Source organism: Coturnix japonica, chromosome Z (genome assembly GCF_054131305.1).
Source record: "Coturnix japonica strain WE chromosome Z, WE-NBRP24, whole genome shotgun sequence".
Classification (NCBI taxonomy): Eukaryota; Metazoa; Chordata; class Aves; order Galliformes; family Phasianidae; genus Coturnix; species Coturnix japonica.
The window spans coordinates 29,823,783-29,945,678 of NC_140702.1; the positions used below are offsets into that span (position 1 = coordinate 29,823,783).

General features: G+C 42.3%; 3 protein-coding genes across 7 annotated transcripts; 2 read left to right on the plus strand and 1 right to left on the minus strand.

The window, feature by feature from the left end:
• The first annotated feature begins 6,321 nt into the window (after positions 1-6,321).
• TMEM271 (transmembrane protein 271) lies at positions 6,322-11,949 on the plus strand. Its single transcript, XM_085528769.1, has one exon. It carries the CDS (start codon positions 6,534-6,536, stop codon positions 7,662-7,664), a length of 1,131 nt encoding a protein of 376 aa, XP_085384895.1. The 5' UTR covers positions 6,322-6,533; the 3' UTR covers positions 7,665-11,949.
• A 34,391-nt stretch (positions 11,950-46,340) lies between these two features.
• PIGG (phosphatidylinositol glycan anchor biosynthesis class G (EMM blood group)) lies at positions 46,341-121,417 on the minus strand. Of its 5 annotated transcripts, XM_015849555.2 has the most exons (14): positions 121,209-121,417; positions 116,481-116,686; positions 115,177-115,386; positions 113,755-113,943; positions 111,434-111,575; positions 108,706-108,918; positions 102,881-103,098; positions 99,996-100,277; positions 89,877-90,334; positions 82,949-83,140; positions 77,659-77,968; positions 69,945-70,108; positions 48,895-49,015; positions 48,215-48,650 (listed from the first exon to the last, which is right to left on the minus strand). In XM_015849555.2, exons 1-13 carry the CDS (start codon positions 121,372-121,374, stop codon positions 48,934-48,936), a joined length of 2,832 nt encoding a protein of 943 aa, XP_015705041.2. In that variant the 5' UTR covers positions 121,375-121,417; the 3' UTR covers positions 48,215-48,650; positions 48,895-48,933. The 5 variants fall into 5 exon arrangements, with proteins under 5 accessions (XP_015705040.2, XP_085384896.1, XP_015705041.2 ...); XM_015849554.3 differs by lacking the exon at positions 48,895-49,015 and having other exon boundaries at positions 46,341-48,650; XM_015849557.3 differs by lacking the exons at positions 48,215-48,650; positions 48,895-49,015 and adding an exon at positions 67,997-68,088.
• Positions 70,363-74,795, plus strand: LOC146753871 (E3 ubiquitin-protein ligase Topors-like). The gene has a single exon (XM_085528772.1). The coding sequence runs from the start codon at positions 72,345-72,347 to the stop codon at positions 73,308-73,310; it is 966 nt and encodes a 321-aa protein (XP_085384898.1). The 5' UTR covers positions 70,363-72,344; the 3' UTR covers positions 73,311-74,795.
• Positions 121,418-121,896: the final 479 nt, after the last annotated feature.

Consider the following 121,896-nt stretch of genomic DNA (forward strand, 5'->3'; position numbering starts at 1 on the left):
TGATCACTTACAGTAACAGCCTAGGGAAAGATCAGACAAGCAGCACAGAAAGGGACAGAGCCCCCTCTGAGGAACAAGGTGTGATAGGAAACTAGGACAGCAGTTGTGTTATCAGGCCAGAGCAGGAACTATAGTATAGCAAGAGACACAACTCCCAGGCTGTAGACATGGATAGGAGACATCTTCAGTCTGAAGGCAAGCTCACTGCAGCTTCTGCATTCAAGGACCAAGAAAGGTTACTCCTCTTCCCAATACACAGGCAAAAGAAGTAATGGTGGAAGGGAGCTACACCTTCCACCAAGTCCTACAGGTTAGCTTTGCTACAGGCCAGCCCTTGGCAGAAGAATGATTTCCGTATTACTGGGATTAGAGGAGATCCCAAAATACACCTTCCCTGTATTACAGCTCCGGCCTGAGTGGGAACCTGCTCTCTCCCCTTCCTCTCCTGTCTTGCAGTTTCATTCTGTACAGAAATTAAGGTTGCTGTGGCTAAAAGAGGAGCACAGAGAGATAAGAGTTCAGCAGGGCCTTATCTAAGACAAAGCAGCACCAACGCAGGGAATTTTCAAGACTCCCATGTCAAACCCAGCAGCTAAATTTGGACCAGTGCAAGTGAGTGATCAGATGCTTCATTCAATCTCTGAACAAGAAAAGATGACATCTATCTGATCCATTCCAGCTTGCCTGGGACACAACCTTTCTTCCTCTCAGATGCAGAGCAGCTTTGTGCCCAGCTTGCTGCAGTGTACAACGTCAAACAAGAGGACATCACTATGCAGCACACTTTCTACTATATAAGGAAATAGCTCCCACTCATCCGGGCCTGAAGGAAGTGCTGCCGACCTCTTGAAGCTCCTGGAAGCACTCTGCAGCAGCTCACCCCTCAGTAGATGGCAGGTATGAGGCAGAGGTGTTTGGCTGCTGCTTGGGTCCTGAACTGAAGGCCCGACATGAACCTAAGACATGCATCAGCCTTCAGCCTTTGCTGAGGTAACAATTCAAATGCTGCCTGAACTGAAACACACTTCGAAGCATTCCATGAACCCACAGAGAAGGGTTTTGAGAGTCCTTTTGACCGACCAGGTATTCAGCAATCATTTATCATTAACTTAGCAGTTTCTCAGAACCCATACAGCCAAATGCCATCCAAGTCCCAGCATTAGGATGGCAGTTAGGAAAGCATCAGGTGCATTTTCTGCAATTTGGTCATAATTGAACAACTGTGTGAAATAAGCAACAGAAATAGGTCCTTAAGTAATTTGACAAATAATAGCAAATAACTGATTTTACAAATGCCACAGCAAACAACAGACTCTCTTCAGAATAGCCTGCATCCCATTTTACAGCCCTGTAAACACAGAACGTTCCTCACATAATGACCACTTAACTGAAAAGACAAGATCCTTCTGTACAGAGAATCCACCCTTTTTTTCATTCCGTTCTGGGAGCATTTCGACTGTAAGAAAGTAACAGTAAGAAAGACTGTTCACGGGCCCCGAACAGATCTTATTGGGCCCATCACTGTGACTGGAAGCACATGTTTCAGCCAGGACAAAGGAGCAAAGCCAAGAAACAAGGAAGTTCTGAAAAACTTGTGCACGTGCAAACTCCGCCAATGCAGGCTCCATTAATTCTTCCTATGCTTTGACCTCACTTTGTGGGAAAGGATGGATGGAAACAGTGGGATGGCAGACATGGAGGAGATACCAACCTCAGCTGTGACTGTGACTCTGATTGCCCTCAATAAGAAGGGCACTGGGGCCACAGCTGGTTCAGCATGGGGCTGACATGGCTCTGGGCTCCTCACCCATGGCCTATGGGAGGGCTTAAAGGAGGTGGGGAAGGTGTTTATAGCAGGGCATGTCAGAAGGTAATGGACAGCATGTGCAATGAGAGATTCAGACAAAATAAAAGCTTTTTCTATGTGTGGACAGTCAGACAGTAGGGCAGGTGGCCCAGAGAGGCTGTGCCATCTCCACTCCCAGAGGTCTTCAAGACTTGACCAAACAAAGACCTCAGCAACCTAACCTGACCTCAGAGAAGGCCCTGCTTTGAGAAGGTCAGACTAGGCACCTCTCAAGGTCCCTTCAAAACTGTAGTATCCCACAGTCCTATTCTGCAAATGACCTTGAGTCAATATCCTTGATTTCTCAAACCCTGCTTCCCTTAATCTCAAATTCCTATGACTAACAACTGACCAAGCAACCGCACAACTCCAGCCTCAAGCATACTACATGCTTTCTCTATGTACTTCTATAGAATTATTATAGAACCACGGAATTGTTTGAATTGGAAGGAACCCTTAAGGATCATCTGGTCCAACTCCTTTGCAGTGAACATGGACACCTACACTACATCAGGTGCTCAGAGCCCCATCCAGCATGACCTTGAGTGTTTCCAGGGTAGGAAAACCACAACCTCTCTAGGTCTTAACTCTTCATATTTTCTTCCCAAATCTCTCTGCTCCTCATCATAAATGTTTCTCAGAATAATCTCTGTACCTCTGTTTTTCATCAGAGTTCAGCCAGCAGCCAGCTCCAAGACTGCAGTATGATTTACAGTCTTTCCCAGGTTGTGTTCCTTTTTTTTCCATAAACTTCCTTCCACGTAAAAGTACTATGAAAACGGAAGAGCAGGCCTCAAGCACTTGGAGAAATGCTGGCAGATCTTGCAAACAGGAAAGAACAAGGACCAGAACAAAATGTGATATGTGCCATGTTCAGAGTTTCAAATATCTAATTTCTAATGTACTCCTAATAATGGGGCACAAAGAGATTTTTGTAAAAAGATTTTACAGTCCACAACTGCCTTCTATAGAGCCAGGGGGGAAAAAAATAAATAAATCAGGAGTAAGCAACAGAATAAGTTACGGGAGGTTACAGAGCCATCACGAATGAATAGTCAAAGCTATGACACCCATTTATCAAACTGGCATTGAAATAACAACACATACGTCTTGCCATAAATGCAGTGTAGGAGGAGAAGTAGACAATAAAATAATGCAATGCTTTGCACTTTGGTGGTGTAAGCTGAAGATCTCCATCCATTTTACAAACACACAGCTTAGCTTCCCAGCCTAGAGAGCAAATAATTAATAGCTCTGTCGTCCTTCATGCCACTGAGTCACCACTAAAAGTTGAGATGCTGAACTGCACCCCAGCTCAAACACCCAGCTCCACTCACACAGAGCAAAGCCAACCTGCTTTGCTGTCATGGCAATTCCCACCTGGCACCCAACACAGCATGTCGCCTCCCCCACTGTGCTAAACAAAATCTGTGCCCAAACCTCACTGCTCCTCCCTGGAGGCAGGACCTGGCTGTAAGTGACATCTCCTGTACTTGGGAACCTCTGGTAAACGTGGCCCAGGCTGCTGTCCCACTAATCCTGACACACATGTTCTGAAGCCAGACAGAAGTACTCGTGAAAACAACAGTGATGAATTTTGATTTGAACAATTAAGGTGTCTAACAAAGCCTGAGGACAAAACTAATACCCAGAGTCTCAAAATACGTGGCTCTGACAATACTTCATGCTCAGCAACTGTAGCACAGTCCCATCAGATCCTGACTGTGCTATTAACTGTGGCTGTCAGACTGACTTGCCAGCAGTGACTGATTTAGGTGACAAACGTCGCCAAGTGACTCAGAAATCTCTCTCCTTGTGTTCCACATGCAAACTCAGCACTCAGACCTGGCCAACCACTGAGACCTACACTGATCGGCAATGAATACGCAGGTGGACATCCTAACCTCAACCCAAGGGGGCTATCAGCAATGATCAGTTGTACACTTTGGGATTCAGAACAGTCATGTAGGCTGCTGGTAGGCCAGCCACTTTTTAGTCATTCCAGCAAATTATTTAACACAAGATATGTAAGATATGATGGAGTAGTTATGTAGTCTTATGTCTGATATTGCAGACATAACAACTTTGTTACTGTGTTTTCTGATCATTTTTTTCCAAAGAGAGTTGAATTTGAATGTGCAGGATATGCTAATAACCTCATTCTGTATGTGTGTGTGCTCAGAGTCTCCTCTTACTGAGCATGTGCCACAGTGCAAAGTGCTAAACAGCCCTATGACAAATTGTGCTAACTCAGAGTGACACTGAAACCCAAGAGGTTATGAATAATAAATAACACATGAGGGAGCATGGTGGTAGTGGAACTTCCAGCCTTGCATATTGAACATGGTTTCTGGAAGCCAGAAAGTGCTTCTGGGGAGGAACAGGCAAAGAAAGATTTGGAAAAGGTCAACAGGAGCAAGCTGCCCCAGAGGAGAAACAAAAATATGCAGCAGAATTATTAATTACCTTATTAAACTTGCCCACCAGCACAGTCTTTCACCACACACAGCTGTTAGGAACGCTAACCAAGATCAGCCTCCTGCTGCAAACACAGGGCAAAGAAATGCCTCTTCTACAGAAGATCATAGAATTATGGAATTACAGAATGGTTCGGGTTGGAAAGGACCTCAAATCCTACCCAGCTCCAACCCACTGCCATGACCTGGGTTACCATCCACCAGACCAGGCTGCTCATGCCCCATCTAACCTAGTCTTGAGTGTCTTCAGGGATGGAGCACCCACCAGATGACATTCGAGATAATGAAGACAAAAAAGCTGAGAGCATAGGAACTGGTGAAGGATTGCACTGGAGAAGCCCACCTGCCCCCTTCTGACAGCTATCAAAGCGCCAGGCAGGCAGCTCTGCACAAGAAGGAAATGAGCTGACCCTGTCAAGGGCTTGCTTTTCCTCCCCTAGCTATTGCCCATGGAGGGCTGACTAATAAGGTGACGCATAAGGTTGAGATGCCTTCTTAATTTTTGTCCCATTTCATGTTAAGTGAATGTTCTTTCTATTCATAATAGCTAATCCTTTTCTGAAGCCCATTAAGTTCATGACAGTAACAATGAAATGATACAAATCACATCCTATTTCCTGCACAGGTAAGCACCCTTATGCTGTGTGTCAGAGAGTATGGTACTTTGCCCGCTCCATGCATAAGGTCATTATGTGCTTCCTTCCCAGGAGCTACAGCTCCTTTCCCTGCACACCCACACAAGCACTGCGTCCCTGGAGCCCTCAGAACTGCCAGCTGGACTCAGTCTGCGTGTGTGTGCTTCTCAAGGCAGAGTTTTAGAGTTCAACAAAGACCTCAGGAGGTAATGTTACTTCCTTCTCTTGGCCCCAAGGGACGCCACATCCCTTTGGGACAGTGCCGCAGGAGATAGCAGGGCCACTGAGAGCAGGGCCCAGAGAGCCCCCACGGGGAAGGGGGGCTCCGGGCGCAAAGCACCGCTCCTCCGGCTGCCCCCATGGGGCGTAGGAGGTCCCCAAGCTGGGGGAGCAGGCGTGGGACCCCGGGGGACGCAGAACATCGGATCACAGCCCGTAGCTCCCCTCGCAAACAGGTGCACTTGCCCCTGTTGGGAAGCGAACAGAAAGCGGCTTAGAAATCTTTTTCTCTCCCTCGCTTGCTCCCCTGAATGCTAATCAGCGGCGCCAGCTAAAAATACACGGCAAGGCGCTGGAGTGTGTGTGGCAAAGGGGGAAAATGGGGGAGCGGGAGGCTGCGGTTTCCCGGAAGGAGAATGGACGGGCGAGGCAGAGTCCTCCGGAACCCCCTCTGCAGCCCCTGTCTCGGTCCCCTCGCTCCCGGCTAAGGTCCCAGCGGGAGGCGATGCCCAAACGCCGCGGCCTGATTGGGAGCGTTGCTCTCCCCTCTCCGCGCCTACAGCGGCTTCCACCTGCCCGGACGAGGCGCCCCGAGGGTGCCGTCCAGGTCGCAGCCCCAAAGCAGCCCCGGTCCCGCCGGGTCCGGCCGGCCGAGCGCAAATGAGAGGGAGGCGGGGGGAGGGCTGCGGCGGGCTCCGCGGTGCGGGGTACTCGGTCCGCCACCGCCACACTGCAGCGCGGTCACAGGGGGGCACCGCGGGCCGTGGGTCTCCTGCAGGTGCAAGCGAGAAAAATAAATACGTAGATAAATGCATGAATAAGTAGATTATAAAATATTACTTCAAATTAAAACATTTCCACCGCAGATAGATAGCAGGCGGATAAGCCCTCTGCGCAGGGTGTGAGCCCCCACCGCCCGCCTTCCCCCCCCCCCCCCCCCACCGTGCGCGCTGACCCGAGGAGCCCACAGCCCTAGTCCGGCCGGGGGTCGCCCGCGCCACCGCCCCGCCGTCGGGCCGCCCCCCTCCGGCAGCCGCGGCTCCCATCCATAATTAATCGCCTCCCCGCAGCCGCCGCGATAAGAGAGGGCGGGCGGGGACGAGGAGGCGGCGGCGGCCGGGAGGCGGGGGGGGGGGAGAAGTGGGGGGGAGCGCGTGCACTCGCCGCGCCCGGCTCACTGCGGCCGGCGGCTGCCTGCCGTGCGGAGCCGAGCGGAGCCCAGCCGCCCCGTCGGGGAGCGCCGCGCTCGCATGGCCGCGCCGCGCCGCGCCGCCGCCGCCGCCGCGGGGCCGGGGGGGGCCGCGGGAGGAGGATGAGGCGGGCGGCGGGGCGGCGGCGGCGGCGGCGGCGCGGAGGATGAAGTGGAGCGTGCGGGGAGCCTGCGCCGCGCTCTCCAGCTGCCTCCTGCTCGCCTGCGCCCTCAGCGCCGCCGCCGTGGGCCTGAAGTGCTTCTCGCTGGGCTCCGAGCTGAAAGGAGAGCCCTTCCGCCTGGGCACCGCCGCCGGCGCCTTCTACTCGGGGCTGCTGCTGGCCGCCGGCCTCTCGCTGCTCGCCGCCGCGCTACTCTGCTGCCGCCCGCCCGACGAGGCGCCCGCGCCTCCGGCCTCGGCCCCCGACCCCGGCGGCGGCGGCACCGGCACCGGCACCAGCTCCGGCTCTGGCTCCGGCCCCGGCTCCGGCTCTTGCCCCGGCCCCGGCCCTGGCCCCGGACCCGGACCCGGCGGGAGCGAGCCTGCGGCGGCCGCACCGTCGGGGCCGGGGGAGAAGGCGTCGCCCGGGGGCCGGCAGAACTTCCTGCTGCTGGGGGTGCTGGTGTTCATGCTGGGCGTGCTGAGCGCTTTCGCCGGCGCCGTCATCGACGGCGACACCGTGTCGCTGGTGGAGAGGAAGTACTCGCACTACTGCCTGCTGCAGCCCGGCGGCGCGGCCCGCCCGCGGAGCGCCCCCGCGGCCCCCGACGGCTCGGCGGCGGCGCTCCGCTGCCAGAAGCTGCGGGACTACCAGCGCGGATTAGTGCTCTCCACCGTCTTCAACGCGCTGGAGTGCCTGCTGGGCCTGCTCAACCTGCTCCTCGTCAAGAACTACAAGGCCTCGCAGCAGCGCGGGCGCAGGCGGCGTCGGCGGAGAGCGGCCCCGGCGACGGCGGCCCCGGCGGGCGGGCGGCGGCGGCGGCGGAGGGGCGGCGGCGGGCGGCGGGCGCCTCGCCACAGCCAGGGTTCCCTCTTCTCGGGCGGCGAGCCCGAGCTCAGCCCCGGGGACTGCCCCTTTCAGGCCGTCTCCTACATCAACGTGGGCGTTTTCCACGTCTTCGACGAGGCCGGCGTGGAGGTGCACTGCGGCGGGCACCCGTCCGTCGAGCTGCCCGGCTACTCGCCCATGGATCCCGAGCTGAACGCCTCCTACCCGTACTGCTACCCGCTGCCCAGCGAGCAGCCCCCCGCCTACGACGAGATCTACCCCGGGGAGCCCTGTGCCCACGGCACCTAGCGCCGCGCCCCGACGGCAGCGCCAGCGGCTCCGGGGGCAAAGCGCTGCGGGGCTCGGGGCGGCCGCCGGCCCCCGACTGGACGGCTCCGTGCCGCGCGTCTGTCTCTGCGGAAGCTCTCTTCTCTATCCCTGCCCTCCTCCCGCTGCCCTCCCGCCGTCCCTCCGTCCGTCTGTCCGCCGGCGGCTGGGTTCTCAAAGGCTGCGCAAGAAACGCCGAAGGGTTGGTTCCTCCCGCCGCCTCTCCTCCGTAGCCAAGTTTAGTTCCCTTCAAGTGATTCATCAGTCTCCAGCTTTAGCAGTCCAGAGTTACCCATTTATGATAACCAGCCAGTGTAAGGAAAAGGTGTCATGAAGCTTCTTTACCTCTCAAAAGAGCTAAATTTCTGAACAACGCAGAGACATTCGTGTCACGTTTACTAGAGATGTATTGGGGATCTTTAACGTTTACACTACTCCTCGGGAGAATTGAGTTCTGTTCTAAGATTTAGTGAGTTAAAACATTTGTCAGTCTTGTAAGATGCACATCAAGAAAAACCTGCACTTTGAAAAAGAAACAGGAAAAAAAAATCAACAACGTTTTTGTACACTAACGTGCCTGCTTTTGTTGATAACTTCTTACTGTAAAAGCTTTCAGAAGTCTATAGTGAAAATGTTTGGTAAATTCACTGCAGTTTAAAATCGACGATTAGTTCCTTTACTAAAACAGCTGAGATGTTGCTAGGATATGGCAGTTACAAGGAAGTCCAAATGTCATACACATTCCTTTTTGTAAACAGGTTCTGTGTTTTTATGCGAGGCAGGATTTCTTTTTGGTTTACACAGGCGAAGGTTTAATTCTATTTTGTACAACTACATGGTTTACCTTGTAAAGAGTTCCATTTTACCTGTTACGATCCATCAATCTGGTAAGCTTGAATATTAAAGTTTTATTTGAAATATATATATATTGTAAAACAGCCTTAACCGGTGCAGTGGTCACAGTTTTAAAGGGAAAAGGGGGAAGAAAAAAAAAAAAAAGATTTAAAAAAAAAAAAAAGAGATAACCATCTTGGAAGGCATCTTCCGAATGTGTTTTCAGAGCAGTATTTATACTCCTGTTACAGAGATTTATTTTATTTTTTTTCCTTTCAAAGAGGCCACTTTAATTCTGCAGGAGGGGGAAAATAACAATAATAATAATAGGATTGTACACTGTTAATTCTTTCTGTGCTTGGAGGTGTGAAAAAGGCAAAGAGAGAAACTGGTAAATACTGTTCCTGGATTCTGCCTTGGAATGCCAGAGTCAAGGTGGTGTCAGAAAGTGCCAGCTAAGGAAGTAGGTATGGCAAGTTGTCTTTACATCTGCCCAGGACAGGCAAAAGCTTAATTTCACACATAGAACCCAAAAGCAGCTCTCCAGATTGCTTTCAGTTCAGCACCCCCAGGCATCCTATGCTGAAATGGAGCTTAACAAAAATAACCTTTCTGATCCTCCAGTTTGGAGCCTGCTGCATAGCATCCCCGTCTCAGGTACCAGAGAGAGAGAGTTAAGGGAACGCAAAGTTACAGTGTATTTCTGTGGTGGTGGAAAATTGTTCTAAAACCTTTAGCTGCAGAGAGACTGACGTAATTTACAGCCTTAGAATTGGAGATAGACGATTTTAGCCTAAAAATAACCAAACCTTTCCGCATTGTTTTGTTTTCTAAAGTGTTTTCACTTGCACGCTTTGTATAACCTGAAATTCAGAATGCCTTAGAAGTCTTGAGATTGCAAACTGTGGTCTGCGAGTCTGATAGTGACAGCTCTCACCTTGGGAGGACAGTCAGAAGCAGCATGGCTAGGCTGCCAGGGGCTGCAGAAATCTGAGACAGCTCCTTTAGGGCAGCAGATTTCCTTGTGCAGAGGGCTAGGCTGAAACATCTGCCCTGGGCACGTCTGATGTTAGCTCTGGAGATGGGCTCTGTGCTGGCTGCGTGCTGGCTGTATGGTTGGTTGTGTGCTGGCTGTATGGCTGCCTGCGTGCTGGCTGTGTGCTGCCTCTGCAGATTACCTCCTTAACCCCTTACAGAGAAGTCAATTAAAAGTCTTTACCTATGATACCAACTGAGGCATAGAATCAAATTGGCAGCATGCTGTCTTGCTTACGTACCCAAAATATCTTGTAACAAATGAGTTACAAAAGTGAGGAGGCTAAAATCCTTAAATAGGTCTTTGTGCAGATGAGTTTATAGCACAGCACAGCACCCTGTGCTGAGTTAAATGAGAATTGCCCAGCTGCAGAGTGAGTTTGGAAGACAGACCAGAAAGGTGCCTACATACAAATTGAGAAGTGAGTTGTTGGCTTTAAATAAAAGTAAAAAAAAAAAAATTAAAAATACAATTGGCTGTTCATGGAAATCGTATCTTAGTTTTAATTAAGGAATTGATTTTTGACATAAAAAGACAGTATTTTACATAACTCTTATAGGATTTGTGAACTAGACAATTCTGAAACTCCAGATGTTCCAAAGATCAGTGCTCAGGGAAACAAATGGGAAGTCGAGAAAGCTACCTATTATACTCAATTGTTTAACGCGAACAACTTGAATCTATGAATTTTTAAGATTGTTAAATTCATAACTTTCTTTTGTGTGTGCGTGTGCACGCGTGTGCGTATGGGAGTTTGCGTTTTATTTGCATCTGTTCGGGATGCCATTGAATTAGAATATTTCTTTGTGGCTTAGTTTCAGTTCCCGGATTTCTATTTCCTTCATTTAGGTTTTGACCCCTGCAGGAGCTCAGTTTAGTGGTGGACAGCTTGCCAGAACAATGTCCAAGTCGAGTTCCCACAGAAGCCAGTAGGCATCATTTCTTTGACTTCAGTGGGTCTGGGCACAAATGATACTTAATACCTATTCTAATCCCCAAAGGAATATTGATCTTCTGGCACGACGGGATGCAGCAGAGGTATATTATTTCTCAGTTACTTATTAGTTGTATGGACGGCCGTATTAAGGGAGGTCACTTATGGTTTTATATACATTTTTTTAAAAAATGATAATAATAATAATTGGCAGGCAAATTGACCAAACAAGCCATGTTTTCTTAAAGATGGTATGCAAGTGTTTCAGGTATCTGGTGAGTAACTTTTCGGATAAAACACCACACGTATTTATTTCTCAGTGAGAAGAAGCTTATAACTACAGGATTCAAGATGAAGCTTCACGAGCATGATTGCAGTATGGTGAAGCCATTTTTAGCAAACCTGAATCATCACTCTATCTTCTGAGCAATAATGTTAGAGTGTATAAACTGTACTGTGCCGAAATTGAAAATAGGCTGGTGTGGGAAGCATTGGAGCGTAGGTTAATTACCTGAGAGGACTCATCCCGTCCCTCTGTTTTCCATTCTCTGTCACATGATTGTCAAGGCGAATGCAAACCTGATCGATTCATGTCACCGGAGGATGCTAATTACCAGGCTTTTGCCTTAAATAGCAAAAACGGTGAGAGCGGAAAAGAGATGTTGTGTGTGTGCTATCAAATCTCCATTTTGCTCAGCTGAAGTAATGACAAGACTGCTTTTTGCCCCACGGCTTGTGTTTTTAATTTGCTCACAGCTTTACTCACATCTGTTCAATGGGAGGGAAGAATAGATGCAGCTCTGCTCATTTGGTGACATGGAGTACTGATTGGGTTGCAGGCTGCTCCCAGCCTTTCTGGTCCCTCTCACAGGTAACAGCGGTGAGTCAAGGGATGAAACAGTGGAAAATCAAGTCTGCTGTCTTTGAAGCGACAGGATTTGCCTTCATCTGGAAAAAAAAGAAAAAGAAAAAAAAAACTTAAAAAAAATGTATTCCCACCAGCCTATTAGCAATTCACATGAATTCTTTTCACACTCCAACATCCTTGCTTAAATCTGTTACTTACACTTTGCATTGTAATTGACAGATTATATGTGAATTTAAAAACAGGAAAAAAACAAACAACAAAACGATGCTTGAGGGAATTCGTATTTAAGTAGTACAGATATTACTCAAAACTTTGATTTCACTGTAGGACTTCTTCGGTTCACCAAAAAGCGCTATAGTGGCTGGTATAACTTAAGATATATTTCAGACATAATGTTTAATCATCAGAAAAAGATTCTGAATGTTCACATGAGGAGGGCAGTCTGTTTCTGCTTTTGGACGTAGTACATATGAAAAACTTTTCCTCATTTTGCCATTTAATCCAAGATTGATCCTGAACAAAATGTCAATAATTGATCTTGTAATTTTAGGATCAATAAAATACATTTTAAAGCACAGCATATCCTATAAGAAAAGCCTAATGCTCTTCATTTAATAATCTCCTCTGTCTTAGACTGATGCCTGATATTACAATCGAAACTAGAGATTTAGTTACCCTTTTCATTACAAAACACGTTTTCCAGGCACTTGCAACTTGTACAAGTGGAACCCTGGCAAAAAAAAAAAAAAAAAAAAAAAAAACAAAAAAAAAAAACCTGGTTTTGCTGTGAAGTCCAGTCTGTTTCAGTAAGTTGAATATTTCCTGGTGACAGGATGTTCCACTGTTCTAGATGCATTCATTTGGTAAAAATCTACATCTGTCAGTCTTGTATGATGGCAGTCTTTATGTGCGCTAACGTTACTGCTCCTTCATTGCAGGCTCCTGTCTCCAATTAAAGTGTGTAGGGGTAAGACTGAATTCCTCATGGTTGCTGTCCACTTCTTAAATCTTTTCATTACCTTGCAGGGGAATGTGACTACTGCTTAGCATACATTCCAGAGTCAATATCTAAGAGCAGTTTAGCAGGTGAAAGGTGATGTCCAGGAAGCCCATGCAGTGCTATGAGTAAACCTTCCTATCCAGGCTGCAATAGCTCAGCATTCAGGGTGTTCTGCCCAAAAGGGGGCACTGCCTACGCAAAGCAACAGCTGGAGACCTGAACACCTTAAGTTGCGTGCAGGTCTCTCATATTTACTTTCTACCACAGTATCAGTGATGAAGCTCTTCTCCTACATAGCTTTCTAGGAGTGAATCCTCAGCAGTGTGGGTGCCTCACAGAACAGCTGCACACGAACTGCTGTTCCCCAAACTTGGTTCAAATCACAGCCACTCTTTCTGCTATCCAGCTGTGCTATGGGCTTTATACTCGGTGTGTCAGGATGTGGTGAAGGCATCCCAGAGTTGACCTATACGTCATCCTGATGTTATCCAAGATAACCCGAGCTTGAAGATTATGTCAGTTAAGAAGCCACGACTCTCCCCATAACAGCATATTTTCATGCATAGTGGAAAACAAGACTTAAAACTGATGTCCCCTTCCTTCCTTCCTTCCTTCCTTCCTTCCTTCCTTCCTTCCTTCCTTCCTTCCTTCCTTCCTTCCTTCCTTCCTTCCTTCCTTCCTTCCTTCCTTCCTTCCTTCCTTCCTTCCTTCCTTCCTTCCTTCCTTCCTTCCTTCCTTCCTTCCTTCCTTCCTTCCTTCCTTCCTTCCTTCCTTCCTTCCTTCCTTCCTTCCTTCCTTCCTTCCTTCCTTCCTTCCTTCCTTCCTTCCTTCCTTCCTTCCTTCCTTCCTTCCTTCCTTCCTTCCTTCCTTCCTTCCTTCCTTCCTTCCTTCCTTCCTTCCTTCCTTCCTTCCTTCCTTCCTTCCTTCCTTCCTTCCTTCCTTCCTTCCTTCCTTCCTTCCTTCCTTCCTTCCTTCCTTCCTTCCTTCCTTCCTCCCTTCCTTCCTCCCTTCCTTCCTCCCTCCCTCCCTTCCTCCCTTCCTCCCTTCCTCCCTTCCTCCCTTCCTTCCTTCCCAGCTGCCTCTGATTTCAGTGAGTTTATCCTGAGGTAAGGAGTGGAGATGATGATGCAGGCTGCTACTCCTTCACTCACTGAGCTTTAGCTATCTGAGACCCCTACGAGCTTTATGGAAATAATGCTTTTAGTGAAAAATGCATTAAAAATATCTCTGACTCATCTGCTGACCACAGAAAAGTCAATGTCCTGAGCAAAGCTTTACAGTAGATGTATCCTAACAGCAATACAATCTAACAGAAGTTGCTAGAGTTTCACTTCTGGATTTCTGCTCTTGGCTGGTTTCTGTCTAGTGGGGTATTAAGAAGTTTGTTTCACGATCTTGGCAGATGAATCCTTTGTTTCAATACAGTACACAGAGATTAAACACCTCTTAAATGCATGAGCATTTTCACCAGTTGTTCTCCTCTGTGGCCATTGTTAGCAGAGTATGAAGCAAAGTGTGGGAGGAAAGAAAGCTTATCGTGATCCTCTTAATGGGTTTGGAGGACTAAACGTTCCAAAGCATTCATTTGTTTTATACTGAGACACTGGACTAGGAGATGGAAGAATACCCATAATATCAAAAAGGATTATTCCTAAGAATATATTTTTGGAAACCTAATGCTTGGGTTTAGAGAAGATTCTTTCAGAAATTTCTTTTTCTTTTTTTTTCTCTTTTTTTTTTTTTTTTTTTTTTTCCCAGGTTCTACATTTTAAATGAAATTTCATTTCACTAGAGTAATCAGTAAAATCTCTGGGATTTAAATTATTAAATTTAGGGAAGATGAGTAGAGCTGTCCTATAAATTAATGCATGCCACTAATCCCTGTAGAAGTTGTGCAAGCATCTTGGCACATGAGGGGAATGGAACTGTACATGCCTTTTGCCTTTTCCTCACAGCTTTTCCAAGTTGCAGTATGGAGAGGAAAGATCCAGATGAACATATCCCATCCTGGCCTACCAGTCATGGAGTTTGCACAAGCTACATACAGTCTTTAAGCATACATAACTAGTGCATTCATGGCTAAATGAATGCCCTGACAAAGTACTCCAATAGGTGCTGTTGGTGGCTGATCTGAACAGAGGCCCCTCCTGAAAGCTCTAGACCAAACAACTCCCAGCAATGTGGGAAAAAAAGTCCATCCAGAAGGAGCCCACACTTGCACCAGAAAGCAGAAAGCCACTAAGAAACGTTGGCTCTCCTGCAGGTTGTAATAGCTATCTCTTCCCAAGTGAGCTGGAAGCTACCATCATATGTGTCGTGGTTTAACAACCATAGGCTGCTGCTGGTACTACACAGGTCATCTAAACTACACGCCCAGAAAAACACAGGAAACTGAAATGAGGGTTGAAAACTACTAAATCAATGCAACATTTATGATGTAAAGATCTGTGTTCATTCTCAGAGCAGGGCCTCTTGCCTTCCTTAGGAACACACTCAAATGCTGCAGAGGGTGAAAACACTTTTTATGCAATACTGAGCAGTCAAAATCATTAGTAACCAAAATAAGATAGGAAGACAATCTACTGCCTTCTGATTCATCCCTTGCTCTAAATTGAAAGAGAAGAAACTCAGATACAGCTCTCTCTGCATCAGCTCATGGTCCAAAAAAAGGACCCAATCCAGAAAAGGGAAGGATGCACACTGTCAAGGCTATTCTAAAAAGCAGCTAGTGGAAATGCATCTTGAAGCTGTTGCTAAGAACTATTGTTTGTCATGCTTAACAGAACAGAAGGGTGCTTTTTTCAGCGTTTTGGGAGCAGTTTGCTACACAAAACAGCATTTGGCTGACAGAGAGGCTTCCTTTTCAGTAATGTCCTTGGAGAACTACCAAAAAAATTTGAGGGACACCGTCATTCAGACCTAGGTGGGCCATTACTTAGTGCTTTGATCTTCATGTTCTCATATCCTGTGGATGACATACAGTCAGTCCTGTCTTGCCAGTGGGAATGAGCAGTTGACTCTCATGGATTTAATAAGGGAACAACTTCTGGTTACCTGCAGTGAGCCCCAAAAATGTGTGCACTGTGAGGACGCAAGCCAGGACATGCTGCAGCCCATGTGAAATGCAGTCCTGTCCTCTAGGCTGGGGAAGGCTTATTGCTGTCATGATGCCAAGGCTCAAGACTTGCTGTAGTTATCTTGGGTGTGTGTGTGTAGAACTGCTGTATGGTCACTTTTACAAAAGCAAAATCACACACAGAATCACAGAATCACAGAATTACCTGGGTTGGAAGGGACCTCAAGGATCATGTAGTTCCAACCCCCCTGCCTGGCAGGGCCACCAAACATACACCTTTACTAGATCAGGTTGCCCAGGGCCCCGTCCAACCTGGCCTTGAACACTTCCAAGGATGGGGCATCCACAACCTCACTGGGCAGCCTGTTCCAGGACCTGACCACTCTTCTAGTAAAGAACTTTCCCCTAACATCCAACCTAAATCAAGTGGAATGGGGCTGTCTAATTTCCCCTGAACACCTCAGGAATGATCACGTTGCAGAACAAGTAAGGCACTGTCCCTGGGTTCATTTTTCATCCTCTGCTCCCCACAGCATCTTCTGCAAAGGAACAGTGTGCACACACTTAGTATGCTGCCTCTGTGCTTAGGGGGAGAGTGCTAATGGCATGCTGAATGAGGCAATAAATAGAAATGAGCAATAAGACATGAGAAAACTTTACCTGTGGCCTATGTTTGGCACACTACAAGAACTGTATGACACTCTTGAGTTGTCCTTCACTGAAGACTATGGTCTTCAGTGAAGTTAAGAACTATGGTAGTTCTTAACTGCTTAAGGTCTGCAAGATCTAGAGTTCTAAGAATGAGCATTCCTGGGAGTCCTCCTGCATGAACTTAGCTCAAAAAACAAAAAGCAACTCTGGCCCTATTTCAGTAAATGCATCTCTTCATCCAAGCATGAAAATAAAAAGCATCAACAGGGCAGAGCTGTTCATTCATTCATAGTTCATTACTTTTTCATCAAGGGCAGTAAAAAGACAAACATTAGCGTTAGCATCTCAAATCCAGAGATTTGCTTCACTGTGAGAGGTTATGAAGCTGCTGATAAGGAAGTAGCAGAAGGTAATTACACCAAAGGAAAATGGATATTTCACAATTCTGCTGTCATACTGTTCGTAATGTGTAGCAAAGAGTAACAATGACAGGAATTTCAACTTGTCTTACATATGCAGCTGGAAGTGCTTCAGATCTCCAGATGACTATTCAAAAACTGTTTTATATATGAGTAGACTAGACATGCAGTCCAGTACCAACTGTGTTCACAGCTGCGCACTGGTAGTTCTCAGTTTTGTGTGTGCACAGCCAAAATGAGTGTGCTGGCTGTAGATAGATGTCATCTTCATCAGCCAGGTCACTGCCACTGGTGAGGCAGACTGGCCATGCCATTTGTCACTGCAGCAGAGCAGAAGCACCCGTGCTGAAGCATCACATCTCTGCAGCAGCACAAACATTTCCAGCACTTTCTGGCCATATGTGGGTAGGTGGAAGGAAATGGAGTGAGAACTGGGCACTTAACCAACTGAGTACAAGTGGACCAATTGAGGAATAGTGGGTGGAGTTATAACACATACAGAGGCACATTTCTTCACAACCTGTCCAGGGCATACACCTGGAGAACTTCAGCATGTAGGGACACTGTGGGGAAAAAATTTAACTGCATCAAGCTGGAGAAAAAAACCAAACCTCTCCACTGCAGTAACGTCTTGGTATTTCCAAGAAAAATTGTTCATCATATTACAGAGCAAAATGGAAACCCACCAAAAAATTCTCAGAGAAAGTAATTCAAGCGGAGAAATCCAGCACGAACTGGGGAGAAACTGATCTCTGAAAATTTCACACTTCTTTCTTTTGGAACAGTCACGTCAATTTGTCCTTTGCATTTTCAGCTCTCAGGCAAGAGAGAAGCTGATAGGAGGCAGACACTGATAAAGGCTTTACTGGCAAAGTGTCAGGTAAAGGGAAACCATTTTTACATTTCTGTTCTGACAAGAGAGAACAATATATTCTAGCCTGGAAGCTTAGATGGCAGAAGCAGCAGTGATTAATTGCTCTAATTAGGGCTCCAAATAGGAAAGAGCGAGTTTCCTGAGCTATTGCATTCTAAATTTCCTCACTTCTATGAATAACTGTATTGCTCAGAGGAGAAGGGCATCAAAGTGCATCTCCAGAACAAACATTTACCTGCTTTAACTTAGAAATACAACCAGGACCTCAACACAAATAACTAATGAAAAGAGACAACAGGCTATTCCAGCACTTGGGAAGCAACATAATAGCCTGGTTCAGCTTCTATCTGAATGAGCCTTATAAATCCTTGCATGAGCTCAAAATGGGTAAACGTGTGGCTTGTTTGCCACATCTATGCTTCTTGGTTCCAGTGAACCACCAGTTTCAACATTTCACAGCATCAACAGGACACACTAAGGCTAACCAGCAACAGGGCTGTTACCTTGATCCCTTCATTGCAGAGACTTGTTTTCCTCTACCACCTCCACCCACATTCCATCCAGCAGTGACCTTTGTGGTGCCAGTGAATAAATACCAGCTCCCAGTTTTGACCTCTTTGATGAGGACAAATGGAAACAAACCATTATAGACAACGGAATGACACCAAAACCTGTCTCTTTTCACCAGAAGCAGACCAGAGCATGTAAAATGCTAGCAGTCAGCTTTGCCAAATGCCTTATGGGAAATTCTGAGTGCATTTCTTAAAAACAAACAAACAAACAAAAAATGGTTGATGTTTTGCAATAGATAGATAAATGGATAGATAGATAGATAGATAGATGATAGATAGATAGATAGATAGATAGATAGATAGATAGATAGATAGATAGATAGATAGATAGATAGATAGATGATAGATAGATGATAGATGATAGATAGATAGATAGATAGATAGATAGATAGATAGATAGATAGATAGATAGATAGATAGATAGATAGATAGATAGATAGATAGATAGATAAAAAGGAGAAAAAACCTTTTACTTTGAATATATCCTACGCAGTCCAGGAGTCAGCCAACTTTAGCAACACTCTTCTGTCATATGCAGAAAAAGCTTTTGCTTCAGCTGAGTCAAGCTGTCTCATTGACAATCAGATGTACTGGCACAGAGCATCTAATCTGGACTGTGGCCATCTACAAGTAGCTAGAAGCACACAAATAATAAGGATTCATCACTGCACACTGCTTTATATGAGAAGGGCAGTGAGATGCATATGTCCCTTTTCTGGTGTTTCTTTGAACTGCTCAGTTGGCTGACTAACAGAAAGCACTAACACAGGCCATCGGGAGAGGAAGCATTTAGCACAGGTGCATGCCAGCAGTGCTTCACATGCAGTAAGTACAAAACTCCTGCCACTGCTTCAGCATATCACAGGAGTCTGCAGCACTACATCTCCAGAGAGCAGGTCATCCAGGGCTGCACAGGGCTGCAGGCTGGTTCTAGAAACGTTCCTGCCAGTAGAAGCAAAGTAGAGCAGGAACGCACAAAACAGTCTCCACTGCTGATTGCACCCTCTCATTTGTATGCTCAGCACCCTTCCAGTAATGAATCATCAGCCCAAGTTCTACTCAGCTCACCATGGCTGCAAACACTGCAATAGCACTAAACTGGGGGGGAGGAGGGTGGGGACAGATTAATCCCCACATAAAGAAGCACAGGGGATACTAAATGCCCATGGAGCTGGCAATTATTTTTTTTTGTTGTTGTGTTTTAGCCTGCTGATTCAGAATGTGACATAGCATACAGATACCCATAGCACAGATCAATATAGGAGAGATACACCATGGTAAGTTCCCTGCATTGCAGTGTGCATCATCAGTAGAACAATTTTATTCCCCTTAATCATTGTGCTTTAGAGAACAGCCAAATTACCCATCTATAGGCACGCTTCCTTTCATCGGGAGAACTCTTCATCTCAAGACAGGGGTAGGCAATGCTTTCTGTGGGGGAAAGGTGCTTACAGCCCTTTCCAGTCATCAGAACAGTCCAGGAAAAACCCACTGTGCTTTGGAGAAAATGTTACCAGTTCTACAGGCACCTGGGACCAGACATGAAATAATTCCCACCAGTCACATCTCTGGAAGAAGACATGCCTGCTCCTGCCAAGAGCGGTGGATACGTGTGGAGATAACAGTGCAACATGGCGCTTTTTCAAGACTTTATGAGGAAAAAGTGTGATTTTTTGTTAACAGCTCATTTTTGGCTACAGATGTCTATGCACCGATCCAGTCACGTGAAGCAAAGCACAGGGCTAAAAGAGCTTTTGGGACACTACCAAACCAAAGCTCAGATGCCTCCTTCATCTGAACACTTGCAAAGCACACATTGTCAAGATCCTTTCTGGAGGAACTGAGGGAGCAGAGAGGGCAGTTCCCCATTTTCTTATAATGGCACCCTTACAGCAGTGCACAAAGAGAGACAAATATAAAGTATGTTATCTAAAGAAACAAGAAAACACTAATTTTGGATGAAGGAATTATTAAATGGAGGCAGAAAAAAAAGGGAAGGAAACTGAAGAGGTGAATTTTTTGAGAGAAATGGAAATGCAGAGGTTACATGATCCATAAGGTATGCAAACTGGCCACACATCCCCAGCTCATGACTAGAGAATAGTTTCCTACATGGTTCCTTAGCCCACAACTGCTCATATCCCTCTTTCTCAGTGACAGACAAGGCAACATTTGCTATTTTTGCTGTCCAGCACTGCTGTGAAAAGAAGCAACATCTCTCCATGCCATTACAGCCAAGCCAGACAGCATCAACGGGCCAACATCCCTGCACAAACACACTTGTTCTAGGATTTAACACACTTCCTTTTCCTACTGCATGGTTGCTAGGGAGCTCCTGAGGTTCCCTGGATACAGTGCAAGAGATAATAAAATTCTCTCATCTGCCTGAACTGAGCAGCAACTGTTATCAGCAATTCCTCTTGTCTAATTTCCTTCTGGTTTTGTTTGCTTTACCCCCAAAGCACTTCAAAGACAAGGGCATTGACTGGGACTGTCATTAGCAAGAAGGCTCTAAGACCATGCGCATCAAACCTTTTTGAACTGAAGCTGTTAAGCACATCAGCATTTTTGAGCCTGCTTGGAGAGGCAGGGAGGCGTTCAAGGCTGTGATCAAACATTTACACCAAGACCAAGTCCTCCACACTTAGACTGTAGATCAGCAGCATTTCTGGGGTGCATCCATGGCTCATCCTTACCTCTTTGTTGCCTGAGCTATCTGTTGCCACTCTCCTCAAAACGTGGGAGGTTAACTAGTGTCTGCAACTAAGCCAAAGAGCTAAATGTCTTTGTAACAATCACCACAAAACTCGTGCTTCCTGGGAAGACTCAAACTGATGTAGTCTCTGGAGAACAGCTGTCCAGAAGCAGAAAAGGCCAAAGGAAAAATACTGGCTGGCATCATCAAGTAATACCAGAAAAGGGAAAACATTCCAGATTCACTGATAATTCCTCTCCCAGCAAAATCTGGAAAAGACAGTTTCTTCTGTCACATATCCAAACAAGCCAAGAATCAAACACACTGCACCACTGAAGCCACATTCATGCATCTTCCAACTTAGCTGGAAATCTCAGTGTTTTTCTGTATCCACAGTGCCTTATGTTTAAATCACACTATAGATGCTATCTGCAGAAACAGCACAATGGAAAATTCTGCAAGACTAGAACAGCAGGTACAGACGGTCACTGTATCAGATCCAGCTGAGATCAGGCACTAACGGTGTTTCATTAACTTATCTTGGCTTAAGCAATAATAAAAAGCTGTCTGTCCAAGGCTGTTAGTGCCCTAACACAATCACAGGTATGCTAAAATTCCAGCAATATTAAAATAACTGTACCAGTCAGCTCCAAACCTTCTTCAATACTCTTCCATTGTTCCAGGGACCACTCAAAGCCCTTTCATGAAGGTAGCCAAGCACATCTCCATCCATTCAGTGGGAGTCACCCTGCTTACCTTCAAAGCGTGGGACACTGTGAATGGACAGTGAAATTCCTTTAGGTCTCCCAGATACTGGCCATGGAAGCGTGACTCCTCAGTTGCATTACGTTTCCATGCCAGGACAGAGGTGCTGAGTGACTGATACTCGAGTCTCCATATTCCTTTGGTGAAAACATGTCTCAGGAGTGCCTGCGCTTCTTTTGCAGCAGTTGACCATGCAGAAGAATGACAGCATCTGCACCTTGAGACAAGCAAGCATGGAGCCTAGAACTCAGAGAAGAAGCCTGCAGTCAACACTGTGCCCACTTTTTGCTTATATATTACATACAGGCCATAACACCAAAAGAGATTCTGCTGGCACTCCAGATGGAGCAGGCTGGCTTGCCTCTGTGCAGAAAGGCAGTGGCTGCCAGGTCACAGCTCCCATTGGGTCCTGAGTTATGAGATACCACCAGAAATAAGTCACGGCCACTATGGACAGACTGCATTTGGCCTGGCTCAGCCGGGAGCATGGGGTGCTGTCTGCCCCCTCAGAGTTTGGCAGGAGCCATGTGTCCACCACTCTCAAGCCCACTCTGGGCCTTGGCAACACATTACCAAGGTGAAAGACTCAGCGCAGCAGCAGGTCTGAGCTGCTCAAATCCAGACAGCCCAACAGAGTTATTTAAAACACAAACCTGCCTGAACCAGCTTTTCCCACAGCCTGGGAAAATGTTAATTTCTCTCAAGTTTATCTCCTTTCCTAACAACCTTTTCATCCAGACAAGCAGTCAGGGTTGTCAGGTAAAGCAGTCTCATCAGCTTCATTAGCAGCAGCATGAAGGGCGATATGACTCCCATGTCCATGTGCAAAGGTGAAACATACCAATAAATGAGACAGTGTTCCAGAAAGTGCTCAGTATGACTATTGGAGAGCACCACATGGTCCTCCTACACACTCTGTGCTGAGACAAGGGCATAGGGAACTGCTGGGTGAAGCCATTCATGGGACATAATGCATGCTGATGACAACACGCATCAACTGCTCCAGGCCAGGGTAAAGAGGTGAAAGAGCACCATGCCAACAGTATTTTGCTTTTGCAAAGCATCTGGGGCAGGAAAAGATTCTCCAGACCTACACAAACATGGCACAGTAAAATCATAGGAATTCCTGCCTCCTGTTAATTCCAAGGTAGGTATGTGTCAGACAGACGTTAGCACTGAGAGCTCCCACTGTCCACAATTGCTCCACACAATAATCTGAGATGTTCAGGCAAACTGAACATACACTGGCACAGTGTATCTTAAAGAGTCTCAACTAATTTCAGAACAGGCACAGACTTAACGTTCAGCTTGACAGAGCTTCTCACTTCCAAGCAGAAGAGGAAAGGAAAATGGGTGCCTGGAGCACAGCTGCTGCTCCCTATAATTCATTGCCAGACCATTCTTCCCTGCAGGCAGTTTCTTCCATGTGGGCCTGTCCTCCTTGCCATAGCCAGTACATACCCACGGGCACAAGTTTAAACTGAACAGGGACCAAGATACAGCAGGAGAAGGTGACCATGGCTGCTGACAGGGCCCCCTTTTTATTAGACGATGATGCTTTGTGATATGGCCACCATGCCTGTGTCATTTTAATTCTGCGAGGAATATGGGGCCCTGCCTCTTCCTGCAGCTTCAGCAGCAACATTGTGGCAAGCCAATCTGCTGGTTGCATTTAGTAAGCCCCAGCTCAGCAAAGATCAGCTTCTCAGCCGCCACAAACAGCTGCAAGGGATTATTACAGTGGACAGGCACAAAAGCCCTTCCATGGTGGCCATCTTGCACCCACTGTTTGTGGATAATAAATCAAAGCTGCAAAAAGTCACACTAAACCTGGTAGCCATGTTCTGTGTAAGAGATATGATCATGGGAGTGGTGAAGTACCTGCTGCATTTCATCTCCTCCCATCTTCACAGATCCCCTGCAGGACAAAAAGGTGATGTCAGCTCGTTTCTTTTTCAGACACCATCTTCAGTCTTGCAATGCCAAAAGTAAAAGTTACAGAAACAACAACAACAAACTAATTTAAAAAAAAGCAGATTTTTGTTAAATTCCTACAGACTAGCATTGATGAAAATAGTGCCTAAAATACATCACTGAGATTTCCCTGCAAAGTACAAAACTCAGGCAGGTCTTTGAATGCATGACTAAAACCCATGTCAGCATGGCGCTGATCATCTCCCTTCGTCACCCTCAGCATTACACATCCTCTGCTCTCCCATCCACATCTCTCCCTAATTTACGTCTTGGAGAGGATGCCTCCCACAGGGCCAGTAACATGTGGTGTCAGTTCGCAGATGTGGACCAGGGGAAATCAGCAGCACATATGTCTAGCATCATCTAACTTAAGTGAGTGAGCTGGAAGCAAGTACTCCGCAGTCATTAGAGAAAGGCTTTTCCACAGCACAAGGCAAGGCAGGAACATCATTTAAAGTGCAGTGAACTGCCCTCTGGAGAAGCACGCTAGTGCTCACAGTTAGATTAGGAAGATCATCTCCTTGGATAATCATTGGATTTGCCAGAGAGACCGTAAATTATGGAAGTGCAAGCACACAGTTGTGCAGAATGTTGCAAATACTGGGAGTGGGACCCAGCTCAGAGTTACCATGGCTGCCCCACACTCCCCAGGTGTGGCATGGGACAGCAGCGCATGTCCTGTTCCTGGCGACAGGCTGCTGAGCACCAGCTTAGAGGAGGCCTGGGCTGCCAGGGCTCTGAAATCAGCCATGCCTGCAGGCAGGGCACAGGCTGCCCCATGGCTGCTTGGAGGGCGGCCACCATTACTGCCAGCTCCAGGGCAGGGGAGTACAGCACTCCAGCTGTGGGGATAAAAATAGGAGAGGCCTCCCTTCCTCTCTTCAGCCTGCTCAGTGAGCACTCACCATGCTGATTCACTCCACTTAAACGGTTTTCTGCCTATTTTCCTCCTCAGCCTTTCCCAGCTGCTCCTTCCTCCTCTGGCCCGCAGGTCTTTGGCCACCCTCCCCCTTCATCCTCCTCCTGCCCCTCCTTGCTTCCCCAGCTCTTCCCTACCCCCAAAAGTTTCTCTTCATCCCCACTGCAATGTTGGGGGCATCACAAATGTGGGTAGGGAGTATGCAAAATACGCATTTGCAGCCCTGCCATGTCTTCTGCTTGGGGTGGTTGGCAGGAAGGTAGGCCTGGTGCGAGCACCAGGGCTGCAGGTCCCAGCCTCTGCAAAGACAAGGGTGCAAACAGGGCACCAAGGGGAATCAGCGCTGCAACTGTCCTCCCACAGCCAGTGTCACTGCAGGGCAGCATGCTGCCTGTGCCTGGAAGGAAGGCAAAGGGTGAAGTGAGCCACATGGCTGCTTGGAGCAAACCCAGGGTGCAGTCTGCAGCAGCTGCAGATGGGCTAATTTTGTCTGTGTTCTTGGATTTGTACTGTGTTAAAATGAATCCAAAGTTTTATGTTCTGGCTTTATGTTCTGTTTTTGCATGTGTTATTACAGGGCTCCTTACAAAGGACTTTAATTGCATTTGTAAACACAGAATCTGTGATGGTAGACAATTCCAGCAATGTAAATCCTAAAGGCTAAAATCTTTTGGTCAGAATCAGCTGCTCCACGGAAAGACATTACAGTTTTGGGTACTGGGTTATTTCCAAGCAAACTTCTTGTAGGATATTTCTTTCCAGCCTCCACTGCAGCTGAAGTTTGGTCTGTGCCTAAAAGCATACTGACTGAGCTGATTACTTTTGTAAAACTCCTTTTTGCAGTTAGAGGTGAATACCTGTTTTGGTGCTGTTTATGAAAGCTGCGGGCTTTAGCCCACTAATGAACATTAGAGAGTGCAGCTTTTAGTTCAGTGTGACCTGTTTGCTAGCTACCAGAGTGGCACAAAGGAGTCATTGTGGTGTTTCACATGAAAATTCATAGGTAGAGAGATACCTTCAGGAAACATTTGTATTCTGTTCCCAAAGCTGCCACGTCATGCTTATATAAGATGTGGAGCACTGACCACTTACACCGATATTAATTCACTCTTCTAATGTTTTTGAAAACTCAATCCTGTCATAACTGTGCTATACAGAAAGTAATAACAAGTTTATCATAGTAACACTGGCATAAATCAAGAATTATTCTTCTGAAAATACAAACCATTGAATGTTTATTCCAATCAAACATAGCAGAATCTGTCCCATTCTCTGCAGAAAAAGTGCAGTGAAAATCAGAATTTACGCTAGCTGAAGCAAAGCATCTCTGGTGTAGGAGATGCATAATTACACTGAAAATGTATTTCCCAAAGGGAAAAAATATCCTACAACTTCTCATTAGGTAATTGCAGATCCTGTTATTAGACATGTATTATCTACCCAGTTCCTAAATGGCACTCATCCCTTCCTAAGGTGTGAGGGCAGAGTTACCACTCAGAACACTTTAATAGGTTACCGTCACTCAGGAGAGCATAAAAGGCCAGCGCTCAGCGGGACATTCAGCACCAACTCATTAAGGCAGTTGTTTGGAGTCATCCAAGAGCCTTCCCTCATTACACAGACCTAATGGCCATGAATTGCTTTCGAGCAAAACTTGTAGTTCTGCAACAGGTGTCTGCTGATTTTGGAAGGTCCCACCTCCACCTCAAGGCGGCAGACCTACTGGTTCCCAGCCATCTGCATCTCCTGCATGCAGGGACACAAGAGACACATGCATAGAGTGTAGCTCAAGCACCAATTTATTGCTGTGTTACAAGCTGTTATATACCATGACACGCAACCACCCTGGATCCCTGTGACCCCTTGTGACCGCCCACACCTCACCCCAGGTCCACCCTACTACCCCACATTTCCCCCCTCCATATGACAATTCATATGATCCTGTAACAGTACCCCACGTGAACCCAGTTTCCCTACACCCCTGGAGATACAAAGCAGATGGCTATATCTCTTGGTTTAGCATATCTGGCAACAGAAGGTAGCGAGCACTGACCAGGTTTTGCCTGATCAAATCGTTTAGCATTTGGAGTAGCATAGGGACGAAGCACATGATCAGCAAAATAATCACAACCCATGTGAGTGTGGTTCCAAGAACACCGCCGAACCACAACCAATTCCAGAAGTCGTGGATTCCCAGCTTGCTGCCCCACCAGTCACGACTGATGTACCCTTTCTTTTCTGAGATCCTCTGCATGGCATCCTTTGCTCACTGAAGGGCAGTAGTAATGTTCTTTTCCCTGTTGAAGCAGCAGAATCCCTTCCTTTTCTAGATCAGAGCAGCCCAGCCACATCCTCGCTAGAATGTAATCCACCGCCATTGTTGTTGCTGACAGACCCTCTCGCACAGTTTGCATGCTGCTGATTACACCAGTCAAGGCCTCCTGTGTTTGGTTGAAGTTCTTCAGGGCCCAACAGGCAAGTCTTCCAATGGTTTTCGTGTTCTGGATTATTTGCAGCCATATGATGAACACCTTGAAAAAGGTCTGAGCTCTGGTATTCAGATACCAACCATCATCACAGTCCAGATCAAGGGTAGGGTCAGATAAACCTGCAGCTTGGCAGTGTCTGCTAAGAGTGGCGTCCTCGATACAGCTTTTCTCTGTGGGGCCAAGCGCCTGTATTTTGCATGACGGGATCTGCAGGGGCACAAGTCTGAACTGGGTCATTCAGGAAAACTTAGATTGCCAGTTTGACCCATTTCAATGGCAACCACTGTGGCCCTTTGCGTGTATCAATGCAGGCATATCCATGCCTCATGATGAACAAGTATACATTCAGTGCCCCATGGCCTGCACCCTTCGCTGCGGATGTGGACTTGTCCTAAAGGGATGCTCTCTGCTAACAAATGATAGGTAGTCTGCCGTTCAAGGTGATTCAGGCTGAATAACACGGCACGGTACAAATGCATGGGGACAGAGTTCCGGCCCAGTAATCTCTCCCCCGTCCTTAAGAGCATCAAGACGGGCCTTCAGTGTCCAATGGGCAGGTTCTACAATGGCCTGACCCATGCTGTCTGTGGGAATACCAAAAAGATGGTGGATGCCCCAAGCTGTCAATGTTGTTTGTAATGGCGTTGAGTTCTTAATTAATAGCCCCAAGAAAGCAGGGTCCATCTCAACAGTGATGGTTTCTTGTAGCCTGCGCTACAAGAACCCCCCATCATGGGAACACCACACGTGACATGCTGACATACCTGAAGTGGGCGGCCCAGCTGCCCCTAATGTAATATCAGCATAGCTCTGGCATGCTGTAGCAGCACATGCACGAAAATGCCCTTAAAGATATCCTGTCGCATTAAGGCAGTCTCGCATCAAGCATCAACTCTGGAGACGTTGAAAGAACAGAGACAACAACAGTTTGTATTTAGGTGATAGTTCTTGTGGGACTGCTAGGTCCGTTGATCCTTTTAACAAATCAGTGAACAGACGCATTTCTTGCTGTGAAAACAGAGAGCACTGCAGCCATTGTAAGACACCTACCAGAATCTGGAGCTGGTTTGGTGTTCTCATACTTGAGTCAGGGACAAACACCCTCTGAGGTTAACTACACGGGCAGACAACTCAGTACCCAGATATTTGAACAGGGGTTTTGTCTGAGTTTTGTCATCTCCTATAATGAGCCCAGCACCAGCAAGACTCGCGCACCTGTGGGACAAGCTGAATGGGCAACTTGGAGGCCAAGAACAGTAAATCATCCATATAATGGAGGATGATAATAGAGGGAAAGCGCCACCTAATAGGTTCTAATGTGCTGTGGACATACATTTGACAAATCGTTGGTGAATTCTTCATGCCTTGCGGCAGAACCACCCATTCAAAATGTTGGCCATTGTGGCACCTCTCCAGTGGCCCCTACTAAAAACCTGACGGGTCTCCCATCTTCAGGAGTGTCCCAGCAGAAGCCAACACATCCCGGCCCAGAAGGCCTATGGGAATGTCCAAAATGTACGGCCATAGCATGGCAGATTCTTGCTCTTGTTTGCCATCGAGCCATACAAGTGTCACAGGCTTGGCACTCCATCAGCCTGCACTGGGACCCCTGATGCCACCTACCATCCAAGGTTTCCGCTCTAACGGCCACATCCGGGGCCATGAGCTGAGAGGTACAGTCATGACATCAGCCCCGGTGTCCACAGGGAAATATGAGGAAATGGAGAGTGGTGCAGGATCCACTGCCCCCTTCAGGTGGATGTGCACTAGCATTTTAGGGCGATTTTCCAGATTGAATGTAAGCACCATAACAGGTAGCTCTGGGAACTGCTGCTCATCTGAGAGTAGGGACTGAATCATGATACCATCCTCTTGATATTTCTGTGGGGGAATCTCTGTGCCTTGCTCCAGGGCCAAGGCTCCTGTAACCCAAACACCTGTCTGCAAGGGTGACATTAGGGGAACCTTCACCACCCCTTCACCAACCGTTGTGGTTTCCTTTGTATTTAATACTCATCCTTGTCCGGGCAGGGCCATGGTCCCACCCATACCTGAGCAAGTGGTTTGTAGTTCAGGGTCCAGGGCTGAGGCCGGGCTGCTGCCCCGGCAGTGACCCAGCTCCCCTGTTTCCCTGGTCCCCTTTAAACTTCTGTGGGCACTGACAAGCCATCTGAGAGCCCCCACACACCCAGCATTTGAGAGGCCCACCAATCCACCATGTGGTTTTGCCATTATTGCAATCTTTTGCACTGTGGCCCATCTTCCTGCAACTGAAACATGAACTACTTCCTGACACCTGCATCACAAACACCTGTAGAGCTTGCGCCATGGATCAAGCTTCTTGGGCTCTACCAAAATCACACCCACACTATATCAATTCCCTGGTGGTGGCAGAAGCAGGGAGGGAAGCCAACACTGCTTTACAGTGAGAGTGAGAGCCCCGAATGCAAACGCTTGTGAACCACAATATCCTGTGCTTCTAGAGGCAATGTGCTTCCTGATACTGCTGTCTGTACCCTCTCAGACAATGCGCAAAGTGTTCATCAGGTTTCTGCCTTACAGGGAGACAACTTGGTGATCCAGACTGTATGCTAGGCATACATTCAAACACAGAATATGTAATTTAATTTCTTTGTTTAAGCAGAATAAAATGTCTTGGGAATTTCCAGTGTGATGCCTACTGTAAAAAAGAACAGGTCTTACCATCAGCTTCATAGATCTTGTGAAACCTTGTGATTTTGTCAAAAGATGAAGTTTCCCCTGATGTTTTGGGATTCTGGGATCACACAGGCATAACTTTTAATCTCACTTTGTAAGCCTTTCGCTGGTACATAAAATCTAAAAAGCTTCATAAACCTCCCATCCGCTTGCCCCAGTCATCCCATCCAACTACCCAGCCCAGCAAGAAAAAAAGATTAAAGAGAAGCCCACTACAATCTTTACATCTCTGTCACAGTATTCTGCGGAACGAGGTAGGGGGGTTGGCAGGAGGGACAACTGAGCAATATTTCCAGGTGGAAAAAATATTAAAAGTCATTGCTACAGCAAAAATTATATTCCCTGATAATAATCTGAGCTATTATAAGAGATTTGTCCTTACATAAAAGAGACTGGAGCATTTAAATTAGCCTTAACATATTAGATTGAGATAATTTTCTCTAATTAACCATTCCAATTTCTTCCTAAATGACTTCCCCCAGTAAGTCAAAGATACTTCCCTTCTTAATTCTGTTACTACCGTGTCTAAAATAAGTCTACACTCGGTTCCAGATTGTATTTTCTGCCACAGCAAACCTAACAAAGCACCTGATAACGCATGTAGCTTCTGCCTCTTGACTTCAGAAGATAATTAAAGTTTTCTCTCACCTTCAGATAACAGTGTATCAGGGGGATTTTGTGATCTCACTTCTATGAGTTCAGCAAAGAGAGCCATGGCTGGAGGTGGCTGGAAGGTGCCATGCTGTAAGGACCAGAGTTTAGGAAGTCGGGGAGAGGGAGAGACAGTGGCCACCTGGTGCCACAGCGGTGGCTGCACCAGGCAGAGGGACTCAAGGCAGGCAGTGGTGCCAGGGAATGGACTGAGTGATGAGTCCTCAGCAGGGGCAGATGGGGGAAAATGAGGGCAGAAATGAATCAACAGTGGGTACAGAACAATGGCCTGCCCCCAAAACAGACAAGTTTTTCTTCACACAGCCTCTAACATAGCTTGCGAAGGTGTGAAGAACAAGATTTTAAGTGAATTGTCTTAGCGTTAGCACAGGCATATCTCCAATGTTATGCTTGTCTAGTAAAGCGTTTGTCACAGATCATAGCCAGAGACCAGCTACTGGATCAGGATGGTGCCCATCCCTTCCAATCACTGACATTCTGTGATTCTGCAGTTCTCTGCTTATGATTACAAGGGTTCATCAGCAATTGTGGGCTCCTAGAATCAACAAGAAGACAACATGCCTCCCTTTGCCATGTGGAGGTTTCCAGCAATCCATGAGACATGAAGATACTTCAGTTATTCAGCCACCATGTTTCTCAACACGGAGAGCTGTCCTGTAATCAATCGCTGAGAGGCTTGCCCAGCACAAGCCCCACCACAGACAAGCCTCTGCAGTAACCTCATGGCATCATCAGCACATGATCCTCAGTGCATCACAAATAAGTTCAGCACAGCTATTTTAGTGTGAAGCAAGTACGTCACTTGCACAGGACACACCATTTCATCTCCAGCATATGGACTCTGAATTTCTGAATAACAGCTCTGGCCAGGCCAATGAACATCTGGAATTACTGGCAAATGCCCAAAGACTGCAGATTTCAGCCAAACACAATTTCCAACAAAGATGGCATATTGGGAAAAGCAGGAAGCATAACAGTTTTATGAGCCCTGAGCCAGCCCATCCTGTCAAAACTGAAATCTCCTACTCACTCATTAAAAAATCAGCTTTCCTTAAAGCGAAAACAAGTCATTTCTGGCTTTTATTAAGGAATTTCATCTGAAGGAGCAGAGTGATCCAGACTTTCTGTTCTCTCCCCTTCTCCTGCTCATATATGTGCTCTCTGTTTTTCCTGGCTTTGCCCACTGACCCATGCCCCATTCAAAGCCAATGGAGCCACTAAAAAAACTTCTGACAATTCAAGCCTTGGGCATTCACGCAGTTTGTCAGGGGAAAACTGGCCTTCATGCAATCCAAAGCCATTTAGACTGCAAGCTCCAGAGAGGCCTTGGGGTTGACCAAAGGGAGGTCCCCATGTCTCCTGAGTCTCACCTCACTTCTGCAGCTGTTGCCTGGCATGGAAGCACACCAAAGGCAGGCTTGTTTTGGGAAAAGATGGTTGCCATCCCAGAAAATGCTACGAATAAAGAAAAAGGAAATAGCTGCAGCCAACCTTCCCAGAGGCCAGGACTCAAGGGGAACCTGGGAAGTAGGGAGCGCATTTGTGAGAGTGGCTATGGGCTGCCAAGGGGCTATGAAGTCACTAGTGGTGCACATCACCCCAGCCTGCAGTCTGAGATGTGCATTCCAGCATCACAGCTCTGGTTGGAGGAGTGTTACAGCTTTGGGTAATAAATAGTCCCTTTTATTATCTAAGTGAAATGTGTTTAAAAAGGGAAGAAAATTGGGTATAAAAGCAGCTTGTATCATGTACTCAGTATTCTTCTCAGCTCCTACCAAGGGAGGCAGGGCTGAATTCAACTGATTTTCAAAGCTCCCTTGCAAGCAGAAAGTATCTTCCTTACAGGACTTCAGCGATACAATACATATTTCACCAAGGAAAGCAGAACATCCTCTCCTAGGGAGCGGGGGTTTGCTATGAACAAATACCATGTTTTACTAAAAAGTGGAGCAGATCAGCTCACAGAAAATGTCTGTTCTTTTCCTTTTCATTCAAGAAGTCATACAGTGTCTCAGAGATGGCATCAACTACTCCCACTGCTAGGGAAGAAAACCACGCAGGCGTCTAAGCACTGGAGTTAATCTTTGAGATAACAAGAAAATTTGACCATTTGGATAGAAGGGAAAACCCTACTGAGCTTTTGTGTGAGGTCTTATAAAGCATCAGTACAGCCTGGTGCAGCAATGGCAGTGAAGTAGTGCTTCAAAGCAGCTGCAGTCAAAGCCACATTGATAGCCCAGGCATAGGTACTCAGTTTGTTTCACTCCCAGTCTCTGATCCCAGGCTGGTTGAAATGATTTCATGCCATCCAGATCCTGCCCAGAGGAAACTTGTGCCCAGCTGGCAGGGTGATTTTTTCCACTGTCTTTTCCAGACAGACAGTCCTGGGAGCCTTATGCCCAGCACTGCTCCCTGAGATCATCACACAGATTATCACCATGAAAAGTTTTCCTGTTTCATAGGCACAGTAACAGTGCATGGGATCCAGAGGACACAAGAGCTATCTGCCACAAGGTATGGGTGTGCTGGTCCCCAAAAGAACAGACACAGGTTCATCCAACCAAGCTGACTTGAGAAGCTGTTTTAATTCTGCAGACCACATTAGAGCAGTGGCAACACAGCCTGCCCTAACACAGGTAGTTCCACAGACAGGGTTTCCCTTTAGGATGGCATCCATGTCTTGCCTGTGTTGTCTTGTCCATGTCTTGTCAGCCTTCCCACGTGCATGTGAAACAGAGAGTGCTCCTGCAGAGACCCTTCCTTCCTGCTGGCAGGAGCACATAAAGGCTCAGTGGCAACCTCTGGTGCATGACTGAGACCCCACCAATTAACCCTGCAGGTAAAAGCTAACCTTCACTTCTGCTTTGAATTTATTTTCTTTTAACCTCAGCTGCTGGGTCCTGCTATCTGACTGGCTGGTTGACCAAAAAGCCTTTTTGTCATCATGTTCCTGCTTCCACCAGGTACTTACAGATTGGGATGAAGTCAGCAGTTGGCCTCCTGTGTAATAAGTCAAACAAATTGAACTCACAGCTCTTTCATTACAAAAGCAAGTCTTCTGGTCTCCTAATTGTTCTCACTGCTCTTCTCATGGCCTCCTCTGAATTGCCAGCATGTTTGTGAATTGCAGGCTCTGAGGCTGAACAAATCATTTCTTCTGCAGTCCCTTCAGCAGTCCCTTCTGCAGTCCCTTCTACAGAGCAGTACCCCAGTGCTGTTTCTTGACTCTCACCCTTATGCTGGGACCTTTTTCCAGGTTTTTTGCTGGTAGTTGAAAGACTTTTGCTTGCCCAGTTGGTCTTTTTGCACACAGCTCAAATGGTCATGTCATTTAATACAAAAGCAACCTATTTCTGCAATTATATTTTCCTTTGTGCACGTTGTAACTTATTTTTCACCCCTGAATGTACTGTCCAGCAGTAGTCCCATTAGTGGTCGCATCCTTTTCCACACCCACCCTACATAAACTGCTTAGACTCCAGACAGCACAAGCTGGAGAAGACCTCGCAGGTCCCATCCCTGCAGCCCACCACTGAAATAGTGTCAGGGGCATTCCAAGCATGGGTAACCAACATCAGATTCACAGAATTAGAGGCTGAACCTTTCTCTTGCCAAACCTTTTTTTCCCCAGACATGCAATGAAACATTTCCCAAACCGAACCAGCACACCTCAGTGGGCTTTAATCTTATCTATGGCTGTTCTGTTCCTGGTATGTCAGGCAAACTAAGTGCTACCACAACAGGTACCATTTAAAAACAGAAGGATCACTGACATTGAGAGCCACAGGAACAACCACATCCCTTCTCAAAAGCATCTTAGGAGAGTCAATCCTTGCCCAGCAAACTAATTTGACTGTGGGCAGAAGCCTTCATAGCAACAAGGGCAAAGCGGTCCAGCAACGGGTTGCTTCTCATTCAAGGCCATCCAGCTTCACAGATCCCATCAGCTATCTGCTTTGGAAGGGCTGCAGGGGATTTCTGGTTACTGGGCTCACTTTTCATTACATGTTTTATGCAAAGTGCTCCTTGAGCGGTTATTGCAGATTTAAAGATTTTGCTTAGCACCAGTGTGAGCCCAAAATACAATGAGGCACTGAGGCAGAGAGAGCACTGGGAAACACTTTTTAGAGAAACATTTGTTTAGAGTCTTTTTACTTAAAGGCATTTTGATAAAGAGTTCCACTGGATTCTATTTAAACAACCTCTCAAGGTCTGTTATCATGATCCAGCTAAGGCAAGAGCGTGGTGGGTTTCTATTTGGTTTGAATTATTTTTACAGCATGTCCAGGAGGTGCCGATAGCCATAGCTTTTGTTGGTTAACAAATTTCTGCTGTATGAACCTGTCAAACTAGAAGAATATTTCAACAACTCCCAGAAGCTGTTTGTCTTCACTATTACTCAAGACACTCAGAAAACAAAAATTGATATTTCATTTGTTTAACACAGAGTTGTTGTTACAAGGCACTGAACACAAAACAAAGGAGCTGGAAGGCTGAGGCAGTTTTGGGTAAGGGGAAAACCCCAAGTGCAGACATTGCCCTTCAATTCTAACAGCATAGCTGCTAGTACAGTGCATAAGGAAAACAAATCATTAAGTTCATGTACTCGAGGTCATTTTATTAGAGTAGACGCAGATTAGACATATTTTATTTTGTGGAGTTTTTGGTTTTGGGGTTTTTTGTTTGTTGGTTGGTTGTTTTGTTTGTTTGTTTGTGGGGTGTTTTCTTAATGGAGAACTGTGCAGAGCTGTCACATTTTTGTAGGTGCACATGCACCTGTGTATGCGTGATGTCTTTGTGTTGAATTCCTTGGCTATGTAGCAGCAACTTCAGTAACTTATAAAAGTGGACTTAGGGAGAGCTGCTGCAGCCCATGCATGGGGCACAAGCACCCTCAGTACAGCACAGTTATGGAGATATGCCCCAACTGCTGGCTCCAGCCAGTACACTCCAATCAGCAGGCCAAATGAAAAAGAGCATGAGGTTTTTACCATGTTGTAACTTCAGCCCAACTTTTTGTATCTTCCATGTTTAGAGAAATTGCTGTACATATGAACACACACTACAGACAGAGTGTTAGAAATGGGAATGTGCTCACACGAACTGAGGAAGGTCCATCATGCACACTGCAAGTAGAGCTGCAGAGATGTCTGCCCAGAGACTTAACTGGGAACTGGACACTGGTTTCACCATCCCTACAGGCTGCTCACACACTACAGTACTCCTTTGTTTTTAGACTATCTGCCATAATATCATAAAAAATGCACTTGCAAAGGACTGCTGCTCCTCACTACACCACCTGAGGTGTGTTTACCTCTTTCTCTGCACCACAGCTGGCCTTAGGGTCAGCAGGCAGGAGGTCAGTGGCTGCTCTGGCTGCATATTCCCCAAAAGTGCTATTGTCCTTTCCCTTCTGTACCCAGGGCACAGTGCTGTGACCACCTCCTCATAACTGTAGGATGGAGAAGCAGGTGACAGCCTAAAGATGTAACCTCAGATGCCAAGGGGACCCATTCTAGATCAGCTGGAAAGCCCAAAACTCCATTAGGTTGTTGGGGAGAAGAAAATACGAAAGATCCCCAAAATCACATGGCTCCCAAGGGACAACAGAGCAGCCAAAGCTACACCAGGCAGAAGCTTGCTTCTACATCACATGGCTTTGGCACACACCTCTCCATCCACCATGAAGATTCAGACAAAAGGGTGTTCTCTCTGATGTGCAGTGTTCATTATTTTTACACTCTTGCTACATACAAAAAAACCAAAACAAAACAAAAAACAATAAAACGTGTTATACAATAGCAAATAACAATATTATTTGCTGTAAATTGGCTAAGATTAGTAGCTCTGCATGAAGTTCTCAGATCACCAAAACTGACTCTTAGACTAAGTAGTTTTTAAACCAATTATATCTGGATGGATATTAATAATGCTACAGTGATGGGCTGAGGGAGTGCACACATAAACACTTAATGCTAATTCAGAGCACATACATGCTGCCAGCTCCCTGCATTCTCAGAAATTCACATTTCCTACTCTATGTCTTTTAACTGCCAAAGTCGCATTATGATCATTTCCAACTGTAGGTATCTTAATTTGGAAATGATCACTTCAAACTGTGTTAAAGCTTTAAGCATCCCACACAGAACTGATTGCTCCAAGATCTCCATTATTCTTTTTAGCATAGTGAATGCACACTTAATATTTCCTAATAGGTACTCAGAAGCTCAAGGCAGAAAAGACTTCTAAAATAACTCATGCTATTTTAAGAGAATCCAATTTAAACAAGTGCCAGCTAAAATATTTCTAGATTGAAAAGTTTTCTATAGTAACTTGTAAATGCAAAATCAGTCACCAGGACAATTCTAGCTGCCATCTCTTCTTATCACAGAGCTACAGTTCAGTCCAGTTAAAAATTCCCCATTAGAAAATGGAGGGTGTGGGCTGATCCTTGGATTTTTATCTGAATATTTTAAAAACATACTCATGTGTTTCAGCCACAACTTGCTGTGAAGGTCGGAGAAATGCTGGAGTTAGCTCAGAAGTTCGCAAACCCCCTGCTGCACATCCACCAGGGGAAGCAGAGCTATGGTCTCCAAGCATAGGCTCATTGCTCAGCCTCCCACTGATGTCTAGTCTCCAAGTTTGGGGCTCCTGACACCAATCACAACCTTCACCAGAACCTGCATCTCAGACAAGCTCATTTGCACAAGCAAGACCAGAAGGCCTGATGTACCTCCCTGGCTCCCTATCTAAATATCCACTACAAAGCAACTAAAAGTTTATTTGTGGTAAAGAGACATGGAGAGAGGAGGGTGGGGGAAAAGAAAAACATTAGACCATGACATAAAAAGGAGGTGAAAACTTGGTGGTAGGCACACAGGTGACACATCTGTTAGGCAGCTGTGTTGTTTGTTTCCAAGCTGTTGCTGCTAAAGCCTATGGGAGATGTCGTATTCTCAGCCCTTTTGAAAGCCACTCTGCGCTGCTCAGCCTATACATCTGACTTTCAGCAGGTGTTTTGCAGCCTCCTGCAAACCATCCCTTCCAAAGATACTAGGTGTTGTCTGTGCCCAGACAGGCATGAATTGAGACGCAAAGGCCAACAGATTTCTATACAGAGGGATGTCAAAATCTCACGTCTCTGAGGGTGCTGCTTAGCATATCCCCGTTTTCCTCAGAAGGCCATCTCCTACCAGCCTGTATCAAAAAGCAAGCAGGCTGCAGCAGCTGCATTGGCCCCAGGGAAGCAGCTGCCAGGCAGAAATACTGCCATCCCAGGCGGGCCCAGGCTGCACAGACCTCCAGTGCAGCACAGCCTGCAGAGAAGCAGTTCCCACAGGCAGGGAGGTCTGAAGGCTGACAGCTGCTGCTGGAAGCCGCTGTGATCAGTCCCACTGGGGACAGGGAGGCCACAGCAGCCCCAGGGCTGTGCTTCTCCCCTGATGCTGTGCCTACTCGCCGTGGGACAGCCACACTGCAGCTCTCTTAGCACAGGCACAGTAACCAAACCCAAATGGCTGCGTCTGCAGAGGCCAGCCCTATTACCAAGGACTGTCAGAAGTTTCCAGCACCTTTCACCCAGGCTCAGGCAAACACTACCCAACTTACAGAGCACTATATGAGGCCCACGGGTCAAATTGCTGGGAGACAAAGCAGCAGAGATCTCCAGGCAGTGCCAGTACACAGCATGGTACATAAGGGCTTTCTGTCTTCACTGATGCTCCAGATATGCCAAAGCTTTGCACTTGAAAAATAACCACTCCCAAGACAGCACTTACCCGCTTGGAGAAACAGTGTGTCTTTCTGTACTGAAGGAGCCAGCCGCACAAATTAAGAGCTCTCCACCTGCCATTTCAGTTATCAAGTCTCATCCATTGGCACTCTGGGGTCCTCCAAGCAGTCCCTGGTGAATCGCACTCTCCCCTGCCAGCATCTCATCAGCCAGCTTCCTGCTTGCACCAGCTGTGCTCTGCAGGGCAGCGTGCCTGCCAGCACCCTCCCCACTGGATTAGATACCAAAGTTCTGTGCACACCTTCAGGTGAGTCTGTTCTGAGCAGGCCACAAGTCTGTTGTAACACTGTGCAGTTTTTCTTTCAGGCTCTCTCTCTGCATCAAGCCACACTTCTGCTCATTCAATACAGTTGGATGAAAACGCTTCCCTTTTCATCACAAATCGTGTGTAAGATGATGAGAACACTTGGTCTTGCTATCAGGAAAGGCTTCGGCAGCTTCCCTCACAATCTTGCCTTATGAGGCACCAGAGACATTACTCATGCCTAGACACACTTGTGAGTGTGAACATTCGCAAGTCAAAATGGAGTCAAGCCTTGCCCCATATGCCATCCATCTAAAAGCCACTCCAGGGATCACAGAGACCTCCCCTGCTGTCATGTCAAGTGGCAGGGACTATTTTCTGAGTGTGATGTTACCAAGGCCTTCTCCAGCCCACCTGTGCTGAAGCAGAGTGGCCTCCACCACAATTCCTTGCAGAAGGCCCCACACTGGGAGATGTTTCATTTGGCTATGTGCAATCATGTCACTGGAGATAGATCTGTAGCTTCTCACTGTTCTCACTGTGATATATTTTAGAGCAGGCCTCTTAGAATCAGTAAATCTCTTTGCTATTAGGGAAAGAGCCTATATTAAAATACACCTATGGATATCACAGGCTCCTGGCCCTTTTCCCAGTGGTGTATATCCATCAGATGTACATATACTCCTTTGTGTACACATGCATACAGCAAGAACTTGGCTGATTTTTACATTACCAAATAAAACACATTCTCTCTTGCTTTGAAACAGTCCTCATCTCTCTCAGCCACGATACAAGAAGTCTTGCCCTTCCCCATGGTCCCTGTGCAGAGAGGAATCCCACCCAGATCCCTGCAGGTCCAAGCGCAGGCTGTGATGAAGGTGGATCTCCTTGGTTCCCACAAGGATTTTCAGCTTGCAGTAGGTAGCTCTCTGTCAGAGCCATACCTGGTGGTAAAGGTTCTCTGTTCCAAATGCCTAGCTCTTCACTTGTAGCCATCATCTCTCTCCCTGCAGGATCAAAATTGGACACTGGAAAGCTGTGCTTGCCAGGTAGCAATGTTCCTTCTGCCTCATCAGTTACCAGACTCAAATATTCATGATTTCTTAAGTTCTTGTCTCATATGACAAACAGTAGTTATGAAGAAGCCTGCAGAAAATGCTGAGATGGATCACTGTCATTTAATTTACTGGAGTAGGATCCCAGCGCCCTGAGTGTACATACCCAAAGGCAGTAATTACCAAGTGGAGGAAGAGATATGAGCTATTGAAAGGAGCCCTCCCTGCTCTTGAATCCAAACTGGGCGTCATCTTTCAACATAGATATGTGAAATACAGGAGGTAAACAAACACAAACACGGAAAGGCAGGGACGAAGCTGTGAGATGGACTCTAGAAGTAGTATGTGACACTGATATTCCCTCAAGCTCTCTTGTGTGTACCTGAGTAGTGTAGGACTCTGTAGCTGCAGCAGTAACAGCAAGAGAGAGCAGAAGATGCATGGGAAGTAGGAAAGCTGTCCAAGAAATAGAAAATGCAAGCCAATGCACACACAGTTCTACTTGCAGTCATCTTGCACGTTCCTGTAAGAGGACAAGTTCAAAAAAGCTGTTGTTTTCTTTCACCAGCAAAGAAAACAAAGAAATTCCCAGCTGCTATCAGGACTTCAGGTTTGGTCCTTCTTAAAACAGGCCTCCCTCCTCTATTCACATGGGAGGACCTTTCCTCAAATGTTACCTTTAAGAAGAAAGCCAACTCAAGGAAATGAGATGCATCAAATCGCTCTTTTGTAAACATTCATCGATGAAAAAAAGGAAATTGTTCCATGCTATTAATTCTAGTAATGCTCAGGATATAATTTCCATGGATATTTGTATACTGCATTTACAGTTTTCCCAATACCTCCCTGTTTTTCTACTTCCACTGCACCAAGACACAATGCTTTGAAAACATCTGTAGCTGTGAGGGTGAGCATGGTAGGATCCTATGATGTTATGGCTTGTCATCAAACCAAGCTGAAGATTAAAAGGCAAGACAAAACGCTATGGGTCATCACAGCAAGTTTGAAAGTGTGAGAGAACGCTCATGAGAAATCATGCAATGTAGAAATGAATGAGTGTTCCTCAAAACGGAGGTGAAGGGTACGGTGTACAGTAAAAGTAGGCAATCTGAATTTTCAGCTCTTATTAATGCTACTGCTCTTCAGACTGGTCTCATTTTCCAGGCTTTTCTTTTGGAAAAGACCCTTCTTTTCTTGGTATTTCAATTGAGCAAGAGACACTGCTGAAGCACAATAAACCTTTCCCAAACATCTTGAAAAACAATCTCAACCTAACATCTTCATGAAGGATCCGCTCTGACCCTTCATTCACACATGCCCTAGTCTTCCTTGAAATGTTCTCTGTCCATTATTGCTTCTTGTAGTTTTCGCTGCCCCATCTGGCCATTTGTATTTGATTTCAAGTACTTCATCCCCTTTGCTCTTCTTCTCCCCACATTTGTCCTTACAAGTCCTTCTCCTTCCCCCTGTAAAGCCTCTTCTTACCCCCAACAGTACTGCTCAAGGAGGCCATGCTGGATTCAATCTGCTAAATATGGACCACAGCCTTGAGTACAAGAGTAGCTGGATGCCTGCATCATCCCTCGAGAGGGCTTTCTCCACATGCTTAAGCATTTGCAGGATTTGGATCTTTGATTCTGAAACCCTTGAGTCAGAGGATGCATCATTCTCTTTGCATGATCAACAGCACTTAAGGCAATTACACTCAGAAAATAATACTAAATATGCATATGCCTACATAAAAGCAGCATGACACTGACATTTCAAATGCAGAATTAAACTGATTTGGCCTTTATTTTCTAAGAGTACTTAAGACATTTTAAACAATACAGCATCAGGCAAGCAAAAGATTTCAGTGAGAGGAACTGGAAACGATTTGCATGTTAGGGCTCTCTTGGCAGCATGAACACAGCTCCCTTGATTTCTGTGGAAACGGAGCAAGGCCATAAAACAATAATACTAAAATGTCCATTCCAGGCAAATAGTATCTTTAGAAGTTTTGGGGGGGATTACACGGGTATAGAGACAGCAAAAAAATCTTGCTGGTCTAAAGAAGAGGATCCAACAGTGGGTGAAACCCTACCAGAGAAGTTACACTTGCTCTGTATTCAGCAAAGGCATTTTAAAACCATCACATACAGAAATACGAACTAATTATAATCTTTGCTTCAAAGAGGAAAACTGCCCAATCTCTGTGCTTTTGTTTCAGCTAATCTACGTTCGCAGCACTCTTCATGCAAATGAGTACATTTGTTGCAAATGGAGTAAAATTACTTTGCTAATCATCCAGTATTTTATCATCAGAATTTCGGGCTTTAAATAGCTTGTTTGTGCTATACCTGTCTGCTAGCCATGCACTCTTTTGATATCTAACAATGGCTTTGCCAAATTCACCCAGAGCAGGCAAGCAGGCTCCAAACAAGAGTTTTCTAGGGTAGGCAGAAGGAATGACTGACCAATACTGGAAGTATTGATGATGACAGTAGGACCGGATCTTGGAGGTCTTTTCCAACCTTAGTGATTCTCTGATGCTGGGTCAGAGGCATACTGGGAGGCAGCAATTGTGAGTTTATGTATATATGAACTGTTACTCCCAGTCAGTTTTTTTCCCCTGGGGTTTTCATAAAATGGCTTCATTTGGCTCATTGAGAGATGCTGCATGTGTGACAAGGGCAGATGGGATTTGCTGTACCCTCCCCGCTGCCTACAGTCTCTTATTGCATTCTGTCCCTGCACCTTCCTGGCAGTGCTCTTTCTGTCCCACTGTCTGTCATCTCAGCTGTCACAGCACTTCCCCATCCTCCCTCCAGACCTGAAGCATGTGAAGCAAGGACACCTCCTGAAAGCTGCCTCTGGGAGTCAAATAGGTGAGAGGAAGAGAACAGTTCTTCATGCCTTTGTCTTCAGTGTGCTTCATGCATCAGCCTGCCTGTGCTTTGTAAACCAAGGCTGTGTCCCATGGTGCTATTCACCAAAGGATTTATCACACAGAGGTGTCTCAGTGCAGGTGCCGATAAGGCATGCTGTGTTGCAGCCTCCTTGGTAGTATGAGCATGTCTCCCTTTGGTGGTACAGAACCACAGGCAATCTCAGTGAGTTATGGGAGGGCGGGAGGGAAGCTGAGAGTTCCAGCAGACAATGCTGGGCCCTTTCGCTTAAAACCAGGAGCAGAAGGGATGTGTTCACTTACCCAGAAACACGCTACTGTCAGAGATACAGACATCAAAGAAACTCACAGTACACCTCCAGCTGTGGCAGTCCTTGCTACCACTGGGGAACAAGATGATTTCTGTGGCCCAAGGCGTGCTTCAGCTGCATGTCTTCTTTAATTTGACCTCATGCCCTGCCACAGAAAGGACCTGCACACTAACTTTGCTCAGTAACTGCTTTGCATAAATGGTGGCTAATTAATGAGACAAACCAGCAAGCCTAAACTCTCCAGCACCACCTCTGCGACCAGAGACCAGCTTCTTCACAAACAGCTTTTGCAGCATGATAGATGCTTGGGGTGACGTAGGGTTAAAATAATGACCCATTGTGAAGTCCTACATCCAGAAACAGTGCTCTGCTATCAGCTTCCATTTTTCATAACAGGAAAAACTCAGCCCATGTGCAACCATGTAGGGCTGGGTGCACATTTGCTGCTTGTGTCCCGTCCGCATCACCACTGGTTTTTGCAGTAGATATCCTAAATACATGGCAATGAAAAAATCAGCGGAGTGAAAAAAAGCATGACAGATGAAAGCTTTACCATGTATAGCCGATTTAGAGACTAAATGCTATCCTTAGTGAAGCCCGTCTCTAAGTGCCTAAAAGCCTCATTCTTGAAATGACAACAGCCTTGTGCAGAAAGTGTGTTGCTGTGAGCTATGGATCAAATTTCATCTTCAGTTTAAGCTAATGTGATACTGAGCATGTGCCCTCCTCACTGAGAGGGCCTGGGAAGGACAGCAGTGTTACATAGAGTGGAAGAGACAGCTGCTGAAAAACGTGGTAGCTCCTGATGGCCATCCAAGGGTTTTACCAAATGCTAGGTGTTATTAGGTCCTCTGGGACAACCTTATGTACAGCCCTCCTTGGGCAAAATGCACGAATTTGTGCCCATCAAAGCCAAACATAAAACACCATGTTAAAGCTTACGTCTCTTACTATATATCTGTATCTATATCTATATATATAAATACAATACAGCCTGGAGAAAGCAGCCTGAGAGGTTCCTGGAATGTGTAGAAAGTAACTTCCTGACACAGCAGGTAGGAGAACCTACTAGGGGAGGTGTTGTCATGCTAGACCTGCTGTTCACAAATAGAGGACTGGTGGGAGGTAAGGTGGTCATAAGCTGTCTTAGGTAGAGTGACAACAAAATGATAGATCGATTCTTCTGGCATTCAGGAAGTGGGGTCAACAAAATCACTGTCTTGGACTTGCAAAGGGCAGGCTTATAGCATGGACAGGTACACCCTTGGCTGGGTGAAGAACAGGCTGGAGGGCTGATCCCAGAGAGTGGTGGTGTGTGGAGTTAAATCCAGCTGGGGACCAGTCACGAGTGGTGTTCCCCACAGGTCAGTATTGGGGCCCATCTTTTTTAATACATTTATTGATGATCTGGATGAGAGGACTGAGTGTATTCTCAGTAAGTGGCACAAAGTTTGTTGCCTCAGCTCCTTCTGGTGATGACCAGATTTGCAAATCCTCCTGGTTAGATTAAGGTAAAATTAATACTCAAGTTACAAACGCAATCATTGGCCTTAATAAGAATCTCTGTGCTACAATTACATTAAAATACTGGCACTCTTACAGTTCTGTCTATGCTGTGAGGGTAAACAACACGATTTTACAAGAAATCTAAGTAAATCTTGCATTACTCAACAATGTTAAGAGAGAAGAAGAAAGAAGAGAGAGAGACATGGGGCTTGAACACTTCAAGATGATCTGAATAAAGCAGGTAAAGGAAGAGAAAGAATGAGGAAAAGGGAAGAAAAAGGAAGAAAAAAGCCCATCGGAATGAGCAGACCAGAGAAACCCCTCCCTCTGCATACTGAAGGAGGCTGCTGCCTGAAGGACTCATAATGGGACATGATGGGAGGAGTATCTGGGGACTCCTTAACAGTTACTACAGGATATTTTTAGGGGATTGAGAGAACACACACGAGTTACTGTGTGATGCTTAGGGAAAGAACTCAAAGCAGGGAAAAAGAAATATCAGGATTGCTTGGAAAGGAACAAAATGTGGGAAAATGAAGGAAAAAGTGGATAAAAGGGCTGGCTGAATGAAAGTGGGTTGTTGGTGTATTTTGACACAGAGCCCATCATTTCATCGTTGCTGTGTACTGCATCCTCTCATTAAACCCTACTTCTGTCTTCTGAGTGCTGATTTTTAGTGAACTCAATGGAACCCAGGCTGGTAAGGGGCACTTACCAACACACACCAGCAAGCACAGCATAGCCGCAAACCTCTGGGGTTCCTCTGTCCAGATGCCAGCAGCAGGGCAAACATAACATGTACATACAGGCACGTGTTCATGTGTTCTGAGTGTCCTGAACAGCTGGAGGAGAAGAACAGGACTGGGCTGCCAGAGTTGCTCAGAGTTTTGCACGTGCTGTGGGTTTATGTGGGCACCAGAAAAGCTCTGCTTGTCTGTGTGGTTGTGTGCAGTGCGGCACTGTGCTGGTGTGTGCCTGCCAAAAACACACGCTCAGTCTCACTGCTGGAAAGCCATGTTCCAGTGTCTCCGCATAGAACGAATCATAGAATGGCTTGTGTTGGATGGGACCTCAAAGATCTAGATTTAAGCTCCCTGCCTCCTCATCCCTGTGGCCTCCACTGTGCTCACTCCGTCAGTGCTGTACCGGGGAGCCCAGACTGGATGCAGGGCTCCTCCTGGTAGCTGCACTTACTGGCTGGGTGGGAAGGACCTCTCTGATGATCAAGAACAGCCCAAGTCATAGCAGCCCCCTCAGACTGCAGGGCCCCTTACTAATACATGTCAGGATCCCTTGTGCTCATCAGGATCCTGGAGCTGTTCTCTGTCTGTGGACCCCATCTTGCAGCACCAGCCTGGAGCAGGGCTGCCATTTGCCCAGGCTTCAGGCTCCTCCAGAGGAGGTCTTCTCCTACAGTTCCTCCAAAGGGTTGCATCTGCTGCATCCTCTTATTCTGTGACTGTGCAGTTGTGGAGACTAGTATCATTCCATTTGCAAATCTCGGATCAACTGGCAAAACTTTGTGTTTGTTAAAAATAAAATCATTTGTTAGGTGATTTTTCAGTTCATCTGCTTGAGGTGAGAACCAACTCCTTTCTTCCCTGCCTGGGCTTTGTTTGCAGCCCAAAAGCTGATAAAGAATCCATATAGAATGTAATTCACCAATACTCAAAGAGAACTGATGATTCTGAAGCTGAAAGCACCATTTTCTGGTGGTATCGCCTATACTCAGGTGTTAACACTCCACAGAATTGTGGTCAAAATTCCTCCTTCCTATCCTGAAGTCTGAGATAACAGTTTTTCCAGGCCATTTATTTTCTCCTGGATATGAATATTTTTCAGTTTTAGAGGAGAAAGGAGACACTGTGATTAATTAAGCAACCCAAAGCAATTCAGAGTTAATACACAGATCAATTTAGACCCAGCCGTTAGATGGTGTACCACACACCAACTAGGAGCGGCAAACAGAATTAGTAAGGAATGAAAGATACTGTGAATGTAACCAACAACTCCTCTTTTGTTATAGGATTCTGCATCCCAGAAGCAGCTTCTCCCTAACTCGCCCCCATCTCTTCATTAGCACCTTTGCCTTTGAGGCAAACCTCCTAGATACTCATTCTGTAGTAGAATTAGGGATTGCTCAGGAGTTAACCAAGCAAACGGAGGTGTCAATAATCTCCCCTGTGTCGCTAGGCAACAAGATACCAGACAATTACTGAGAGCGATGAATGTGGTACAAGTGTAGGACATCCCAACCACAAGCTGTTTTCAATATTCCATTCTGACGACGTGCGTCCCGCCCCAATGTCCTCCTCTGGCCTTCCCTGCAGCTGCTGTGTGATTTCCGTCCATCACGCCCGCACGTCAAATGAAAAACAGTTTATTTGAAACACTGAACTTTCAAGAGGTCACAGTGAATGATGCTCCAGCATCCAGCAGATAGGAGAGCAGCACAACACAGCCAGAACACTGGAATTCTTTTACCATCATACAGTTAAATAAAGTCACTAGTGATCAGGATGTCCTGTTATTAATATTAATGTAGGTGCCATATATAAAAAACAAAAAAGCTTTTTTTTTTTTTTTTTTTTTTTTTTAAAAGATTTGCTGTGATATGAGATGAAAACCATCTAGCTGACCCTTGTAAATGTGCTGTCACCTACCTAGGGCTTAAAAGCATTTCCATTTTAGATTTTCAGCAAACAGTGAAGTTCCCCATGAACTCCTCTTTTGGTACACCTCTGATAATCTATTTAAATTAAATCCTAATGGCTGCTAACATGGACAAAAACACCAGGGAAAATAGAAAGACTGATGATTGGTCTTTCCTTTATCCCGATGATCAGGATAGCTATCAGTGTTTTTTTTCCTGACAGGAGCAAGGAAAATGTGGTTAGGAGTGTGTGGTGGCTACGTATGGCACTAAGAGGAAGGTGATATAAGCACACCTGGTATCCCTGTGGTACCTCAGCCCACCGTGCTCTGTCCCTGCTCATGGCTTACGACTCTCCATGCTAGAAAACATGATCCAGCCTTCAGTTCAGCAGCCATCAACCTGGTTTACCAATTAAACGTTAATGAAAAGAAATACAGCATTTTAGCAGTAAATGAACTCTGCAGAAGATTCATTACTTTGTCAGTCCATTAGTGTTTCTCATCCAGTGCCTGAAGTACAGAAATGCAGATGGAAATCTATCACAGTTAATGACTGCACTCAGGAAGAAAATATTGCCTTTAATAAAAATGCTAAGTAACAAAAAAAAAAAAACCCAAAAAAAAAACCCACTGAAAAAGCAAGGAAAAATAAAATAAATTAAAAAAAAGCCTCTTACCTGAGATATCTGTATGGTTATTCCATTATTTAGTTATATGTTCGATACACACAAGGAGCAAAACAAAACTCATGGCTAATGAGCTCTGCTGAACAGCAAGAAGACATCTCACATATTTTTAGGGTGCTGTAGGCTAAGAAGCTAAAAAAGAAATCACATGTACAAAATATTTTTTTCAGTGCCTGTGATCAGCTACTCCATACCTACATCAAGAACTACCTTTGGAAATTCAAACTGCATTTATATATATGCAATTATTTTAATTAAACCACAAACACTGAACAATTAGGCCTTTTTTCATGTTTCAGTGAACAAATCACTTAGTGTTTTTTTTGTGTCTGCACTCAATGCCTTTAGTAGTGCCTTCTTCCTACACGCTGATTAAATAGATGTGTGAAACAAAAACCTTTCATTGCCTGTGTCTCAGGAAAAAAAGAAACCACATTCACATGTACAAATATATACAGATTGCTGACTTAGAGTTAGGGTAGCCCTTACATAAGGTTACAAGTTACTATGAGTTTCCTGGAGGGGGAGTGAAGGGGGGGAGGGAACAGAGCAGTGTTTAATGAACTTTTGCTTCTTCATCTTCCAAGTCAATAAAAAGAGCCAAACATAAAAGTTGATGGAAAAAAGTCAGAAGCTCAAGAATGACTTAATATGAGACATAGTGTTCATCTCTTTACCAGAGTAGGTACTTTTCTTTAAAACTCAAGAACATTCACTTAAATCTAGCCTTTAAATTCATTAAGGAATTGGAAGAAAAAATCAGTGTTAGATATCTCTCCAAGTTACATCTTAAAAATACAACTTGATATTTGGCATACAGCAAAATTGACTGTCATGTAATATTGCAACTCAGTTATTCAGGCATTGTCATAATGACAGCTAAAGAACAAAATTATGTATGATAAGAGAGAACAGTTTATTTCGGTTCAGCATTTTTAAAGCAAACTGTGTAACACAGGTCAAGCCCTTCAAGCCTTGTATGAAACTGGCTAAAATACACAGCACTGTTCTTCACACTCTGCTCAACAATTTGAAGCCTCTGTCCTTCTTCCATTCCAGAGACACACGAGGCATCGCAGAACAGAACTGTGTGCTACATGCTTATTTTCAGTCCTGCACATTCTGAGAGTGGTTCTGGTCCATGGCTGTAAAGAACAAGCAGATAGCGGCTGTGATGAACACATGCACTCCCTCGTAAAGCAGCTTTGGCGAGAAGACGCTCCATATGAACAGGTGGTACCGCAGGCCTGTTACCAAAACGATGTAGATGGCAACTGGGATGGAACGCATCAGCGCATAGCAGAAACATCCGTGACCCACGGCTGCGGAGTTCCTGGTAGAAAAAACAGAGGAGCTCATTCTTGGGCAAACACAGTAAACACATCCTTGTTCATCCACTCTTTAGCATTAGTTCACATCACCATTCACAAATCTCCACTTTGTGTTAGAAGGCTGATTTCTGGTGCAGTGATGAAACTAGGAATGCTTTTCCTTACCACCTCTATATATCCTACTGTGTGTTAATGATGTTTAGTGTTTGCATAAATACACCGCAATAAGAGCACCCAGTAGTTCACCTCAGATGTAGAAGTTTCTTTGTTTTAACACACTTTGCTCTAATTGTTAAAGACTCCATTAAGTAGTTTCAAGACAACTTCATCTCTTGTTGGCCGTCCAGTGCCCTTCCACAGCGTCTGCCTGTCAAGGCAGAAAAGAAAGACTTCAGCACTCCTCCACAAAGCTGCCTACCCGTACAGTAGATGATCAGATGGAGCCAGCCCTTCTCATGAGGAGCACAAAATGTGTCAGAGCACAATGCTGACCAGAACCAGAAACATATAGAGCACTTAAAATGTTTTGCAATCATCAGAAAACTTTGCAAGGCCAGCTCCAGAGAACACTGCATTCTTAGGCTCACATGAGCAATACGCTGTGTCCCTGTCAAAGGAGCTCAGCTAGGACCACTTCATTACAAGAGATGGCCACCCCACGTGCAACCTACATGGTCCAAATATGCCACGTTGAGGTATTCTTGTGGTTGACAGGAGTCAGGTGAAAATTGAAGTGAAATGGTTTTTCTGTACTTCAAATGTTCTCCCTCCTCTAAGGCGCCAACACCTTGGCAGCAGTACCAGGTTGGCACATGTCCTCTTTCCCCAAACCACATCTGCTGTGATTAACTCACAGCAAGTTCAGATGCTTACCTGTCCAGACAAAAGGAAGGAACAAAGCTATTTCACACGATTAATGCACAGAACATTTTCCTTCCCCCATCACAGTATTTTACTTCATCAGTTCCCAAAAGAACGCATCGGCAAAAAGCGGAAATGATTTACACTGAAATTCTTGTCTGAGAATCTGTTCTGCTCCTCCCGGTTCCTAATTACGATCTTGTTCCAAATAATAAAAATTTGAGATGAGTAGCACTTCTGTGAGATGCAAATTAGTCACTTATAACTAAGCAAGCTACAGAATGCAGTATTTTACATGAACCATTGAACTTATTATTCTTTAAATCAAAATAATTAGGATACACTCCTGTTTTCCTGTGAAATCAAGAGTAAAATTCCCAAGGCTTTCAGTGGAAGGAAGAACAGAACAGGTCATGAAAGCAGAGCTGAAAAATGAACTCAGAACAGCAGGAGCAAATGATTGCAAAGCATGCTTTCATTTCACAGATAACTCTTTCCCTCGCTGCTTAGCCAAAGGGACTGGGGCATCAAGGTGTCTCCTTCCATCTCCTGCATAGCTACTTTAGCCTTGTACAGCCTCAGCTTGTATAGATAACTAGCTTTATGTTTAATAAGTGATTTTGCTGCCAAAGAATAAATAAGCTGCATTTCAGTCAGTCTTAGCTGTTTTCATGTTGCTATGAGTAAAACCAGTATATGCAGTAGTTAGATAATACAAACAAATAAACGAAGGAAATATTTTTCTTGAGTGAGGCAAGCAAACAGGAAAATTTTAAATCATTTTTTAGAATTAAAATAAATAAATAAATAAAAGCATTTGATCAATCACCTGGATGAAATGGTGGTTGCGGCTACTCCACTTATTAAGCTCCACAATAGGATTTTCAGTTGAGTTGCAAAAGAGAGAAGTTACCCATCTAGGTCTTATCAGAACCCTGCTTTTTAAATGCAATTTTCAATTCACATATTTTTTCCCAGTTCATGGTTACCTAATAATAACACTTTTAGTACTCCACTAAGCGAAAGCTCTTAATTGCAAATAGATTATGACTTTGCGGTACTTCTAATGGCTCCTTTTAAAATCATGAAGAAATTGGTTCTAAGATTGAGCGGAATTTACTTCTTTGGCTCAAAAATTAGGTAGATAAAATATTTCAGATACTCACATTTCATACTAGAACAAAAGCATGCAGTAATCTTGATCATTAACATTTAAATTCTCTAATTCTGGATTACGATTACTAGCAAGCAATCCCCAAGTCAATAAGTAAGTGCTACCATTCTTTCTCAAGTTTGATGTAGTAAAAATAATGAACCATTTACTGCTTGGATAATACACTTACTTGTGAAAGGTCTTAGCATGCACTTAATCTCTGAACAAAACACAGTCACCTACCTGCAGAGGGAAATCTTGGGACAGTTTCACAGTACAGTGCAGCAGAGCAATTTAGAGAAGGCAACAGAAGCAAAATGTTTCCAAGCTAAACTGCTAGTGGGGTTCAAGAGCAGGATAATGAGGTAGCTAGCACCTGGTATGGCAAGTCACTCACCTGTTGTTGCAGAATCAGCACGGGAATTTCTGAGCACAAGCAGTTAGTATTACTTGGCTACCCTGATGGTAAAGCAACACCTTAGTTCTTCTTAGCAAAGCACCTGGTGCTTCTGCTGAGCACCCAGTTTGATGAACACCTAAGTGTCATGGCTTTATAAGCTCCTTCTTCTCCTTCTACGCATAGAGAGTGACGACAGGGTATGTGCAGGGCTTAGCAAGGCTACAAGGAAATCAGTGCCCGGTGACCAGTCCGCTGCTACTAATGTGACCAAGTCAGTCCAGTTATTTCAGATGGATTCTATTAATCCAGAAGAGCTACTAGGAGAGCACAGAAAGCTAGCTGCAGCAGGTCACGCACCTGCCCTACCATTTAGCAGCTAGATTAACCAGAAATGAATACCCTGGTAACTCGTCCATGCTTCAAGAGTGAAAAAAGCAGGCAGAAAGAAACATCAAAAGCATCAACCTGTAACTTCTCCATACTGAAATGTCTCTGCAGCAGTTAATTCCTTTTCACGTTTGAAGAAGAGTAGAAAGAGAGGGATGTAAATTAGACACACTAATTCCATGTTCTAACAGAACCAGTTCAATATCTCGACATCTACGTAGTGCAGGAGGTTTGTTAGAGAGAGCCCAACCACTAATATAGAGCTCATTTAGCAAGCTGAATTGAGGAGGCTGACAATGCATATCTAAATTTCACATAAGACTGATGCTCAGGACTCTTAGATCTAGAAAAACAAAGGCTTTCAGACTTGCCACAAATAACAATACAGACTGACATTACCAATCTTTACGTATATTGACTGCAAGCAGTAAATATAGTCTAGAGCACTTTTAACAAAATCCTTCTTTTAATTGAATATTTATTAAACAGAAAAAAAAATTGCCAAGGAATTATACTAATGTTTTTCCTAGTTCTTTGGATCTCCTAAATAATGATTGTCAATGTACTGCCAACAAATCTTTCACCTCTCACTCTCCGTGTCTAACATACTATTAAAATGGGTTATATAAGGTTTGTGAAATGAAAAAATATGGTGTCAAAATCATGAAAGAAAAAACACTCCTCTTGTAAAAGCATGTTTCCCATTTATACAGAATATCTGGCAGATGGAACCACACATTTTGTAGCTTTAAATGAAGCTAAAAAGCTCCACAGGCAGCCCTTTGAATGCTACCACAGGAATTCAGAAATGCATTACTCTACACTGTTTTCATATTTGACAACAAAATTAAATAGACATTTTAGAAAAATGCACATATATCAGTGAGAAATGCTGCAGCGTTATCACTTTCTGGGATTTGAGATGGAGAATGTATGTTGGGAGGGTTCACTAAGAAACCTGCCCAATACTTCCCACAGAAGTCAGACTCCAGTTTTTCTGTCCTTCCATCTCCTTCTGTGTGTTTTGGCTGCACTTAGCTGCCTTGGTGACCTCTCACTGGGGATACTGAATGTCCCATATTTATATTTGAAGGTAATTTTTACTGTATTAGATTTTTTTATTACACTAGTGTTACCCTCTAGTCTTCCTGCAGTTTCAGTTTACACGACCTCTGCTCAGCGCTCTCTGAGAAACAGCTGGAACTTTTGTTAAGCCATCCTCTACAAACTACTTAAAGGTTTCAGTCAGAAAAAAACTTCATAGTACTCCACGTGTCCGTCCGAATTCAAAGCATCTATAATCCATAAGATTATAGTTCTAACCAAATACCAATTAGTTTTGCAAGCAAAAACAAATGTGCCACTTTTCTCCCATATGCTCTACTCTTACCTAGGATTATTCTGGACCAGGTCTGAACAGCAACTCTTAGGGCAAGACACCAGCTGTACACTTAATATGCCTACAAATTCCTTCTAAAAATTTACCAAGCAGCCTTGAGAGATACCCGTTAGACCCAGTTCATGCCTTGCATGTGCTCATTTTGCCAAATACTGATTTTTCAACTCATAAAAGACTTGACTTCTTTTGAACTTCACTGGATCAGACTCTACCTTCCCTCAGTAGAAAGAGAAAGCACTTCACTAGCACAAATATCCATGTCTATTTCAGAGTTGCGGTCAAAGAGATAGCTAACCTGTACTCTAGGCAGCATTGCAGTATAATCTCCACATTTCTTCACCACAAAGACACCAGTCCGTTCCAACAGTTATCTTTGATTCTCCAATCCTTCTTTCTCCATTTAAGCTGTGACAGCCAATAATGAATTCCATCCCTCCTTTAAAGAAGGAGTCACGTGAAACTGAGTACTCTGCTTGATTTGTCTTCTCTGTCACACTACTTCTGTGCAGGAACGTAGTTGTATATGTGTACATAGTTACTGTCCCTGCCTGTTGCCAGTGCCTCAAGCTTCCGCATCAAGCTCTACCCAGGTTAAACCTTAGGAAGTGTTACCCTGCTCAGCTTCAAGAAAGCCAACAGAAGTTAAATCAAGCCACTCTTGTTGTCACAGGTCCAGACTTTAAAGCAATAAGGTATAAGCAAATAATTAAAATTCCTAACAAGCAAAACAAAACTCCTGATTATTTTTAAGCTCGACATTAGTCAATTTTCCGCAAGTATTCTCCCAAAATCCACTTAGCATTTCTGAAGACTTCCAGCAGAAAAGAGCCTGAAGCATTTTACATCAGCGTCACACAAGCAGGGAAGAAGAAGGAAATTTTTAGCTTGATTTTCTGTTAAGGTGCACCTTCAGGCTTTCCTGTCCCCTCTGTACACGAACAGCTCTTCATCATCTCAGCTAAAGGTGTAAACAAGCATTCCATCCGAAGATTGTTCCAGACAGGCAGGCTATGCGGATACTTAAAATAGACTGTTACCGTGTTACTTAATTAAATTCAGACTGACCAGTTTAGAATATACCCGTCCAACAGGGCAAATGAACAGTGTCACCAAGGCATTTCCAGGGAGAGGAGGCACAAATTATTTAATACTCACTCTTCGGCAAAGAGGACACAGTCAGCTCTTTCTTGTATTTTTCCATTACAGTAGCTATTTTTAATCTTGTGGCTTAACTAATATAACAGCTCTCTCCTCAAATTACGCCTGCCACCCCAATAACAACAAACACATTTGAGAAGAACTCATGCACTTTAGGAAACAGTGTGAGAAAAATGGATAGGAAAATCCTGGATAAAAGCAGAAGGAGAGCATCCCACGTACAGTCCTATCCACAGCTGCCTGAGCCAGGGAGTCCATTTTCATTGGCCACAGCAAAAGACTGAAAACTAATGGTAAAAACAAAAAAAAAAAAAATCTGCAGCCAGAATAGGAAAAAAATCTGCTCAAATATAAGCAAAAATTCTCTTGCTTTTTACAGTTAATGTTTCCTGCTGACCAAATGCTGTGCATCAGACCAGATGGGAATGTCACTTTTGAGCAGCTCTACAAGTGCAAAGATTGCTTCAGCAAGCGGTGCTCAGCTGATATTATGCAGATAGGCAAGCCAGTATAAACATCTGGAGGTTGCCACTGTGCTCTGGAATTTGTATTGTCAGCGAGAGGAAATTCAGCCATGACCTCTAGCCATCACAGCGAAGGAGAAACCTTCAATAACATGGAATAAAGTGGACCAAAGAGGATGTGCATACATCATCACATGTGGCCCATAAGCAGAAACTGCAATTAGCCATCCTGGCTTACCACTGTCAACATCCATTTTGAGACACTGCATTCCGACACCTCCTGCATGCTACTGATTAGACACATCTGAGAGCCTCTAAAACAGAAATCAGCACTAAGTGTCTGCAGCTAGAAAAATGAACAATAACGAACTAAGGATTTTCTAAGTCCCAAATCATGTCATTTTCATTTACCATGTTCTTGCATGTATTACTTCTACAGCATGTATGACTAGATCATTAGACAATCTGGATAAGTAACTGGCACACTGAAGACAAAAGCATAAGCATTTCCAAAATAACTCATTTTAATTCTACTCACAAGTGAGAGGTATACGTCCTTGTCCTCCAGTGACTACAAAGGAAGTTTATCCACTTGTGGTTTTATCTTGGATCTGCCACGGTTAACTCTAATATTTCAATATAAAAGCTGAAATCTGTTTTGAACTTAGATTTCAAGGTACTTTCCAAACATGATCTACTTAAAGAAAGACGTGTGAAATGTTTTTTTCCTTTTTGCCTTGTTCTGAACATTGTTTCCTTCATCCTATCCAGCTGAGAATTAATAAGAACAAAATTGTAATACTTGTCTTCTTAGGAGAACAAATAATTCTTCAGAACAATTATCAGACCCAGTAACAACTTGAGATTATCTCATAGAAGAAACTCAAGAAAAATGAGGGAAATTCAGTAAGATGCTATGTGCAGTCTGCTTGGAAGTTCTTGAATCCTGCTAGACTGATCGTGCTTTGTAACATTAAACTTTGTTAAGGGCTATAAGGACATGCTCTGAGCTCAAATCCCTAAGTCTCAGAAAGTATCGTGATAGATTTTGTCTGCTCATATCCCATGCATTTGACAAGCAAAATCATGTCAGCTAGCAAAGAACACTGGACCAGAAGGAAACAATCATACTGACCCTGTCACACATATGTGCCAGTAAAACTGGTAAGTAAAGGAGATAAGAACTCAAAGTCTTTCTGCCATATGGTTTCATCTAAATGGGCAGCATGCATAAATAAATTGTGTTTTCTTAAAGAACTTTGTCACACCACTTAAAGAGAAGGCCTAACAGTGTTTTTCATAAGGTTGATTTTACTTTTCACAATACCTAACGTACGTAGCTTAAAACCTCTACATGATTATAAGTGTAGGCTGCTGTCTCAATTCTTGCAATGTGATTTAAATTTTCAGCAAAATCTCCAACAATGTGCAAATATACAGGAAAAATAGCAAGGTATGACCACGAACAACAACTAACATACAGGTTACATCTAGAAACATTTCTATGTAAGAATAAATGTATAAATACGGCCCTCTGCTTCAGGAATCACCCTCCTGAATGACTCCATTCCTGCTTCAGCAGTAATATAAGCCACTGAGAATCCAGCAGCATCACACAGCACCTGCTAATTGTAGGGAAAAAATATGCTTCAACCAGAATACTTCTACTTCTGAATTAAAAGGAAGAAATTTCCAACGTACTGAAAAGAAAGACGAATACAGCTTCCAACTTTCTTCACAGTTTTCTCTTTGGTATAGCATGCAGTAGACTCCTCTGCATAGCCTCATTATTCCACGTGGAGCAATGAGACATACCCCTGGGATTATGCAAAGGATGTCACTATTAAGCCCAAGTATCACACGTGCTTTTTCCTTTGGCAAGTTTACTGGAGTGTTGGAGCTATGAATAATGTGCGTGAAGTTGAATAATTAAAAACAATACTCAGCATTAACATAAAGATTGTAGAGCCACACACACACTCTCTTGCAAGCAGAATGGAGTACTGCAGGATCTGTAAACCCACGCTCTAGCATTTCTGCAAACCATGAGGCAATTTTAATACCATGGAGCACAAAAGCAAGAGTAAACAGAAATTTATTCACCTAGGCAAGGAATTAGGTGCCAGAGCTCTTTGATTTTTGAGGAAGATGCTACACTAATTACAGACACTCTCCCTCAACAGACTCAAACTGAGCAGAATGCAGAAAAATAGCACAGGATTTTTCACACCATAGTTTTCTAATATTGTAAAGCTCTCACCTTGGGTTCCAATAAAATAATAAAAAAAAAAAAGTGGAGTACACAGGACATGTGATAAGTTTGAGTATGCTTAGTGACCAAGGAACACAAAGAGACAGCTCTGAAGAGATCAGAACGTCATCTGATGGACAGAAGGATAAAGAGAAATGGGGACAGAAAGAATAAGAGTGATAGTGGGGAAGTGGAGTGAGGAGTAGGGAAGGATGAGGGGAACAAGAAAGAGCTATCAGAAGAGATAACAGAGACCAGAGAGGAGGAGAGGAGGGAAAGGGGAGGAAAAGAGAATGTGCATGAAGAGAACTGCATGTGCAAGGCAGGGTGGTTGTGGCAGTGAGAGTGAGGTGGGAGAAGCTTGTGCACTGTCAGGAGGGCGAGAGGCAATGTGGAGAGATGGTGAGAGACAGGAGAGGACACAAGGGAAATGGTAGAGGTCCAGGAGAGCAGAGAAAAGAAAGAAGCAAAAAGCACACAGTGAGCCGAGTAGCATGGAGAAGGACATAGAGAAGAGCATGATGGAGTGATAAGTTGGGAGAGTCAGTGGGAAAGAAGAGAAATGATTGGAAGGAAGGGAAGAGACAAAGCTGGAGAGCAGAAGGAAGCAAGGGAAAGGCAAGCAAGGAGCAAAGGCGGAAAGGGGAAGGAAGGCATGAAGAAAGAAGTGCAGGGAAGGAGAAAAGAGACAGAAGGCAAACAAGAGGATGTGAGGACATAGGAAAGTAGGAGGAAGAGGAAAAAAGATGCAGAAAGAATGAAAGAGCAAGGTAAAACTGGAGAAGAGTAAGCAAGAAAAGAGGTTTGAAAAGGAGAACAGACAGACCACTGAGGGAAAGACAGAAATAGAAGCAGATGAAAAGAAAGCAGTGTGTGGCTGAAAGAGGGAAAGAGCAAACAGTTTCAGGTACATGGAAATAAAAGCAAAGGTAAGAAGGCAAGCAAACAAGAAAGTATAGGGAGATGGGAATAGCATGTGTAGACATGAGTGGCACAAAGTGAGGTAAGGGAAGAAGGCAGAAGCAAAAAGGCAGAGTGAAAAGACTGAGCAAGAGGTAAAGAGACACAGTAGTACAAATTCAGCATGGCAGAGGAAAGGAGGAACAAGAGGGGAGACAGATTAAGAGCATGAATGGTGGAGACAGAGGGGAGCAGGAGAGTGAAAAGAAGGACAGCAAGGAAGGGGACGAGAGTATGAGAAAGAAAAGGAAAGAAGGGACAGTGCATCCAGGAAAGAATAATTAGGAGAAACATTGATGGGGAGGGAAACAGCAAGGGGTAAATAGGAGGAATAATAGCAAGAGAAAGCAGTGAATGGGAAAGAGAACAAGTGAGCAGGGGCTCATGGCTGAGGGAATGAATGGCATAGAGAGCGTGAGGCAAAGGAAAAGCAAGTGCATAAGCAAAAGCATGCAAGAGAGGGAAAGAGGGGAAAGCTAGTGGAGGGAAGGAGAGAGAGAAAGAAGTGATTTCAAATAAAAGAGAAGCCCCAGAACTCAAGAAAAAAAGTAGACAGAAAAAGGGACAACCAAGAAGGTGTGAAGTAAGAGGGAGAGAACAAGGTGGTGTGAAAGAGCATGCAAGAGAAGGGAAGTGCACATGCAAGTTCCTGAGAGAAAAAGCTTGATGGTGAGCGTATACTGGCTCTGGCTGGGATGGAGTTAATTCTTCATAGCTCATAGGCTGTTTTGGACTTGTGACTAAAAAAGTGCTCATATTATGAGAGTGTACTAACGATTGTTCAGCAGTGTTTGCACAATGTCAGCTTTTCTATGTTTCACATGCTGCCCCTCAGCCAGGGACTGCATGAGTGCACAAGAAGTTGGGTAAGGCAAAGCCAGAACAGATGGCCCAGACAGACCAAAGGAATGTTCTGTGTTGTATGACACACTCAGCAATAAAAGCTGAGAGGGAAGAGGAGAGGTCCTGTTCAGGGTTGTGTTGTTTATTTTCCTGAGTAATCACTACATGTAATGCAGCCCACCTCTAAAAGCAAGTGGTTAAACATCTGCCTGATAATAAGAAGTAACAAATAAAATCCTTATTTTGCTTTGCTTGCATGTGCAGTTTTACTTCAGATATTAAATTCTTAAACTCAACCCACATATTTTCTGATTTCTAGAAATTCTCATGCGACAGAGAATGAGTGCATGAGAAATGAGCAAAAGGAAAAGTGTCAGTGCAAGGAGAGCTGTGCAAGAAAGAGGAAAGGCACAGGAAAAAGATGTAAGCTATAAGAGTGGGAATGTATGAAAGGAAGAGATGGAATGCACACACAAAAGAGAAAAAATGTGACAGATTGGACAGAAAAGTGCACAGGAGAGAGAGAAAGCATGCAAGACAGGGCTAGCATACAAGAGATGGCAAGCATGCAAGAGGGAGCAAAGACTGAGCATGTGAGAGGGAAGGAAAGACTAAGCAGGAGGGAGGTAGAAGTGAGTGAGAAGTGGGAAGAGCAAGCACCACAGAAAAACAGACAATTGAAGAGCATCAAGGCATGGAGAGGGAAGCTGCACTACAGAGGGAAAGCATATGGCTGAAGGAATGCAGTGAAGGTGAGGGAACACGCACAAGAAGGAAGAGAAAAGCATGAGGATGAAAAGGCTCATACGAGGGAAAGCGAAATGGGAGAAGGGGAGAACCCACAGAAGGGGGATGCCTATGACAGAGGAAAACCAAGCAGAACAAAGGGGAGAAATGAATGAGAGAAAGTGTGTAAAAGAAGATGTTGAAGCTTAAGGGCATAAAATTGCAGCAAGAGATGGAAAGCATATGTGAGAAGGATTACCATGCAAAACTGGGAGCACGGGAAAGCTCACTAAGGGGGAAGGGAAAGAGTAAGGGAATGAGTACAAAAAAAGGACTATGTGCAGGACAACACGAACAAAAAAGGGAAGGGGCTGCATGAGAAGGAGAGTGTGTCCAATAGACAGAACACATAAATTGAAGGAAAGTGAAAAAAAGTGAGGGGTTTGCATGAAGGGTGGAAACCTACATATGCAAGAGAAGAAACATGATGTATAAAGAGATGGAAGGGAGATGGAAACTTGAGATGTGAGGAAGAAAGGAGCAAGAGAGAAGAGAGAGGGAAGCTGTGTCTGTGAATAAGAGAAGAGTGTGCAAGAAAGCGCAAGGAAAACCATTTGACAGATGGGGAAAAGCATATGCAAAAAATAAAAGCATGCATGAGAAAGAAAACAAGATAGGAATGGGGAGCTTGCAAGAAAAGGAAAGATTGAGAGAAACAGAAATAGGAAAAGTGTGCAAGAAAGAGAAAATGAGCAAGTTTTCATGAAGGAGGAAGAGAGAAAGCAGGAGAGAACTTCTGTGAGAAGCAAACATTTGAGAGAGAGTGCACAAGAAAAGAGAAACACTTTGTGGGGAAAGGGGGAAAAGGCATGTGAGAGAAGGATGGGATGCTGCAGAGATTGTAGCCAGCACATGAAAAAAGGGAAAGAATATGTGAGAAGGAAAACATGCTACTACGGGAAGCTGTGTGAGGAAAGAATGGTAGAGTGTGCAAAAACAAGAGATGGGAAATGTGTTGACAAAGAGGGAAAGCCGAACAAAGAGAGCAAACATGAGCATGAGAGAAGAGAGGGAAGTGTGCCAAGAACTCCAAAGACATAGTGAGGGAAGCCCAAGATATGTACAGAAGGAAGTGAGGGAAAATAAGAGGGAGACACAGAGAAAAAGCACATACATAAGAGAGATGTGATTCATGCATGAAGACGGGAAAGAATACTACGGCATCACAGAACACTTACAGACTGGGAACGTGAGCAAGTAAGACATGCAAGTGGCATATGCAGTTGAGCTACAGTGCATACATAACACAGCAATGAATCTCCTCTGTATTTCTATTTTATATCTCTCCTTGTTTAGTTTAAAGCCAATTTTATCCCTTATCCCACCCCTGTGCTCCCTGATATGGGAAGCATAGTCCATAGGAAGCATCAGTCCCTTCCTATGGGAAGAAAAGCATGTGCAAGAAAGGGAAAGTGTATGCAGGAAAGAGAATGAAAAGCACACATACAAGAGTAAGCAAGCACACCTAGGAGAGTTAAAGAACAAGAAAAAAAAAAAAGAACTGGAGAGAAGGTACAAGAAGCAGCAATGGCATGAGATGGATCACACAAATGAGAGGTGGAGCAGATAAGACGGAAAGTGGATAAGCCAGATCACATGCAGTAGTGAAGCTGCAGAAATTAGAAGAAAAGAATGAGAGGAGGGCAAGGCAGCCAAAGATCTGTCACTACAGTTAAGAAACAAGGCTAAAGAACAAACAAACAAACAAAAGAAAGGCATTAAATGTCTCCACATTTTCCTCAACTTACTTATGTGACCACCTTTACCACGTGAGATCACAGAATCATAAAGATTGGAAAGACCACAAAGAGCACCTAGTCCAATGATCAACCCATGCCTGTGACCGCTAAACAGAAGAAACAGGCATCAGAGATGCAAGAGTAGGAAAGACACAAAGACAGAGGGAAATCAGATATAGATAGAATCACAGAACAGTTTGGGATACAAGAGACCTTTAAGACCATCTAGTTCCAACCCTCCTGCTAGAGACAGGGATATCTCCCACTAGAGCAGGTTGCTCAAAGCCCCATCCAGCCTGGCTTTGAATACATTCAGGGTGGGGACATCCACAGCTTCAGTGTGCAACCTGTTCCAGTGTCTCACCACCTTCACAGCAAAGAATTTCTTCCTAATATCTAGTCTAAATCTACACTCTACCAGTTTAAAACCATTGCCTCTCATCCTGTTGCTACCTGCAACAAAAACAAAAGTCCCTCCCTAGCTTTCCTGTAGGCCCCCTCCAGGTACTGGAAGACCTCTATAAGGTACCCCCAGAATATTCTCTAGGCTGAAGAGCCCCAGCTCCCTCAGCTTTTCCTTGTAGGGGAGGTGCTCCAGACCTCTGATCATCTTTGTGGTTTGCTCCAAAAGCTCCATGTCCTTCTTGTGTTGGAGGCCCCAGAAAGCAAGTGAAAGACGTGTGACAGTGCAAGCACATGAAAAACTGGGTAAAGCACATGAATGAGAGCAGGGAAGTATGTGAGAGAGTAAGAAAACACATCCATGGAGAAGGAAAATGTCTTTCAAGACTGAGAAGGGAGGGAGATGAAAGCCGGAGAGAGATGCAAAGAAAGGGATGCCTGAGAGATAACATGCATATGGGAGAGCAAACACTCATCAGAGAGAGGGAACATTCATCAGTGAGAGAGTGCAGTGAGTGTCATCTACAGAGGGAGTAGCCAGTGGCAGAGAGGGAAAAGTAGAAGCAGGAGACTGAATGCTTAATGAGGGGAAGTGCTAGAATGAAAAATGTTGCAGAGAGAGAAAAGTATGCAAGGGGTGGGGAAAACAACAGACTTGGCAAAGAGGGAGAGAGGAACTGAGACAGAACCAGGCAGGGGATCATAAAAGACTGAGGAAACCATGGGTGAGAGAAATGCTAGTCATGAGAGCCAAACAGTGTCCATGAGTGTGTGGGGGGAAGTGCAATGGAGAGGGTTAAACACACTGAGAGGCAGAGAAATGTCTGCAGAAGAGAAGTAAAGCAAGGGAGAAGTTGCAAGAGCTTGGGAACAACCCAGTAAGAAAGAGGAGGAAGCACTAGGAAAAGAGAAAGCAAGAGGGAAAGTCTCCTTGCAAGAGGGGAAGATTTTATGAGTGAGAGAAGCATGCAAGAGGTGAGGGAAGTGAGAGAACATGAGAGAGAAGACCTAATAATCCTTGAGGTCTTTTCCAACCCAAGCTATTCTGTGACGATTCTGTCAAGACATGTTAAAGTGTGAGCACCAAATGGAGATAAGGAAAGCAAGGAGTGGAAAAGCACTTGCAGCAGGGAAAGCATACCAGACTAGGAGAGCACACAGACAAGGGCAGAAACATGCAATTAGAAGAAAACACAAGTAGATGAGGAAATACAAGCCAGTGAAGAAAACTGCAATGGACAGAGAGAATGCAAGACTGGAAAGCAAGAAGCAGGAGAAAAGGGAGGAGAGTGCAAAGGGAGAAGTGTGAGGAAGAGGCAAAGTGAGAGAGAGAAGCAAAGCGAGAGTGAGGCAAGGGAAATGCCAGCCAGAGCAGAAGCAGGAACAAGGAGGAGAGTGGGAGATACAAGGGGAAGGCTCAGGTTAGAGATTGAAAGTTTGAGGGGTGGGAAGAGCAAGAAATGGGGAATTTGATAATGTGAGAGAGACTGGAAACCGTGTGAAAAAGGAGAAAATGGAGAACAGGGAAAGGAAGTCAGAAGGGAAAAGCAAGAGACAATCAGAACGCATGGCAAAGACATACAAGCAAGAGGGAAGGAATGAAATAGAGAAATGAAGCATGTGCAGGAGGTTTACTGTTAGAGAGGGAGAGCATGCACAAGGACAGAGAGCAGTGCACATGTGCGAGTGGACAGGTGCCCAGAGGAAATGTGAGAGTGGGAAGTAGGGGTGTGCCAAGCAAGAGGAATTGCAAGAGGTGGGGAGTGGAGACAAGTCATGTAAGAGATGGGGAAAGCACCTGTGACAGGATGGGAAAGCAAGAGAGAAGAAAAATAAGCTGTGGAAGGAGGGCCTATGTACAGCATGACAGACAGCAAGATAAGAGGACAGTAGGATATTAGAAGAAAAGTATGAGCATGCAAGTTTAGGGGGCATACCAAGAAAGAGCACAAGGGGCAGTGAGAGAGAGAGTGGAAGTACAAATGCAACTTTATGCAGCAACTCCAAACTTCAGGGTCCGTCTTCCACTAAAAATGGCTGCATGGACTGATCAAAGAAAGCATCTTAGATATGAATATAGAAAAACCTAATCCCTTCCATTAGAATTTACAATAATAGCCTTTATCGCACATCCAGTGCTTATAGTTTTTGAAAGAAGCATGCTCCAGGCTTGGAACTCCAAGGAGAGCTAGATTTGCTTTGTCACTTTCAAACAGCCATGGTTCATCCACAACAGGAGGGATTACCAGAAGTTTCTTTACTGACGCAGAAATTAATGAGCATTCTCTTCATCATTTTTTCATGTTTTCAGAAAGTCCTTTTCAAGTTTTTCCAAGTCCTTTTAGAGTCAAGCAAAGAGATCCTATCTAGACTGTTAGTACCCTCTGAAGAAATTCTGTTTTTCTTATCATGTGATCCAAAAATTTCTGCCTGAAATTGACATCCTGATGCTACTCATGCCCAGTAGTGTAACTGTTGATTCTCCTAACAGAGCCAATAAGCTTAGGTGTGTATTAAACTCAATAAACTGTTTTCTGTAAACAGCATCTGGATCTAAGCATGTAGGTCTAGACATGCAGGATATCAGGAAAATACTGTCTCATTGTGCAGTGATTCCAAACAAGAATAAGGGTCAAATACTGCGTAACAAAGCAATACAGCACATCTGCACTCTCTATAGAGCAAAAAGCAGCTAGTAGCTCTGCAGATGCACTGAAACCAGATGGCTGTACAGCCATGCCCTTTTGAACCTACTTCTATAGGTCCGACAAACACCAGCAGATCAAAAGAGGAGAAAGATAGTATGACTCTAAAACAATTACTTTCATCTACATAGAGCAGAAAACAAAACACACACACACACACACACACACCAAAAAAAAAAACCCAAAAAACAAAAAAACCCCAACCCACTCCAAATCTGTGTGTTTATAAATTCTGTGCTCGCAAATTCCTTTAACATTTATGTAGAAAGTTTTTCAGCTCCTAAAACACAGCGGTATAGTTGGTCCTTAGAGGAAGAGAACGACAGTTATTTTGCAAAAGACTTTCAAGCAACTTGTCATTTGTTTCTAATGTTGAAGCAACTGATAAAGAGGTCTCCATCACAGAACTTTAATGATGACTAAGAGAAATCTCCTGCTCATACTCACAAAGACAACATGTCAGGAGATGCCAAAGTGAGTACAATAGTCTTCCAGCCTGTGGCAATAAAGCCACATTTCTGTTTTGAAATGATTTCCAGATTTCTCTGCACACCAAGGAAGGAATAAGATAATTTCTATACATTTTATTTTAGACAGAGAGCTGAATTGCTGGCAAACACAGTATAGAGCAGGTATTACCACTCTAGAAAATGTAGTTGCAGTATATTCATTGCTGTAAACATTTCTCATCTTTAATTAACCTAAGGGAGAGAGAATGGATTGAAACCAGAGGAATTAAATACTATTTACGTACAACACTGAAGGGTTCAGAAAAAAAAAGGGCTGGATTGTTTCTTTGTCTTTTGGGAGGACTGCAATTTCTACCTGGAACTCAAAAAAGAAATAATATTAAAACACTCTCTGCAAGTTCAGTATATGTAAGAAAGAAAAAGGATTAATATCCTAGCACAAACTGTGAATGGAGGACTCCATAAATGAAATGAATTAGATTGAAAATGGCAAAAGCTGAAACTTCAAATTTAGATATTCCTATAACAAGTATGCTTTCCTTCTTTTTAAGTCAGCATTGTAAAAGAAGTCACATTTAAGTGTTTTGCAACAAACATCCCCTCATTGGGAATAACTTAGATTTTCAACACCTGAATGCATTACTGAAACATCTGATCAGTAGGGAAGGGAAGCCAGCAGGCTTGCAGCTTTCTTCTAATGTTAGGAGACATCCAGCATTCACACTGAAACCTGACTCATTAGACCCATTAAAACACAGATTCCAACAAACGCGTAACCTGAAAACTACGATGCTGTCTATTTAAAGAGCACTAATTACACAACATTGTGACTGTCACCCACAAGACAACTTTGTTTGGGTAGGAATGTAAAAACTGAATCCATCTGGAGTGATATGAGTACAGTGAGGCCATGTAGTACAGGTCTGGTTATACAATAACAGCCCTTCCAATCATAAGAATCCCCAAATGCTAAGTTCTAATTCAGACTAGAGCAATACAGTGAGCACTCTAAAAACTACTCCTTACATGACTCATGTGCTCTCTGGAATTTATGCCAGTCACAAAGAGAATGCTTGTTTAAGTTTAGGCATCTGTTTCATCAGTGCTCACTGTCTCAGAAGTATAGTCAAGAGTTATTGCACAGTTTCCATGGAGACTAAAGCAGAAGAGTTCTTACTATTTCTGTCTGTGAAAATCCCATCACATTCCAGCTGCCAAGTTTTTTATGAGAGCATGAAGGACAAAAAGTGGCACTAGTATCCACGTTCCTGTCTATCACATGCCATTAGTTATTTTAGAAGCATATTTACCTTTGCACGTGAGAAGGAAATCTTGTTCTTCCATGTGCCTGATTAAGTGGATGCAAATTGTTTAACCAGTTGCAACCAGATTTCCAACGTGTTATTTCAAGTCCTTATTCTCTAATCTTTTTTACCACAGAACCCTGACAATGCACAGACGTTCTAAGTCTAATGCACTTGCTTGCCACTGTAAAATCCTTACAGGTAAACTGATGCAGTGCAGATCAGATAAGTGCACAGAGAAGCGGACTGAAAACTGGCTCTGCTGCCCAGCTCACAGGGTTCTGAACAACAGCACAAACTCCACCTGGAGGCCACTCACCATTCAAGGCATTCAACCCCAATTCTTCACACTCTGGGGCCATCTTACCTAAAGGAGGATGGCAGAGAGGACAACCTCAGCATGTCTGCACAAAGTGCCATTCAGAGCGATGTAAGCAGGCCAGAGAATTGTGCTGACAACAGACTCATGAAGTTCAACAGCAGGAAATGTCGAACCTTGCACATGGGGAAGAAAAAACTCATGTGCCAGGATGAGTTGGTGGAAGACCACTGGGAAAGCAGCTTGGCTGAGAAGGACATATGTTGTCCTGGGTCACAGAAGACCGATAACACCTGGGACTGCAGTGGATTGCTAGCTGTCTCAAGTCCTTCTCTTTAGCAGTGGTGAGATTACACTTGTGGTTCTGGCTCCAGTTTTGGGATCCCAGTGTAAGAAAGACATGGATATTCTGGAATGAGTCTACTGATAGACCATGAACATGATGCTGTGAATGAAGCATCTGACAGAGGAGAAGAAGCTATGAAAACTGGAAACGTTTGGTTTTGATGAGAGAAGGATCCTCTCAGTGTACATAAATATCTCACAGGCAACAGCAAAGAAGACACAGACACTTACTACATGGGTCCAAAGTAAGTATGAAGGGCAACGGACACAAACTGAAATAGAACAAATGACAAACATCAGAAAACAACCATTTTAGTGTCATGGTTGTCATCTAGTTTTCCCAAGTAGGTTGTTGGGTGTCTAGCCATAGAGATATTAAAGTGTGACTGGACATGGCCCTGAAGAACCTGTTCTGTTTGGATAGTACTGTTCTTTGAACAGAAGAGTTGGCATGGATGATATGAGGAGATGCCCTCCATACTCAAGCATTTTATGACTGAATGTGTGCAGGAGGAGGAAAAGTATGCATGTGTGTTTGTTCCTTGAAAGTTATAGTCACAATAGAGTTCAGCTTCTAAAAACCTCAGAATGAGTAAGCAAAGTCAGCTGAAGCACCTTATTGGTTACATGGGGCTCCAGTAAGTGGCTGGACTAAGTGAAGACAGCTAGAACTGAGGTCAGGCTTCTCTGTCCACAAAGATTTCCCCAGATGCAAGCAGCTCCAAAACAGATTGCAGGATACTAGAAACTGCAGAAAGGACAGCACTGCTATACTGTTCTGAACACATCAGTTCAACTGTGACTGTTTCAGGGTGGGTCGGCAATCCTGATGGCAACCTCAGCATATTCCACAAAAGCACGGCAGCTAGATTTTTCTAGACCTTCCTATCTGGAGTGGGGAAAGGATCTTCATTCAGGATCACATAAGAAGAGGAAGACTTTGAATTATACTAACTGAGACACTACATATAAAGCACTTAGTAAGAAGCCTTTAAGAACAGTATCTCATACTTTTTTTTTTTTAATAAACCCAATCATCTACACATTTAAGAAATGACATGGAGCAGCTGACCTGTGCCTTCTGAAGTTTAAGATTTTGCTCCAAGGAATAACAACAAAGAAATATAGAAACCATTTTGCAGTTTAAGATTTTGCTCCAAGGAACAGCAACAAAGAAATATGGAAACCATTCGGCCAGCTACAAAACACAGAAGTAAAATAAAAAGCATGTAGACCGAAGTTCTGATCATGATGACATTCCAACAGAAATAAGTCCCAGGGGCTTGAGAGATTTCAATCCACAGTTATTCAGTGTTCAGTAGAGGAAACAACCTTACCAGTTGACCCAAATGAACCTTACAATTTCTACACTGGAAAGGTGCTTGATGGAATCTACTTACATAAGTGATGTGGGTATAACAGGTCACAGCTACCCACTTGATAGCAGTTTAAACCAGCACTGTACCTGGCAACACTACTAGTTGAGCTTTTTATCTGCAAAAATTCAACCAAGAAAATATGAGTAAAACCCACACTACTATGGAGGCACATTATTTGAAACAATACTAACCGTGTAAACATCTTCAAAGATTTTGTTACAGAAAGTTTTTCATTAATTTGTTAGAAGTGCTTTCAAACAACATGCCATGTGCTATCATTTTTTTCTTAATTTTATGTTAGTGCTGATCAGTCTGCCATCTGGAGTCTAAACAACATTAAAACTTCAACTCTTTGAACATGTTACAATAGCTTTTGTTCTTTTACTCTCCCTCCCCACACAACATCTCCGAGGCTGTTTGCTCCTCTGTACTCTGAGAAAATTTCTAGTTCCAAAGCACCTACAGTGTAGTAACGAAGAACAGAAAGCGGAACTGCTAAAAAAACAGAGCAACACAGACATGAATCATTTTAAACACAGCATGGTATAGCTTAACAGAGATATAAAGGAACTGGGGAAAAAAACAGTAGATTAATAAAGCATAAGTAATAGGGTCATGAGTCACATATTTACTAGAATACAAGAGGCAGGGATTTTTATACGTATACGTCAATTCTGTTTTTAAAGAGAGTATAAAGAATGGAAGTTGAATGCTTGAAGAGCTTGGATATTGGAAAGATATACTGATGGATTATAGCCATAACAAAAGAGTGTTAGAATAACACAATAACAACACATGCAGTGCAGGAATTTAGGCTGCAAGAATAGGTCATTTCTGGCACAAAGGCCTGAACTGCTCTATGTAGCTATGTGAGTTGGGGATATGAATGCATATGTGCCAACGTGAGAGTTTACAGTGCATGTATTGTCAAAGCAAACAAGTAGAAGGAAAATTCAGATAACAAAAGGCATAAACAAGATGAGACTGGACAACACTGTAGATAAAGGAAAGTCAGACATGTTTACAGAATGAATATGCACAAGGCAAAGAGTTGTAATAAACTAAATACTGTCTAAAATCCCATTTGATAGCCCTGCTCCAATGTTTGGTTTCTAATTTAAAAAGAAAAAAAGAGTAAATTTAAATTCCAAAGATAATAAAGAAAAGATACGTAGCTGACTCTAAGTTCTGGGATGGTAAGAACTTGGTCTCTGTCGAATGGTATTTCAGTGAAAATATACCAAGTTTCTGCATTTACAGAAAATGTTATGGGGTACTGAACTTACAGCCACTCCTGTAAACATATTGCACCTCTCGAGTGACCTGGATGATGAGTTAAATGTGATAGTAAAGAGTCCAGTTGGCTATTTCATGCACACTAACATGCATAACAATTTCCAACTGTGTCTTCTTGAATTTCCAAATGCATTAATTTATTTTGCATTCCTTAATGCCTCTGCTACACTAGATATGAAAAGTACTAATATTTTAGCTACAGATGACAGCAATAACCAGTAACGTACAACAGACTTGTTTGATCTATATAGAGTTGCATGCCAATATGCCAAGCAAGTAGAGCTGTTCAGTGAACAGTATATTAAGTTTGAATTCCATGTCATTATTTTGAAAAGGCCTTTCCAAGCCTCCTTCTTAACAGATTATAAAAAGAATGTTTTTAGACAACACACCTTGTTACAACAAAATATAATAAAATTGTAGATAATTTAGCATAGCAAACTGAGAAATCATTAAGAAACAAAATTACTAAAACAGTGCAAATAAAATGAAAACTGCAGATAAAATGAACCCAGGAGAGTGAGGTGATACAAAGAAAAATTATCATGCATTTTCTTAATGGAAAACTAACTGAAAGGATGATGCAAAGAAAAACACTTGTTGGAAAAGGTGTATTTTTAAGAATAGTATCTGCAATACATAAGGAAGCATTATTTTAGTTCAAAGCATGATTACCTGCTGACTTCAGAACTCAAGTAGCACAGAAGATGAATGGCCCAAAGCAGAGGTCCTGCATATGTTGCAAATGCTGTAAGAAAGATTGCTGGTATCTCCACGTAGCTCTCTAGTCCCACAAACCCTGCTGAAACATCTACGGTAGCAATGCCATTTGAATTTCCCTGAAAATAGGAATAAAATCCAAAAGATTCAATTATCTCCAAAGAAACATCTGGGATACATTAAAATGCAAGTAATTATTGCATCAACTATTTGTACCAATTATTGTATCAACTCTTTGAGCCACTTTACAGTACAGTCATATTATTTACAATCTTTACACTGCAATTTCAATACAGAAGCTTACCAAACAACAGCTTCAATTTAGGATTTAAAGACTACTTTGGGCATGAACAACCTCTTGCTTGTCTTTTTTTTTTTTTTGTCTGCAAATTCACATGCCTGATGTTTAATAAATTATATTATAAAAAGATATTGAAACAAGCAGCTACATTTTCTGATTTCACTCATAGTGATAAAAATACACATTTTTCACCACTCATGGCTCAAAACCAAGACTTCAGGTTTGTGGCTTAAAATTACACCATATTTCTTGTGCTTAGACAGAGAGGGGCTCCAGTTTGGAGCATGTAGTAGAAAACAAACTTCCACTCCATCCACAATGCAAGTTGCATGTAACTGGATTAAGACTCACAAAGTCAGAGAGGTTTCTGATTCCTGAATCTCTGCATCACAACAGATTTTACTGAAATGGACAAAATGGCTTAAATCATCAGTAAAAGGCATTTTTAAGAAACATAGCAAAACATACGACATTCACTACGTAGCTCATCCCAGGGATCTATGAATTTGTTTGAAGTGATGTAGTACCAGGAGAGCACTAGGAGAAACAGGTAAAAGAATACACATCATACAACAGCTGAGGTTAGAAGGGGCCTCTGAAGGCCATGCACTATAACCAGACGGCTTCCGCAGGGCCACTCAGAGGACTTGCTCAACACCATGTTCATGTAACTTTTGAAGATCTCTAAAAAAGAGTTTCCACTACCTCTCTGGGCAACTTGTGCCAGTACTCCATCACCTGCTCATTAAATAAGTGCTTTCTGATACACAGAGAGAACCTTCTATGTGCAAGTTTCTGCCTACTGCCTCCTGCTCAATGAAAAAAGCCAGGCTCTTTTCTCTTTCCACCTCCATCAGGCATTTCTAAACATTGATGAGACACCTTGAGGTCTCTCCCAGACTAAACAGTTTCAGCTCTCAGCCCATGCTCATATGTAAGATGCTCCAGTCCCTCAAGTCATCTTGGCTATCCTCAGTTAGGACTATCTTCATTAGCTCTACATCTCTTTTGTGCTGAGGAGATCAGAATTGAAGAGTTGTCCAGATACGGCCTCACCAATGCTGAATAGACATGAAGCATCCACACCCTTGATAAGATGGCAGTATATTGGCTAATGTACAGAGGACAGCAACACTGAATCCAGCCAGTTTAATAGTGGTAGCTCTTGTAACCACAAAATTTGAGGAAAGGAAGGCAGAAAAGACACTGAAATGTGTGCCAGGAATGGATCTCATGCCCACACAATAAACAGCTGCTTCCCTTCCATCACTCTCCCAGGATACAACCATGGACACCAATCAGCCCAGAAGTGGCAAACAAATGATTAGTTGTACCAAGGTAGGCTGATGTCAGGTCAACATGGAAGCTGAGAATTTGACGGACTTGTCTTGCAGAAACAGCCCAGTGGTATTTCCTTAATGCTTGTTTTCCTTTTGAGAATAATTCTTTCTCTGAAAAAAAATTATTTTCTCAGTCCTAATCTAAGACCTCAGCATTGATGGTCATCACCACACACACAGTTGGTCTCTAGGACACCTGCAGTTCCCACTACAAGAGCAGTCACTGGAAATGCAAAAAGGAGGGGATCAAGATGTCACCAAGCAACGCTCTTTCCCTTCATACAATCTTTAAGTTTGGAAAAAACCTCTCAGATCATTGAGTCCAATATCAGAGAGAAACACAAACTTTTATTGAATAAAACCTTCTTGCTGTACGCGCCTGGGGCTACGTGCCACAGCCAGAGCAACCCAACGGGGCCCATGAAAAGATGTGGCCAAGACCCTGGTGATTTGTTTGAAACACTGACGCCAAGCACGTGAGATGTGGGGAATGGGCTGGGCTGCAGCACTGGGAAAAGCCCAGAAACTTGTGGAACTTATGCCGGAGCTGAAGCACATGCTGCAGGTGGGGACAGCTCAGTGTGATGACCCAGCAGTGGACTGTGGCATCGCTGTGGGTTGGGCAGAGATGTCCCCAAGTGAAGGTCAAATGAAGGTCATGGGGAGCGCGTTGCCATCTCCTGCTCCCCTTGGCCCACCAAATCTGGTGGAAGCATGGAGGCAGAATTAGAGACCCGCTGCCCTGTGTGCCTGGAGAACTGGGACAGCGTGGCATATGCCATGCCATGCTGCCACCAGTTCTGCTTCCCCTGCATCCAGCAGTGGGCTAGCACCAGGCCACAATGCCCACTCTGCAAACAGCGTGTGAAGTCCATCATCCACGCAGTGCAAGCGGAGAACGACTATCAGGAGCTGGTCCTCAGACCAGCTAGTCCTCAGCTGGTCCTCAGACCAGCTGCCATGGCACCCACTGCCACCGAGAGGCCTGCAGACCTCCGCGCAGCCCAGCCATGGCCTGTAGTGCCAAGGAGTTCTGTGGGCGGCCTCTCCCCTGCCACATGGGCTTCCCTTTTCAGGGAGCACCCAGCCCTGCTGCAGCCCCTGCGCTCCTGGCTGCAGCTGAAGCTCCACCGCATCCTGGGCACTGAGGATCCACGTGCAAATGCACTGGTCAGAAGAGTCATCTCAGCCCTGCGCCTCGCTGGCCTGGAGGAGGAGATCCTGAGACAGAGGCTGGATCCCAGCCTGCAGGGCCACACGAGGGACTTCATAAGGCAGTTCATCGCCTTCACTGTGCAGAGGTGGGGCAGAGAGGCTCACCGCTTGCTGGGCCTCAATGCCACCCCAGCATCGCAGCCCAGAGCTGCCCCACAAGAGGAGGCTCCTGTCCCTGGCCCAGCACCCTCCAGCAGCCCTGCCAGCACCAATGGGGATGAAACTCAGGGCAGGGCAGGAGCAGTGCTCAATGGGAGTCCCAGCCGCCCACGTTCCAACTCTGTGGCAGTTACCATCGGGCAGGCAGCGTCCCATGAGGAGCCAGCACAAGCTGCAGCAGGGCCCTCTGGCACCAGCCAATCTCAGCGGCCCCGGAGAGCCCCAGAGAGGAAGGCCAGTGACTCCCAGGCCTCAGCATCGCCGAAGAAGAGGCCCCCCTGCCGAACAGACCAGGGGCAGAGCTGATGAGACTGGGGACAGGCAGCAGCTGGGACACACACCAGCCCCAATGCACCCTTGTCATCAGTGTCCAATTCCACCATGGAAATAAAGTAGAAATTAAGACTGCAAAAACACGTGTTGGTGTTGCTAATAGCACAGGGTTGTTGCTTCTCCATCCTTGACGCTTCCTCCCCTTTTTCCTGCTGCCATGCCACTGCTGCATGCCAGACAGGAACCCCAGGGGCTTCAGAGAGGGGAATGGCAAATTTTGGCACCTGAGCAGGGGCAGGGGAAGGGAATATCCCCAGGGCATGCTACAGCTGGTGTTAGCCAGCTGGTGCATACTTAGGAGGCCTCCTGAACACCAGGGAGAACAATCAGTGAGCCCAGGACACCCTGGTGAATGGTATCCTGGGGTGCACATGGCCAGGTGCTACAGGCAGGCTGAACTGACTGGGAGTCATGAGACTGTGCCTTTTTCTTTTCACCTGCTTACTCTCTGCATGTTCCTTAGCCATCCTTTCTACAGCATTAGAGTAAGACCTTCAGTTTTGTACACACTCTCATTTTTTTTATTAGCCTCAATTTAAATTATATTGGACTACATTGTATTATCTCTCATTCTGCTACCATATTCAGTAAATCAGCTTTCTCTCTTAGCTCACTGCTGCTGTTTTTTTCCCCATCTAGGCCTGCCTCCCCACCTTTTCCCTTCCCCCCTTCATGTTTTCACAGGGCATAGGACTGTGGGTCCCTTCATCCCCTGTCACAGAACCAGGCCAAACTTGTTTAGAACAGAACACTATGTAATAAGTAAAGTTCTTTCAGCAGAACTGCTGGAAGAAGTTTCTTCCACCTATAATTCCAAACAGGAGATCTTACTTTCAATACAGAGTGAGTGCTACCTACCAACTGAAGAGTCACCTTTAACTAGATTTTGAGTTTTGTTTGTAGTCTATGTAATTTTATGAGCTACCAACACTTCTGCTCTGCTTTTCTACAGCAACAGTTTGCACATCAAATAGCAGCCTTTAATTGTGAAGTTGCAAAAAGCAAAACAAAACAAAACCCACCACCTGTTATGCTTGCATGATTCAGTTTCTCCCTCTCATAGCTACCAAACAGTTTCTTTGTTAAGGAATAAATGAAACAAACTATTATCCTGAAGAGGAACACTTTGGTACAACTTTTCATCCCCATCCTATAAAGGGAATCTACTTTAAGTGCAATTATAGCATTTTTAAATGACAGCAGAAAACCTTCTCAGACTGATGGATAGTGAAGAATTACATCTACCTTGAAAAATTTTTTTTTTTTTACTTAGCAAAATTGATTGCTCTACTTTCAAAAAATCTCTAGGAATACGAAGGCCACAATCAAAACCAGTACTCCTAAAACCTTCCCTATTATACCACAGTCCATTTGTCAATTCACTCTGTCTTGGACATACAGTAGAGGCAGATACATGCTTTGGTTTACAGAGTAGATACCAAAAAAAAAAAAAAAAAAAAAAAAGAGACATCTTCTAGAACAGATATATTATTTTAATGGCATGGTGCTGAAAAGGACACAAATTAAGGAATTAGCAAAATTATCTTAAATTCAAACAAATTTCTTCAGAGCTGGAATTTACAGACAAATGATCAGATACAACATGGCAGCTCCTTATCTGGGCTTGCTCTGTGTCCTATACTGAACTTAATAATAAACCAATCTCAGAAAGAATATAGCAGGGGGAGGGTGGGAAGTTTTGGTCAGCTTCTACTAGAAGCTTTGAGAATTAACAATTGCTCTTCTAATCCTGCAGTGGGGGAAGGATAAACTCATGGCCACGATGAACTGGGGAGTGACCACTAGGACAGAAGCCTGGCTGAGAAGGACTTAAGTTGTACAGGTGGACACCATGTTGACAGTCAAGCCAGCCACTTCCCATTGGATTACAGAAGACCAATAACACCTGGGACTGCAGTGGGGAGAGCACTGCTAGCTGTCTCAAATTAACACTCCATTCCCTCTCTTTAGCAGTGGTGAGATCACACGCGTGGTCCTGGCTCCAAGGACAAGTTCTAGGCTGCCCAGTATAAGACATGGATATGCTAGAATAGGTTTACTGATGGACCACAAACACAATGTTGGGGAAAAATACCACAGCTGTTGTACTAGCATTACCAGAAAGACAGTCTGTGTTCTGTTTGCTTCTGGGAAGAGAAAGCTAAACAAGGAACAATGTCTATAAATACATTAATGAGAGGCATAAGAAGATGTAGTCAGACTTTTCAGACTTTTGGAGGCAACAAACAGGACGCGAGGAAATGGCCACAGCTTGTATCAGAAGAGGTTTAGGCTGGACATACAAAGGAACTTTTTTCTCAGAGAGTGGTCAGGCACTGGAATGGCTGCCCAGGGAGGTAGTGGAGTTACCATCCCTGGCAGTGTTCAAGAAGCACCTGGATAGGGAGCTAGGAGATATGGTTTTGGGGTTTCCTGTAGGTATGGTAAAGGGAGGACGGTTGGACTAGATGACCTTATAGGTCCTTTCCAACCTTGTGATTCTATGATTCAGTACTGTCCAATAAAATGCAATGGGCATGATCTGAAATCTAAGTTTTTTCACTAGCGAGGGTGCACACATGCTGGGAGAGATTGCCCAGAGAAGTTTTAGAACATCCATCTTTGCAGTATTTAAAATCAGACTGGATACAGCCCTGAGAAATGTGAACTTGCTGACCCACTTGCTGATAGGTGGATGTTGGACTGAATAATCTCCAGAAGTGCCTCTCAGCCTCAACTATTTCCTGATTTGATAATTCTGTGAAATTTTCAGCCAACTCCAGCAATTCATCATCACTGAAAATAGAATCATAGAATGGTTTGGGTTGGAAGGGACCTTCAAGTTCATCTAGTTCCAGCCCCTCTGCTACTGGCAGGGCTGCCTCTCTAGAGCAGGTTGCTCACAGCCCCACCCAGTCTGGCCTTGAATGCTTCCAGAGAGGGGGACATCCACAGCCTCTCTGAGCAACCTGTTCTAGGGTCTGACCACCCTCACAGTAAAGGATTTCTTCCTAGTAACTAGTTTAAATCTACACTCTTTCAGTTTAAAGCCATTTCATCTCGTCCTGTTGCTACCTGCACTTATAAAAAGTTACTTCCCAGCTTTCCTGTAGCCTCCTTCAGGTACTGGAAAATAGATGCTTTACAAAAACATTACAATTATTCCTTATTAGTCTCTTTTCCATAACTATGGCTTTCTTGGCAGCCTACACACCATTACATTTCTGATAATTGGTTCTGTTAAGTAACTCAGTATGCAGAGGCCTTCCAGCCTCTTTCCAGTCACACTAAGGGCTGCTCTCAAAAGGCAATCATCAAAGTTGGCTGTACGAATTGTTATGCTCAAGACATGCAAAAGATATTCAATTAAAAAACGTTACCTCCTTAGAGCAGAGTAGAAGGAAAACTGAGTAGGAAGGGATGAAATGTGATGATGGTACGCTCACCAAAGATTCCCTGTCCTGATGTGGAAGCTCAGAACAAAGTTACGCCAACATTCAAACTGTACTAACAGGATTGGAAAGCATGTGAAGTACCATAAGCTTGACTACATTTTAACATCCTCAGCCATGCCTGGAAATTATATCCAGCACAGCCCTTTCCTTGAAGTCTGCAGCAAATCAGAAAGCCTCTCTTCCTAACAATGTGACTTCCAGCTTAACTAATGCTCTCTTATGACATTGCTACACTAAGTTCCCAGCACTAGCAGAAGAGCAAAGAGTTTCTCTTGTTTTGATGCTAAAAAAACAACTTTTTGAGTAATTGCACCCTTATTTGCATTGGGGTCAACAATGTTACTGAAATTTGTAGATTCTCCAGAAAAGGTGATTCGTTATAAAAACAGCAGTTAGTTTTGATTCTGCTAAGATGCCTTACAATGACAAAGAGATTCCTTTCAATTTTGAACTGCATATAAATATATTTTGATGCTACCAAATGTTTTGGAATTTTCAAGAATCAGGTACAAAAATGCATCTTCCTGTTATTGCTATGAATCAACTTAGCTGATACTTTTCAGTTTACTACCACCACAGCAGTAGCTATGAAGTGTACAAACAGACCAAAGTCCCATAGTATACACAGCTAATATTCCTGACAATTGTAGAACTCTGCTCTGAGAGTATCATGTTATCAAGCACATACCCTTCCCTGATTCTCAGACAGAAACATTAATTAGAAACATTGTTAGAAACATCATAATTCTGAGACCTCAGTGAACTCTCCCACTCCGTGACTTAGTTGGCACTTCATATTCCATGAGCATTTCTTTTAACAAGTATCCCCGCTCCCAGCCCCACAGCAGGAAGAGCATTCAGCTTACCTGAAAATAGAAGAAAGCCTGGCCAAACCAGTAGTGCATTATGGTAATCTGTGCTGCATCAAATTTCAAAGGTCTCCAGATGTATTTCGTCATCACTGTCTGTATCAGCAGACAAAATACCAAGACTGGTAAATTGTGTGGTCTAAATAGAAGGGCTGACAGTAGAACCAATCCACTGTACACTTCCCATAGTCCTGTACTCTTCACACTGGAGTCTGCAGAAATAACCTGCGACTTTAGTAAATCTTTAGTGCCAGTGAAGACTATTCCAAGAACAAAGACATAAACAAAACGAGCTTCAGTAATCCCCCTAAAAAGAAAAGAAAATAATATATGTGTATCTGAAAAAGCAAATAAACTAGAAACATAAATAACTTACTAGTATCAATATCATAGGTAAAAAAAAAAAAAAAAAAAAAAAAGTTTTCAAGAGGGATGCAATAACTATTCAGTTCTTCCAAACAGACCAAGTTCTAATGCTAGTATAGTACTGGCCATTTTTATTTATTTATTTTTTTAAATCAGTGGGCTTTGTCAAATATGCAGAATTCTATAATTGGTTCCCATTTAATAACTCCAAAGCAACTTTCAATAAAACAGATTGTGCTAAAAAGTAGTATTAACTAAAATATAAAAATAAAATGTCAACTGAAGTAACCAAAATAAACGTGTTATTACTATTCAAGGTATAGATCCATACATACTATCCTTATAAATGTTCCACTTACATAGCATAAGGAATTTCCCTACAAATATTCATTGGGGTGATATAAAACATGCATGTCAGTAAATAAACTGACTTAAAACAGCTATCCTACTAAGCTGTTCAGCAGTTTTTCAGAACTCAGTAACACAAGTTTATATTTCTTTGTAGCCAGTTGATGGCAATTGAAGAACCTTATTTCAGTCTAAAATTCCTGCATTTCTTAGAGACTTTGTTACCTTACACTACTGTATATCTAATATAAATCAGCACAGTTTCCCTTGATATCACATGCTCTTTTCAATTCCCTAAAAGATACAAAAAATTACGTACTAACTGCCATCTGAATCACACCTACAAACTGACGTCACACTCCATTTCCAATGCAAGCCAATTTTTGGAGAACACACAGTATCTCATCCAAAAAAAGCAGTCAAAGGTAAGGGCCAGTAGGCTCAGAAACTGTGACCTGTTCTAGAAGCGTGAATGTCCATTAGAACACACTGATAGTCTTATATTAATGAAGTAAAAACAGTCACAAAGAACCCATCAAATGAGTAGAATAGAATATTGTTATTACAATTTTATTTTATTTTTTTAATTTTGGAAAAAATAGAAATACCTATTATGTACATGTCCAAAATTTAGAATTCTTTATCCCTTGGAATTATTAGGTCCTTTATGTATGAGTGATGAATGACAACAGTCTTCTACAAAGGTAATACAGTTCACTTGGAAGTGAGAATTCTTGAGTCACCTGAGCTTTAAAATACATTATTTTGTAAAGCATAAAGAATTGTTTCTTCGGGGAACAGAATAGTAAAGTTCACAGAGTTCTTTTGCTTCTGGCTCATGCAGAAATTAATTGCTTTATTTCAGTATTTCTGGTAATTCTGATGTAATTATTTCCAAAAAAGTGTTCATATACATTCACGCAGCTTTATGGATTGACCTTTATCAGGGGGTGTAGTGATAGGACAAGATGCAAGGTTTTTGAACTAAAAGACAGCAGGTTTAGATCACACATTAGGATAAATTATTTATGCTAAAAGTGGTGAGGCAGTCGCATAGGCTGCCCAGAGAAGCTGTGGTGTCCCATCTCTGGAGGCACTCAAGGCCAGGTTGGATGGGGCCCTGTGCAGCCTGAGCTGGTGAGGCGCAGCCCATGACAGAGGGTTGGAACTGGGTGGGCTTTGTGGTTACCTCCAACCCAAAATACTCTATGATTCTATGACCTCAGAAGCAAAATTTTAGGTAATTTTTGGATATTAGACAATATTAAAGGAGATAAGTGAAAGAATGAGATTAACTGGTTCATGGAATTAAAACCAAAAAAGTTTTTGGTTTGTTTGTTGTTTTTTTTTTGCAAGAGCAGCACCCCCACATCAATACAGCATATACACATCATTTTATTGTACAAATTACCATTATAGAGAAGAACTCAAAAACTTGAAGGCCATATTGTTTCTTTGCATTTATTTTTTTTTTTTAAGTTAGAGGTTATAGCTCAAGCCATAGAGGAAGGGACATTCTTCAGTTGTCTAACCCATCTTCCAGCAATTGTCATGTTCAGATAAAATACTTCATTTCAGCAAAGGGAAGAAAAATGGGGTATCAAAGCACTGATTCAGTCTTGTAAGTAAACATGAATTAAACATGCAGTGGCTACATACAGATGAAAAAGTATCTCATACAAACCATCTCGATCTGTCTCCACTTCATGTCACACATATGATAAAAATACCTCCAGACAAATTTGAAGGACAGTCCTGGTCATTTATCACATTAGCCATCTAATCAAAGTGAGCTTGAATTACGCTACTGACATATCAGCTAACATCTGAAATGTGCTAATATGTCTACCATCTTATTTGGCATGCTGTTCCAAGAGTTTTCAGAAGACATTGTGTTTAAAGAGTCAGCAAATGTAAACAAGCGATGCTTCCTCTGTTAGGCCCTGCATTATAGGTTTAAGAAGCTCATATCTTAGCATAACCAGCTCACTTACAGGTGAAAAGTTCTGCTTATTTCAGTAGGAATGGTTTGGGGGATATTTTATAATTGAATTGACCATTCAAATCAGAGGGACAACTATTTCATTAAATGTATACGGTAAAAGAATATATAAGGACTGTCAAGTTCCACCCTGAAAGTATCTTGTTTAAAGAAGAATCATAGAAAATAAAGACTACAGCATATACCTGTCCTGAGATGTATAAAATGAGCATCTGAAGTCTTGTAGGGTATTTGTGCTCACAGAAGCACAAAGATATTTTAGTAAAAATAATAATAATAAAAAAGCTACTTGTTAATTGCTCCCAGATAAACTGCCACTTCATTTCAAGCTGTGCTTTAAGTACAAGACCACTATATCTGCCAATAAAGCTTTATTTTCTAGAGCTTTGTTTCATTAATTTTGAGAGCACCTTTTAAATCACTATATAATTAGAGATTTATAAACATCTGACATGATTTAAGCACATTATCATATTCACTATTTATTTAAGGTGAAAGAATATAAAAGCCCTTTATCTTCCTTCTTGTAATTAAAATCACTATGATGAGTGCAGAATGAGTAAGTTCTCAGAAAAGGCTTTTGTCTTAAGTACTCCACTTATTTCTCTAATTGCATTCCATTTGTATCTCAATTCCTGTATTTAATGTTTTGTCCCACGCTGCAGTTTGTTGGGTTTTTTTTTCCATTACAACTCCAAGGACCTTACTAAAACACAAAAATGAGGTTAAACCCAGAAATGGATTTGAAGCACACATGCTTTCAAAATACACCTTCAATCACAGAGCAAAATTCTGTAGACTAAGTTTACCATTGCACCCATGAGTGCTGAAGGACCTGGCAGAACTGACTGCCAAACTACTCTCTGTCATCTGGGAAAGCTCACAGAGAGCGGGAGACGTGCCAGTAGATGGGAAGAAATATCACCCCACTCTTCAAAAAGGGCAAGGACTCCAGAAAGTACAGTCCAGTCAGCCTCAGCTCAGTTGACCATCCCCTGGGAAGGGCATAGAATGATTTATGATGGATGTCATCTCTGAGCAAGTGGAGAAGAAGGTTGTCAACTACTGCTGACAAGGGGAAATTACTGACCAACCTGGTAGACTTCTATGAACATCTGTGTAGGTGAAGGGAGAGCAGGGAATGTCATATTCTTTGATTTCAACAAGGCTTATGACACTGTCTCCCATAACATCCCCATAAGTAAGGTCAGGAAGCGTGGTCAGAAAGGAGTGGACAGTGAGTTGGTCAAGAGAACCGACCGGTAGAGCTCAGAGGGCTGTGCTCAGTGGTGCAGAGTCTAGCTGGAGGCCTGTAACTAGCGGTCTGTAACTAGCTGTGTTCCCCCTGGCTACAGATCACAGAGCACTGGAACAAACTGCCCAGAGGCAGGCTGTGGAGTTTCCTTCTCTGGAGATGTTCAAAACCCACCTGGACACTTTCCTGTATAGCCTGCTGTAGGGAACCTGTTTTAGCAAGGTGATACTCAGAGGTCCTTACAACCACTACAATTCTGTGATTCTGACATTACTCTCACACTCAGCAGAAAGAACGTACAATGTTAACACTGGTCCACAATTAGAACTATCTTCAATATTTGGAAAGACAGAATGTATGTAAATACATCTCCATATATATGTATATAAACACAAAGATAGTTTTTAAAGATGCCTTATTAGCAAATCTGATCTATATGTCATAAGATCTTTTCCTGCAGGACTTTTTCCATATGTGTATCTTGTGAATTTCCATTCTCTAATTAAACAAACAAACAAACCACTTGTGTCTATATCAAATAAAAAATGAATGTGAAAGAAAGTTTATTTCATTTGTAAGACAACAGTTAAACTTGTCTTCCACAATCCGCTCCTCTTTGAATGTTCTTACTAACTCTGGAAGTTTTCCACAGCGCTGGTATTTACAAGCCAGGTACAATCCAATGATAAAAAGCTCCACAAGAAAACTAAAGTGACTTAGCCACGTTCTAGAAGTAGTCCCTGGTAAAAATGCTAACAAATTCCTTACAGTTGCAACGACCAGCTCTTTAAGAAATTTACCATCCACATAAAAGTCCTCAGTATGCACTATACAGCACAGCCTAGTTATCAAGAACTTTGTTACAGTCATACATTACAAAAATACTCAGCTGAGAAAGGAAAATATGGAAAAGCAACACTGAATTACTGTATGATCATCCTTCAAAACTAGCAAATAGTTAAATGAATTTGACATGTTCTCTGCTAAATGTGGCAAATCCATCTAAAACATGAGGAGATGATGTATTTGGGGCTTCTTTCTAGCAAAAATACAGGAAATGACTACTGGATTTTCTTTCCTCTGATTAGTTCCTATCTAACTTCTATTCTGACAGAGTTGCAGGACACTTCACAAGGCTTAAAATTAAACATCACAAGAACCTGCACGTCAGTCACCTACAAAATATTTTTATTTAGTTTTACTCATAAGAGTTTTATTACAGTCAAAACATAACAGCCCTCTCCACCCTATCCCCCGATAACGAAAGCGTTAACACCTTTATAGAAACAGATTTACATATCTGTTGATTAACTTACTTTGAAATATCTTTGCTGTCACGTTGCCATGGAAATACGACATTTCCAATGGCTGCCCGGTAACTGTAGACTCCCAGGAGCCCAAGTGCCATAGCAATTTTTGAAACCAGGGAGCATCTTCTTTGAACCAGAACAAAGATCATAACGAGGGAAACTGCAGCCAAGACGGAGAGTTCAGACTTATGCTCAGAACTGCAGAAAAAGAAACACACAAACAACAAGAAAAAACTTCAAACCACTGTAATTACTGTGAAGCACATTTGACAGAGCCTCAGCTACAGCACTCTATTGCCAAATTAATTATTGCACTGAGATATGCTATAAATTTTCCAAGAGGTATGGTAAAATACTTTAGTAGTTTCAAAAAATTGATTTTATTAATGAGGCTTCCCATTCAAGAATGCATGCTTAAAGTGGAATTATTGTGTTCCACTATGTGCTAGCTATTCTCTTAATTATATAAAAACTGAGCTGCTTATTGCATAATGGAAAAGAGCAGAAGCTTTTAAGCTTTTCCTATTTATGCATTTTTAAACAGTACATTTGATTATACTACAGCCTTTCATTTTCTGGGATAAGGCATATAAGATTTTTACATTATAAAATTAGTATTATTTCCCATTTCAAAGTAACTGCACCTGCACATGTTTTAATTTTAGACATATAAAATACAACCTAAATGTGATGAAAATAAATATACTTACTTTTAAAAATATACACAAACAGCACAACATGATTATTTTACACAACTACATCTCCTTGTACAGCATCAATACATTCAAATAATAGAGACAGAACTTGCATCATGGCCAAGAGTACAGACACAGTTTATTCGTTCCCCTTCATCCTAAGTATCTAGCAGTTAATACAGACCTAAGAGCATTTCATTAAGCATGCTGCTAAAAGCTGTATATTTAAATCTACAGTGATATTACTTAGCACTGCAAAATTTAAAGGGGTAACGTAAAAAATCTGCTCTTCATATCTACTACAGCTAGCTACAAAATCCAGAAAGGCCTTCATAAGCCAAGAGTTGCTAAAATTTGCCTACTGCAAATATTCGCAGCATCTCAAACAACACAGAAATACTAATCCTACTAATTTACCATCTTTTAAGAGCATTATTCATAACATGATAACCATGTGTTCCATCTCTGTCTTCCACATTTCAAAATGCCTCAATAAAAGATCATCAACTTCAGTGAAATAACACTAAGCCAGGGCTGCATTAGCTCTGATTACATTTATAAAACTCCAGTTTTACCTTTGATTTAATTAGAATTACATTATTTCCAACAGGTCTACCTTCCTATTTGATGGTATATTAGGGTTAGGTTATCAGGATTTTTACCAACATTTGTGACACTATTCTGCTTGGAAATGTCACAGATGAAAGCACACAGGGCAGATAAATTGCCCTGTTAGTCTGCCCTGCAGAACCCAGTCAAGCTCTTCATAGAAGACTCCCAGGAGTTGCAGTGCTCTCTGCAGAACAGTAGAGAAAAGTGACGTGAACCAGAACATTATAGGATATATTATGTGCCCATGGTGTTTTTTCTCAGTAGTATTTTTCTCCTACAGGAAGAGAATGCATAAGGAGTGAATGGACTTTTGCAGCCTTGTGTGAAGACAGTGTATGCATATTTTCTTACCATCTATACATAAAGAACTAATTTAGTAACCAGGGCATCTTTTAAAATTTACCAGAAACATTCATTTAAAAGAATACCTTCAGGACGTATTCTCCTTATTTACTGCATGACAGTGAGATAAATCAAATCAGGCAAATTATTAAGAATATTCCTACCTGAAAGAAGTAATAAGCAGTGCTATATCCAGCAAGACTTTCAATAACATCTGCCATTCCCTATACTGAACACTACAAATCATACTCTACAGGGAAAAAAAGAAAAAAAGAAAGAAAAGAAAAAAAAAAAAGAAAAAAGGGAATAATAAAATAAAATCCTTAGAAAAGGCCCAGTGGAAAGGAAGGGTATTTTTAAATACATGAGCACATCAGTCACTAATGGCACATTCTTTACTGCTAGCACAGGGGTTTATATCCAGCATGTGTCTAAGTGTTGCATAGAGTCTGCTAAAGAAACAAATAAAACAGGATTTATAACAAGTTATGTTGAGTCACTGTGGACCACCAATGGTTTCCACATTTACCAATCAGGGTTCTTACAGTCATACAGCTAAGTATATATTAAATTAGCATGTATACTGAAAGAGAACTGTAGCTGCTCAACACAGAATTCAGCCATTTAGCAAACTTCTCAATGAGTTTGACATCAGTCCAAGAAATCCAGGCAGAAACATGCTGCTCTAGCTCAGCTGAAGTGTAGTGGTGTCTGCCTGAGCCACAAGGCAGAAATCAAAGTACCAAGAGTTTCATGATAGAGAGCCTGATGCAGCTTTGTTTGTGTGCTCTTACTGCTGCAGCTGGTGGTCTACGCTTTCATACTTCTGGTGTGAAAATAAAGATTGAAGACATTTTCTTTGACTTGCTTTGACCTCACTTAATTCCTGCAAAATAGTGGACTGAAAGGAGTTGTAAATACTCAAATGAATCTCACTTTAAAGCCTTTTTAACTGCTCACTTCCATACAGCTAGCATAGAATATGAATAAGACTCATGCAAGCTAGTTTTTTGGGAGAGAGCACTTGGTGGGAGAATTAATTACATGAATTGAAGGAATTATCATCATCTTTGCATGCTGCTGCTTCCCATCCGTTCTCCACAAGCTGATACTGCCACTGACTCCTTCGCCCCTTCCTCAGTGAGCTCTGTAGCAGCTCTGACACCTTCCAAGTACGAGCTCCGACCAGGAGCTCATGCAAACAAATTTAACTGATTATTAGCTAATTGAAAAGGAAACCTTACTACCACCAAATACAAAAACTGCATGTTCTCTTTGCTTTACCTACTGTCTATTTTTCTGACGCACTTTTTCCCATTAAAGTACATTATTTTTTTTTCCAGCAGGTTTTGCAAAATCTCTCTGCAAATTTCAAAGAATGCTTCCCTAATTACTGCACTATTCAGTGTACGCTTAACAGCTAAATTCAACATGCTACAGTAAACTAATTTTCTGTGATTTGCTTCTGATATATTTCAATGCACAAATCTGTACAATAACATGTTTTGTCTCAAATGAATGGTCAGCCCATTATGCATTGTCCAGATAAGCAAAATATTAGTTTGAGCATAACAGCAGATAACTAAAGGGTCAATACAAGACGAAAAGACAAAAAAGAAAAAGGAGAGAAAAGACTGTTCATCAATTTATCTTAAAGACAAAAAGCCTGAGCAGCTGTAACACAGACCAGCAAGAAGACACACACGATCTGAGTAAGGTTCTGATTTCATATTACTAGAAAATATGCTATTAAGACACAACTATGCAAATTAAACAGGTACTAAAAATAGAACAACAATCAACCTTACAGGCTTGCAGTGCATTTTGGGAAGAGGAATGAGTGGTTTAATGCAACTCAGCCCATCACTAACTTTTAATTGATGCCATAAAGAAAATCCATCATCTCAATCCTGATTAAAGTACTCAGGAAACAGACACCTCTACCACACCATTCTTCTGTGAAAGGGAAATAACAAAGATGTTGAAATCTCTAACCAAAGAAAATTCAGTCATGCTCACCTAATAGGAGTTAGGACCCTGACAAACCAGAGGATGTGCAGAGATTTAGTTGATTCACTGACTGACCATTTGCAAACCCATTCAGTGAGGCCTGAAAGGCCCAAGACAGGATTTACCCCATCCACATCTACCACTTAGGTCCAAAAACCATGCAGTTTAAATGCTGCTATTGGGGTTAACTTTTAAACATACAAAGGAACTTAAGCATAGGTCAGAATGATGACACATACCTTATCTTCTTGTAGGCCAAAACTGCTCCTGTGATTTGTGTCAGGATATAGTTACGCAGTAGCCTGAGCCAACTTATGCCAGGATTCTGCTTTTTTGTGCTTTCTGAACACTGCAGATGCTGCTACACTAATGAAAGGAAGAAAGTAGAAATGCAGCAGCCCCAGTTACACACACTGTCTTAGCCCAACATGGTACTGCACTCTGGACTTAGGCTGTTGGAGTTTTTTTTGTTTTTGTTTTTTAAGACTGAAAAAGTAGAAGCTTGAGAATCATTAATTCTTTCTCATTTGACACGTAAGCTGAATTTTATAAGCAATACTTGACAATAAAAGAAGGAAAAATGCTTCCATATGCTGCATTTCAAAAGATGCAGATACTGCTGCTTTTGTTTTTTGGTTTTTTTTTCCTTCAAATGAATTCAGACAGCAACAGTGCTGGCTTGCACACTCATTCCTTCCATTATTAATCCAGTCCATATATTGTGGCAGAACATTTGCCAGTTAAGCTGCAGAGTAAAACAGAATGGGATATGACCCATTTCAAGTCATAGATTAGTTTTCCACACCACCCTGGGATATTTTACCAGCCACACCGGTACGGTGAGCTGTTTTACCATACTGACAAAGCAACAGCTGCGCTGGTTAAACACAGGGCCTGTGATAGGTAACACATGATAACAGGTACGTTGCCTGGTAAAGTAACAGCTCTTTTTATACATCATTACAACCAAACAAGCAATGACAGCCTATGGCTATAGTTGTATAACCTTTTATCTTCTACTTGCTTCAGGATCAAAGCAAATACACCCAAATACGATGCTGTACTTAGGAGGGAAACACAAAAAACAGTTCACCAGTAAGTTTCAGTTTTGATATCTAGCTGCCAGTACTTCATCTCTTCTCACCAAGGAGTCACGCAGCTTTAATTACATGATTGTTATGGATTTATGAAGGGGGAAGTAACTGTCAATCAACCTGATAGAATTCTGTGATGACTAGCTCATTGAAGAGCGCAGTGCAAGCAAGTTTGTTTATTGGAACATTAGCACAGCTTTTACTTCTACAGGATCCTCACAGGCAAATCGATGCAGGCCCCATATCGGATAAGTGGACAGAGAGGTGGACTGAAAGCTGACTCAGCTGCCCAGCATTCTCATCAGCAGCACAAAATCTACCTGGAGACCACTCAGTAGCATCCAATCCCAGGGCTTCACATCAGGGCCATCTTCTTTAATGGCCCAGAGGACAAGCTTGCAAGTGAAAACAATGCAAAACTGAAAGAGCGGCTGGTATAACAGATGGCTGTGTGCCATTTAGAGGGACCTCAACAGGATGAATAAGTAGGCCAACAGAAATCTCACCAATAATTGCCAATTTAAATTCACAGAAGAAAAAAATGAAACAATACAATAAACTCCTTCTTACACCCCTCTACTCAAAAGAGAAAAAAAGATTAAGCCAGAAGACTTGTAGACAACCACCAAGTTAGTATGAGTATTAGAGCTGAACTTAAAGGATTTTCCAGCTTTCATTATTATTCAGGAAGCCCTAGAAGCATCTGGTGTAGCCGCAGGCTGCATTCTACCTGTGATGTCCCCAAGTCCCCACTACAGCAGGGTGTGCTGCTCTACACAGGCACACTTCACACCATGAAGTCAGAAGTCACAAGGTGAAGATGCACTTAAATGTACAGTATCTTTGCTGCTAAGTCCACAATGTTTAGAAGGCTGGTAATATTTCCAAGTGTCAGTAAACACTCCTGGGGGACAGTAGCAGCAACAGCACATATTTGGAAAAAAAATGCAATTTTGTTTTATAGTTGCAAAAATATCAAGTCTTCTTCCACGGCATTATAGTAGTATGCTCCAAAGAAAAGAGCTGACAGCCTGAAGAAGACATCTGGACCAGAAAGTTATTTCAGAACTAAATCTGCAGAAGATACTGAGGATTAGTCTTCTAAAATAATAACTAATAACAGTAATAACAGTATTCCCAGTCACAGTGAATCACACTTATTCCTGTATTTTCTATAGCACTGGTCACACAGTGACTTACCTCACAATGAAGATGCTTCCTGCAACTACACTTGTATATAACACTCCTTCCCCAATCCCTCACTACACTGCAAGAGGATGTACAGTGAAAGCTCTGGTAATGCAATAAACTTTCTCGTAAGTCATGTCTTTCAGCACTCATGCCTGTCATAGCAATTGGCATTTTATCTGTGAGGGCTGCCAATATGTAACGAGTTTCATACTGGTTGATTTACTCATGTCTCCATTAATGAATGATGAATGACATTTCATCATTCTGGCAAGAAATCTCTTATCTTACAAAAAGCCTCCCCATCTGCTGTCTGCAAAACACTGACTAGTCAGTTGCAAGGTGTTGAAAAATCCATCTACCAGACAACATCCGGAAAACAGTTCAAATATTAAGTACCCTCAATCACTGAATAGTGGCCATAGTTCTTCACAACACCAAACAGCAGCCAAAGAACTAAAAGCTTTTCTCTAGTGCACTTCAAGTTTCAAGAAATTCCCTTTCTCTATTTCCCATACTACATCTGAAAAATTCCTTCAGTTTTCCACCCACACGTTAAATGACTGTGGCAGACAAGGAAAAACTCTTTTGTGAAGCACTTTTTTCCACAACTTAATGAAGTCTAGAATTGAGCAGAACCTTCTGCTTTTAAATTAAGAGTATAATTCTATTAAGTGTTTTTTAATTTCCCAAACCAGCCTCTGTTGACTTATGCGCAGAAAATGTTTACTTTTTGCCTCTGATAAACCTATCGTGTATAATTGACATTAATTAGGTAAGTCATGGTGCAGGGCTAAGATTATAATCTATTGATAGTACCTGAGGAATAACTCCTGCACTGAAAAATTCCTCATGCTGTTACACTATTTAGTCTCTCCATATTTACAGCAATTTCTAATATAGAGATTGTATAGAAATGTTCACATACTTCAAATGAAACAGGCATTAACTTCTAAATAACACAGAAAGTACAAAAATAAATCTGCTACCCACCTTGTCAACCAGTGCCCGAAGTCTGGCCGATGAGCCCACTGGACCCCTGTCTGATTCAAGGATCGAAGGAGTCGACAGCAAATAAGAATGATCCAGGGACTTGCTAAGCTTATCCACTTATCTGATCCTTTCACAAATTCAGCTGAAGATGCAGCCTTGCCTAGTTTTGAATCACTTGCTGCTTGTACATCTATATTCCTGCATTCTGAGGCTTCTCCAATACTGTCAAAATTTTGTTTCACAGTGGTGCCAAGCTGAAGGTCACATTCTTTCAGAAGAAAATGATTTCTACAAAGTTCTTGACACAGAGCCAAACAAAGCGTATTGATAAGAAAATACCAGGTTTGATGTTCCTCTTCTATAAAACTGCTTGCTCCCAAACTCAAAACATGACCAATTGTTCCAGCCAGGATCAGCACATCTACTTCTGACCAGCTGGAATTGGATGCACCAGCATTCTGCAAATGAAAAAATGCAACAGTGTAAAATTGTATAAAAAGCTGTTTAAGCATTCAAAGTGTGCTTACTGCAATATCCTACAAACAAACCAAATAAACCACGAGACGAGTTATTTCTACCTTGACAAATCCTACCAATTTATGAGAGGTTCATTTTATTGTTGCCTATTTACTTAGTATTACAGCAGAATATAGTTTAAGATAGCAGTCTGTTTATGGTAAAACCAAACCAAAACAACCTTCATAATCACAACTAAACAGATTCAAATTCCTTACCATCCTAAGACACATAAAAATTGAAGCAAGTTCTTTCCCTGTTGAAGTGAAAATAGAAGTCTCACAGAAATCAAACTTGAGGCATAAATAACCAGCAGTTTTCTAATTGGTTAAGTCACTAGAGTGACAGTTTTCACTACTCTAAATTAACCAAAGTTACTTGCAGACAGTCTGATGTATTATTCCTGCTTATCTTGAAATGTGTCCATCATCATAAAACATGTTATCAGGCTATTATTTACTTCACATGTTGTGGTTATCTAAAAAAAATCTATTCTTTGTCTAATGCCTCCATTAGTTCGAGCTCTTGCTCACAGCAGCTACTTCAAAGCACTCCATCATCACTGCCCTCAGTGATATGGCTAAAAAGAGTGTAAGGGAATGGGGAATGTGGGAGCATCTGGTTCACTGCAGTCATCAGATTAAAGACCTTCTCACCTCATAGGGAAGGGGAAATAAAAGGGAAACCATTAACAGAACACACAGAGATAGAAACATGATAAGTAAGCACTATGGGAGACAGTAAATGGGACCAGAACTCTCCAGACATTAATTGATGGGCCATTAAGAAAACAGAAGCAGAGATCTGAAGAGCATCAGTCTGGCCTTTGTAACTGATAAGGGGAATTAAGCTACACCAGTACTATACGTATCTGAAAGGGCCTGTGGAGATATGCATACTTAGTAGTAAGGAATTCTTCAGGAACCTGTCAAGGTTGGCAGAGATGGGGATGCAGAGGAACAGGCTGGAGGGAGGGGGAAAGAGAGGGACGAGTATAGCTGACATCTTGCTGCAAAGCCATTTGGATGTGGTGCTCAGGGACATTTAGCAGAGGGTTGTTAGGGTAGTATGGTTAGGTCAGTGGGGTTGGACTTGATGATAACTTTAAGGTCTTTTCCAACCTCAGCAGTGCTATGAAAAGGCCAGTCATATAAGAACAGGCACCAGCCAGCCATCCCTCTACACAACCCTGTGCCTGACTGTTGCAGTCTGCTGTATCTTGCCAGTGCATATTCTATCTGTCTTCCTGTGAAACTTCACCCTCAGTCCACATATGAGCACTGCAAGGACCCATGGCCAGCGAGGCCTCAGGCCACACAGATCAGGAGCCCTGTGTCAGCAACTGGGAGACTGGCATGTGTATGGCAACATGCGAGGTCAAAGGGACATGGCTGGAAAGGCATCAGTGTGTTTATCTTTCCATCTGCTAAACTGAATCCTCTGCATGATGGGACTATGTTTAATTTGATAGAAAATCCCAAGCCAAACTGGATGAATAGGATGAAAACCTGTCCCTCAGAAGTCTTGAAGTCTGAGCTGGAGGCTGGCATGAGAACCTGGGCATGGCTCCAGCAGAAAGGAAGAAGACATGCCCAAGCCCTAGAGTCCACCTCAGGCAGCAAGGGTTTCCAAACACATCTTTGTTAGTAAAGCTAGATATCTGTGATGCATTCCAACAAATGCCAAAATCAGCAAGGTCAAAAATCATCATTTACCATTTTACATTCTCATTAAGCTTTCCTCTGTGAGAGAGTATCAAGCAGTGTTTCTTATGCTGATATTATAAAAGCCTGATAAATAAAAGACAAATCCAAACCACTCCAAGTCCTGTTCACTTCAGAACAAAAATCTGTCATCACTTCCACAGTAACCTCAAGTACATACTTCAACCATGCTTCATTGGCCTTATGAATAAACTTAAAAAACAGTCTTGAATATTCATAGAAATAAACTGCACATAAAACATACAGATAAACCTAGCGTACCACAATTTATGAACTTTTAAAATCATTTGCACTAGAATATAGAAACTCACCAAACTGGGAGCAGGTAACCAAAAAGAGGGTATAAACACATTAAAAATGCTGAACATCTAGATGCAATTCTCAAGTCTCACTTATGCTTAAGCTTTATTGACAGCAGCTTAGGCTTTTGTTCAGGAATCGAGAACATGGGGAGGACAACAAACACACTTGATCCAAGAAGCTCATTAGTACTGCCTTGATTTTGCTTTGAGGACAACTCCAGTCTGGATATTAAAAACTTTATGCTCAGAAAGAGTGGTTAGGCATTTGAAAAGGCTGCCCAGGGAGGTGGTGGAGTTACTGCCTCTGGAGATGTTCAAGATATGGCACTGAGTGACATGGTTAGTGGGCATGGTGGGGAAGGGTTGATGATTGGACTAGATGACCTTGCTGATTTTTTCCAACCTTAATGATTCTGTGATTCTATGAACTTCTGTGAAAATCAAGATTGAATAAGATTAATGAAAATGATTGCAGGAGGTACAATTAAACCAAATCACCTATTCATTTCATCTCCATTTATTGTGCTGTTAAAGAAATCTATTGCTCAAAAGTCACAGCCCTTAAGAAGTAAAACAAAACAAACAAGAAGAATATGTAAAACTCTGTAATACCAAAAAACCCTAAATATTTATCACAGAAATCATCATAATTTCAAAAACTGTACAGACTCACAATCTGAATTTATTAGTGTTTGAAATTTCTTTGGTGCCCTGCAGATCAATCCTTCCTGTTTAGTACTCTACTTTGAAAATCAAAAACCATAAACTACATTTTGGAACAAAAGGTTCAGGTAGAGCTGTTGTCTGCTTGGACCATGAAGTTCACAAAGACTGAGATATGATGGGTGCATCATTGAACTACAGAAAGCTTAAACTGCAGTAACTTCACTGTGCTGACCTTAGAAGTCTTGACTAACTGAATGATGAGTGAGAATGTAAGCACCATCTGCTTGTAGAGACAAAGGAATGCGAGATCCTCAACTAATGAGAATGAACCAGTCTTCGATACCATTCTTTTCTTTTATAAGACCCAAAATAAAATCACTATAAGGATTGCTGTGTTGTGTTGGGTGGCTGTCAGCTCTGTCAGGAAAACAAGTTCTTTTGGCAGAACAGTAGGTTCACAAGCTGAAAATGATGTATTATCAATAGGAAAATGCAGAAACTCATAAAAATTACTGTATTAGTGAGAAATGTCCCAGTGTCAGAAGTCTGTGTTTTATGCCTGATTAGTAACTCCAGTGAAAATGGAAAAAAGTATTCCTACATTCATATCAAAAGGTTAAGTCCAACATTATTTATTGATAAGCCACATTTCGGGCCAGTTTTAGTCACCTGCGCAAATCTATGTAAGCTGAAAAATTATCCTGCAAATGATAATCTCCTGAGCCTTAATGGTCATAGAAATAATGAAAACATTTTAATGACGTTTTCTAAATTTACTGGTAATCCCTCATATGAGCTGTGACATGTTAGGAATATTATCATTAAGGTTTTTCATTGCTGTTGTTGTTCATAATGTAGAATAACCTTAGATTACTTGGACTGTGCTTACTTTCTAGACCTGTTTTACAGGCACAGAAATGCAGGTCCAACTTTATTAATATTCAGTGCTCTGAGTTCCTAGTCGCTTAACACCTCCAGCTCTCAGGAAGCCAGTAGGCACTCCAGATAGTAAATAGCAAAAATGACTCGCACCACTATCCTGGTACACAAATTTAGTAAGAAATCTTCAGTTTATGAGATTTCTAAATGCCAGGCTTTCAATTTCAACCTCTCATTTGCCAAGCTAGGATAGCTTTAATATTTGATGTACAGGCATTAGTAACTAAATAATACAGAAACAGATGCCTGAATGTCTTTTGCTAGCCTGCAGAAGTACCAACTGACAATAGAATATATGTATCCCTGTCCATGGAAGTTACATTTTCTTTATTTCTGAATAAGGCCTCCAGTAAATAATCTTCCAGGTCCAATTCCAGTTATGTACTTTCTGTTCAGCTCAGAGTAAAGACCTTTTCCACAATAATTAACTTTCCATATTTAATGCCTGAGAAATCCGACATCGAACATTTTATTTTTCATATCCACCATAATCCAAAATTTAAATACTTGTCATTTAATTCATGTCGGATTCTTGAGCTGCCTGCATTCAATCTTGTTTTCTAATAACGAGTGCTTCCCTACAGCAAAACACTATAGATCACACTTGTTCCTGATACACCTTCACAGCAGGTTGAGGTCACTTTTAAGAGCGACCCAGTCACGGCATTATCTAACCACTCCTTTGCTCCCCCTCAAATAAAATAAATGCAAACATTTTTATGTACAATTGTGTAAAATATTTTTTACTTTTCGTGTCAGTAGACAATACTGCACAGAGGAAGAAAAAAAAACATTTTAAAATGAGCAGAGTATTTTAAAATAAAAGGGGGACATTTTGTTTTAGTAAAGAAAAAACTTTACAATAGTGCTCAATACAGCTTCTCAAAACTGTATTTGACAAGCTTAATTTATGAGCTCTGTTTTCACAGAGCTACTGATTCTGATTTATATCAGAAATAGGGGGGGAAAAAAGCATTTTTAAGTAGTAGTCAATACTGTACTTAAAAACTGCCATTACAATAATCCTATGAAGAAGTAGTCAACGTTTTTAAAGACCTGCTGCTGCTCCTAACAGCCTGCAGAATTATTATAGCCTTAAGTGTCATTAAAAGAAGGGACTAGTGCTGCTAGAAACATAGTAATCAGAACCTATAAATAACAGTCAGGAAGCAGATGCTAACACTGCCGGCACTGGGCTTCAGAAAATTCATGAACTTGGTAATCAGTTTCTATATTCAGTCACAGTGGGGGAAAAAAAAAGAGCATTATAAATGAGGAGCACTTGAAAAAATCTTTAGATGTGAACGGAAACAATTTAAAGAAAAAAAAAAAAAAAGAAAAGCTCTGAAGTCATTAACAGTAGAAGTTATCTTAATTGCTTTTAAAATACCTGCAGTTTACCATACAGCGTGAGCTTAGGAAACGCTTTTAGCGTTTTTAAATGGCAAGACCTTGATTTAGGATTCTTCTCCTGACATCTGAAAAGCAGGAGCTCATAACGGTTTCAAATGCAGAGGACACATGCAGATTCACAGGTCATGGACACTTGGACTCAGACATTTTAGCATAATAATACTCCTAATAGAAGACACTTCAGGATCGACAGAGAGTATATACAGACAATCCGTTTCTTCCCTAAAGTCTAAGTATGCTGCTGGAAAAGAGCATAGAAAATTACACAGTTGTGTGTCTATTTTTACTGATTGCCCTCCAATTACTTGTCAGTAAACTCTCATGCCCACAACAAAGGCAGTACTGGATTATTTTCTGCTCCCTATCTTTGTATAAACAGCTACCTGCAAGATGCCACCAGTAATCTTTCCCGCAACAGCCCTGAAACTGGAAAAATGTAAATCAAATAAAGTGTCACTGCTTTTACAGATCAGGAATGGAAGCAATTATTAGCTAAGCATATTATAAGCTTGCTCTGGAACATGAACAGGGATAGAGAGGCTTATTTGACAATGAGATGAGATATGCATCCATTAATCCAGTCATTTATGGAGTGGGATGAAGATAGGTTGATGAAAATCAATTTCTACAGGTCTGCCGCCTAGGTCTTCATAAGACATATTTCAGCTTCTCACATCTTCAGGAATGCCATGCATATGAAATATAAATACAGCCCCAGAAAGGAGAATCCAGTACTTCTTACCTGTACCTCCCCTCACCTGAGGTAGATCTTGAAAATACTGCTGAAAATGTCCTTATTCATTTATTATCAGTTGGAAGCAGCTAATCTTTTCCTGGCCTGTGCTGATCTTCCACTTAGGTAAAATGGCAGAAAATGTGTACGATTCATGATGCACCAATTTCACACATTCCCTAACCTTTCCAGTCTAAGAAGAAACATTTGAGTTGATCAATCTTCTATTACAGCCAAATACAGGTATTTTCTAAGGTGAGAGACAAAATCTCTGTGCCCAAGAGACACTATACAATCACTTTCCTAAAATGACAGAAGTGTTACTGTCAGTAACAACACTTTTCACATGTGAACAAAGTTTTTCCCATTCCCTAAGTTCCATATGGGCCAAATTTCTGGTACCAAAGAGGAGAAGCAGGCAAGCTGCTGCTGAATCCTCCATCTTCAAGCAAAAAAGTACTGAGCTTACAATTCTTCATCATCCAGGAAGAAAGCTGCAGCTGATGTGCTCCCTTATGAGCAGAATGTAGGGTGCTGGAGGCAAGGACACAAAACTAGAAACAATATCTAGCATATTGCACCCAATCAGTCTATTTTTGCTCAATTAGTTCTCAAAGACGGATGTAAGGGGAAATCAGGGTAGGGAAAGAAGACAGAACAGATAAATGCTTTTCACACATACTTGATGTGTTCCTTGACACAATTATTTGCGCCCATTAGGGTGGCAACAGTTCGTTTGTTTCCCAAGGAAAACCATTCCATCCAATTTTGAATACTAGGAGGCATTTTGCAATTTCTGCTGCGATCGTTGACAGAGCAGCATGATTAGCAGTGTCTGAGCCATCTGCAGGAAGTGCGCCAGCAGCTGCCTCTCACCAGCAAGGATGTAAATATGCCAAGAACAGATGGGGATGATACCCTAAGACTCGGGCCAAACTAGAAACACAGAACTCATATCTATAAAGCAGTATGTGGTAAGAACCTATTCTAAATTTATCACTGAAAGAAAAGCTGATTCATGGTAGGAAAGAGTGTGCCTTGACCCTGAGCTCCAGATTCCCAGAAGAGCTACCACTGTCTGGGAAGCCTCCAAATGTCTGGGTCAAAGCTCACTCACAGGAGGACTCAATGACTTCTCTGAAGTTTCCTGGGTCACCCCAGACACTGAAAGGCTAACAGGTGTCAAAGAACCACTCTGTGTTCACATTCTCTTTGATCAACTCAGTGCGTTGTTGGTTCTGGCACCAGTGTTTGTGTCAATGAAGCTGAAGGCCTCACTCTGCACACAAGACACCTCACGGTTTACAGCTCACAAGTGTTTTTTCTGTAAGGAGCCCTAGTAAGATCCTGTTATTCCCTGACAGTTCCCCAAAAAACAGAAATGAAGGAATGGAAAATGTTACAAAGCAATACTAGGATACTGCCATATTCAAAACCCAGCAACCTGAGATGGGCACTGTCTGTCCATTTCTAGGACACCTGTGGATGGTTAGCTAACAAGCATTCAGTGGCCAGAGAAACAAAACTCTGCAAAAAATTACAAGGCCTTAACTGTCACAAGAGAAAGCATGATTCAATCCCTACCACACAAAACATTATCTCATGTGAAGACCTCATAAATCACTGAGGAAAAGAAAGTAAATAAATAGAAGGAAGATCAGATCAGACTGCTTAAAGGCAGAAAACTCCAAAGAGAATCATCAAACTCACAGACAAACAATACTGTTCTAACAGCTCTCCAGGTCAGCCTCATCTCAAATGCAACAAATATAAATAAATAAATGAAACAAAATAAAAGCAACAAAAGGTGTGACAAAATGACAAAATTAGGCAAAATGAAGGGATGACAAAGGTACAGAAGTGGCCCTGTTAAAAAGTTTAAAGGCTACCCTAGGGAAGTCCCCAACAAACAAAAACTTTGAAATGCAACTTAAGCAGAGGCTGCTTTATAACAATTTTGCATAGTACTTCAAGCTTACTTGTTATACCTTGAGTATGAAGGAACAAATACAAACAAAAAAAAACAGTAAAGAAAACAGGCCTTCAGGCATCTAAAGGCGAATGCAGACCACTAGCCTCCAGTGAGATAAGCACTTTTATGTAAAGAATATTTGCACCACATCCTCTCCTATAGAAGCTTCAAGCTTTATCTTGAACATGCAAGTATTATGCTCATTTTCTCAACAGACTTCAGAGATAGATAGAATACAGTTCAAACTGCTGTTTAAAGACTAGTTCTCTTTTTATCTTTAATGAGACTAAAAGTAAGAGACCACTCACACCCACTACTCCCACAGTGGTGGGTGGGTGTCACAGAAATTAACTCTCTCCTAGGTATAAAAGGAAGACTTCACATCAAAAACAGTCTGAGTTGCTCTGTGACTGCCATCACTGCTCTTGATCCGGTTAGTCTGTAAATTTTATGTAGATATAGAACATCATCATTTTTAGGTTTTTCCCGTTTATTAAAATCAGGAAAAAAAAAAAGTTAACACTTAAGATGCCAAATGAGCGTGTTTCCTGTAGTTGCTTTTGTTTACAGCTGCACAGCAAATAAACATTAAGATTCTACACATCCCAGTGATCATTAGCTATTATTTCAAGGTATTTTATTTTCCTTCCAACAAAAGAAAACTCCCATCTCATTATGTAATCCAGAAAAGGCTAAACTGAATCCATTTAAAGACCAACACACCCCTAGGTACCAACAGCGTTAACAAACCGTATAGCCAGACATCTTCTCCAGCAGATTTTTCCATTCACACTGATTAATTTTGTGTTCTTTCATTTGCCTTTGAAAATAATCCAAACAAGCACCACTAGGCTTGGTATCAAAACATTACAAGTAGTTTGACACAATAATGAAAATTATTGTAGAACTAGAAGCCAACTGTGATCTACACTTAGAAAGATTCATGCTAGAAGTTATACCTCAAATGAAACTTCTCTCCCTGATATCACTAGCAACATTCTACACTATTTCGGTGTAGGTGTTCAACAGACACACAAACTTTACACCAATAAACATGAGTGTAAGAATGAAACACCATGACCTATTACAACTCCCTTTCTTGATCAATTTTATACACCAAATTGCATAAGAGAAAACTGAAAAGGAGAAAAAAAAAAAGAAAAAAAAAATACTCCCTTCAAGAGAGGAGAATGGAATTACTTTTAGCCTGAGGCTTCCCTCAGAAAAATAGGATGTCTGAGAGAGAATGACACAAATTCAAAAGTTAAAGAAACCAAATGACAAATTCCAACTTGCACAGCTTGAATAATAAAAATCAGCAGCCTCACTCAAAGACTTTACATGTATAGTTAAGTTCAGGAATTCCAGCATATATTTATAAATACTGCAATATCAATTCCGCTAAGTACTGTCTATTTTCAGTTACACTGAATACAGCAATTACATACTTATATAAGTCAAAAATCTGCTTTCAAGCTTGGGAAAAAAAAAAATGTTCTTACACAGTATCATACATCTTGCATCAACTGCAGTTGTGAAACATCTCTGTGTAAGTGTTTAAAATAAGTATAAACTGCTTCTGACCTCATAAAATCAACTGTAAAATAATTTAATCTGATTAGAATTTTTCTTAAAGTAAGGTGAAAATAAGCACTTCTGTGATCTTCTTTACAGCAATCTGTTATTGTGCCACAGTGAACATACTGCATTTCAACACTGATTTGAATGATCCTAATTACGTTACAAGCTGCAATTTCTCTATGTACACACACAAGAAAATCTTTCACAAAACTTTACTTACAGTATGCCACAAGGAGCAAAACACTGTGAGCCATAATTAATGCATGCTCTCACCTTCAGTGGAAGCCTGGAATTCTCCAGAATCTTTCCGACGGCAGACAAAATACCACACATGAGTGCAGAAATCAGCATCATCACTCCAACTGCTGTTAACCAGGACATACTGCAGAAATAGCATAAACTTTCTGCTGATGTGCATACAATGACGTGAATGGCACACAGCATCAGACACATCAAGTAAAACAGCAGAGAGAAGAACGGAGGGGAGAGGGGTACTTCAAATTCTGCCCGACTGCTCAGAGCTTTTGGCACACTGAGAAGAAGCAGCAGCAAAACCTGCGGGGGGGAAAAAAAAAAAGCAAAGAACTGACAGGTAAAGAATCAGGATTAGCTATGGCATACAGCCAGAATTCACACACAAAAAAAACTCATGCTCTGTCATCCATGTCACTCTAATATATATACTCTTCATCTTAAAAAAAAAACAACATGCAACACTATGCTGGGTGGTCTAATCAGCACAAGGCTTCACCATATAAAGGGGCAAAGCAAAAATAGTGCTTTTATTTATCAGTTTACTAAGTGCCTCCTGACCTGCTGTTGCTGACCACATGCATGATCTGCTTTCACTGTGAGCTTCAGCTTTCTACAGAACTAAGTGTTTTAAGTCTCAATGCCAAAATAGTTCTTGAATAAACAAATCTGAGGCATTATTTATAGCCTTCAAAAGCCTAAAGTGACATGCACACTCTGACAATGGCCATTTATCTCAGATTTCTTGCTGAGTCAAGTAGCTTCCCAGGCCAGAGAAAGCGTTCATCTTATCACATAAGTGTATGCTGTTTTCAGAGCTTAAGAATTCTGGTGTTTATTTTTGTGCCTCTCCTTATCTTAATTTGATTTACCAATTTCACTTCTGCTTTGCTATAGCCTGCACACCAATCACTTAGAATTTTTTCCACCAGGTAACTGTAGCAGTGAAGATGAATACCAACAATAGCAATTTCAGCTACCCACGTGCGTGTAAAGAGAAAATCCAGTCATGTGCTGGAAAGATGCTCTGCAAGAAGCACACACATATCTAATATTAAACTGAGCTCAATCTGCTTGTGGTAGGGCAAGATTGAAACAAATCTAAATAAAAACTATTTTATCAGAGCACAGCCAATCTATAATCATCACTTGTGAATACCTCTACCTAAACTTAGCCATCGTTACAGCTATATATAGTACACCAGACTTTAAAAAAAATTTGATGCATTGCAGTAGTCCATTCACTTACATTGTACATTCCACAATTCACTTTCATTTGAAAGCATGAGGTTTCACAGTATTATACTGGCTCAGGTTTTACTTTTTAATACAGGACTAAAAATCAGAACAAAGCACTCATTATACTAAAATACTCCAATTGTAGTTCTCTATAAGTCTATATTTAGCTCTTTTGAGCAAATGCATGGTTATTAATTCCTAGACATATTCTCCTCATTTAAAATACAGGACAAATAGCAGTTATAGAATCATGTAGTTTGAAGTCACCTACGATATTCCCTGCCTTTATTTCTGCAGTGAAGGGTGGAAAATGCATAGAAGACAAAATGATTATGGAAAGTAAGGCAATTTCTTGAGTTCTGAACTAGAAAAAAAAAAAAAAATAACCACACAGAAAACCAAATGTATTGTAAAGTTTTCCAATGACACTGTGCAGGTTTCATCCGGCAAACCGTTCATTGTTAGAGCTATTAACTGCAGGTTTCTGTTGATAGAGAGCCATTAACTAAAATACTGATATCTGCTTTGTTGAAAAACTAAGCACTGATAATTGCAAATAAAAGAAATCCAGTACTTTGAGTACAAAGTGACTGTAAGGGCTTGAATCTTTAGGTCCACAAAATAAAGGAACATGAAATGACTATAAGCACTTCAGCTTCAGAGAGGCATTGTCTGTCTCCAGATTTGCTGTCCTAGAGTAGGCACAGAATCAACCATCTTGTGCCCAGTGTGGACTATGGAACTGACTCCCGCCAAGAGGTAAGCAGTGATAAACCCCACTGAGAAGTCTAACAGAAAGCCACCTTAAATGTGCTCTGTGCACAAGATGAGGAATACAGCCTGCAATGGCTGAGAAGACAACACAAAACAGCCACTCATCTCCCATTATCCATTCCAGGCTCTGAACATAACTAAATGCATAGCTATTATACAGCCTTGTAGGTGTATGGTGCTGTACATGTGCAAGGTATGTCCATCATCAGGAGTAACTAACAAAAGTTGACAGTAATGTCACCTAAACTCTAAGTGCAAGTTATGGCATATACAGGTGCAGAGTAACTTAGCAGAGTGTTTCTGAAGCATTACCACAGAGGCTATTTTCAGCACAAGACTTTCCTAAACTATAAATTGCAAAAAATCACTTAAAATTCCAGAAATGTGGTATCTTATCTTTACTCCTACAAGAGATACGGAATGGCAACCATGCCTCTTCCAGCAAGCACTTGTTTCAGGACTACTGACTTATCAGTACCAAGAATTCTCAGAATAGTGGGGGAAAAAAAAATGGCCATATAGGGTTTAGCTTGTTCTGAGCTGTGTTTGTTGTTAGATAAACGTGAAAAAAAGTAGGTACTTCACTGCAGATATTTTTATGCACGGAGTTGGAACTAGATCTTTAAGGCTCCTTCCAATCCAAGCTATTCTGTGACTCTGTGATGTGCATATTTACCAAGTTGCACCAAGACACTGGCAGCTTGTATCAAAAGTTCTCCTGAATAATTTCAAAGGGTAATAATTTAAAGACTGCTATGTTCATCTTTCAAACACAGACAGTAAACCCTAAGACATGAAGAATATACACTAAGCTGTCAAATAACAGGAACTTTTATGTTTTGCATTTAGCTTTTTCCATAAAAAGATGTAGTTGTTTGTTGTTTTTGTTTTACCTCCATAATGATCACAGTCCCCACCATCATTGAATACATGTCATATTGTGCCACTTGTTTGCTTAGCGAAGAACTCAAAGTCCTCAAGGCCTCCAAATATTGTTTCAGGACCTTTTTACCAAGATTTAAGAGTATTTCTGAATTATTCCCCTCTAGGTACAGCTTGATCCAGTTACCGTGGGATTTTTCTGCTATCTTAAACTGCTCGTATCCAAGATCTAATATGGGGAAAAAACAAACAAACAAACAAAAAACAAACCAGGTGAGAGGATCCATGAAAAGGAAAATAATTAGAGATCTAAACATACTTCTACATATTTTTATATTTGCTTATGCAATCTACAGAAAAACTACTACAGCAGTTGAAACTTATTTTGCACACAGAAAGTAGCATTACCTTCCAGCGGGAAGACCATGACCATGATGAAACAGTTATGCAGAATAAAAGCAATTAATCCCCAATCAAATAAGATGTCGAAGACTCTATAAGTGACAAACATACTAAAACAGCCATTTGCTTTTACAAGAAGTTTCCAGAATAAACATATCCAAATGCTTTAAATTCTTATATCTTTTTTTCTTTTTTTCTTTTTTTTTCCTCCACTGGAGCTAGTCACTATCCAGGCTGTTGTTTCACAAGTGGGAAATCACCAGATTGCTGAAGCAACTACTGAAGCATCTACACACAACAGATCAGAGGCCCTAATTTTGCTGTAAGTCATGAGAATCTGGTGGTAACACAAAGCAAAACACAAAGTAAGCAGTATTTTGATGCAGGCATAAGAAAGTTAACAACTAAAATGCATGGTTTGGCTTCAGGCATTTGGATTATCAATCTAGTGCAAAACAATCCTCCCATGGAACTTCCAAAAAATTCTTGCTATAGTATAAGAGCTAACTGTAGTCCAAACTGGATTTAAAAAAGAAAAGCCTGATAGTGCTGCTAACCTACAAAAGAAGCTTGTAACAGAAGGTGATTTCATGATGGCCTATCCACATTTAAGAGGAATTTGGCCAGAATTAAAACTTGTGGCAGGCAGGAACGCTAACCCTGAGTGAGGACAATATGTGAAATAGGATTTGGACATTTGTTTCGTACCTGTTTTAGAAGTCCTCTGCAATTACAGCAGCAATAGCTTTCATCCTGCATGTATTTTCCCTCCCAGAAGTACCAGTTGTTTCACAGAATCCTTACTTTATACTAAGCTATAGTTGAAATATGAGACAGGGCGCATGTGGACAGACAATGAATAAATGTTACAAGATCACCCAAAGGACAAAATAGGGAGTTCCACTACTTTACTTTCCTATCACTAATGCTGTTTTCCCACTGCCAGTTTTGCCACTGCTAAATATTCACAGAAAAATCTGCAGCACAGTAATTCCTGACCAGTCTTGACAGCATTTTTTACTTCACCAAGTCATGTATTCAGCAATGACAGTAAGCAGATACTGCAGTCAGGCATAAAAGAGACATAATTTTCTTCACATGCAGAATAAAATTAAACAATTAATAATTATAAACATGAAGTTTAAAAATACATCTGTAAAAATTAATAGTTTGAGACTTATATCCACTTCAGCATTATCCTCACTTTAATTTCAAGAGCATGCATTCACAACACAGCAAATTAGATCAGCTGCTGTGTTTTACTGTAAATGTTGACAGTGGTATTGTATCTTAAAGCACTTAAGACATGCTTTTCCTTTCCATTTTATAGGTGCTTTCCCCCATACTTCAATATACATTATTTAAAGACCGGTCATTGGGAATAGTGTGTGACCACAACACAAGCTCAATTTAGAACAGAAGAAATTGTATTTCAGTAGAAACTATGCTATGTGAACATTCATATTGATCCACACTGTTTACAAGAAACGTTTCTTACAGAGAACATCCCAAGTCAGAAGGGAACCACATGGATCAATGAGTCCAGCTTGTGGCTCTACACAGAATCCTTGCTATTTCCATGCCATTTCACTATGAAGTTAATGACAAGGGCAAAAAAGAACAATCTGGAAATGGCTATTTAACAAGCCTAACATTGTTCACCTAAAAATTTAATTCCTTAACTTCTTACTTAAAAGTAAGTTAAACATTTACTGCGGTGTTTCAGAAAACATGGGTTAAAGTAGTCAGTAGTGGTGATTCACAGAGCTCAATCCCAAGACCAGTTCTGTTCAACATTTTTATCAATGACCTAGATGTGTGAGTGGAGTGCCCTAGCAAGTCCACTAAACTGAAAGGTACTGTTGACTCCCCGGAGGGACGAGAGACCTTGCAGATGGATCTATATGCACCAGAGCACTGGATAATCATCAACACTGCAAAATTCAGCAAAGAAAAATGCCAAGTTCTGCACCTGGGAGAAGGCAATGGCAGGTGCAGGCACATGCAGGAGATGACTGCCTTAAGAGCAGTGCAGTAGGAAGGGACCTGAGGATAACAGTAACAACAGCTCAGCGCGAGCCAGCACTGTGTGCCTGGCAGCCAAAGGGCAAACTGCATTTTGGGGAGCAGTAAACACTTCATTGCTGTGTGCAACTTTTTGAGGAGGGGAAGTGGAGAGGGAGGCACCAGTGGTTCCTTCTCTCCAGTGCCTCATGACAGAATGCAGGGGAATGGCACAAAGCTCCACCAGGGGATGTCCAGGCTCAGCATTATGAAAAATTCACATGGTCTAACAATGGAAAAGGCTTAACAGAGAAACTGTTGAAGCCCCATGGCTGACAGTGTTCAACAGACATTTAGACAATGCCCTCATTAATCTGCTTTAACTCTGTTTAGCCTTGAAACAGTCAGACAGTTGGACTTAATCACCTTTTTGTAGATCTTTTCCAAACAAACTATATTAAAAAAATACACTGATTCTACTACACTGGAGGTTTACAGGTATCTGCTGGTTAATACAATTCAATCAGCAGCAAACACTTGCATATCAAGATAACTGCCAGTGTGCATTATGACTTTCAGAACACACCTCTTAAACAGCAAATTCCCTAGAAAGTTTCTCTTCCTGTATGTAAATTCAAATAACTCCTACTTGAAACAGGAGTTAAATATGCACACTTTTGAGGAAATACAGAAACCCAGAATGGATTATCTAAAATGAGCTTCAATCAAACCAAGATTTGGCACAGCACCATTATATTACACAGAACGCTGAAACTTGGCTCAAGTTATTTCTTCAAATCTAAACAATTTCTGTCTACATCTTCTGTTCCTGTACCAATTCCATTTCCTTTTATTTTTTCCCCAGTCTCCTTCTTTCTTCCTTTTAACATATTCATTTCACTCATCTGCCTCTCTCTTGGTTATGCTTCCCAAGCATCTGGTTGATAATTTTATTTAATTACAGTCACATGCAGTAACTGCATATTTATCAAAGTTCTAAACAAAACGAATTAATTAGGTAGAGGCAACTTTTAGTATGACAGATGTTCCAGTCCTCTCACTCACTCCATTATAATGTCCATGTCTTCCTTGCACTGGGTCAAGGACCTCACAAGTGATCTCACCGTAACTGAGGAAAGAGAAAGAATTGACCTACCGGTGAAGACTGTTGACCTTCTTTCCACAGTGATGTATTATTGGTTTATGTTCAACACCATATCCTACTAGACCCCTTGTCTTTTTAACACCAACCTGCCCTCCAGCCACTCAGCATCAAACCTGCAGTTAATTCTCTTCTCCCTGGATGCATTTCTCTGCATCTGGATAGGGAGCTAGAAGATATGGTTTAGTGGTTTTCTGTAGGCATGGTAAAGGGAGGACGGTTGGACTAGATGATCTTGTAGGTCCTTTCCAACCTTGTGATTCCATGATTCTCTCTGCTAAACTTTGTGAGGTCAGGCCATTTCTCCTGTTTGTATTAATAGTAGTATACTCATCTGGTGTATCATTCTTCAAGTTCTGCAGCATCTGCAGTATAGCTGAGGGATGTTCTGTCACATCGCCTAGCTCATAAATGAAGATGTTCAACAGCACAATGCAAACAACATCCAATTCTATGCACACATTTTGTAAGGTGGTGTGAAACATGGGATACTATTTGCCCTCTATTAGCAAACAACCCAGGGTTAAGCACCATCTATCCAGACTTTTGAACTACAGGCAACATTATTCACCAATTTAGTGATTCTCAAGTATTTCTAGGGACTGAAGTATCAATTAAAACTTACCAGAAAATAAACAGCCAGACATCTTTTTTCCCCCACCAGTCTTAATGGCACTCAAAGTTACCTACAGTATGTATTAAGATAAAGCCTTATTCATCTAGGAACCTGTGATGACAGCACGACTCCTTAAGACACGTACAGCAACATAGAAAATTCATCTTAATAAACTGCACAAAAAACTACAGGGACTTAGATCTGATTCCATCTTACAGAGGCTATGTTACTGAAAAGAGAGGACCTAATCACAGGTGCTCAGTTGCCCGCTATGACCATATCTCCAGTTGTATAGCACTCCTCATAGCAGTTCACAGTCACAAGCAAGTAGCATTAAAAAATCTTTACATTTTTTCCATCCTGAGTAATTTTGATTTCTTATCTGAAAGGAAAGATACAAGTTGAAATAATGCTGATCCTGGAAAAGAAAATGAAGTAAAACAGAAGCTGGTAGAAGCTGTGAACTGCTTAACAAGTGCTTGTAGAAATTGCCAGATGGAATTTTGTGTTGGAAATTTCAATATAAAAATCATATTCTGAACTCTACCAGTAGAGTGAGTTTCTTCATTTGACCCACTTGCTGGAGAAAAAAATACCAGGAGTAGGATTCATTACGATAGCATGCTAACATTTCACTACCATATGCAACTACTATGCTAACATTTCACTACCATAGGCAACACTTGTTTTATCAGACTCCTGGACAGGGTTTAATTATGATTAGAAGCCATGATGTTGAAAGATAATTATTTCTTGATCTACAGTGATCATTTCGCTGAACTTCACATGGTCTTCATTTTAACTACTCATATCTGCAGTACAACTTTACATTCCTGTGCAGGTATTTATGCGATTCAGATACAGCCAAGTGACAAGGACTTCAGGTTTCACAGTCAGTTTAGTCAACGTTTTCTATTGTATAGGGTAAAATATTCACCTGCAGCCTCTATGTTAAGTTTTATTCACATATTTATATTAACTTGCTTATTTATGCTGCAGCCTGCATCATATTTCTTAAACAAATATTACATTATGCTAGGGTAGACATATGATGTTTTGGTTATTTTTTCCAACCTTGTTTTTTATTCTTTCCTCCTCACATATACAAATACGTATGCCTACATCTAACTGTACTTCTAATTAGCAATTTTGCATTTGAGTTCTTACTCCCATGTAAATTCACACACACAAAGAAAAAATGGGAAGAAACTCATCATAAGTTATCTCTCACCATTATTGGACATACACTTGCTAAACCAGAAAATTAATTCCACTGTGCTATTCCTTCAAATAGCACTCAGAATCAGTGCCCCGTATCTCAAAAATAGTACACATGAAAACACTGAGATTTAACTACACAGATAGTGTTACTTTAATCTTACCCCTCCATCATTATTTCTGCTCTTTCATCTACTAGTAGGAGTACTGAACATTTGTATAAAAAAAGATTTTATTTGGAAGCAGTGTGCCAGAATAAACAACAGTAAGAGCAAACTCCACATCATTCCTCTAAATATTGCTCTCAATTAAATGGCTGATTTGCAGTGTCACGCTTAAATTATCAAATGTAAAAACCCCAAACTGTTAGAAAGAATCTCAGATTACTGGGTAAATATCCTTCTTTTCATGTATTGCTTTTTTAGATTATTTACCTTTTCCATAGGCAGGTGTATTCTCTTGCAACAGTGTGCTAAGCTGGAATCCATTCATGTGCAAGAAACGCAGTTGTTCTCTCATTGTCCTGCTTCCCACAACTGGTAATATAATGTTTCCAACATTGTTCCTTGAAATTGGTAGACCAAGACCTACTGCCAGTGTACTAGCCAAATCAGTTTGTTGCACAAGTTCAAGCTGGGTTAGAGGACCTAGAATCAACAAGAAAAAAGAAGAAAAAAACCCGCTTCAATTACAGGCTCATTCTGTTTACACAGCAAAAGCTGGACATCCTGTTAGCTAATAAGTATTTTCTCTGCTGTTACAACGACTATTTCAAAAGAGCTACAGAGTGATGATTTTAGTTGTAAAACCAGAATTCATTAAATTCTCAGAAAATATAACTCCTCAGTGTGCGCAATTACTAGAAACAGAACATGAATGTTATAAAAGCATGTAAAAAGATTGTCCAGGAGACTACCCTAATGGTATCAAGTTCCAGTTAAACCCTGAGAGTTGGTGACTTTCCCATTAGAAAGAACAGAAATCATTTCAGTAGACCGGTTTATGCATGAATGAATAATAAGAATCTAATGAAATGCTGGCAGTATTCTAGATGCTTCTTGATATTAATATCATATTGCCGTCGTCACATTAGCTTGCTAGGCAAACAGAACAAGAGGCCAGGTAAAATAACGTTGAGTCCTAAGTCCTGGAGCTCCATGCAAACAAAGCCAGACACTTTAAAAGGTTCTGTATAAGGATGCCATCACCTGACTGCAGTTTTCAGTCTTCTGTACAGATGAGAGATTTCATCAATGTTAGTAATTATTTAATATTGCAATACCAATTGTGTCTTCCTCTGCTTACTAGTTACATAACAGATTCTTTAACCATGCACTTAGCTAGTTCTCTTTGCAGATCTAGGCAGTGAATATTTTGACTTAAGTACATGAAAAAAAATGATATACAGTGCTTATTACTCTCAAGGCTCCCTTTAAGAGTATTAGAACTTCATCTCTCATTTCTCATTGACTTGTTCTCATACTTGTTTAGAATGCCATCTATAATCCTTAAATCCTCCTTGCTTGTATGTCAGCATATTTCAGATTTTTTTAAGGCATGTTTTCAACTAGTTAGAAAAGTAAAATTAGAAAACAGCTACCAAATACCTTCAGTTAGTCATGGGTGGCAGAATTGTGCAGAAGGCTACAAAAATAATATTCAGACCATACATAAAAGGTGAAAGCTCGAAGGATTACTGTTTTGAAGTCTGTTATTTTAACCACAATACACTTCATTTATAGTAGAATCATAAGAAGCAATCAATGGAATTTTGCCTACTACAGCAATAAGACGTAAGCTGTTGGATATTAAAAATGTGATTTTTTATTTTAATGTGACTTTCTCTCAAAAGACAGTTAACTAGCCATATTTTATCATTTTGTAAAAATCGCATGTTCAGTTTAGATATAACAGAAACCAATCCAAATGAATAAGAAATTGCATTTACAGGATCAACACTTGCAGCTTGGTTGTCAACATATACCAGCAACGTCTGTAAACCAAAAGCTTACCTTACTTAGTCAGCTTTTGAAGGTGTTTTGCCTTTGTATCTGAAATGTTCAAGGACATCTCAGGCAATCCTTTCTACTACCGCTGGATAGCATCTTTACAAATGACAGACAGATAAATGTACTTTAATTGTGCTACAGGAACCTCCAGCAAAATAAATAAGGCAAGGTTTGGCAAGCAGGAAATGAGATGAAAATGGACAAGAGGCAGAATGAAAGGCAGAAGGGGAGTATTATGTTGAAGAAAATGTTCATTCCTGTAACTGCATTTCACTGATTAACTCAGTGTGTTTATTTCAGAAAGATATTTTAAGCTACACAAACTACCACACCATTCCCTTCATTTCTCTTATCTTAAGCCATATAATACAGGTAGAGAGTGAGCTGCAGAAGCAGACAAGCTCACTGTAATGATTTAAAATGGACTGCCTGTTCAGTGCAGGAAATAAACTCATATTTTAACTTAGATACTTAACAATCAGTGGTCCTGTTTTCTTTGCTGTCATCTCCCTCCCTTTAACAAGAGCAATTCTTCCTCTTTCCTGTTATTCCCAGCACATGAAAATGGCATTTATTCTTCTGTCACAGTTGTTCAAAATGGAAGAATGATGGCCAGAGAAAGGATTGCCAGAGGAGCCCTTGAAATCTTCAAACGTTTGGTCAAGGAACTGGCAAGAGCTCTCAGGGAAGTTCTTCCGTTACAAATGTCACAGGTATACACTGACAACCAGATCACAAAATTTTTGATTCTAATGTGAAGTAAGACAGAAGTTAAAACTCATTTCATGCAAGACTTAAGTTCTAATCATACCTATTTACCAGTATTCTGTGATCCAGACAAGAGATCTCATTAGTACTGAACATTAAAGCAGGACAGTACTTTGTAATCTGAGAAATACCTAATTCTGTCTGTGGTTATACAGCTTAAGCCACACATTCAATATGACATAGTTGAAAACTGTAAAAAACACATCAATCACAAGGAACACGTTACACATCTTGAGAGATGCGTAGAACTAACAGTGAGCTAAATTCCACTACCAGGATGATAATATGATAAAAACAATGTATTTTCCAGGAATAACGTAAATTAAAGTCAGAAACATGTTCTAAAAATGATATTCTACAAAACCAAGGTTCTTTTAATTCTTACCACTTTTCTTTTCAAAAGCAGAGCTGATAAACAATAGCGGTGTGTGCACTTCACCTTCTGAAGAACCACCGTGACTGCCTGTTTCAGACATCCCATGGTCCCCACAAACAACCAGCAAACTGGGCAGAGAAGCCTCTCCTTCCTGCAAGCCACAGTAATAAGGTTTAATATATGAACAATACTTACATTGGTTGTTCTGAAAGCAATGTCTCCTATTTCATTATGTTGGCCCATGCCATCAGGGGGTGGACATTAGTGGGATGGCAGTAGAGGTTGAACCTTCCCACCAATATCCCCTTACATGTTGTTGCTGTGTGGCAGATGGCAGCAGAGGGACACTGACACAGTGGCATCCAATGTGAAAGTGTAGATGAAGCAAAGGAGGGTCACTGAATTCCTACTTGTGGAAAAATGTAATCTACTGACATTCAACAATGCTTGCTGAACTTTATGGAGACCCAACAGTGGATGTGAGCACACTGAGGCAGTGGCTGGTACATATCAGCAGTGGCAACTGCAAGTGGGTCAGCTCTGCTAGTGTAGGTTGTTACAAGTGTGGTATGCATGCTTTTGCTTATCCCTGGTGGAAATATGCAGCTAGGGGCAGTGACTGTGTGGAAAAACAGTGTTTTGTAGATGAGAATTTGCTCTGTGAAACATGTTATTGTAGTGTTTAAATCTGTTTTAGTTTCCATAGGAATAAATGGAAGACATTACATTTCTGCTGGACCTGTGTGTATGTGTGCGTGCATGTGTATATACATATATGCTCCATTACCTTTATTACTTTCAAGCATGAATATTTATTGAAATAAATTCATATTTCAAAACTGGCTGCCAACAGACAGCGCAGGTCACCAGGACACATCTTCAGCTAAGAATTATCTAGCAAATACTTATTTTTAAGTTAAGGCACAAATATGTATCACTATAACACTACCATGAGAAGATTTTGAAATAAAAATGAACACAACTGATTTGTAAAGTCAGAAGAATCTGACTTTTTAAAGAAAATCAGCAGTACAGGAATGGTAACACAGAAAGAAGCCTGTTCCCTCCAGCTGAAGACCATCTTCAGGTTCACTGAGATTCTACTTAGAAAAATATCTATATATGTGTAATGTGATAACTCTATTTTATAAATCATACTGTAAGCAATGTGCTAACAAAGATTTAAACGAGGTCAAAGAAAATTAGCTAATTAGTAAAATGAACAAAATTAATTCTACACTTCCATTTTAGATTTTAAGTTACAACGTTTAAAGTTGTAAACAATCAAGAAAAATATTAGAAGGTTAAATTCAAATTCCCTCTCCAATCTTTCAAGTGTTTGGGGGGTAGAAATTTGACATGGCTGATGTCAAATTATGTCTACTTTTGAAAGCAAAGAAACAGATATATAAGCAAGGCCCATCCAGCACTTCTGAGCTGTCAAGTAGAAGACAACAAATATCATCATTTCATAACAAAACAGTTTTTTGTCATCTCGAGTACCTGCAGCATTGAGAAGAAAATTGCTTTTCTTACTTCCATATTCTGAAACTGCTATAAAGCTTTGCAGATTGTCAGCAAAAGCACTGCATAAAAATTGTGCCAAGGTACATGTGATTATAACCTTCACAAACAGGATTTTAACTTTTCCTTTAATTTTATACTGCCCATTTGTACAGATACACTGCTGAAGCTTTATGGGGAGCTATTCTGAACTGCAGCTGCCTTAAAAAATAAATAAGCTTAAGGCCACTTGGAAATAGGATGGTGCATTTCAACATCCAGACTATTTAGATAAGTGACAATTTCTACCTCTAACTCTAAAAACAGACTCAGATTTGATAATTTGCTGTTCTACATTGAGCATAAGGAAAAATTATGTCTACAACCTCTACTTATATTTGATACTTTTTAATATCTGAAAATTAGGCATGCCTTCCTAATTATAAAAACAAGACACATAGCTACTTAAACCCATTACTGCTTCTGCTAAATTACATTACTAAAAAGGACATCAACTACAGTTGTAATTCATGAGCAGTAAGAATTTTTGCTCATGTTGCTCTTCTCTTCCTGCACATCAAGGGGAAATTATTTCCCACAACTATTCAGTAGATGCAGTTAATAGAAGTTACACATGTCGGACAGTAAATCCTTTAAAATGCTACATCGCATTGTTAACTGGAGAACCGGCAGGAAAGGAAAAAGATCAGAAAAACATTCACTTTCATCTAAGAATAAACTACTACTCATGAACAGGCAATTGCATTGAAGAATATTAAAACAATTCTATAACAACCAGATTTTCATCCAAGAACAAGATACATTACCTTTGACAGAAGAGAAATATGAATCTTCTTCAAGATGTTGTCCATTTCACGAAGTTTTGGACCCACTAGAGGGCTGTTTGGCCCAGTCACGTGTCCAATATGGTCCAATCCTAGGTAATGTAATATTAGGAGATCCCAGTCTTCTCTCTTCAGCACTCTATCCAGATGTCTAGTAACATTATCATCAACCTCAGAAGCAAGAGGAAAACAAATAATTTCCCTTTTGTAAAAAGCATAAAAAGATTACTTCGTACCGCTCATGAAAGTTCTCTAGAAGATAATGAGAATTAGTCATTCACAAAGTTAAAAGAAAAAAAAAAAAATCAGATTGATCACTTCAGTGCTAGGTAGAGTCAAAGACTATCTTAAAAAAAAAAAAAAAAAAGATTCTTCACCCCATTTCATTCTCTCTTGTTTGTTAAAGATCAGACTACATAAAGCAGAGAAAACAGAACTGACAAGATTTCACAGACACTTCTAAAAACTCTTTCAAAACACTTTTAATCACTTTCATCTTTCACACTTCTGATTTACCGCTTCTGAGAAGCGGGTATAGGGAACAGCCTTTCTTTAGAGCTTGGAAGTACAGAAGCAAAAATAACTGCTAACAAAAAAACATCCGCATAGCAAGAATGAAAGATTTAAAAAAGGCTGTTTGGAGTCCATCCCATGTTCTCCTACCTAAGCTGATAATTCGTTTAGTGGCATGCATTCATGTCCCTGGATATTAAAAACACTTACTTAAACATTACACCTGCAACATCAGACCTAACAGCACGTTCCTTTCACTTCACTGTGCAAGCCCTGAATCTTCCACAAGGCTTATTAGGATAAACAATTAAAAGTATCTTTCATTCACAATAGGCCAACCTAACTTACTTAAACATGACAAAGTACATATGCCAGTAGCATTGGGTTAATGGCACAAGATTTTACAAATCGAAGTTTCAAAACATGAATTAGAACTGCTAGCCCACTTCCTCTTTTAGTATTCTCAGAAAAAGAACTTTCACAATTTGTTTTGTTTACTATTTATGGTCCCTCTTTTCCAAAACATTGAAACATGGCTCATCTTAAACCTAAAAAAGCAATACTATAGAAAATATGCCTCTAGGAGAAGAAGATAATCCACTAGCAGGCCTTTTAAAGACGGCCTATACTACCACAAATGTGCCAGGAAATCAGAACCATGGATAGTGACATTTTTAAACACTCTGTAGGTAACACATCACCCATTACTGTATGACTCAAACACTTCCAATGCTCTGTACACGAAGAACTGAAGTCTTTAGCTCAAGACTTCTACTTATTTGCCAGACTAATGTTTCAAAACACAGATAGTCTCGTTGTTTCATTTTCCAAAGTCATCACTATGTGTTTGTACACACATTATTTAGCTTGAGATTATAAAAAGCTTCTCACCTCTGTAAAATCTGACACGAAAAAAGATGTTGTTCCATCATATTCCACAAAATGCTTTGGAAACAATTTTACCCAAGTATCATCACCGTAAAAGATTATTCTTTTCCCAGCTGCTTTTGCCTGCCATATCAGATTGTCAGTCATCAGAGCTGGAGAGTTGAGGTTCACAACAACATCAATGAAACCAGGAATGCTACCTGTCATCAGAGCCTCCATAAAACAAGAAAAGAGATGTATTAACAGAAACTGAAAAGTTTACGGTACCCAAAATAAAAGATTAGTGCTAGAGGAAATAATGAAGCAGTGAGGAGAGAGATTACTATATGTCATCATTGAAAGTACAAAGCAAAAGAACTTATGAACTCCCATGCCACATCATACTAACTGGCACATACATGCTGCCAGTTGATGTCAAGAATACTACCCGCTTAACAGAAAATTACACTTTCTAATTAGTGGGCAGCAAAACCACTCTCTATCCCAGTTGAAATTTCCTTCATTTATCAGCTCAGTAAATCACCCACAAGACTGTATAGGTGGCTTAAGTAAATTAACCTAATACAATACTAACAATGGTAGAATGCTCAAGACAGAAATAAGAAACTTCTGAAAAAAAAATATGAAGCTCAGCTATGAAAAGCTACCAGACTGTCTTCTCCTCAGTCTCCTTCTGGCCTTCTAGCTGACTTACCAAACTACTGCCTCTCAGCTTCTTCCAGGAACAAAATGCTACTCGCATCCATTACAGACAAGCCCAAATGACAAAATATTTTGATGACAGACAGAACTCAAATTTTACTTCTGTTGAGCTTGGAACAAAATGAATATACATACAACTGGACTTCCTATCAGAACACAATGAGAAATACCAACAGAAATGTTCTTGGAAAGAAGACAACTGGAAAATTTGCTAGCCATGTGGCTGCCTTCCCAAGATTGCAAATTGAAAGATCATGTCCTCTTCTAAGCTGGCACCAGGGCTCTGACTGTGCTCAACTGATTCCCACAGAGCTTCTTCCCACTGAGCCATGAAATAAAGGAACAAAAATAGGCAAAGTGCCATAAGTGAAAGCTACCACCATTCACTCATCCCCTCTACCTTCCTTTGAAGCCCCACCTTTTCTACAGGATGCATATTTGGATCAAGGCAAATCACAATCTCATCACATGCATCATGGCAATAAAGTTCTAGCTACAGATTAACAGCAGTACCACAAACTCACACTTAACACCAACTCTCAGCAAATGAAACAAACCAGCCTTTCCAGTTTCCTTGAATGAGGCAACCCAAAAGGGAAACTTACCTTAATTCGAGGCATAGTCACGGTGGGTGGCTTTGCTTCAGCAATGAAACTGTAGGATGTCCCTTTTTCAACAACTTGTGTAGTGTAAGGCATGAACTGTTTACCTTTGGATCCAAATACAAAATCATCTCTCAAAGCATCTATCAGGACAATGACAACTTTTCTGAAAAGTGGTGGTGGAATTTTGGTCCAGTTGGAAGCTATTCCTAAAGCACAAGAAGAAGAACATATTTTAAATCACCAAAAATGTTAATGTTTCTTAGACATAAGTTAAAGGACAGATGCACCACAGAAATGTGTGCCACAATGTTCATTAACTTTACATTCAGGAGCAAGAAGCTGCAAAGAATGGCAAATATTAGATCTCATCTGGGTAAGTTGACTCAGGCCATCCAGCACAAGAATGACACAAAAAGAAAGAAAATCTAAATCAGGAGTTAGGAAGAAAAACAAAAAAGATAAAAGAATGAATGCAGTGCACCATGTGAAATGGTAAGAATTGAGGAAAAACTCCCTAACAGAAAGTTCAAAGGGATAAGAAGGAACAGTTTCTGCTTTCTGTTTAAGTTAGGCAGACCTGTGTATACCCAACTGACAGTCACTGTAAGAAAAAAATACAGCATTGACCTGTGCTAATATCCTGTCCTGTATAACAGAACATAATTCAAGCAGCGCCCCCAAACAACTTTCCCTGTCAGAGAGCAAGAGTAACAAAGAAATGAACAGAACTTAATTGACATTGGAAGTGGAAAGACTTGTACACGCTTACATCTTTCTGAGTTGAAGGCTGTATGGTAGGATAGTTAGGTGACAGAAGGTGCAGGGCCAAAACCCAATTCCAGAATACACTGGGAAAAAAAAAACTACAGCCTGTGCTCAGAGTACAGCACAGCATCTCATTCTCCTCCTCGTGCTCACTGACCACAGCACAGCCATGCCTCCAGCACTGGGCCACAGCATACCCTCAGGCCCACCTCTTTCCTTGACGTGGTGGGCTTACTGGTGGCAGCAGCAGCAGCTCTTCTTTTGCTTAGTCACACAACAACATTTTAATTTTACAGCAGAAGGCTTGGGTCAAACCACTACAGGCCTCATATCTCCGCCAGGGAGACAAAACAGAAGCACAGAAGCAGAGTGGACCCCATTCATAGATTTCTTCCTAGACAGCACTGTGGTGGATCAGAATACGCATTATATAAAGTTACAGCTTTAATGTTCTTTCAGATTAAAATGCGTTTCTGATTAAGTAGCAGATAAGCGGGGAAGGACATGGATAATTCTGTGGCCAAAAAGAACCTAAAAATAAGCAAAATAAGCTGAAAAACTGTATTTTAGGTACGTGCATAAGCATCAATAAATTGACATTCACAAACATGCTAGCAGTAGCGATTTTCCCAGGTAAAGAAATTGGAGATGGGCACAGCAGAGGAGAGAGGGAAACCTCAGCAAGAAAAATTGTAATTCTCAGTAACTCTGACAGAAAATAAAATGTTGTTTCTGAATGACCTGAATGACTAAATTGGCAGGCTTCTCTGGCATTCATGCATTTCACTCAGATGAAAAACAAGAAGGCAGAAATGGATGTTCTGTGCACTTAAGTAAGTTTTACTTTTACTTTACTCATAATTGACTCCCACACACTCGCACAGGGAAGGAAAACTTGCTGGATACCAGTGTGCAGCTCTTAGGATGCGGCATGCTTATTTATGTCTGCTAAAGTTCTTTAGAAAAGTTATATCGTGTGTGAGGGAGTTTTTGTAAGCAGTGAAAAGAACAGTAAGTTCTACCATGACCTTTTTAAAAAGAGGCAAAGACTGGAGGGCAGTCAGATTTCAAGGAATAAGGGGCTAGCAAAGACCAGAGTCAGCATTCTGAACATCAGAACAAACTTCCAACTGTTCAAGGAATTTCCACATGGGATTTACTGGGAAGCTCTCCTTAGGAGCGCAGGAATGGAACAGAGCTGGCAGCTTTTGAGGACACCTTTCCAGCAGCACAAGAGTTCATAATCCTTCAGTAGAAGAAATAAGGCAGAGGAAGCAGAAAACTGGCTTGGCTGAGCAAGGACTGCTGATCAAACTGAAGATAAAAAAGGAAAACTCCAGGCGGTGGAAGCAGGAATCGGTGGCCTGGGAAGAAAATAACAGTGCCATCCAGACGTGTAGAGATGAGATCCAGAAAGCCAAAGTGCAAGTGGAAATGAACTTGGTGAAGGATGTGAAAAATAACACAGGGATTCTATAAGTACATTGGTCAGAAGAGACAGATCCTCCCCCTCTGATGAATGAGAAGGGAGAAATTTCAACGGGACATAGAAAAGGCTAAGGTACTCAAGTAATTCCTACCCTCAGCAGCCTCCACTGGCAGACAGCTTCCCATGTCCCTCAACCTATAAGAAGAGATAGGGGCAGCAAAATCCATCCCACTGTAAGAAAAGAGCAGGTCTGAGACCACCTGATGAGCTTGAATGCAAACAAGTCTGTGGGGCCTGATGACATGCATCTCAGAGTACTGAAAGAAGTGCTTGGTGAGGTTGCCAAGACACTCATCACCACAGCAGAACAGTCATGACTGTCAGGTGTAGCCCTCAGTGACTGGAAAAAGAGAAACACCACTCCCATTTTTAAGAAAGGGAGAAAGAAAGACCTGGGGAAATACAAGCTGGTGAGCTTCATCTCTGTGCCTGGGAAGATCATGGAGTAGGTCCTCCTGGGAGAGATGTTAAGGCACATGTGAGAACAGGAGGTTATGAGAAACGCCCAGCACCATTTCAACAAGGGTACAATCATGCCTGACCAACCTAGTGGCGTTCTACAATGGAGCGACAGCATCAGTGGACAATAAAAATAAACTGATATCATTTACCTGGACCTGCGCAAGGCTTTTGACATGCTCCCACACCACATCATTAACTCTGAATTGTAAAGCTATGAATTTGAAGGGAGGACTATTCAGTGGATAAGGAATTAGCTAGATGGTTACAGACAGAGTTGTGATCAATGGCTCTATGTCCAGGTACAGGTTGATAATATGAGGTGTTGTATTTCAGGGGTCTGCCACCCTTCAACATCTTTTACCAATAACATTGATGGAGTTGTTGGAGCAGGTACAGGTGAGGCCATCAGGTTAACCAGGGGCTGAAGCATCTCTCTTATAAAGAAAAGTTGAGGCAGTTGAGGTTGTTTAGAATGGAGAAGGTTGTGTGGAGATACCATTGTGGCCTTCTGGTTCTTAAAGCGAGCTTATAAGCAGGAGAGGGATGGACTATTTACATGGTCTGATAGGAAAAGAATAAGGGAAAGCAGCTTTAAACTAAAAGAGGGGAGATCTGGGTTACACGTTAGGAGGAAATTCTTTACTCAGAGGGTGGTGAAGCAGTGTCACAGCTGCCTAGAGGAGCTGAGTGCTCCATTCCTGGACACATTCAAGGCCAGGCTGCATGGGACCCTGGGCAGCAGAGCTGGTGGGGGGCAGCCCTGCCTGTGATAGGGGGATTGGTGCTAAAGGATCTTTAAGATCATTTCCAACCTTGGTCATTCTGTGATTCTACAATTGTCTAACACAGGTTAGGAAGCAATGCAATGGTTTTAAGTGCTTATCAGTGAGACCTAGAGATCACTTTGCACTCAAGCTCTCACACAAGAGCTCCAGAGAGAAAATAACCATTCCCATCACTATTTTACCTAGGATTACCAACACGTCTACATTTAATCTAAGAGTTTGTAGAGAACTCTGGCACACATGTATACTCTCCAGGTCAAACCAACCTTTTCAAAGCCCAATTGTCTGCTCCCTCTTCCCCCTCAGCATCTACTGAGAATGTTTACATGGGAATACAAAGTTTCACTTGTACTTAAACCTGATACTGAGATCTCTATAACAACCTGTCAAACATCTCTGACAGCTTTGGTAATCTCCAGCTAAATACTTAACTGCAGTTTAGCAGCCTCAGCTTAAGTCTGTAAGATTAGAGCTTTATACTGTTCCTGCTTCACTGATGTTGTGATGCCACGTTCTGAATTAGGCAACTATCTCTCCAACCCACCGTTCTCACAAATTCAGTGAGTCTGTCCCAAGGTGCTGCTTTTGTGCAGTTCAGAAGTAGCAACGACAAGATGCAACAAGCAGCACGTCCCATTAGGGCTGACACAACCCAAAGGTACCACAGAATCACAGAATGACCCGGGTTAGAAGGGACCTCAAGGATCATGTAGTTCCAACCCCCCTGCCTAGCAGGGCCACCAAACATACACCTTTACTAGATCAGGTTGCCCAGAGCCCCGTCCAACCTGGTCTTGAACACCTCCAAGGACGGGGCATCCACAACCTCCCTGGGCAGCCTGTTCCAGGGCCTAACCACTCTCCTAGTGAAGAACTTCCCCCTAACATCCAACCTAAATCTTCCTTCTTTTAACTTAAAACCATTTCCCCATGTCCTGCTATTGTCAGCCCTTCCCAAGAGTTTACAGAGTTTACCACCAGCAGACATCTCTCCTACCAGCCGCCTCGCCTAAACACAGCTCAGTACAGCCGTTCCCTGAAGGTGAGGGGGTTCACCCTCATGTACAGCCGATGATTAAGGCTTCCTGCAAGCAGATTCTTCACACAGTGACCAACGCTACACACAGAGCTACATCTGCTCGGAAACAAGACAGCACCACAGAACGGCACTGTAAGCACAAAAGCCGGAGAGCACCCGTGAAGCCGCGAACCAGCACATCCTCCTACCTGTGCCGGGCGGTGCCGGCTCTGCGGGAGGCTCAGCGCGGGCCTCCCCGCGGGACACAGAGCGGACGGGCAGCGGGAAGAAGCCGCGGAGGAACAGCGCGACCCCCAGCGCCTCGGCCAGCAGGCAGCCGGCCGACAGCGCGCCCGAGCGCAGCCGCAGCCGCATCCTCTCCTCGCTCCGGCCTCAGCCCGTCCCGCTCCCGGCGTCCTCCGCCCCGCCCCACCTCCGGCCAATCAGCAGCCACCGCACCTGCCCTCCCGGCCCTCCTATTGGCCAGCAGCGCTCCAGCCCCGAGCCGGAAGTGGAGTCCCGCTTGGGAGAGGGTGGAACGTCCCGGCTGCCCCCCGCGGCGCCATGTTGTGTGTGGGGCTGGCCGTGAGGGGGCCGGTGTAAAGCGGTGTGTCCCAGCGGTGTGTTCCAGCACCACGGGGATATTTTGCACTAAGTTGCCCCAAAAGGCATCAGGCAGATTAGCAACGAGACTTTGAAGCCAGTTTGAGGGTGTTGGGCCAGTGGAATTTTCTTTTGTTTCCTTAATAGCATCGTTTTAGGAGCCTTTTCTAGCAAAACCCACGGGGAAGGAAGCAAGATAAATAATAAGAAGAAAGGGCTATAAAAGTTAATTTTCTGGAAGAGGGAGCAAAGCTGTTCTGTACAGAAGAGCTGATGGTGTTCTCGCCGTGCTCC

Coding starts and splice junctions, on each gene's coding strand:
- LOC146753871 (XM_085528772.1), top strand. CDS start 72,345: ATGGAGGCAGAATTAGAGACCCGCTGCCCTGTGTGCCTGGAGAACTGG.
- PIGG (XM_015849554.3), bottom strand. CDS start 121,374: ATGCGGCTGCGGCTGCGCTCGGGCGCGCTGTCGGCCGGCTGCCTGCTG. Junction 113,944..115,176: donor TCGTGTCAGATTTTACAGAG/GTGAGAAGCTTT, acceptor CTTGCTTCTGAG/GTTGATGATAATGTTACTAG. Junction 108,919..111,433: donor TGCTTTTGAAAAGAAAAGTG/GTAAGAATTAAA, acceptor TGTTGATTCTAG/GTCCTCTAACCCAGCTTGAA.
- TMEM271 (XM_085528769.1), top strand. CDS start 6,534: ATGAAGTGGAGCGTGCGGGGAGCCTGCGCCGCGCTCTCCAGCTGCCTC.